Genomic DNA, 121,896 nt, shown 5'->3' with positions numbered 1-121,896 from the left:
TTCGCGGTATGTGTAGGCTTAACACCCTTTCATACAAGGGCCCCTAAGTTCGTCCACCCATCAGGTCTACTCATTAAAGTGTCTGCAGGTGGCATGAGACAAAATCCACTCATCACAGCCCGTCACCGTGGTAAAAAATAAATAAATAAATAAAAAAATAAAGCGTTCGGCTAGGAAAATTTGTATGTTTATGGAAATTTGGGATCCATATATTCAGAATCCTTCAACTAAGGTAAGAAGTTTAATTCTTAATGATTTACATTGAAGCTATGATTATTTATCTAAAATTCCAGTTCTTTACTTTTATTATTCTTTATTTTTGTCAACTTTCATTGGGTTTGGGGGGGGGGTTTAGTATGATTCTTTCAATAAAAAAGTTATAAACTAAATTTTGGGGAAGGATAGCGGGGAGAGGTCAATAGGAATAGGGAAGGGGGGGTAGGAATTAGGGGGAGGGTATTGAGAGATGTAATGGGTATTTTGGAAATATATTTTGAAGAAATGAAAGATATTTGATGGAAATTAATATAATGAATTTTAATTTAATGACTATTTTATTATATTATAATATTGTATATTTACTGATTTCTTCAATAAAAATGTTATAAATTAAAAAATTAAATACAGCAAATGAACAGCAAGTTTCATTAAGGCTGCAGGTTAAGTAATATATACGTGTGTGTTTATTTTGTGCTGAATTAGATCTGAAACAAAACCTAAAACACAGGGTAACGGTAACCTGAAGAGCTAAGAGACCTGCAGCCTTGGCTGTCGTGTGTTTGTATGCATTTGTACAATTTAGATCCATTCAAAGTAAGCAGTTAAAACAAACCCAAAACATTAAAAATGTACAGAAAAGGCCAATCTAAGTTTTTTTGTTGTTTTTTTTAAATGACATCTTCAAAACTCATCCAGTCGTTTTAATGTTAGCATCAAAACCTCCACTATCAAGAGTACTGTTAACAATATTATAAACATGGCAGTGGTTCCAAACAGAGGGGAGGTGTGCAGCTATCTATAACTCTACTAGGATACAATGCCACAGAGGCACTGTGCACTCGTTCTTGGTTTACTGTGAGATTTTTCTATCAGAAAGAACTACTGTACACCATTTCCTTTCCAATGCTGGATTCCAAGAAAAAGAATTCAAATAATATTCAAGAGACAGAGATACAGGAAAAAAACAAACCCCAACTGGGACATAGTCACACAACAATTAGAATGCATACGTTTACACAAAATATGGATTTTGTTGTGGTTATAGCATAGAAAATCTTTAGACTGGGGCAACTGGTGTGGTATCTCTACGCTTCCATATTTAACAACAGATCCAGCATATTTCATGATTTGCCCAACTGCACGGTTTAATTCTCGACAGGGGTCATTTACCAACAGTTCTCATGTACTAATGGCATTAGTACATGCTATCTACCTTAGGGCCCAAAGGAATAACATGGCAGACAAGACACACTAACCAGCAGTAAATGACCCCCGATGTTTCTAAATCAAACCACTACCACTTCTGAGGAGTTTCCAGTCAAACTCCTGCTACTGCACACTCGTCCACCAGCCATATAAAACTGCAGGTACAGCTCCGCCAGTCTTTCTTAGCCACCTCAAGGTTTTCAACTTCTTACAGTTCCAGTCGCCGGGGATTCTGTTGCTATCGCTGGTGCAAGTTTGGCAAGCTGGACAATTCACTTCCACACCGGGCTCTGATCCAGCCTAAAGGGGATTCTGATCCAGAAACCTGAATTTTCCTTTTCACATTTTTCAGTCACTCGCTTCAGCAACCAAAGTAGATGTACATAACAGGATTCATTCTAAGAATGGAGAGGCCACAAACAGAATTCTTTTCTCTATTGCTTGCAATGTGTTCTGCTTGCGTTCCTGGTTCTTTAGAACAGAATTGGTCAGATTAAGTAGCAGGAGTCTGTGATATTACACTGTGGCATGGAAAAGTAAATAAAAAAGGACCATTTGGAAATGTACGTCTGTCTGAGACGTACTTTTGCAAAACAAAACTGTCACTTGTAGACAAGTTGGAATAAAAGACACTAGGTTAGGAAATCAGTCAAATTACACAGTTTAATTCCAGTGACATTTCTATTCATTTTAACGGCTATAATAGTTATTATCATTATTTATTATTATCATTCATATTACTTTCTTAAATAGCTCAATGGGTGAAAATTAGTTTGCTGACCAGCAGCAAAACACATCTGGTGAAGACGGAAAACTGGGCAGCATTAAAGCGGTAAACCACAAAAGCCAGTGGAATCCATTTTAATTTTTCCTTTCCTCTGGTGGTGCTGAGATTGAGCTCTCTTGGTGTGTGCAGGACTCTGTCTGGAAGATTCACGTCATCTGAGTCACAAGATAAGGTTGTTCAAAGATTTTGCACTGAAAAGATAATCCAAGAATCCACTTCCAAAGCTTAGAGTCCCTTAGCAGCAAGTTCCAGGAAAGCTTAGTCCAGACGACTTGTAAGGATTTTGCCTTTACTGTCCCTTAGTCCAGATCCAATCAACAGGAATTAATTTCATCTGTCAGACTGGAGAGGTCTGTCTGCTCTTCAGGCAGCTTATTTTTTTTTTTTTGCATCTTTCCAAAACTTTATTGACACGGTGCGCAAATGGCCACAGGATGCTCATTGCTCAGCTGCTTTCAGCGCAAAACGTGTCCTCACATAATCTGTCGCACACAGCAGAAGAGTTGCACCTTACACTCTGCCCAAAAGGCTTGACCTAAAAGAAAGAAATATAAATGCGTTTAAGAGTGCGATGGTAAAAAAAAGAAATAAATAAAAAATTGCACTATTGACTAGTTCCAGGAATGTTGAATTTGGCCTCCCAGCGTTCTCATTCCTCAATTTGCAAAGGCTCATAGATGTGCTATCTTCTTCTGCTTGGATATGGAATTACAGTTTTAGAACATTTCCACCTATGGTACCTTGCTTCAAGTAATGGAGCTTTCCAAAAATGACTTTAGAATTGACTGCAATCATGTGAGGTTTACTTAAGTTATCTGATTGTCCCACCCTAACTCTCATCAATGAGAATATATAAATATAGATAAAACTATATACAAATGGAATATGAAGTTATAAGATTTCTTTTGAAGCCTCTCCTGTCACACCTTCACCATACTTATGCCTGCAGAACTTGACATAGAAACAGAGAAAATAACAGATAAAGACCATGGGGTCAAATTTAAAGCGATTAAACCAGCCAGAAATGCCCCCATGCCAATTTTCAAAAGCATTTAACCGGTTAGTGCTGCTGAAAATCACAGTTACCCCCAAATTCTATAAAAAGTGCTAAAAATTGCATATGCAAATTTGGGCGCATGCCCACTTTGTACAAACAATTTAATTGAATAACAAGCTAATTGGGATCGTAAGCAATCATTGGTGCTAATTGGTGTTGATAAAATTTTACATGCGAGTCAAAAAAGGGGCACTGAAATGCAGTGTCATAGCGAGGGTAGGAGGCGCCCCCTCCGCCCCTCTGCTCCTTATGTGCCAACCCCCTGCACCCTCCTTGCCACCCCTTCACGCTCCTTCCACACCTCCATGCCACACTCGAGCCCTCCCTTCCCCGTACCTCTTTAAATTTCTGCCAGAACAAGCAGTTTCTCCAGCCTGTTGCTCGTGCTGGCTTTCCCTCTGACATCGCTTCCTGGCCCCGCAACCTGGAAGTGATTTCAGAGGGAGGCAGGCAGGCGTGAGCAACAGGCTCGAGTAGATGTTCACGCTGGCAAAGATTTTAAAGAGGTATGGGGGCAGGGAAGGGAGGGCACAGAGGTGCCAGTGCCCTCACCAAGATGGAGCTCGGGGTGGTCCACTTACTCCCGTACTCCCCTTACTACACCACTACAGATTGGGAGGGTCATGGGCAGAACAGGGTGTGCCTTGAATTTATGTACATAGCTATAGAATAAGGGGGATCCACGCCTAATTTGGGTGCAAGGATTTAGACCACGTTTCAGTTGGTGTAAATGGCCATGCCTAAAGTTAAGTGCGGTTATCAGCGCTAAGCACTATTCAATAAAAGACGTCTAACTATGAGCACCATTTATAGAATGGCCCAGAAAGCACAGTTACTTACCGTAACAGGTGTTATCCAGGGACAGCAGGCAGATATTCTTAACACATGGGTGACGTCACCGACGGAGCCCTCGGTACGGACCTTTTAACTAGAAGTTTCTAGTTGGCCGCACCGCGCGTGCGCGAGTGCCTTCCCGCCCGACGGAGGAGTGCGTGGTCCCCAGTTAGGATAAGCCAGCTAAGAAGCCAACCCGGGGAGGTGGGTGGGACTTAAGAATATCTGCCTGCTGTCCCTGGATAACACCTGTTACGGTAAGTAACTGTGCTTTATCCCAGGACAAGCAGGCAGCATATTCTTAACACATGGGTGACCTCCAAGCTAACAAAGAGGGAGGAGGGATGGTTGGCCATTAGGAAAATAAATTTTGTAACACAGATTGGCCGAAGTGTCCATCCCGTCTGGAGAATGCATCCAGACAGTAGTGAGTAGTGAACGTGTGAACTGAGGACCAAGTGGCCGCCTTGCAGATTTCCTCGATGGGCGTGGAACGGAGGAAAGCCACAGAAGCAGCCATAGCTCGGACTCTGTGGGCCGTGACAGATCCTTCCAGGGAGAGACCGGCCCGAGCATAACAGAAGGCAATACAGGCAGCAAGCCAATTTGAAAGTGTCCGTTTGGAGACAGGACGGCCCAAACGGTTGGGATCGAAAGACAAAAAGAGCTGAGGGGATGTTCGGTGAGCTCTGGTACGATCAAGGTAGTAAGCAAGGGCACGCTTACAATCCAGCGTGTGCAACGCCTGTTCTCCAGGATGCGAGTGAGGCTTAGGGAAGAAGACGGGAAGCACAATGGACTGGTTGAGGTGAAAAGCTGAGACCACCTTGGGAAGGAATTTAGGGTGGGTACGCAGAACAACCTTGTCATGGTGAAAAACAGTGAACGGTGGGTCGGCAACCAGTGCATGCAGTTCGCTAACCCTCCTGGCAGAGGTGATGGCAATTAGGAAAAGCACCTTCCAGGTAAGAAGCCTGAATGAAGTTGTGGCAAGAGGCTCAAACGGAGGTTTCATAAGGGCAGAGAGAACCACATTCAGGTCCCAGACGACGGGAGGAGGCTTGAGAGGCGGTTTGATGTTGAAGAGCCCTCTCATAAATCTTGAAACCAGAGGATGAGCCGTGAGGGGTTTTCCGAGAATAGGCTCGTGAAACGCAGTGATGGCACTGAGGTGGACTCTGATGGAAGTGGTTTTGAGGCCAGCGTTGGACAGCGAGAGCAAATAGTCCAAGACAGTTTCCACCGCCAAAGAGGTGGGTTCTTGATGATGCCGGAGACACCACGAGGAGAATCTGGTCCACTTCTGATGGTAACATTGAAGAGTGGCCGGTTTCCTGGAGGCGTCCAAAATGAGGCGGACCGGTTGAGATAGATTCTCCGGAGAGGTCAGCCCGAGAGAAACCAAGCTGTCAGGTGGAGGGAAGACAGGTTGGGATGTAGTAGAGACTGATTCTGCTGTGTAAGTAGAGTAGGAAACACAGGAAGAGGAATGGGCTCCCTGGAGCTGAGTTGAAGCAGAAGGGAGAACCAGTGTTGACGAGGCCACCGAGGGGCGATGAGGATCATGGTGGCATTGTCCTTGCGGAGTTTGGACAAGGTCCGCAACATCAAAGGAAGTGGAGGGAAGGCATAGAGGAACCGATCCCTCCAGTCGAGCAGGAATGCATCCGGGGCCAGACGGTGAGGAGAGAAGAGTCTGGAACAGAATTGGGGCAGCTGATGGTTGTGAGGTGCTGCAAAGAGGTCCACCTGCGGAGTGCCCCATCGAGCAAAGATGGAGAGTAGAGTCGGAGGGTCCAACGTCCACTCGTGAGGTTGAAGGATGCGGCTGAGATTGTCGGCCAGAGAGTTCTGTTCGCCCTGGATATAGACCGCCCTGAGAAAGAGATTGCGGTCCGTGGCCCAGGTCCAGATGCGCAGAGCCTCCAGACAAAGGGGGCGAGATCCGGTGCCGCCCTGCTTGTTTATGTAGTACATGGCGACTTGATTGTCTGTGCATAGGAGGAGGACTTGAGGACAGAGAAGATGCTGGAAAGCCTTGAGGGCGTAGAATATGGCTCTGAGTTCCAGGAAATTGATGTGATGACGACGCTCCTGTGGGGTCCAAAGTCCCTGGGTGCGTAGATCTCCCAGGTGAGCTCCCCACGCGTAGGGGGACGCATCTGTGGTGATGATCATAGAGTGGGGGGGCAGATGGAAAAGTAGACCCCTGGAAAGATTTGAGGAGTTCAACCACCATTGGAGAGATTGCTGAAGAGATGATGTCACAGAGATGGGATGAGAAAGAAGATCCGTAGTCTGTGACCACTGGTTGGCGAGCGTCCACTGAGGTGTACGAAGGTGGAGACGAGCCAGAGGAAGGACATGCACTGTCGAGGCCATGTGACCCAGGAGGACCATCATCTGTCGAGCAGGAATGGAGGGATGCATGAGTACCTGACGGCAGAGATGGAGCAGGGTCTGCTTGCGATCGGAGGGGAGAAAAGCCCTCATTAGCGTGGTGTCCAGAACTGCTCCAATGAATTGAAGTCGCTGGGTGGGAAGCAGATGCGACTTGGGGTAGTTGATCTCGAACCCCAGGAGGTGGAGGAGAGAGATGGTGTGATGAGTAGCCTGTAGCACAAGTGGAGACGTAGGTGCTTTCACCAACCAATCGTCCAAATAGGGGAACACCTGGAGGTTGTGAGACCTGAGGAAGGCCGCTACCACTATAAGGCACTTGGTGAAGACCCTGGGTGAGGAGGCGAGGCCGAACGGTAGCACCTTGTACTGATAGTGGTGGTGCAGTACCTGGAATCGCAGGTAGCGGCGAGAATGTTGATTGATGGAGATGTGAGTGTAGGCCTCTTTGAGGTCCAGGGAACATAGCCAGTCGTGTTGAGAAAGAAGAGGATAGAGCGTGGCAAGGGAGAGCATTCTGAACTTCTCCTTGACCAGACACTTGTTGAGGTCCCTGAGATCGAGAATGGGACGGAGGTCTCCCGTCTTTTTGGGTACCAGGAAGTAGCGGGAGTAGAATCCCTGCCCCCGTTGATCTGGAGGTACTTCTTCGATGGCATTGAGAAGGAGGAGGGATTGAACCTCCCTCAGGAGGAGGGGGGTTTGAGATGAGTTTGAAGCAGACTCTACGGGAAGGTTGTCCGGAGGCAGAGTCTGGAAGTTGAGAGAGTAGCCGTGGCGGATGATGTTGAGGACCCACTGGTCCGACGTGATGACTTCCCAACGGCTTGAGAAAATGGTGAGACGACCCCCGATAGGCTGTGGAAGAGGCAGCGAGGGTGGATGACTGGCTATGCCCTGGAGAGAAGAGTCAAAAGGGCTGAGATTGTTTAGCAGGCTGAGGAGGCTTGGAGGGTTGGGTGGCCTGAGACCGAGCCTGGGCATGGTGCTGCTGTTGACGGGGTCGCCGAGATTGTTGGGGAGGCGGATTGAGTGGCCTGGCTGAGAACCTCCGCTGGTAGGATGATTGAGGCCGATAGGGTCGAGCAGGCGGAGCCTTCTTTTTCGGCTTGATTAGGGTGTCCCACCTAGTCTCATGGGCGGAGAGTTTCTGGGTGGTGGAATCCAGTGACTCTCCAAAAAGCTCATCCCCGAGACAGGGGGCGTTGGCCAGGCGGTCCTGGTGGTTGATGTCCAGGTCGGAGACTCTGAGCCAGGCCAAGCGACGCATGGCTACAGCCATGGCAGAGGCCCGAGAGGTGAGCTCGAAGGAGTCGTAGATCGAGCGGACCATATACTTGCGCATTTGGAGAAGGCCAGATATGTGCTGCTGGAATAGCGGGACCTTGCGCTCAGGAAGGTACTTCTGGAGGGCAGACAGCTGTTGGACCAAGTGTTTGAGATAAAAGGAAAAATGGAAGGAATAGTTGTTTGCCCTGTTGGCAAGCATGGCATTTTGGTAAAGCCTCTTGCCAAACTTGTCCATGGTCTTACCTTCTCTGCCAGGAGGGGTAGAGGCATAGACACTGGAGCCCTGAGTCTTTTTTAAGGTGGATTCCACCAGAAGGGACTCATGGGGCAATTGAGATTTGTCGAATCCTGGAATAGGGATGACACGGTAAAGGTTGTCCAGTTTACGGGGAGCTCCCGGTACCGTGAGGGGATTTTCCAAATTTTTGTAGAATGTCTCCCGTAAGATGTCATGTACGGGAAGTTTGAGGAACTCTTTAGGAGGTTGCTCAAAGTCTAAGGCTTCTAAAAAGGCTTGGGACTTTTTGGAGTCAGATTCAAGGGGAAGTGACAGAGCAGCAGACATTTCCCTCAGAAATTTAGAAAAAGAGGACTGCTCAGGTTTAGAGGAGGCATCAGGCGCCGATGGTTCCTCATCAGATGAGGAGGGATCCTCCTCGGTACCGAGAGGAGTCTCCTCCCATAAATCCGGATCCCTGACCTCTGGTGCGTGTCGGGACACCGGGGTGGAGGGTGCGGTGTGGTGAGTTTTGGACAAAGATTTACCAGAGCGCACCGAAACGGCACCAGGGGAGGACGATCGGCGTCGTTCTCGGTCCCGAGAAGAGTGCCGTACCGCCTGGTGCCGAGCAGGATCCACTGTGGTTCGAGAATGAACCACAGGATCATCAGGAAGTTGTTGTGCCGAAAGGATCGGCATCGAGGTGTTTACCGGTACCGAAGGAGTGGACACCGGGGGCTCGGTGCGGGGCTCGGGCCGGTCTGGTACCGGAAGGAGCGGTGCCAGGATAGAGGGTAGCAGTTGTTCAAGCTGTTTCTTCAACTGCTCCTGAAGCTGAGTTTGTAGGATGGCCGAGATACGGTCATCCAGGGGTGGCATCGGAACCGCTTTCTTTTTCTTCGGTTCCTTGGATGCCGCTCCACGCCCCGGCGATGAGGAGGCCGATGACGAGGCACTCACCGTTATCGGGGCGGAGCGTTTACGGGACCGGTGTGATGCCGGTATGGACGGTGTCGTCACCGTAGCTGGAGGGCGCTCGAGGGAAGAGGAAGGCTTCTTAGCCGGCTTACCTGGCGCCAGTGGCGCCGATGCGGGATCGGTCGGTGTCGAGCTGGACGGTGCCGATTTCTGCGGTACCGCCGCTGAGGGTGATGAATCCATCGCCGACTCGGAGCCGAAGAGCAGGGTTTGCTGGATTCTTCGGTTTTTAAGAGTACGTTTTTGTAAAGTGGCACAGCGGGTGCAGGAATCTGCCCGATGCTCCGGACCCAGGCACTGCAAACACCAATTGTGTGGGTCAGAAACGGAGATCGGGCGTGCACACCGCTGGCACTTCTTAAAACCGACCTGCGGGGGCATGAAGGGGAAGATAGCCTCCGCAAAATCGAAGTCCGAGGCCTGTATAATGGCAACAGGCCCCGCCGGGGCAAAAACGAAAGAAACAATAAAAATCAAAGTTTTTTTTTTTTTTTTTTTTTTTGCAATTGAAAGAAAAAGAAAACCCGAAGGTAGAGGAAGAAAAAAAATATAACAAAAGCGCGAGCGGGAAGGCAAAAAGTGATTTCAACGGCCGTTGAAAAAATACACGCGTCTTCTTCGCTCCGCGGAAACGAGAAAACTGGGGACCACGCACTCCTCCGTCGGGCGGGAAGGCACTCGCGCACGCGCGGTGCGGCCAACTAGAAACTTCTAGTTAAAAGGTCCGTACCGAGGGCTCCGTCGGTGACGTCACCCATGTGTTAAGAATATGCTGCCTGCTTGTCCTGGGATAACATTATTTTCTTGGCACTGATTTTTTTTTTTTAGGTTACATTTATAGAATTCATCCTTAGCACCTAAAAGAAAATCCCAGCTACTGGGGGCAGGCCAGTTTTGAGCTGACACTTGGCCATTTAAGTGCCAATATTCAGCATTTAACCAGCCTAGGTCACCACATGCACTGGACTGGACTGTATAAAAACCAGTCCTACCTTTCCCCAAGGCTGATTAATTGCTAAATATTGCACTTAATTGGCTATGGTGTCGCATATACATATACACACATATACATATACACACACATCAACTTCTATCAATGGCCCTGTTATTTGGAGACAAGATAAAATGCACACATGCCAATTGCTTGATCCATCTGGAACCATGTTGGAGGAGGCCACAGGGGCCATGGCCTCCCCAAAAATTGTCAGTTACCGGTTGGTATCTGCCCTCCCATCCATTTTCCAGCATAGCACTTTATATCTTTGGGGCAACCGCCATGCAGCGTCAATGAGCAGGCCTGTCCTAGAACCCTTTATTCTACTTCCGGGGGTGGAATCGGGAGCTGGTGACGGACCGTGCCGTGCCATGCCGCAGGATTCCACTGGGGCTAGGGTAGAGCTTCTGGGCCCTCCAAACCAAACAGCGTTCTGCTGCCTAATGGTCCAAACTATCAATAATTCTGCCAGACCAGGATCAAATGAAGATTTCGTTTATCAGTATTTGTTCTACTACTGATATTTACTCATAATTTCATTCAGACTCTACAAAAGCAAGCAGTGCCTTCCTGATATAGATATTCAGCTTTTGAATCAGGGGATTTATTATTGTTTGTAGTGATCTGTCACACTAAGGAAGGAATGACAAGAGCCAAAATTTGGAGCAGCTGAAAATCAAATTGCACTGCACAGAAAAACAAGTGTGTATGTGTGGGGGGGGGGGGTTTACCCCCTGAAACTGGGACTTCACTCCAACTTGCTGTTCGAGTTTTCAGCTTACATATGTTGCAGTGTATGCTACGTTATTTTGTGGTTGACTATGAGACACTTCAGCTCCGTCTGGCTCACTGGATTTGATGGATAGGAGCAACCTTTGACACCCACCTCAGAGTCTTCCATCTGTCTTTTTCCGTGTGGTTCTCAGGCCCTTCACTCTCATAGGAGGCCAAGTAGAGAGCTGTGAACCAAAGCAGAAGAAATGAATTAGTGCAAGGAGGGTTTTACCCCCGTCTCTAGCTATGGCAATTCACTGGCTAATGGCAGAATCGCAGGGAGACGCCACCAAGAAATTGCACAGGAGAATAAACAAAATCCTATTGCCAAAGGATTTATGACAAAGGTATGGAATGGGATTCGTTCCGTAGAAAGCAGATCTTATAGACAGAACAAATTAATGCATGGTAAGAATATAACTTTAGCAATGCCAGACTGAAGGATTTGGCCTGAAAATGCTAAATTTTAAATGCCGCACTGTGACACGGGTTTTGCTTCTACAGTTTCTTGTTTTGTTTTCTTGCAGAGACTGCGGGAAAGTTTGATTTCTGAGCAAGAGATTTGCTATTTCAAAACTGTGTAGTTTTTCTGTTCTTTATCTAGGTATGTGCTTTCATTATTGAACATGCAGCTCATCAATATCATAAGAACATAAGAATTACCAAACTGGGACAGACCGAAGGTCCGTCAAGGTGTTAAATGCTAATTATTGGTGACAATTAGGCGTCTTAAACCATTAAGTTGTGTGCGCAATCGCCTGGCCGCAACAATTTGCATGCACAAGTTAGGGCACCATATCAAGAATCCGGGGGTTAGAGTAATTTTATAAACATTTCTTGTATGTAAAAAGTATATGCTTGTACAGTAGGTGTGTTCAGGGGAGTGGTTTGGGCAGAGCATGGGTGCACTTGTGATTCATATGCGTAATTTATATACCAACGAGCCCATTGGCACTCTCTCTGCAAAACTAGTGCTAGCATTTTAGGCCTTCTTTTATCAAGCAGCAACAGACCCTTTAGTTTATAACATTTTATTGAAGGAATCAAATAAGTATACAATAAGACGTTCATTACAATTATAGTCACAATACTAATTTTCATACATATTTCTATCGTTCCTCCAAAATATATTCCCATATTACCTATTTCATACCTCTATACATTCCCCCTAATCCCATTCCCCTTTCCCTACCCCCCATTTATGTTTGAACATTTTATTAAAGGAATAGAGTAAAAATACATATAAATTATACAGAAAGAAATTATTTGACAAATAATAAATAATTAACAATTGTTCAAATTCTAATCCATATATATTATATAAAATTCTATCTCTTCCATCCCATATTCAATTCCCCCCTCCCCGGATGAAAGCTGACAAAAATAAATAAAAATAAAGAACTGGAATGTAAAATAAACAACCTTAGCTTCAACGTAAATCATTGAGAATTAAACTTTCTTGCTCTAGGTGAAAGGTTTTGAATATACGGATCCCAAACTTCCATAAAAAGACGGGTTTTTCTATACGATCGCCTAACCTCCCAAATCTCAAAACAAAAGTAAATGATGAAACTGGTTCCTCTAATACCAGAAACTTGGAGATTCTTTCAGTAACCAATACATAACACATTTGTGCCCAATCATACACGCCTTCTGAAATAAAAAACATTTTGTTTGACCAAATACCACAGGCCATCGAGGTAATTGCTCCGACGCTCACTGACTTCCTATAAGTGTCGGAACATTTACCTCATTGGCCCGTGGTTAAAGACTCTACCACTGATTAATAAAAAGAGCTCTTATATAGACACGTGTGTCTATGCGTATATATAAAATGGGTGCTTTTTGCCTTATTAACCTAGATGCCCTGTTATAAAATTACCCTCCTGGAGTATGTTGTGGCACAGTTCTTTTTAAATTCTCTTGTATCTGCTTTAAGATGATATCGGGACTGTCTCCCATTTACCTTTCCCCTCATTTTGAGTTATATAGGCCACTGAGGGAAACCAGAAGTTCTCACTTATTTGCCTATCCCAAGATATAAGAATTTTTTGGATAGAACCTTAGCATTTCAGGCAGGTAAATTACAATCATGGTTAGGTGAATGTATCCATCAAGCCACGTCTTATTGTTATCTCCGTAAATTAGTTAAGACCACTCTGTTTGACAAATTTATTACTTAACATTGGGGCTGTTTTGCAGATTGTCACTTGTATTTTATTGCAATTTTTGAATTTTTATGGTATGATTGTTCTTCGCTGATTGTCCAGCTCTTCTTAATGTAAACCGCCTAGAACTTTTGGTAATGGCGGTATAAAAGAATAAAGTTATTATTATGTAATTGAGGATAGGACCTTAAATCAATCCACTTACCATCTTCACTGAAGACCGGAGCTGTGAGCAAATACTGCAGGATCTTCCGGTCTCTTTCAAATGGGCACTCAACTTGTTTCCACGTCATAATCTCCATCACTTGTTTTGCTAGCTCCCAAAATTTCTAAGGAAAAAAAAAACCAAGACAAATAAAATTGCGCATTTAAGCCAACTCTGGAGTGGAGAACATCAGTGATTAATGAAACAAGTAATGCTTCTTAAAAATAAATAAATAAATAAATATGGGACTCATTTTCAAAAAAAGAAAAAGATAGAGGTCTAAAAGATATCTTACTAGTCAAAATATATAAGTGGCCATTTTCTAAACGTCTTTCTGGTCGTTTTCTCTCCAGTGCATCTAAATCTTAAGGGAATGTGTTAAAGGTGTATTTTGGGTGGACTTAGGATTTGGACATTCTGCAGGGCTAATCAAACTTTTTTTTTTTTAAGTTCAATAAGTTTTATTGTTTTAAAGAAGGCATATAAAAACAGAAATGAAACATTGTTAACAGTGACCAGAAAGTAACATCAGAAGGGATCTGAGGCCGGCATGCAAGAGGGGGGGGGGGAAGAGGAGGAGAGGTGCTGGCGCGATCTGCCCTCCACCTTAATATGCCACTGCCTGGGAACCAAGGGGAAGGTGCTTGAAGAGAAGGCCAGGTTGTTAATGAGGAGACCTAAGACCCGGAGAGGAGACGTACTGCTCATTGCTTCTTACATCTGGAGCTATTTCTGTTTTTAAGATGTGTGTTAAGAAACATGCACTAACATGAGCACAAATGAATACAATTTAACAGACGTATGAAGGACAGTTGGTTTTTGTTTTTTTTTTATAAATCTTTATTGATTTTCAAGTAGCAACAGTGCAATACATATGAATCTGAACGTATAACAAATCAAGAAAAGCACTTTAAACTTACAAATATTCAAAAGCAATCTTTCCCCCCACCCCCTTTACTTAATCAATAATATAAATGGAAGTATCCTTCCAATAACCCACTCTTATTTAAAGTAGTAATACATTCCCACCCTGGATGTGAAGGAAATCAGACAAAAATTAAAGAGAAATGACAACTATATAGAAGCAATAAAAGATGCCAACGGACAGTTCTAACACTAGGCACTACATGTACACATATGAAAGCGTTAGCAGGTCGCCTCGAGTACTCTTCTATAACAGCATATGTAAGTGACGTGGAGAGCCATTTGTGATAGGTCGTCTAAGTTTGAGTTTGGACGTCTTGAGAAAGACATCCAAAAATCGGTTGGAGAAAATAGCTATTTTCAAAACCGCATGACGACGTCTTATTTTTTTTTTTTCCCAAAATGACCTAGACGTCTTGACCTAGCATGACGTATATCTTTTTTGGCTTTTTTCGAAGAATAGGATAGTCCAGATGAAACATATTCAAAGCAATCCTTATGCTTATTGCAGGAGCCAGCATTTTTTTAATGGACTGGCCACACAGACATACCAGCAGAGCAGTGGGGAACCTTAGGGAGCACTGCTGTGAACTTCATATAAAGGGTGCCAAGTATACATCTTACCATAACCCTCTTATAATGTATGGTGAGCCCCCCCAAACTCCCCCCAAATCTACTATTTCCACAATAGTCTACCACCCCAATAGCCCTTATGGCTGCAGGTGTCAGCTATATGGCAGTACAGTAGGAGTTTGGTGGGTTTTGGTAGACTCACACTTTCCACCATAAATGTAGTGGTTAGAATGGGATATGGACCTGGGTCTCCCTCTCTATGGTTCACTACACCACCCACCAGGCTAATCCAGACACCCGCTTGCTACTCTGCTAGGATTTCCCATACTATGTCCTGCTGTTATATAGTCAGTTATGTGCTGTTTCATTCAGATCTGGGGGGATGGGAAGGGGTCAGTGACCACTGGGTGTGTGTGGGGGGGAGGGGGGTCATGCCTTAATCCCTCCAGAACTGTACCTTATCACATCATCTTCCAAAGAAAACTGAAAACCCATCTGTTCGATACTTAATCTCCTTTATCCTCTCCTCTCCTCTCTCCCCTTCCCTCCCACCTCCACTCTCCCTTCTTTTTATCTCCCCTTCCTCTCCCTCCTACCTATCCACCTCCCCTCTCTCCCTCTCCCCTCTCTTTATAGTTGCCTTGAGCCTGTATAGGTATGAGCGACCCACAAATGGAAGATTAGATTAGATTGGTTAGTTTGTGTACCTTTTTGGCCCTTATTCGCTTTTAAAACCGGTCTAGCTCCAAACATCTAAATGGCATCCTGGATGTCTTGGTAAATGTTTGATTATCGCCACAAGATGTCCAAGTGCTAAGCCCACCCATAACATGCCTCCAATGTGCCTCCTTGAACTTTGGACACACTGCAGACAAGAAGTCAGTTTCAAAATTCATTATTTGGACATCTCGGCCAGTAAGAAGTCCCAAGTGCCATTTTATTCTGTTTTTTGGACGTCTTTCTTTTTTTAAAAATGAGCCCTATAAAATGTAAATGCAAGAGGGGGCGTACAAATGGACAGAGCTCTGGAATGCATTGCCAGAGGTTGTGGTAAGAGCGGATAGCATAGCTGGTTTTAAGAAAGTTTTGGACACGTTCCTGGAGGAATAGTCCATAGTCTGTTATTGAGAAAGACATGGGGGAAGCCACTGCTTGCCCTGGATCGGTAGCATGGAATGTTGCTACTCCTTGGGTTTTGGCCGGGGGGGGGGGGGGTCCTAGAACGGATTTTAGGGGAGTACTGTACCTGAATATAATGTGTACAGCGCTGTATATGTCAAGTAGTGCTGTAGAAATGATTAGTAGTAGTAGTAGTAGTATAGGTCGTGTAACTGTGGGCGTGTAATTACTACTATTATTTCTATAGTGCTAGTAGACATACGTAGTGCTGTACAGAGTCACGAAGGAGACAGTCCCTGCTCGAAGACAAACAGGATGCCATGGACACAGTTAAGGGGAACGGTTAATCGGCTGGCTGGGTTGGAGGGCAGTGGGGAGTAGGGTTATGGCTTGAGGCTATATCAAAAAGGTGGGTTTTCAGTCTGCTTTTAAACAAGGGAAGGGAAGGGGCTTGGCGGACAAACTCAAGTAGTTTATTCCAGGCATAGGGGGCAGCTAGATGAAAGGAACAAAGTCTGGAACTGGCAGTGGAGGAGAAGGGTACAGCTAAGAGCAGCTGATCTGAGGAACGGAGTTCTCTGGGAGGTGTTTAAGGAGACAGAAAAGAGGAGAGATATAATTGTGCCAATACTAGGTTATACTGGAATTCTATATCAGAATCTGAGCACCTAGATGCCATTACAGAGTACACTCCCACTGTGCATCTTCAGAGTGCCTAAACTGAGGCAAACACTTACAGACTTGCCTCTTGGTACATAGGCCATATGTGAGAAACATGCTTCATATGCTGAACCCCATGGTGCTGTTGAGTCCAAAAGAAAACTACTTTGGCTTGGCCTTAAGTTAGATCAGCTACCTCTGTTCATTCCACTGCCTTCTGGACTTTCACTGCAGACTGAATTCGCAAGCAAAGTTTTGGGAGTCATTATAGACTCAATACTTTCATTTACTGTGTACAGTGCGCAGCAGCCTCTAAGAAGGCGAATAGAATGCTAGGTATTATCAAGAAAGGTATTACAACCAGAACGAAAGAAGTTATCCTGGCGTTGTATCTGACGATGGTACACGCACATCTGGAGTACTGCGTCCAGTATTGGTTGCCGTACCTTAAGAAGGATGTGGCGATACTCGAGAGAGTTCAGAAAGGAGCGACACGATTGATAAAAGGTATGGAAAACCTTTCAAATGCTGAAAGATTAGAGACACTGGGGCTCTTTTCCCTAGAAAAGCGAAGACTTAGAGAGGACATGATATAGACTTACAAGATCATGAAGGGCATAGAGAAAGTGGAGAGGGACAGATTCTTCAAACTTTTGAAAACTACAAGAACAAGAGGGCATTCGGAAAAATTAAGTGGGGACAGATTCAGAACCAATGCTAGGAAGTTCTTCTTCACCCAAAGGGTGGTGGACACCTGGAATGCGCTTCCGGAGGGTGCGATAGGACAGAATAAGGTACTGGGGTTCAAGAAGGGATTAGACAATTTCCTGAAGGAAAAGGGGATAGAAGGATATAGATAGAGGATTACTATACAGATCCTGGACCTGATGGGCTGCCGTGTGAGCGGACTGCTGGTCATGATGGACCTCTGGTCTGACCCAGCAGAGGCACTGCTTATGTTCTTATGATCATCTTAGCTCTCTAGTAAAAAAAAAAAAAAAAATTATTTTTTAGCCTCTATATGTTGAGGAATGTGAGATCCTGTTTCCATCACAACATTTCACTGTCCTTGTTCAATCAATCATTCATTCGAGACTGGACTACTGCAACTCGGTCTATTGAGTCTGACCAAGAAAAAGTCGTCAAAGACTTCAGCAGATCCAGAATACTGCAGCTGGACCGATCTTCGCAAAGAGCAAATCTGACCATGTTTCGCCGCTCTTGCTACAACTCCACTGGCTCCCAGTAATTTTCAGGGACTACTTTAAATGGGGGTTACACGAGACCTGTGATAGCTCATGAAATGGTTGGATTGACAAGACTGGTTCTAAGTCAAACAACTGTGGGCACTTGAGGTCATTGTTCCCCAGCAAGAACTAGCAATAATAAAAAGGAAAGAGCTTACTTCCTATTAGTATCACAAAGGAAGGGTGTTCTGTCATTGACAGAAATTAAATACGATTCTACTTTAAATGTGCCTGCCTAATTTTCAAGATCCTGCATGGCATTCTTCTGCCTTTAATTCCTCTATCTTGGAATGCTGCAAGACCAGATGTATCCAAAAGCTCAAATTATCTTTCCCCTCACTAAAAGGTGTTACCTACATTGGAAAAATAGGGAAATCTCTTCACTTCAAAACTACAGAGCTCTGAAATTATTTCCCAGCCCAGCTGCGCAACGTGGGCTCTTTCCAACTATTCCGTGGACACCTGAAAACTTGGCAATTTTCAAAAATGTAAATTTCCACTTCCCCCTACCACCAACTCCCACTGTACTTCCCTTTTAATTTTTGTAAACCGTATCGAGCTCTATATTTATACAGAAGATGCGTTATATAAGCTTAAGGTTTAGTTTACTTACTTCAAAATTTACATGGCCGTTTGGAAGGCGATTGGCACAACCCTCGTTGAAGAAGTAAATGTCTTTGATAAAGAGACTGCAGAATGGTATCACAATCTAAAGAGAAAGAACAGTCTGTCTTTAATATTCAAAATAATATAATAATGTAGTAACTTAGCAAACGATGGCAGATAAACACCAGCATGACCCATCTAGTCTTCCAGTAAGGTGGGTAGAACTTTAACTATTTCTCTGTGCAAGTTACTCCCTTCTGCTTGTCTGAAGCATGAAAGGCTTTTCTGTTTTGCTTTGAGTGAAAATTCTCTTTATTTGATTCCATCCTCTTGCTCTATAGCAGTGGTCTCAAACTCGTGGCCCGCCAGCTACTATTTTGAGGCCCTCAGTATATTTATCATAATCACAAAAGTAAAATAAAACAGTTTCTTGATCATATATATGTCTCTTTAGCTATAAATAACATTATTATTATTAAGACTTAGCAAAAAGGAAAGATTTATAAACTATAAAGAGTTTTACCTCATGAAAAATTGTCATTTATTTAATAAGACATTAACTATTTTTTCTGAGGCCCTCCAAGTACCTACAAATCTAAAAGGTGGCCCTGCAAAGGGTTTGAGTTTGAGACCACTGCTCTATAGGGATCTTCTGTGTTTTATGTTCAATTTCATCACAATTTTTGTCTCTATCGCCTCCAGTGGGCGGGCATTCCAAGCATTCTGCACCTCTTCTGTGAAAAATTATTTGGACTGAATTTATTGTTCTAGATATATCATTGACTTAAGTATTAAGTGGTTAACAATGCTACACAAAATAGCAATGTTCAGATGTGACACGGACAAGAGGTCATAGACTGAAACTGAGGGGCAGCAGGTCCAGAACAAATGTCAGGAAGTTCTGTTTTGCACAGAGAGTGGTGGACGCTTGGAATGCTCTCCCGGAGGAGGTTGTGATGGAGATTTCCATTCTGGAATTCAAGCGCAAGTTGGATGCATACCTTCTTGCAAATCACATCGAGGGATACGGGAAATCAGGGTCTCCAACAAGGAGCACCTAGCTTGGCCTCCGCGTGTGCGGGTCGCCGGACTAGATGGACCTAGTGTCTGATCCGGTGAAGGCGTTTCTTATGTTCTTATGTAGTAATTACAATAACATTACTATGAACAATAGCAAAAAAAACCAAAAAAAAACAAAACCCCCAACAAAATACAACCAACATCACTAGAAATCTTCCCATTAGAAGGTCACAGAAAAATAAAATTGTCTTGATCAGTAATTCATAACTCTATAATATTATTGGAATAAAATTGTAAGAGTAACTATCTCGAACCGCTTTGAAGAAGCGCCTTCTCCTTCCTACTGTTACCTCCTTCCCTTATTACCTCCCTTTTATTTTGATGTATTTCTTCTTACCTTTACCTATGGGCCCCTTGTTACCATTTGTCTCTGTCTGTGTCACCACTGATATTTTAACTTTGATCATCAGAAAAACTCCACATCACAAAGAGCTCCAAAGGGCAGGTCCAGCATAAGAAAAAGCTATGCTCCTAGTCAGAGTCCATTTGACTTCTTTAGGGTCAGGTAGTCTACACTGATCTTTTTGAGAGGAACTCAAGAAACCTCCAGGTGAATATTTAAACAATTTTTTAAACAGATACTCAGGGGACAAAAAAATGTCAAACGTTAAAAACCAGTCATAACAATTTCTTGATGTTGCTTTTAAATTTTCTTTCTTTCAGTTAGATTTCATGTCCTATGGTTCTATAGCTAGTCTATCTTTGGAAAGGGTTTGCTCATTAATAGCTTTCAAGTATTTAAATGCATGTGTCACATCTCCCCTGTCCCTCTTCTCCTCAAATATATACATATTCAGGTCTTAGAATACACTGCATTCAAATTTTATAGTAGTAATTACAGTGGTGTGGCGAGGATTAGAGGTACCTTATTTTAGAAGAATCTTTACGTGTCTATAGTCAGATCTACATGTGTAGATTGCATACATCTGTTAAGAGTAATTTCATAAAATTGCCATTTACACAAGGAGACCAACACCAGACATACTTTAAGAAGGGTTGATGGGTTTTTCACCAGCTCAGAAACATTACATTACATTATGCTTATTAACCGTGTTACCAAAAAGTTCTACACGGTTTACAAAAGATTATCAATTATAAACATGATCCTGGGAATAGGATGGATTAAACTAAACTAAACCTTAAGTTTGTATACCGCATCATCTCCATAAAGATAGAGCTCGACACAGTAGTCAAGTATTTAGAGAAAAGATACGTTTTCAGCTGGTTATATCCAGGGCTTTACAGGAGGAGTCAAGGGAATCATTTTCCTCAATGCCATGTTTAGGGTTACCAGAAAGATGGAGAAATAATGAAAGGACATCAGGAGGAGCAGGGAAAAGCAAATGTGTAAAGGTGGGTTTTCAGAGTATCTCTGAAGTTGGTATAACATGATTCAAGATGGAGAGCAGTAGGGAGAGAGTCCCAAAGTTTAGGTCCAGTGAAGTTAATAGCAAAGGAATGTGTAATGCCAAGGTGCATGAAAGAGGGAGGTGAAATGTAGAAAAGGTCAGAGTTGGAGGAGCAGAATGAGAAAGAAAAGGGATGAGAAGACGGTGGAGGTAGTTTGGAGAAGAGAGCAGACGACCTTTGAAAACAAGAGTAGAGAGTTTGAACTGTATATGGAAAGGAGAACAGTAGCCATTTTTTGGCATGAAGAAGTGGGATGACATGATCAAAAGGCCTAGAGTTATGAAGTAAACTTTATCTGGAAAAAAAGAAAAAAAACAAACAATATATATATATATTTTTTTAATGGTTTTATTGCATACTTGGATAATAACCAAGCAAAATATGCACTATCCAGAGTACAAGGTGCATTGCATCTTCTAGTCTCGGTGTTAAAAATATGTATGTATGTATCTATATATTCCTGAAGAACTGACATCTAGTTTATTAAGCCTGCCAGAATGAGAAAATATTACAAGAGCTTAATGAATTATTTAACAACTCGCCTCTAAGTGGATTTAGGGCAGCGAGTTATTTGGCTGCTGTCCAACGACCTGAAATTGATGTTGCCAGAGTACAATTACTCACTTTCACTTAAGCAAAAGTGCTGGAAAATTTGCAAAAAGGCCGCTGGTGTGAACTGAAGTTATTTTACTTTTCTGTTTTCAGGCCTTCAACAATATTACAACAGATCATTGATTATCATCGAGCAGTGGGATATATTAACAAGACAAGTAACAGGGACTTTTTTTTTTTAAATCTTAGATACACACACAAAAAAAGGAGACTTGTCAGTAAAGGGGTCCTTTTATTAAGGCGTGTTAACTGATTTAGCACATGCTAAATGTTAAGGCACCCATAGAATATAATGGATGCCCTAGCATTTTAGTGCGCGCTAATCTCTAGCGTGCGTTAAATCGGTTACACGCGCCTTAATAAAAGGACCCCATAATAAGGGAGAGCTTGTCCATGGAAGACACGGGAGGCTTTGAGATGAGCTCCATGCTGTGTGTAGTGGTTCACAAAATAATGCCTCGGCAAAAGAAAAAGTTACTGAATCTGACCCATTTCAGGATGCAGAAGTCTAGGAGAGTTTTTCATGGATGCACCTTGCCAAAAATATTGTAAAGAAGGAAAGCGGCAGGGAGTAAATTTTCACATCGTAAGATCCATCGGCTTCTGCAACAGCTTGAATTTCACATGTAAGACTCAAGCTTGGAAGGCTGTTTTTATTATTTATTTATTTATTTGGGGCATTGCGCCCAATGCCAGAAACACTTTTGGTTATTCAAGGTGTGAATAAAGTACATCAAGCAAAAAAGAAAAAGTAATTGGCCCAATATTGAAAGGAACGTCTCCATTTATCGACCAACACTAAGAGCTCCTTTTACTAAGCCGTGTTAGGGCTTTAACTTGCGGAACAGCCACGCGCTAGAGCTTAATGCCAGCATTGAGCTGGCGTTAGTTCTAGAAGCATAGCGTGCGGTAATTTCCTGCGTGCGCTAAAAACGCTAGCGCACCTCAGTAAAAGGAGCCCTAAATGTATCAGCCTTAGTTGGCAACATATCCCCTGTGTTAGTGTCATCCCTGCCTGTAAGAGTATTACGATCGTCTGGGTCAAATATTCTTGATATTCCCTCCTTTCACTTGATTCACTTAGAAGAATGTAGAAATTCAATTTTTTATATCATGGGGCTTCAGTTGTGGGATATGATCACTGAATAGAACAGAGTATCAAAGATTGAAAACATTCTAATTGAAGGATGCATATAATTCCTTATGAATTGGGATGTAAATTCTCTCATGGCAGTGATTGAACATAAAGAAGATCCTTTAATATATGGTAACTAGTTTGAGCGTAATGAAGTTGTATGTTTTGATTTTAAGTAGGAGTCAAGATTGTATTGTATTATAGAAACAAATTGATAAGAGTCGAATATCAATGTAATAAATAAATAGAGTGGAGGAGTGACCTAGTGATTTGAACCCCTGCCTCAGCACCCTGAGGTTGTGGGTTCAATCCCTGCGCTGCTCCATGTGACCCTAGGCAAGTCACTTATTACTCCATTGCCCCAGGTACTGTAGTTAGATTGTGAGCCCGCTGGAACAGATAGGGAGAAATACCTAGACTACCTGAATGTAAACCACTTCAAAAAGAAGTGGTATATATGAAATGTAAATAGTCTCCTATCCATTACATTTCATGGAACTATTGTAGCAATTCTATTAGTGAGTGCTCTCACACTGCATGGTGAGTGTCTATTCTAGGAGAATCCAGGTGGCCAGATTCAAGTTTCAAGTTTAATAAAATTTTGATTTGATCGCAAAATCTTACTTCAATGCGATTTACAAAATCTGTTAAAAAATTGGTGTAACATAATAAGAATAACACATTACTCGGACAATTGATTTACACAACTATATACCAGCCAAACACAAGGAAAAAATAAAATGGATTAAATACAATTTATAAAGTAAATCAAACAGAAGGATAGGTAAAAGATTACCTGCTCAATTTTACTTATAGCTCTTTCTATAAAAAAAATAAATATATATATATATATATATATATATATATATATATGAGGGGCTGCTGATAAAAGATCTCAGCCTAACCAACAAAGTTGGGGCAGTCTCCATCGAGGGCTATATACTTAGGCCCTGATTCTCTAAAAGTGCGTCCCGATTTTAGGCAGCTGTAGGCGTCCTACAGCTGTCTAATCAGCCAATCGGGATGCACATTTTTAAAAAAAAAATGCTCCCCAGGCAGGCCGCCTATATTGAAGGCGAGGCCCGCAAGACACCTAGGCCCTGATTCTGTATAGGACACCCGGGAGAGGCGTCCTATTCAGAATCGGCCTAAACTAAACCCCGATTCTGTAACCGGCGTCCATGTTACAGACGCGGGTTAGATTAGACACGGCCAGCTACACTTATCGCGGCAAGGGATCTCTCTGCCGCTATAAGTATAGCGGGCCGTGGCCCCCTGACCGATCACTGGCAGGAGGGTGCCCAAACCCTCCTGCCCGAAGACGCACCCCCCTCCCCGACACTACCGACCGCCCCCCCCGACACTACCGATCGCCCCCCTCTGACAATATCGGTCGCTGGCAGGAGGGTGCCCAATCCCTCCTGCCCGAAGACGCACCCCCCCGGCGCTAACAACCCCCACTCCACCAAACCTGTTCTTACAGATGGGTCTTGCATGTCGAGCAAGCAGGCACGCCTTGTCGAAATGAGGCGGGCCCGCCCCTTCCCGGCCCATCCCACCGAAGCCTAAGGCCTGATTGGCCCAGGCTCTAGAAGCCTGGACCAATCAGGCCTTAGGAAGAGCGGGTCCGCCCATCCCTACTAAGTCTAAGGTCTGATTGGCCAATCTTGCCAGGACATCTACAGCTGCCTAAAATCGGGACGCACTTTTAGAGAATCAGGGCCTTAGTCCGGTGATTTTCCACTTTTTTTGTTCTGTATTTTTCCGCTGCAATGAAAAAATTGGAAAAATCACTAGGCTAAGTATATTTTGTGATCCAGAGGGTCCACATCTTTTGTCAGTAAATAAGGAGGTTTGTGAGCCTTAGACCAGTTATTAGATGGTTATCCTCTAAAATCAAGTGCCATCCTCTGCACACCTGTCTGAACACCTTGGGATGTCCCTTGTTTTCTCACACTTCCACAACTGGCAACATTTGAGAAGTAATCATGACACTGTTGAATAGTAAGGATGTGCATGTGTTTGAAACAAACTAGGAAATGGCAACTTTTCCCCTGTTGCTTCATGTTGTTTATGGCTGAATCAACAGAAAAAAACCCCACAAAAAACAAAACAAAAAAAAACTTTTGGGTTTCTCCTTGTGTCTGAATAGGGCACACTCTCTGGAAAGTGGAATGAGATGATTCGTCAAGGCCATTTCATCATGGGATGTTTCATCACAGCACCTTCAAGATCATCGAGATCTTTTTTTTTTCTTTCTTTATCAATTTTACATTTTAACAAAATCAAACATTTTGTACAGAAAGATTGTATGTTATTACAACTCTTTAGGAAAAAAAAACAAACTACTATTCTTCAAGAACTTCGCTAAATTCAAACAATCTCAAGTCCTCATTTTGATCCAAGAGTCTATGAGTGAACATAAAGAAAATTCAAAAGATATATTCTAAGCAAAAAAGGTATGTGTCGACTGGTTCGAAAAGCTTAATTCTTATTTACTAATCCGTTGTTCCTTCCTTTTCCAGTCATTTCAGCGTCAAGAAAGTTATAAGTTGGGCCGGTTCAAAAAACATATATTTATTTTCGATACCTTACAATACATTTACATGGGAAACGTAAAAAGAAAATACCACCTGAGTAACACCTGGTTTCAATAAAAGAAATTGTCGTCTACGATTTTGAGTTTCTTTACTAACAAGAGCATTGAGATCTGATGACAAAAACCTCCTGTCCGTCCCATCCTTAAGATGCATTAATACCCGGAGGGATACTATCTTTTCAGCTGTAGTCCACAAACCTGGAATTCACGGCCAAAACAATTGAGGGAAGAGAAGTCATTAGATAAATTCAAAGGATCACTAAAAAGCTTTCTGTGCGATATTGAACTCTAGCTCGGAACCAGATACTGCAATCACCTTTCTTTTACTCTTTTAGGGTTTTGATTTTTTGGGTCCCCTCTCCCTTTTATATGATCTAGGGGCCACAAGAGTCCGGGCTCCTGGAGTGTTAGAGATTTCCTGCTCACCTTTTATACTGATCTCATGAGTGCTGGGGGGGGGGGGGGGGATTTGCCTTGTTGGGGCGGGCTTGGGTGGGTTGTGTTTTCTTGCACAGTTGTGACTTGTTGACTATTTGTATATTCTGGATTCTGTCGGTTCTATTTTTCTGTCTTCACTATTAATAAAAACAGATTTGAACATAAAAAGCTTTCTGTAAAAAGACGCTTTTAACAGATGAGATTTCCTACGAGGCTCTGCTTATTATTTTTCTTCCTGTTCTCACGTTCTGTCCTATAATTGTTTTCTTTCCTATTACAATTGTAGTTCTCTCAGCATCCCTTTCGTATCTAATAAGTCATGTTCGTCCATGTTTATGTTCTTGATTTTTTTGTCTGTCTTCCCTATATTTTATCGTACATCACTTTGAATTTTCTTTGAAATTGCGATTTGATCAAAATTTTTATTAAAAACTTGATGAAACAGAGGTGATGAATTGTCCTCTCCATGACAACCGCAATGAATCGCATATCTCCTTCTCTCCCCTTCCTCCCCCCCCCCCCCTCTGGTGCCTCTCTTCCTTTCTGCCCCCCCCCCCCTCCAAGCATATCTCTTGATAAGTTTGCCGGCGTGAGAAACATCTTGCACCTCCTACTCAGCCAGCCTTGGCTCCCTTCTGATGTCACTTCCTGGTCACGGAACCAGGATGTGATATCAGAGAGGAGCCGAGGCTGGCGTGGGCAGGACGTGGAAGATGCTGCTTGTGCCAGTGAACTTATTGAGAGGTATGCAGGGCAGGTGGGTGCTCCTACCTTAGGGGGTGGGGGATGCAGGGGGGTCTCTCTTATTTTGGGAGTGGCTTACAAAGACTAGGCATTCTTTCCCAATGTATGTATTTGTGCACTTCCATAAAGCGATGTATATTCTTTCCAACATTGCCCTGGAAATGAAAAACTAAACTAAAAATCCCAAAACAAAATGAAAAATCCCATAAACAACATCGGAAACTAAATAAAATGATGTCTTTCCCTGGCTCCTCTTTCCCTCCCCTCTTTCCTTTCAATTGTATTTCCATTTTTGTTCCCTTTCTCTGTCCTTCTCTTAAATTCTCAAGTTCTATTTCCTTTCTCTCCCGCCCCCCCCCCCGCCATTATTTTAACTATTGTACACCACTTAGATGTTCCGTCGATAGGTGGTATATCAAATCCTGAATAAATTTGAAACGTGAAACCAGTCAACATTTTCTCCAGTGCCAGTCGGAGACTTCTGTAGTTCTTGAACGAACTCACGGCAGTCTTCATGAGCAGTTTTCTTAACCCACAGCTATGGATTTTGGAGAGAGAGCCTGATCCAGGCAATGTGCTGGCTGTGCCAAAATGCTTCCATTTTACAATGATGCACATGACAGCTCCCCAGAGGATCTTCTAACCATTGGAATGCTGCCTCCATCAGCCACTTCGACAGAGAAGAGGGGCCTGTCAGCCTGAGATGTAGACAGCTGGATAAGGGAACTGAACCGAGGATTATGGCATCACTAATTCTATTACCGAGTCACTAGGCATGTCTGTCCTTGACTGTCCTATAAATCATATTAGTCAGTTGTAAAACATCCAGTTTTAAAGAGAAGTCGATGAAGCCACCTATTTCACAGGCTGACGGGAAATGCAAACTCAAAACGCTCATGACTGTAGTTCAAGATTTCTGAGAAAGAGGCGAGAAGGCTGAAAGCCAGCCGGACCAAGGTTTTTGATCATAAAAAAGTCTGCTAATGACACATTCTGTTGTACATTGGAAGAACGCTTTCTGTGACAGGGGACTGACAGCAGAATTGAAATTAATTAAATATTCATTTGAGCGTACATTATAACGTCAGATTCTTCGGAGATGAGCTCTAGAAACAATGCCATAATTTGTTTAAAATGTCTCAGTGAAAAAAAAGACAGACAGACAAGAATTGCTGCCAGCTTATAGCCACCTCCAACAGGATAACACAGCATAGCTAACTTGCTTTATTACAGCATATTAGAACAATACATGATTTAAGAATTAGAATCTTTCTCTGGCATGCGGAATTTCCCTAATGAATTCACCTGCCCTTTTCTGAAAGTCAGCTCTGCATCTTCATTCTAAATAATTTATTCAGAAATACACTGCAAGAAGTGGGACTCACAACTAGGGAATAGTTTTCAAGTACATGAAAAGATTGCTTCTGAGCTTCAGAAACAACCAAGCATCCTGTACGAGGCTTTTGTTGGTAGGTTATTTGCGAAGTGATGCTGTGCTCTCATATAGATCTGCACATCTGTTATGTTTTGATCCTATGTCGAACTTGAGAAAGGGGGCTCCTACCCAGTGGCGTAGCTAGGGTGAGAGGCGCCCCTCCCCTGCCCTCTTCTCCACCCCCATCCACTCCTTCCCCATGTGCCCCTTCCCACGTACCTCTCTTAACATTCCAGGCGCGAGGAGCAACCCCAATCTGCTGCTTGTGCCAGCGTCGGCTCTTCCTCTGATGTCACTTCCTAGGCGTGGGTCCAGGAAGTGATGTCAGAGGAAGAGCCGACACAGGTGTGAACATCAGGTTGGGGTTACTGCTTGCGCTGGGAAGGTAAGAGGACAAGGGAAAGGGAAGGGGTGCGCGTGGTAGTGGGGAGGCTGGGAAGGGGGGGTGGAGAGGATGGGTGCTGGTGCCCCCACTAAGACTGCCCCCAGGGTGAAATGCCCCGCTCCGCCCTTTTCCTTACTACGCCACTGCTCCTACCCTATTTTACTGCTACTGCTATTTATTATTTCTATAGCGCTGAAAGGTGGACGCAGCGCTGTACATAAGGCAGCACAAGGTCAATACAAGAAAACAGAGTCAACGGCAAATGCTACAGCAGCACGATTTGGCTTTTGAATGGACTTTAGTTGTAGCAGGTAGGGGTGGCTCCTATCCGGATAATCGCTGTTCACCAGGTTCAACTCGGATGTTCAACAGCTCTTACCCAGATGATACCGCTGAATATCCAGACACATCGCTTGAGTACCTGATTGTACAACAGCTTAGATAACCTCAATAGGCGGTATATAAACACCTAATAAACTTGAAACTACCCAGTTAGTGCTGAGGCGGTCTGAGGCAGAGCCAGGAATTTGGGGGCACAACCAATAGTTTCATGTTTATTAAAATTTTTCATTAAACGCAAATCAAGATTTCTAAGCGTTTTACAAATTATGTTAAAAAGAGGGAAACAAAATTGACAAAGGTCCACTTAACAACACTTAACTGACAAAAACATTAGGAAAGATGGGAGAACTACAAATTCAAAGTAAAGGATACAAAAAAGGTAAACCACAATAGGCAGGGGAAGCAGTCAGGATTATCGAGCAACTCTGGCTATTACCGAGATCTATTTAGGAGTCATATGCATCCTGGAAAAGGTAGGTCTTTAAATTTCTCTTAAATTTGGCAATACCCAGATAGAAACCCAGTTAACAGAGAGCAACAGAAAGAGCGATCTAAACTGGTTAGCTATCCAGGTACCACCATTGAATAGAGGCATTACTTCTATTGAAACATATTCCACTGTAACTATGGCAAATTTAACCTATGGATGTTGGTATTAGATCCTTTGTGTGTGTCTAGTTAGGCTAAAAACTTCTATTGAAAAAACTTGCACTATTAAGGATAACTATGACAAATTGTAACCTGTAAACTCTAGATTATGTTTATTGGTATTAGACCCCCCTAGTATGTATAGAATTAGGACACAGAGATAAATTTTCCCTTCCCCCACAGGAACTCCATTTCCCCATCCCCATATGTTTTGTCACTGTCCTTGTCCCTATCCCGTTCCTGTAAGCTCTGCCTTAACTGCACAAGCCTCAAACTCTTACAGTTTTAAAGTGGTTGAGGCTTGTGCTGATGAGGACAGAGTTTGCAGGGATGGGACAGGAAAAGAACTCTCAGAGAATAGTTAAGCTCTGCAACGTATTGCCAGAGGTTGTGATAAGAGCGGAGAGCGTAGCTGGTTTTAAGAAAGGTTTGGCCAATTTTCCTGGAGGAAAAAGCCATAATCTGCTATTGGGAAAGATATGGGGGAAGCCACTGCTTGCCCTGGATCGGTGGCATAGAATGTTGTTACTTTTTTGGGTTCCGGAATCTTGATACTCTTTAGGTTTTCCACATGGAATGATGCTACTCCTTGGGGTTCCAGAATCTTTTGCTACTCTTTGGGATTCCGGAATCTTGCTATTCTTTGACATTCTGTACGGAATGTTGCTACTTTTTGATTTTTGCCAAGTACTAGTAACCTGGATTGGCCACCTTGAGAACAGGCTACTGGGCTTGATGGACCATTGGTCTGAGCCAGGACAGGATGGGAAACGCGGAGACGGGGAAAAATTTGTTCCTGTGTCATTCTCTAATTGGCACCTGGTTATACAATTGCCCTCTACATGCATGCAAGAACTTTTTATTTTTATGGCAAAACCACAGAGGCTCTTCGGATTTGCACCAGTAGTGATGCAAAAGAAACAGATCCCAGATGAATTGTTCCAAAACAAAATCTCTTTATTAAAACAATCACCTGATGTGGTGCAAAGCTGTTGGCAGTGAGAACAGTCTGGGCCCATGCTGTTGTCCCTCATGTTCTATCCAACCCTGTCCTTCATTTATATTTTTATCTCAATGTATTTTTTGCCACCTCTTGTAGCTTCCTCCCCTGTGATGTCAGTCTTAAGTTATATAGCCATACAGCAGGGGCATTTAAAGAAATTTAGGGATGTTTGGGAGCCATTAGCAAAATACTGTAAAGAATGAATAATATTTTTCCCTTTTGATTATACACATCCAGGGTGGGGGGAGGGGGGAGGATGGGATACTTTCTGGTTTCTTGTGTGTACATAAATGTTGGGTAGGGTATTTGTTCTGAATGAATCCTGTAAGAATATTAAGTGATGTTAAAGTATAAAATGAATGTATATTGTATCATACTTATTGGAAGCTTTAAAAATGTATAAACATTAAAAAAAAAAAGTTATGCGATCCCCCCTCACTAAATTTTAGAATGGGTTTTTTCTTCTTCCCGCCCCCTTTTCAACATTTGCTTTTAAATTTATTTTACTGACTGTAAACCCGCCTATATATATTTTGATAGACAGTATATCAAGAAAATAATAAACTTGGAAACTTGGGAGTGTTGCAGATCATTTTAGTTGCGATCGGGAATCATTTAGCCTTCCCACTTTTGGGATTACACCCCTGAAGCAGCCCAAGAGTAGGTGAAACGTGGACCACATCGGGTGGTTGTTTTAACAAAGAGATTTTCATTTGGAGCAGTTCATCTGGGATCTGTTTCTTTTGCATCAGAACTTTTTTTTTATATTTACAATAAAGGCTGGATTTAGTAAATAGTGCTTAAAATTTGGCACTTAAAAAAAAAAATCAACATTGAACAATATTCTATAACAGGTGTTCCAGGATGGGTGTCCTTTATACAATAGCACATAACGCTGGAATCCATGCTCGAGTTTGGGCACAAAAATTTACACCAACTGAAACCCAATATAAATCCAGGTGTGCATGTTGGACGCAGATATGCACTATGCTATAACACAACTGAAAAACTAAACAAACTCCCCATTAACTGTTAATTGATTAACTGGACGCCAAAGCAATTTTCAGGCGAAAGAAAAAGCTTCAGTAGTACTAATGGTGAGGAAAAACCACTCTACCGATCTTGTATTGACCTTGTACCACCATTAATACTGAGGCCTTTTCTTTCGCCTGAAAATTACTTTGGCGGCCAGTTAATGGGGAGTTTCTTTAGTTTTTTCCGTTATTTAATTCAACCCCATTCCTCCTTTAGCTTTTCGCTATGCTATAACACTGCATGCAATTTAAGGGAATGCCTTTGACCTGCCCATGGCCCTCACATTGTTAAGCCCCCTTCGCAGATCCACACAGAAACACTTAAGCGTGGATCTGCTGTTTCTGCTTCATTTCTGCACCTTGCATCCTTTAGAATGCTTTTCTGTGCTGAAAACTCAGTGTGGAAGTAAGTCCCTCATGACAGATGTCATATACAGAATTTCTAACAGACGCTTCTGATAGAACAATATTTAAAGGATAGAGTGGTAATTTTACATAATTAATGGAGGTTTTTTTTGACCAATGAAATGAAGCCTGCTGCTTATTGTGAGCTTGTGTTTGTAACAGCAGTGCTTTGATATTGACTGAGGTCTTTTTCCTCCACTATTTGGAAAAGTATAGCTCATTCTTTCAATAGAAGAAGGTGGGCCTTTGATTTATGATATACTGTATAGAATTTCCCTATAATTACACACATATACAAGAGATATACACACACATATAAAGTTTAGGTACCCAAGAGATGTACCCATTCATGAATGCCTATCCTTATCAAATAAATGCAAATCTAAAATCTCTCAGCTTCTTTTTTGCAACAAAAAAAAGGTCCTTTTTATGAGGGGGGGGGGGGGTTCTTTCAAGAGGAGAGCATTGCTTTTACAAAAGCCTTTCATATTTGTCTTTTGACTTATAAATCCCTTAGGGAGCCATTCCCTTTTGCTTTGTTTATTCCATTCCCATACTAACATGGGTCTGCAGCTCTGTGCAAATCCCTAAAGCAAATAATATAGACTCCCCAGGGGCTCAGACAATATAGGCACATCTCATTATTGCCTGCTCGCTAAGCCTCCGGTACATGTACCTTCTCTCTGTTGCTGTGAGCCGTCAGGGATCTTTGAGCTGCCCCACGCAGAGCTGTGCGGTAATTATAAAAATTGCTGGAAGGGTCCATCTGATGCTAAAAGAAGAAGAAAAAAAAAAAAGAAACGAGAGTCAGCTATTAGAGGTCTATGAGGAGGCCCTGCATGATATCTACAGGCTGTTTTGACACAGCATAGGCTATAATCTGCTGTGTGCTTTATGACTGTAGAGAACTTAAATTCAGTGCAGATCTGTACAGATCTCGCTATACAATTTGGCAGGGCAAAAATTAAATTAGAGCACATCAAAATAGTAAACAATTGTCATCATTTTTAATAAATGGGCTACAGATTTTGGTATTTTCTTAAGTCACATTAACCAGAGATATATTTGCTACGTAAATGTGCACTGCCATGTAATGATAGTTTATTCATTAAAGTAATACATACCTCAAGAATGTCAAATTTGGCCGTCTTGACTTTTGCCCATGTTTTCTTTAGGCGAGAGACAGGACTCATGTTCATACCAGCTTGAAGGCATGAAAAGAAAATTCAAATGAAGAAACACAAATAGGTAGATACTCACCAAGTGAGTGACTCCTTAAGTAATATCAGGGGGTGCTGAAAAGTTCTCAGCCCAACCAACAAACTTCCTAAACTCTGAGCTTTATTTTGCCACTGTAGTTGAAATGTGTTATCTTATTTTGTTACGTGCCAAGACTAGGGGCCACTCGATGAAGTTACAGGAAAATACTTTTAAAACCAATTGGAGGAATTTTTTTTTTTCACTCAAGAGAATAGTTAAGCTCTGGAATGTGTTGCCAGAGGATGTGGTAAGAGTGGAAAGTGTGGCTGATTTTAAGAAAGGTTTGGACAAGTTCCTGGAGGAAAAGTCCATAGTCTGTTATTGAGAAAGACATGGGGGAAGCCACTGCTTGCCCTGTGTTGGTAGCATGGAATATTGCTACACCTTGGGTTTTGGCCAGGTACTAGTGACATGGATTGTCCACCGTGAGAACGGGCTACTGGGCTTGATGGACCATTGGTCTGACCAGTGGGGCTATTCTTATGTTCTTAATGTTTTGACATTGTTTCAGATCATTGATTGAACTGTATCCACTTCATTCCCATCTGGGTTGGGCTGAGAATGTTTCAGTACCACCCCCCCTCGTACAGTCACGTGAAATAAAATACACAATGTTGTTTCATGTCGCCCTTTCCCTACACAGTGCACACTTTTTGTTTAGCAGAAACTATTTTTAAAACGTGCACACAAACAATGAAGAGAAAATATGGAATGAAGATACTTCAAATATTTCAAAAGAAAAAGAAAAAATAGAAACAGTAGGAAAAATGAACCCCAAAAAATCCCCCATGCTAACACCCCTAATCTTCAATATCTTATGTTGTTATGTACATTTTGAAGGTCAAATTTTATTACCTGAATATCTTTGGTGCAATATAATAAAAACCACAGCTAAAATGTCATACGATTTATCTCCCAAGGGAGGAGTAATACTTTAGCTATATTTGAGGAAGGTGATTTTCAGCCTAGCCATCTTAACCAAATAAATGCCCTCCCTAGGGCAAATAAGTTAATCCACACAAAGTTTTCAATGAAAATTTTGTGACCAAGTAAACTGTAAGCTTGTTTTAGACTTGTAAGCAAAAGAAGAAAAAAGATACTCACAAATAATGGCCATTAAGGAGTTAAAGTTGCCAATGTTGAAACATTCCCGTGCCACATCAATGAAATACTCAATGATCCTTGCTCTGTGCTTCTTCTTCACAGGCTGTAGAGGACACATACAAATTAAGATTTGCCAGTCCTTGAAGTACTTTTCCCTCCCAATGACTCACAAGGACAGGTCAGAACAAATACTCCTGAGATTTGATGATTATGCCAAAAGGTCAATGTCATGATCTTACCATACATATTTCTGTAGCAACCAAATAGCTGAGGCGGTTGAACCACTCCACGTAGGCCTCTAGGTTACGGGTCTTCCGTCGATCTCCGTAGCAACTCTGAAAAAAGCAAGGGGAGAGGGCAATACCATTTAATTTAATTTTGATTACATTATTAGTATACTATAGCAACAGGCAGGGACAAAAGCATACATAATATAAGGCTAGATTCACTAAGGACACCAATCGTGTCCCAACCTCTTTCCAACCACTTAGCGATTCTGACCCGATTCACTAACCTTAGTCCAGATCCAATCCGCGCCCAATCTGATCCGTGCATGCAAATTAGAGAATGACACGGTGACAAAATTCATCACCGTTCCCGTCCCCGCGGATAACCGTGGTAAACCATCTTCATGTCATTCTTTAAGGAGAGAGGGAAGAATCAGAGTATGAATGGCCACAACCACTGACCCCGCAAGCTTTGCTTTGAAGAATGCTGGTGTAGAAGGACCGAGGTTGAAATAACTAGAAAATGACATGGGATTATTTCCCGCGGTGATGAATTTTGACACCGTGTCATTCTATAATGCGAATGAGGGAGAACGACATGCAAATATAGGCAGGCAGTGATTCACTAAAAAATAGACGACTGCTGAGAACCACTCTCTCATGCCCTTTCCGGTTGCCCTGACTGCCCTTTCCTGCTCTCTGCCGCACTGAAATCCTACCTCTCCCTAAAGCCTGTCTCCCTTGTCGGATGCTTCTAAAGTTTAATGTCCTTTTCTGAAGTGTTCTTCTGCCTCGACTCTCCTTGGCTTTCCTGCAGTGCGAGCCCTTGGTTTTAACCCGCGGGTTTAAAGCAGGTTAAAATCATGGGCTCGCAAAAAAGTAAAAAACAATTTGTGAAAATGTGTAAAAAAACAAGAGTAAAAAGTTTTCTTTCCAGTAGCTCTGCTAGGCACGGAGGGCCAGCGAATGCGCAGACTATCTACAGATGGTCTGCGCATGCGTCGGGATCGCTGAAGAGCGATCCGTGTAGTCGGTTGGAGGCGTGATTCTGATCGCCCTCATTTGCATGAGGGCAATTCGTGAATCAGCTTCCTCCCCCCCCCCGCAACAGATCGGATCGCTCACGGATCAGATCATATCCGTGGCGTTAGTAAATCTAGCCATAGAGTTCAGTGCTGCTTTCTCTTGGGAAATATGTTACACTGTGTTTTAAACTGTCATTCATTTGCCATTCCAAAAATTAAATTGGGGAATTTAATCTAATACTAGGTAGATCCAATAGTGGCTGGTTCACTTATATATGAAACCGATCTTCTCCCTGTGTTATTTAAACAAAATATATTATATATAAACTAACTCGGAAGTGCTCAGAATCCGCAGGTAGAGAACCCACAAACGGGGACATGCTCCAAAATGCGGACCCCCTTGGTCTATCACTACACTTCCTCCTACACTAATAAAGCACAGTTAATTACCGTAACAGGTGTTATCCAGGGACAGCAGGCAGATATTCTCTACATGTGGGTGACATCACTGACGGAGCCCCCTAGCGGATGTTTTTGCAAGCAGACTTCCTTGAAGACCTTCAAGTTTGCGATTGGCCCGCGCATGTGCGCGAGCCCCTCCCGCCCGACCTAGGGCATGCGTCTCCTCAGTGTGGCCTCGAGTTCAAATAGCTAGCAAAGAAGCCAACCATGGGGAGGTGGGTGGGTTGCGAGAATATCTGCCTGCTGTCCCTGGATAACACCGATTACAGTATGTAACTGTGCTTTATCCCAGGACAAGCATATTCTCTACATGTGGGTGACCTCCAAGCTAACCAGAAAGGGATTGAGGGAGAGTTGGCAATTTAGGAGAATAGATTTTGCAAAATTGACTGGCCAAAGTGGCCATCACGGCTGGAGAAAGCATCCAGACAGTAGTGAGAGGTGAAAGTTTAAACCGAGGACCAAGTGGTAGCCTTACAGATTTCCTCAATGGGAGTTGAGCGGAGGAAAGCAAAAGACGCCGCCATTGCTCGGACCTTGTGGCCTGTGACTCGACCCGGCAGGGAAAGGCTAGCCTGAGCGTAACAGAAAGAGATACAAGCGGCTAACCAGTTAGAAATGTTCCGTTTAGAAACAGAGCGACCCAAGTGATTAGGATCGAAAGAGAGGAACAGCTGGGGAGCAGAACGATGAGAAGCGGTGCGCTTCAAGTAGAAGGCCAGCGCACGTTTACAATCAAGAGAATGCAGAGCCACTTCTCCAGGGTGAGAATGGAGCTTCGGAAAAAAATACAGGAAGAACAATGGATTGGTTGATGTGAAACTCAGAAACAACCTTAGGCAAGAATTTTAGATGGATACGGAGAACCACCTTATCATGATGGAAGACAGTGAAAGGTGGGTCTGCTACCAAGGCTTGAAGCTCACTGACCCAATGGGCAGAAGTGAGAGCAATAAGAAACACAACCTTCCAATTAAGACACTTCAAGTGAACCCGCGCAAGCGGCTCGAATGGGGGTTTCATGAAATGCGCAAGGACCACGTTAAGATCCCAAACCACAGGAGGGGGTTTAAGGGGCGGGTGAATGTGGAAAAGGCCTTTCATGAAGCGGGAAACAACAGGATGAACAGAGATAGGCTTCCCGTCAAACGGCTGATGAAAAGCAGTAATGGCACTAAGGTGGACTCGAACCGAAGAGGACTTGAGTCCAGCGCCAGACAAATGCAACAGATAATCCAGGACAGCGGATAGGGAGGCAGAGATTGGCTCCAGCTGTCGAGTAGCACACCAGGAAGAAAAGCGGGTCCACTTCTGATGGTAACATTGGCGAGTGGACTCCTTCCGAGACGCCTCCAGGACATCCAAAACAGGCCAGGAGAATTGGAACAAGGGCATTAAGTTTCAAGGAACCAAGCCGTCAAGTGCAGAGACTGTAGGTTGGGATGGAGCAGCGAACCCCGACTCTGCATAAGCAGAGAAGGAAAAACAGGCAGAAGAAGAGGCTCCCTGGAACTGAGTTGTAACAGAAGGGAGAACCACAGTTGCCGGGGCCACCGAGGAGCTATCAGAATCATGGTGGCATATGTGGACTTGAGCCTGACGAGACTCTTCAGAATCAGAGGAAATGGAGGGAATGCATACAGAAACAGGTCCATCCAATCCAGTAGAAAAGCATCCGCTTCGAGTCTGAGAGGGGTGTAAACCCTGGAGCAGAAGCGAGGCAACTTGTGATTGAGGGGGGGACGTGAACAGATCGACATCTGGAGTCCCCCAACGAGCAAACAGCTGACGCAGAGTCATGGAATGTATGGACCACTCGTGAGGCTGCAGAAGACGACTCAACCTGTCCGCCAGACAATTGTGCTGGCCTTGAATGTAGATCGCACGAAGGAATATATTGCGGCGGATGGCCCAATCCCAGAGCCGCATCGCTTCTTGGCACAGGGACAGGGACTCCGTGCCCCCCTGTTTGTTGATATAATACATGGCTACCTGGTTGTCCGTGCGGATCAGCACCACTCGGTCGCGAAACAGGTGACAAAAAGCCTTCAGGGCGAGGAAAATCGCTTGAAGTTCCAACAGATTGATGTGACAAAGGCGGTCGGCACTGGACCAAAGACCCTGAGTGCAAAGACCGTCCAGATGAGCCCCCAAACATAGGTTGACGAGTCTGTCGTGAGGACGTTTTGCGGAGGAGGAGCATGAAACAGAAAACCTCTGGAAAGACTGGAAGAGAGCATCCACCAACGGAGAGACCTATTTAACAAAGGAGTCACGACAATGCGTCGAGAGAGAGGATCCCGATCCTGATTCCATTGGGACGCAAGAGTCCACTGAGGAATACGAAGGTGAAGTCTGACAAAAGGAGTCACATGAACCGTAGAGGCCATGTGACTGAGGAAGACCATCAGGAGCCAAGCCAGAACCGAGGACAGATGGGCCACCCTCTGGCATAAACGAACAAGGGCCTCCTTACGAGGCCGAGGTAAGAAGGAGTGGAGATGAACCGTGTCCAGGATCGCTCCGATGAACTCTAGAGATAGGATGGACAGAGGTGAGTCTTGGGGAAGTTCACCTCGAAACCGAGACTCTGAAGGAGCAAGATGGTTTGATTCGTTGCTCACAGAACTTGGTGAGAGGGTGCTTTGACCAACCAGTCGTTGAGGTAGGGAAACACCTGCAGGCCAAGGAGACGCAGGGTCGCAGCTACCACAACCAGGCATTTCATGAAAACCCTCGGAGAGGTCGCCAGGCCGAAGGGAAGAACACGATTCTGGAGATGGAGATCCCCCACCCGGAATCTCAGAAACTGGCGGGAGGCCGGGTGTATCGGAATGTGCGTGTATGCCTTTTTGAGGTCCAGCGAGCACAGCCAGCCCCCTCATCCAAGAGTAGTAAGGGTGATCCCTGACCAGAAACTTGTTCAGAGCACGGAGGTCCAGGATCGGACACAGATCCCTCATCTTCTTGGATACCAGAAAGTACCGGAATAGAATCCCGTATTCCACTGGTCCGGAGGAACCTCCTCGACTGCCCGGAGGCGAAGAAGGACCTGAGCTTCTCGTAGAAGGAGGGACAGCTGAGACCGGCCTGAAGGAAACTCTCTTGGAGGAAGATCCGTAGGTACGTGACTGAAGTGAAGGGAGTACCCCTCCCGGATGATGGAAAGCACCCAACTGTTGGTGGTAAGATTTTCTCACTGGGTGTAGTAATGATGGAGACACCCCCCCCCGATTGGGAGGGGAGAAGTCTCCAGAAGGAAGGGAGCCCGAAGGCTCATACCGGAATTGTCAAAAAGATGGCCCAGGCTTCGCTAGAGCCGGCGGCTGGGCCTTAGCTTGGTGCTGCTGCTGCTGTTGCGGCCGCTTCGAAGGAGGCTAAGAGAACGCAGGAGTAGTTTTCTGCGGATACCTCCAGAAAGGGATTTTGTACTGCCGAGCCGGAGGGGTCTTCAACTTAAGTCGCACCAGAGAGGCGAAGGACCGTTCGTGTTCCGGGAGGCACTTGGTGGCCGCCTCTATAGAATTGTCAAATCACTCATTACCCACGCAAGGGAGATTGGCTAGACGATCCTGGAGATTCTGATCCATATCCACAATCCATATCCACAATCCACAAGCGAGACGACGCATGGTGATCGCAAAATCCACAACTCGAAGGCATCATAGGCCGCCTGAAACATTTAGAGGCGGAGCTGGGAGAGAGTCTCCTCGAGGAGACAAAATTCCCGACGACGAGAATCCGGGCTTCCACACAGAACCGGAGATAGGACGTGAAGATAAAGTTATAGTCGAGGACACGGTTCGCCATCATTGAGTTTTGATAAAGACGGCGACCAAACTTGTCAATTGTATGGCCCTCCCGGCCTGGAGGGACGGCTGCGTACACCTTCGAGGGGTTGGATTTCTTCAAGGAAGATTCAACCACCAAGGATTGGTGAGAAAGCTGAGAACTTTTGAACCCTTTGACCGGGATCGTCCGGTAATGGGATTCCAATTTGGAGGGAATAGCCAGAACCGCATAAGGGGTCTCCAGGTTCCGGAGAAAGGTTTGCCGGAGAACCTGATGCAAAGACAAGCGTAGCGCTTCATGGGGCGGATGAGTAACCCCTATCTCCACAAGGAATTCCTGGATATAAAGGGACTCCAACTGGAGGTCCAAGTTCAAGGCCTTGCCCATGTCAGCAATGAAACGAGTGAAGGAAGAGTTTCAAGAAGAAGACTTTTCATCAGGAGGGGATCCCGAACGAGATCTCAGGGCAGCGGAGAAAGAGGGAGAAATCTCCCTCGAATAGCATGCCGGAGCCTCGGAATCCCACGAATGGCAAATCGAGGAGGCTCAACTAAAGCGCCTCGGAGACGTCGAGGAACGACCCCTCATAAGATGGGTTGGAGAGGACCCCAGAGTCCGAGGTACCCTCACACGGGGCCCCGGGAAAGACGGGGCAAAAGAAAATTCCTCTACTGGCTTCGAAGAAGACCCTCGGGAGGTGGACTGGTGCCCCGAGGGGGAATGCATCGTAGAGTCCAGTTCGAGGACAAGGGTGTGCCTGGAAGGTTTTGCGGTCGGAGACCTGCCTCGAAGGGGCGGGGAAGACCGCAGCCGTTTAGGAGGGGCAAACCTCGACAAAGTAGCGGGTGAAAAACGGGTCCCCGGAAAGTCACAGGCCCCGAATCCGGGGACGAAGAATCGCTTCAGGGAATCCTGAGAGTCTTGCGTGTACGGCCCTGAGACGCAAACGAAGTACGCTCAGGCTGGTCAGACGGGGGCTGGGTTGAGATCGAGGTCAGAGGCGTCAAGGCCGGGACCAGTTGGCTCACCACTGAGGAAAGCTGTGAGGTAAGGATAGCCTTAAGCATGTCCTCAAACATAGGCACTGAGACCAAAGGAGGTTGGGTCTTAGGTGTAGCAGTGCGCTCCTTCGGGGGCGACCTCGAGGAAGAGTATTCCCTACGTGAGGCACGCTTTGAATGATGTCTCAAAGAGGTCGACGAAGCGGCACTCACATGAGACTCCAAGGAAGGCTTCTTTGCCGGCACACCTGAGGAGACTTACCCGAGGCAGGGGTAGCAGGAGGAGCCGAGGCCCAGGCCGAGCTCGAGGCCTGTCCCGTAGATTCCATGGGGCCAAACAGTTGAAGAATCTTGGCCACTCTCCAACGAAGAGCCCGCGGTTGAAAAGTTGCACAACGCGGGCACGACTCAGCGCAGTGCTCCGCACCCAGGCACTCCACACACTAAAGATGGGGATCGGTGATGGAGATAACCCGGTTGCACTTAGTGCAGTTTTTGAACCCGGAACGAGGCCGGGACATAAGCATAGGACGGCCGCACAAGCGGCCAGAGCAGTACCGGAGACCTGGTCAAAAAGACACGAAAGAAATAAAGAAAAAATAAAGACGCGAGCACAGCGACTCAAACGAAAATAACAAAGAAAGCCACGGTGCAAGAGGGACAACGAGATCGCGCGCAGCAAGGGAACAGTGCTTCTGGCTCTGCAGAAAACATTGAACTGAGGCCACGCTGAGGAGACGCATGCCCTAGGTCGGGCGGGAGGGGCACGCGCTCATGCGCGGGGGCCAATCGCAAGCTTGAAGGTCTTCAAGCAAGTCTGCTTGTGAAAACGTCCGCTAGGGGGCTCCGTCGGTGACGTCACCCACATGTAGAGAATATGCTGCCTGCTTGTCCTGGGATAAAACTGTTTAATTTATCTTTTTTATCTTATTTTGTGATTATTTTCATTTGCATAAAGTGCTTAGTGCATTAGAGTTCATTCACTCTTGAAACTTCACTCAATTTCCATAAACGCTAAAGAGTCCATAGCCTTGTGAAGTCCTTATGCAAATGAACACAATCAGAGCAGAGCGATCCCGACGCATGGGCAGACCATCTTCTTTGCCTGTAGATGCGGTCTGCGCATGCGCTTGCTCTCCACACAAGCGAGGTCAAAACAAGGAGGGGGGAACAGAACACGCTTTAGCCAGAGCCCCGCTGCAGCCAGGAGCAAAAGACACTTTTAACTTGTGGGTTAAAACCATGGGCTCACACTGCAGGGAAGGGCGGCAGAGAGCAGGAGATGTGTTTAAAATGTTTTATTTTGGTTGGTTTTATTTTTTTAATACAGGGATTTCAGGGCGGCAGAGAGCAGGACAATCGGCAAGGACGTGAGCGACTGATCCTCAGCGGTCGCTTCTTTTCTGATCGGAAAGCCCAATCGGCGTTCCTTCTCAGTTTAGTGAATCACTGCCTTCCTTTGCATGCCATTTCCCCTCATTTGCAAGGGCGGATTGGATTGGGTCAGAGATTGATCGGCCACAAGGTTAGTGAATCGGGTCAGGGAAAAATCAGGTCGGGGAAACGCTCGCAAACACAATCGGTGTACTTAGTGAATCTAGCCCTTAGTCAAAATGGGGCTTCGCACCATATGAAACAGAATTATATTTTCACATTTTATACCCTCAAATTCTATAAACTTGCACGTCTTGGTAAGTTAATGTTCGTCTGTGTGTTTGATTGTCTGTTTTAATAATTATAATTTTGTTTTTAACTTTTGCCTTTTTACTCTTTGTTTTTATATATTATGTAAAACCGCTTTGAATTTTGATAAGGCGGTATATCAAACACCTGCAACCTGAATGTGGTGGACATTATAGACTTAGGTCAGGTGTGCATAACTCCCAGCTCTACCTCAACTCTGACCTAGGCTGTTCTGGTACCATCAGAGAGGGACAAGTTTGTTTAAATACAGGTGCCATACTTAGGCACCTGTCTTGAGGTAGGTGTAGGTGTGTGTGTGTGTGTGTGCGTGCGCAGGTGTGTGTGTGCACGTGTGTATGTATATATATATATATATATATATATATGATTCTGGACACAGCACCATATTGTGGAGCGTGAGCAAAACATGCATGTCACCTGAATCCCATAGTGTAACCCAAAGGGGGGGGCATGGGATGGGGATGGGCATGTCAGGGGCGGTCTGAAGAATTGCACACATTGTTACAGAATATTGGCTCCGCTTGCCCAACCTGGGCCCCCAGCATTTACACTTGGTTTCAGCAGGCGCGCAAGTCTGGCACCCCAAGTTAAAGGTGCAGTAGCCAGCGCTCAGTGTGATTCTAAAAAGAACATGTGCCCTTTATAGATTCATGCTTAATGCGCGCCTTTTCTAGCGCCCATTTTTGAGCATGATTTATAGAATTCCCCCCAACACAGTGTGTCGGGCACCAAACTTTAATGAAATGTATTAAAATGCTGTTCAGTTGTCGATAAATCAGAAACATAAAACATGATTCCGGTCTGCGGAACCCTGCCAGTCGATCTTTCAATAAATGCCTTCATTCACCTTGTCATTGTCCATTGGGTCCTTCTGCACAAAAGCCTGGACAAATTCTTCTGGTCCAATGTAAGTAAGTCTGTCCTGTTAAAAAAAAAAGATTAGATAAAGATTAAGCTTTGAGAAGCATCTGTAAATTCTTCTTTATTTCAGGGAGGAAACAGAACTTTCCTACTGCTCCTTTGATATTTTTTTTTTTTAAAGTGCTTCAGAACAAGCCTTTATTGGGCAAAAGAGTTGAGAGTCTTCTTGCACAATCACCTATGCATGCTTCCCCATTTTTAATCACCCTCTCCTTACCTAGCCCAACATCTGACACATTAAGTCTGACATAAGGCGAACTAAACCCAGCATCCAACAATGACCAACTCAGATTGCTGAGAATTACCCGGCAGATATCAATGATAGGATCTTTGTTCCCCACTCTCAGGAATAAGCCACAGTCACAACACTCACTCCTAAACCAGAAGCCACAATGTGTAGTTCTTTTAGGAACATAAATGCATAAGAATAGCCTTACTAAGTCAGACCAATGGTCCATTAAGCCCAGTAGCCCATTCTCGCAGTGGCCAATCCAAATCCCTAGTACCTGGCCAAAATCTAAAGAGTAGTAACATTCTATGCTACCGATCCAGGGCAAGCAGTGGCTTCCCCCATGTCTTTCTCAATAACAGACTATGGACTTTTCCTCCAGGAATTTGTCCAAACCTTTCTTAAAACCAGCTACGCTATCCACTCTTACCACAACCCCTGGCAATACTTTCCAGAGCATAACTATTCTCTGAGTGAAAAAGTTTTTTCCTCCTATTGGTTTTAAAAGTATTTCCCTGTAACTTCATCGAGTGTCCCCTAGTCTTTGCACCCCGAGTCTAACCACTGACCTTAAAGAAACATTTTTCTTGATGGAACACATCTCTGCAAGGGAGGCGGGCAAATGCTGGAAAATGAAGCTTCTAGTGAGAAAAACCAATGACGAAAGAAAGACATGGCTTACCAGCTCTATATGGGTAAGCTGCTGAGCTAATGTATAGGGGTCATTGCAGACTGTGATGATATCCCTCTGGATGGACTGCGGTTTCGTCTTCAAGACGGTGAGTCTGTCCGTGGCCTGGGCGTTGATTCTTGCAAGTAGCTCTTCATACTGCCTGAGTGCTGCAAGCTTGCGGAGTAGATTCTGAATGATCTGCTGGATGTTCTTTCTATACACCTGTGTCACAAGAAACAATTATTTCCTAAGTGCAAAAAGCACCAGTAGTTGCATGTAATGCATGTGCCCATTTAACAGAAGAAAGTCAATATAATCATATTTTGTCACCACTATACTCTCACTGTAATGTTTAATACAACACTTGTTCTTTGGTATATGCAAGCTCTTATACACTGTCAGTAAAAGTCTGTAATTACTGATTTTCTATAATACGTTACATCCATTTTCATTTGCGACTACAATATCCACTATTACAGTTGTTTTCATTCTCTAGCCTTATTGTGTGCAATTGTTTATCTGTAATACTATTTTGTTCTCTCATTTTAAAACAATAAAACATTTTTTGATCTGAAAAGAAAAATATTCAAAAACACTTATGCAGTCGGAAGCACTGGCCTCTTAAGTACCATTTTTTAAAAGATCTTGGGCATTTTTCCCCCTCCCCTTTTCACTGATATGGAATGTTGAATTATCATTGCCTAGTTTAGGGCGTTGACTTGTGCATTTACTGATTTCCAGTACAGGTATTAATGTCAAGATCTCTTGTTATGTATTAGTATTGTTTCATTCTTATGTTATGCAAAATTTTCAATAAAACTTACTGAACTTAAAAAAAAGATCTTGGGCATTGAGCAGATAACTTTGGATGCATAAATGAATATACTTCCAAGATTATCAATCTAAAAAGGGTGGGTGGTAGGATTTCAGGAATTCCATGGATACTGCCATATGAATATCTAATTTATAAGTCTAAGGGGCATTGTTACTAGCATGTGCTACCATTAAGATATATTATTGAATCACTAACTCCTGATAGTTTAGCCCATGTCCCAATTTATGCAATGAGACCTACTCCCCCTCCCCCCTTTTCCTAAGCTGCAGTTGAGGTTTCTACCAAGGCCTGGCGCGCTTAATGCTCCAATGCACAATCTTCCCAGAAAAAAGGGTGAAAATACTACAGCAGCATCACTGTCTAAATCAGTATATCACAAACTGTGTGCCGCGGCACACCGGTGTGCCTTCTGAGATTTCAGGTAGGCCGCGAAACACTGACGAGGAGGAGAGTCATCCGCGCCAGCGAGAGGCACATCCTGTAGGCAGTCAGCCAGCGCGGATGACTCTCCTCCTCTCCCTGCACCGCCCCTCCTCCCGTATCCCTCCACCGAAGCTGGTCACGGCCAGATGGGCCTCCGCGCATGCGCGGAAGCATGTGATGTCATCGCATCAATGACCGCAAACTTCCAAGCGCCTTCTGGCCGGGGCACTGGGTTTAGTGTGCCGCTGGCCGGAAAGTTTGCGAGACACTGGTCTAAAGGGATCTTCAGAATGCCAACAGGGTAGCAGATCCCTTTAGACAGTGAAAGGAAAAGATAAGCTCGTCCACACTGCCATTTGAGTGAAACAGACAACAGAAATAAAAGAAGCATGAAATTGTTGAGATACGGACATTGCGGGAACTGATTACATATGAAAGTTTATAAAAAAAGAGATTTAGTTGGGATCACTGATGACCGTTACCAATAAGGGTTATGCTACCCTATTGGCATTCTGAAGATCCCTTTAGACAGTGATGCTGCTGTAATATTTCCACCCTTTTTTTCTGGGAAGATTGCATGTTTGTGATTGCAAATCCATTACTATTAATGAGGAGTGACTTTCATAGAATTCTACGAGCATCAGAGCATTTAACATCCTGGGCCATGGTAGAAACCTCGACCACGGCTTAGTAAAAGATGACGCTAGTTACTAGGGTTAACAATAAACTGGCACATCTTAATGGAAGCCCATGTTGGAAACTACTCCCCTAAGCAGTGAAATCAGCCACTAAACTCCCCTAAGTCTATAAACAGGTGCCCCCTTTTAAGTGCCACTTCCTGTATAAATTTACAGGATATGAGCACTTTCATGAGTATGTGTACACATATCACAAAGGATATTTAGGGAAAAATAAAAAGCACGCTCAAATAATCATAGTAAAAGGAACAGACCACTGCAAATACAAATCCAATCTGGTGTCACCGTGTTCAGTAATTTCACATCAAAGAAAATTTGTTGCTTTTCAATTTTTTTTATTTTTTATTTCCATCTAAAAATGTATATATAGAGAGACATATATTATTAACAGAGGGAAGCATCATATCTTGAGGTGTTGTTTCTCTTTAGGCATCTCATGGCACATCCCATCACAAGCCTTCAACTTACCACCCTGAAGTGGTCTCTTCCTTTTGGTATAACAAACATAACATAAAACTTTATTTATGAATGGCAGATACCTTGCAATCCTATTGGATTTACAAAAGATAAAACCAACACATTAACTGTCCTCTCCCTTCTGCCCAGAAAGACCTCTCCCCTATACTCCCTGAAGAAAAAGACAGGAGGGATGCCCACTACCTCCTGACACCAGAGGCCTCCTCCCCCTCCAGGCCCCCATGCCCGTACCTTAAAGTTTGGAGTAGGAGGTACTGAAAACATATCCTGCTCTCTTCACGACACTGGACCTTAGGCCCCTCCCTGGTGCATCATGTGATGCACAGGGAGGATCCTAAGGCCTGATTGGCTCAGACGCCTCGGGTTCCTCCCTTGGGAGGGGCCCGAGGCATCTGAGCCAATCAGGGACTTCCTTAAGAAGGAGCCTATGGAAGTCCCCGATTGAGGCCTGGAATAGCATGTAATACTAGGATTTGCACTTAACTTTGGGTGCAAGGAGTCACACCAACTGAAACCAGGTGTAAGAACATAGGAATAGTCACACTGGGTAAGACTAATTGTTCATCTAGCCCAATATCATGTTTCCAACAGTGGCCAATCCAGGTCACAAGTACCTGGCAGAAACCCAAATAGTAGCAACATTTCACAATACCAATTCCAGAGCAAGCAGTGGTTTCTTTTGTCTGTCTCAAGAGCAAACTATGGACTTATCCTCCAGGAACTTGCCTAACCCTTTCTCAAACACAGATATACCAACTGCTGTTATCACATCCTCTGGCAACAAGTTCCAAAGCTTAACTGGTAAATATCAGTGCATAAGTTTGGTGCAGATATTCTATAACACTGTGCATGTTTTAAGGGAATGCCCCCGGCTCACCTAAGCCGGATCCAATGGTCATGCCCCTCTGGAAATCTGCACAAAAACATTTACATGCTGTTCTATAAATGGGAGCATAAGTGTGTTTTCACAGGGATTTGTCATTTGCCCCATTTCAGTGCCTTGTATCCATTAGAACATTTTTTCACATTGAAAATTCAGCACAGAAGTAGTGCCTAATATCCCGTGCCATGCATTGAATTCAGTTGTGTACCTGGCGGGAACCCGGGGCAGAGCACCCTCTCCTTTGGCTGGAGCATCTCCCTCCTCCAGGCAGTGAGAAGGTTTGTGGATAGGTTACAGACTCTCTGTGCATGCCAGTCGGCTCTGCTAGTTCCCCACCCCAAAACAGGAAGTTGATGTCATACAGGGCAGGGGCCAGCAGTGGCTGGTAGAGCTGATAGCCATGCACAGGCAGACTGCAGACCTGCAAACGCTCCAGCACCTCTGAGCTCCACCCCCCCCCCCCCTTGGTACACCACTGATAGAATTCCCCAGTAAATATACATGTATACAACAAATGATAAAGCAGGCTGCTCAGATAGCAGACATAACTCGAAATTCATTTGAACTTTTCAACTTATATATGGCTATTCAGTGGAGCTACTGAAATAAATAGCAGTGGCTCTGAACACATATAATCTGAAGCTGTCTGTTAGACATTTCAAATTATACATTTTTCATGTAGCTGAATGCTGACCTTGAGATTTATCACCCTATGTTTTTCTCAATGTCAACTCATAGCAAACCACTTTCTAATCAGACATACCACCCACAGGGTAAGAGGATCAGGTGATGACAGAAACTTTAACTTCAAAGATTTTTCATCCTGATAAAATATAGTGGTGGTGGGAAGAGGTGAGGTGAAAGAGGGAGTAAATTCTAAAATTGCCAACTCTCCAAGGGGACTTAAGGTGCCCTGGAGAGATTCCACCAGCTCATCATTTAAATGATATTGCTTTTCTGCACTTCTGCTGAGACAGAGCTACGTGCTGATTATTTTTCTAAAATTCTAGACAATATCCTGTAAACATTAGCGAAATGCCTAAGTGCTCGAAAAATTGAAATGTCCAGACCTCTATCAGGCTCACGGCACAAGGTGACTGGTCTGGGAAATAGATGTCATCCACTCATTAATGGACTTGTCACTCACAGCAGAAAGGTTCTTTTACAGAAATTTTGAGTCCATCTAAACAGCAAAGCACTGATTTCCTTTTTCTTTTGAAAGCCAACCACAGTACTTTAAAAAAGGTATTTCACCTCCCCCTTTTCCCAACAGTAGGCAAAGACTGACAGTTATTGCTGGCTTATGATAAGCAGTTCACCAGTTACCATTACTGGTAGCCTCTAGGGATATACATTCAGTTGTTCATTACTGTGCCTTAAAAGATTACTGCATGTTTAAATTGATTTAACTTGGATTAACCTACCTCTCAATATTCAGAGCTTTTTAGCCATCCAGAAATGGCTCCTGGCTAGCTAAATAGCACATAAAGCAATGTTACTTACCGTAACAGTTGTTATCCAGGGACAGCAGGCAGCTATTCTCACTAGTGGGTGATGTCATCAGACAGAGCCCCGGTACGGACGTCTCACAAGCACGTGTTGCTTGTAGAAACTTAAAGTTTCTAGATGCCCGCACCGCGCATGCGCCGGTGCCTTCCTACCCGGAGATCCGGGCGTGTCCCCTCAGTTCAGGTAGCTAGCCTGAGAAGCCAACCCAGGGGAGGTGGGTGGGACGTGAGAATAGCTGCCTGCTGTCCCTGGATAACAACTGTTACGGTAAGTAACATTACTTTATCCCAGGACAAGCAGGCAGGTATTCTCACTAGTGGGTGACCTCCAAGCTAACCTCAGTGGGATGGAGGGGAGTTGGCGACTTAAGAGAATAAATTTTTCAATACTGTTTGGCCAAACTGTCCATCCCGTCTGGAGAGGGTATCCAGACAATAATGTGAGGTGAATGTGTGAACCGAGGACCAGGTGGCAGCCTTGCAAATTTCCTCGATTGGTGTTGATCTGAGGAATGCTACTGAGGCTGCCATTGCTCTGACCTTATGGGCTGTGACCTTACAAGGAAGTGATAATCCAGCCTGGGCATAGCAGAAAGAGATACAAGCCGCCATCCAATTAGAGATGGTGCGCTTTGATACGGGTCTTCCCAACTTGTTAGGATCGAAGGAGACAAAAAGTTGAGGAGTGGTTCTGTGTGGCTTGGTGCGATCCAGGTAGAAAGCCAAGGCACATTTACAGTCTAGAGTGTGAAGGGCCGATTCTCCGTGGTGAGAATGAGGCTTAGGGAAGAATACTGGAAGTACAATGGATTGGTTGAGATGAAATTCGGAGACCACCTTAGGCAGGAATTTTGGGTGAGTGCGGAGGACCACCTTGTCATGGTGGAATACTGTGAATGGTGGGTCCGCCATCAATGCCTGGAGTTCGCTGACTCTGCGAGCGGACGTAAGGGCTACAAGGAAAAGCACTTTCCAGGTGAGATACTTCAGAGGGGCCCTGTTGAGTGGTTCAAACGGGGGCTTCATGAGGTGGGAAAGGACTACATTGAGGTCCCAAACCACTGGGGGTGGTTTGAGAGGAGGGTTAACATGGAAGAGTCCTTTCATAAATCTGGCGACCACCGGATGGGCCGAGAGGGGTTTCCCTTGTAGAGGCTGGTGGAACGCCGCAATAGCGCTCAGGTGGACTCGTATGGAAGTGGACTTGAGCCCAGATTGAGATAGGTGTAGGAGATAGTCCAGCACGGAGGATAAGGAAGCTCGCTGAGGTTCCTTTGACTTAGAAACACACCATGAGGAGAATCTGGTCCATTTCTGGGAGTAGCATTGTCGAGTGGCGGGCTTCCTGGAAGCTTCCAATACCTCCCTCACTTCTTGTGAGAATTGGTGAGGGGTTACGTTGAGAGGAACCAAGCTGTCAGGTGGAGAGACTGCAGGTTGGGATGAAGTAGTGATCCTTGATGTTGAGTAAGTAGTGAAGGAAACACTGGAAGTGGTACTGGTTCCCTGCTGCTGAGTTGAAGTAGGAGGGAGAACCAAGGTTGTCTGGGCCACCGAGGAGCTATTAGAATCATGGTGGCCCGTTCGATTTTCAGCTTGACCAGAGTCTTCTGGATCAGCGGGAATGGTGGGAACGCATATAGAAATCGTTTCCCCCAGTTCAGTAGAAAAGCATCTGCCTCGAGGCGATGAGGGGTGTAGATCCTGGAGCAAAACTGAGGCAGTTTGGCGTTGTGGGGAGCCGCAAAGAGGTCTATCTGAGGCGTCCCCCATTGCGTGAAGATTTGGTGAAGGGGGTTGGAATGGAGAGTCCATTCGTGCGGTTGTAGCAGACGGCTTAGTTTGTCTGCTAAGACGTTGTTCTCCCCCTGGATGTATACCGCTCTGAGTAGGGCGTTGTGGCGCACCGCCCAGTCCCAGACTCGTAGAGCTTCCTGGCAAAGGAGGGCCGAGCCCGTGCCTCCTTGCTTGTTGATGTAATACATGGCAGCCTGATTGTCTGTGCGAATGAGGATTACCATGTCGTGAAGTAGATGTTGGAAAGCTTGGAGCGCATTGAAGATGGCTCTGAGTTCCAGTAGATTGATTTGGTGTAGTCTTTCCGCACTGGTCCAGAATCCTTGGGTGCGGAGACCCTCCAGGTGGGCCCCCCATGCGTAATTCGACGAATCGGTTGTGAGAACTTTCTGATGGGGGGGAGAGTGCATCAGCAAACCTCTGGATAGATTCGAAGAGGTCATCCACCAAAGTAGAGATTGCCGAAGAGCAGGAGTGACTACGATGCGTTTGGATAGTGGATCGGATGTCTGATTCCACTGTGATGCCAGGGTCCACTGGGGGATCCTGAGGTGGAGTCTGGCAAAGGGTGTCACGTGTACTGTGGAGGCCATATGGCCCAGGAGCACCATCAGTTGTCTCGCCGGTATGGTTTGGTGAGTGGCCACCGACTGGCAGAGATGAAGAAGAGACTCCATGCGTTGCCGGGGCAGGAATGCTCGGAGTCGGGTGGTGTCCAGGACCGCTCCGATGAAGGGGAGGGACTGGGTGGGTTGTAGATGAGACTTGGAGAAGTTGATCTCGAAGCCCAAATTCTGGAGGAAGTAGGTTGTAGCCAAGGCCGCCGAAGTGACCTCTGGGGCTGACGGGGCCTTGATGAGCCAGTCGTCGAGGTATGGAAACACCTGTAGACCCCTGTCCCGGAGTGCTGCGGCCACTACCACCAGGCACTTTGTAAAGACTCTGGGGGACGAAGATAGGCCGAATGGTAGCACTCGATACTGTAGGTGCAGATTTCCCACCCGAAATCTGAGGAACTTTCGGGAGGCCGGGTGAATGGGGATGTGAGTGTAGGCCTCCTTGAGATCCAGGGAGCATAACCAGTCGTTCTGCTCGAGGAGGGGGTATAGAGAAGCCAAAGTCAACATGCGAAACTTCTCTTTGACCAGGAACTTGTTGAGGGCCCGAAGGTCTAAAATGGGTCGCAGGTCACCCGTTTTCTTCGGGACGAGGAAGTACCGGGAGTAAAACCCTCGGTTCAATTGGTCTGACGGGACCGGCTCGACAGCCCGAAGCTGAAGTAAGGTTTGGACTTCCTGAAGAAGAAGGGCGGTCTGCGTCGAGCTTGAAGGATACTCTCTTGGAGGATGGTCCGGGGGGACCCGGTGGAATTGAAGAGAGTATCCTTCTCTTATGATGGAGAGGACCCATAGGTCCGTGGTTATGGCCTCCCATCGGTGGTAAAAAAGATGGAGGCGGCCCCCTATGGGAGAGGCCGAGGTTATGCTCCCGGGAGGGGCGTCAAAAGGGCTGGGGAGCCTTAGGTACAGCCGGTGGCTGAAGTTTTTGCTGAGACTTCTGGGGAGGTTGTCTCTTCGCAGGCTGTCTCGCAGCGGGCGTTTGTCTGGGCATGTAACGCCGCTGGTAAATCAGGGGTGGCCTGGAAGGTCGAGACTGTTGAGGTTTGGGTTTGGGCCGTAGGATGGATTGAAAGGATTTTTCATGATCCGACAGCTTCTTGGTAACAGTTTCGATAGACTCATCGAACAGGTCAGCTCCAGCACATGGTACGTTGGCGAGTCTGTCCTGTAGGTTGGGATCCATATCGATAGTACGGAGCCATGCCAGGCGACGCATAGCTACCGCGCTTGCGGCGGCGCGTGCCGAGAGTTCGAATGCATCGAAGGAGGATTGCATCAGCTGGAGTCGTAATTGGGAGAGGGAGGCTACCACTTCCTCGAACTCGAATCGAGCTTGGTTGTCTATGAACGGAGTGAACTTGCGGAGCACCGGCAAGAAGAACTCCAGATAGGAAGAGAAAAAGAAGTTGTAGTTTAGCACCCGTGACGCCATCATGGAGTTTTGGTAGAATTTTCTACCAAATTTGTCCATCGTTCTTCCCTCTCGGCCCGGCGGTACAGAGGCGTAGACCTGGGAGGGATGAGAGCGTTTAAGGGAGGACTCGACCAGTAGGGATTGGTGGGAGAGTTGAGGGCCCTCGAACCCTTTATGGTGCACGATGCGGTATCGAGCATCGAGTTTGCTGGGGATCGCCGGTATGGAATACGGCGTTTCGAAGCACTGCATGAAGGTCTGGTCCAGTAATTTATGCAAGGGGAGCCGAAGCGACTCCGTTGGAGGGTTAGGTAAGTGCATGGTGTCCAGATACTCTTTGGAGTATCTGGAGCCCGTGTCAAGGGTCACATCCAGATCATCCGCCATTTGTCGGAGGAATGATGAGAAGGACAATTGTTCCGCCAGCGTTGGTCTGTGGGACGGGCTGGAGGAGGATGAGGCCTCCAGGTCCATGGACATCGGGGAGTGACAAGGAGAATCGGGCACCGGTGTCTCCTCGTACTCCGGGCCCCTCGGAGGGGACACCTCTGATGAGGAGTATCCCCTACGTTGCAGTTTTTTCTGCGGTGACACCTCCGAATGGCGTGAGGAGTGCCAGGATGAGTGTCTCGATCGGTGCCCGTCTCGGTGGCGGGACGGGGATCGGGATCGTCTGTGCATCGCATGGTCTCCCGAGGCCCCCAAGTGGATAGGGCTGGAAGCGGTGGATCGCAACTGGGTTTGCGATGCGGGTTCTTGCGATGCTACCCAAGTCTGGTAAGGAGTACGGAAGAACTCTTCCTGACTATGCCCAGGGCTTCGAGTATCGAGCGGAGGTCTGGTCCCATGTTGGCGCGGAGGCGTAATGGGTTCTAATGGCGGCATATCGGTAAGCGAGGCTTGCCGCGTGGGCATCGCCGCCCTCCCCCGTTCGTCCTCGTCGGTTGTCGAGGTCGAACTGTGTGGGGGAGGGGGAGGGGGCGGACCGCCCCTTTGGATCGGTACCGGGAGGTCACCCTGTATGGCAGCGATGAGCCCGGGTCCGATGGTCTGCATGAGCTCAACGAATTGAGCTTCCAGCACGGACCGTAGCGAAGCCGATAGGGAGGGATCCGCACCGAAAGGGGGTCCTCCTGCACGGACATCGCGCTCCTTCGAGGTCGAGTGCTTTCGGCACTTTGATGACCATTGGTGGCACTGTGGAAGGAAGAGGTACCTGAACCGAGGAGACCGGGGCAGGCACCGACGTCGAGCTCGTGGATGGTGTCGGGGTGAGCGATGCCGGTTTCACCACACTCGATGCAGGGGTGGTCGATGCCGGTTTCGCCCGAACCGGGGAGGTATCAGATGAAGTGGAGGCTGTGGGATCCTTAGCTGCGTCCATCTTGAACATCGATTCCCACAATAGGCAACGCCGCTTGAATGAGCGTGCCGTAAGGGTAGAGCAAGGCCCGCACGATTTCGGGATGTGGTCAGGGCCCAAACACTGCAAACAGCGCCAGTGAGGGTCCGTGAGTGAAATCGCGCGTTGGCACTTGCTGCACTTTTTAAACCCGGTGATTGGCCGGGACATAGGCCGGAAAATCTCCGCCGCGAGGTCGAAGCCAGTGGGCCTGAGCCACGTGGCCGGCCCGTTCGACCCGCCGGAGGAAATAATCTTCTTTTTTTTTTTGAAAAAGAAAAGAACTGTTAACTGTAATTAAAAGAAAACGAAAACGCGGACAAGGAAGGCAAATTTAACTGAATTCAGCTAGCGCATGAAGAAGTTGAACTTCTCAGCTCCGCGGAAAAGAAAGAACTGAGGGGACACGCCCGGATCTCCGGGTAGGAAGGCACCGGCGCATGCGCGGTGCGGGCATCTAGAAACTTTAAGTTTCTACAAGCAACACGTGCTTGTGAGACGTCCGTACCGGGGCTCTGTCTGATGACATCACCCACTAGTGAGAATACCTGCCTGCTTGTCCTGGGATAACTGCCTAAATGCTATTATTCAGTTAGTGACTAACGGATAGCCGGCTATGTTGCAAGATGTAGACTGCGGGTCGGTTAAGTTGAGTGGCCAAATCATGTCGCTTAAATATCTGGTCTGTCTTTGGCCGCTATAAATTTAGCCAGCCAGTGCTGAAAACTGACATGGCTGGCTTCGTTTTTAGCGGCCCCAAAAAATAGACCAGATGTTCAATGCCAGTCACCGGAAATGGCCTAGCACTGAATATCCGCGCACATCGCCAACCACGGTTCTCAGCCCGGTTAACTCCCACGGTCTCAATATCGGGCCTGTATGAATTAAGTGTTAAGTTGATTAGCATTTTTAAGTTTTAACGTATGTGAAAATTTTATTAAAACGAATATGTAAAGCATGCCCCGCCCCCTAGAAAAAAATCTGAAAATTGGGAGGGGGTGAAAGGCCAAAGAAATCAAAACGAAAGTGAAAATGTTTGCCCTGGGCACATCCCTAGTTGCCTTCTTTATTGTGCCTATGGAGCCCTTATACTAAAAGGCATTAAGCCTAAACGCATGGTTCAGATATGACTGAATCGCTGCTCTAAAAATCCCCTCCAAACACCTGATTCTCTGTCATCCTCAGACAACACTGTTCTGACTAATTCCTATACTGATCTGAATTTATAACAGCACAGACGCTTCGCTCCCTTTTCCATGGATACAGATCACAAGGTCCATTTATTTAAAAAAAAAATCCTTATGACATGGTTCCCCCTGTCTAGTTTCTAAACCTGTTTATGGCCTTGTTCTGTGTGTCGGCAAAAAACTAGTAAAGGAACAAGCTACTTTAAATACCTTTTTAAACGAGAGTGGCGCTCAGAATCCAAGATGGAGTAAAAAACTTCAAATTGGGGTGCAAACCCCTAAAATGCGTTTTTTATAGAATCAATCATTGCACCATTTTGAGTGAAAAGGTAATAGAAAGTGCTTATTGAAAAACACTCTTGCTTTAAATGTCCAATAAATGTCCAATAAAGTGAAAATGTTCCAACTATTATATAAGTTCAACTACATGAGTTCAAATCAGAACTTATCTTAATGGTTCAGATAGCGTTGACCCGGCGAGGTTCTGACGCGTTTCGCCAATCCTGGCTGCCTCAGAGAACCTACTGCACTGCTAGTGAACCACTGCTTAGTTTAAAGGTGCTTCTTTATCTGGTACAAAGGAACTTCTTTTACATTTCCTGTGACCTTGTTCTGTGTGTTACACTAGGTCAAAATCAGCGGCACCATTGCAAAAATGATGTAACATGTTGGGTTAGTCATTTAATCTTGATTGCTTATGACTCCAGAAGTGTCACGTGGGTTACATCCTAACACAAAGGAAATGCACAACCAGCTTAAAGATGACAAGGATTTAAAACCAGGCTAAGAATAAGCTCAATAAGCAGTTTTAATCCTATAGATATAGTTGAACCCCTTCCCCCACCGCAAAGACAGACAAAGACCATATGGCCTATCCAGGCTGCTCATCCATAACTCTGCCTTAGATATCCTATGGGCTCATTGGACGCTTTCTTGAATTTAAATATACAGTAATCTTTATCTCTATCACCTCCACTGAGAGGCCGCTCCTTGAATTCACCATTCTTTTCATAAAGTACTACTCCTGATCCATCCTCTTTCATCTTCATCCTATGGCTCCTCATTACAGAGCTCTTTCAGTTGAAAGAGTCTTGCCTTATGTGCATTTATGCCATGGAGGTATATAAACATCTCTATCATTATCTCCCTTCTCCCACCTTTCTTCAAAAGTGTATGCATATAATGAGGCCTTGCCTTTAAGTCTGTCCTCATGTGCTTTACAGTATGATTCAGACACCTGATCTTTTTAGTAGACGTCCTCTGGACTAACTCCATCCAGTTTATGGCTAAGATGCACTGAACTGGATCGGTAACACCGCGTGGGTCCGTAGCGATCCGATTTTTGGCCGACTCCAAAAGAGCGATTGATGCGCACACAAGTTTGCATGCAAACGATTTGCGCAGAGGTTCAACGTAATCCCCGTTTCTCCCATCCAATCGATCGCTGTGAGAGCATCTCACAGATGCGCAGAGCCAGCAGGGGAAGCCCGAACAGCTCAGAAGCAGGGGAAGCTCCGAAAGCAGTTTCCTTCCACTCTGCTGTTTGGGGCAGGAAACTTTTTTTTTTAATGGACAGATGTGCGTGTGTAATCATGTAGAATATCTGCCCCATTAAAAAAAAGAAGAAAAAAAACACCCCCTTCCACCGATGACGGCCCTCCCCGACCAGACAATGGCACCGGGAACCAACACCATCACCCCATAGAAACAAAGAAAGATGACGGCAGATAAGGGCTACAGCCCATCAAGTCTGCCCACACTATTGACCCTCCCTATTAAGTCTAATGACCCCCTTAAGTATAATTGTAATTATACTGCCATTCTACTGACCCGCTCTTTCAAGTCTGTACCCTAGTGACCCTATCCCCCCGTGACAGCAAAAATGGCAGGAGGGATGCCCACTCCCTCCTGCCACCAGATATTCCCCCAAACCCAACCAGTATATTTTTCACAAGTTGGAAGCAGGAGGGATGTAGTCCCACCTGCTCCAAGGACCACCAGTCCAAAATTGCGGGCCTTCTCCTCACCAGTGCATTATGTGATACACAGGGAGGGGCTAAGGCCCTGATTGGCTCAGATGCCTAAGGCCCCACCTCTTGATGTCTGAGCCAATCAGGGCCTTATGCCCCTCCCTGTGCAAATCTGTGTCAATTCTCTAATGATCACGGCTGCTTTTCCCTACAGGCAAAAGTGCAATTGCCCCCAGGCCCTGTATGACTGGAGACCCATAGGTAAATGCATATGTATATGCATCCCACAGCTTTGCTTTTAACTTGAGTTTCAAAAGGAAAACAGGCTTCTTTTTCTTAGGGCTGTGGCCAGTGGTGTAGTAAAGGGGGGCAGGGTGGGCAGTCAGCCCCAGGTGTCATCTTGGTGAAGGTGCAGGCACCCATCCTCCTTCCCCACCCTAGCTCCTTCCTCCGACGTTACTTCCTGGACCCGCGCTTGGCATGACAGCAGCTTGGGGGGGAGGGGGTTGTTGCTCGCACCAATAATGTTACAGAGATACGGGGGAACGGAAGCGGCGTGCGCGCGGCAGGAGGGGGCAGGGAAGGAGCGTTTGAAGGTGGGGGAGCGGGGGAGAGGTGCCTCTCACCCTCACTACGCCACTGGCTGTGGCCCTTTGCACTTAACAGCCTCAAGGTCAGCTTCAGAGAGAGACAGTTTAGGCGCATGTTATCTGTACAAAAAGACTGCCTGATTTTGGTTTTGTTTTATTTTTTGGTTGTTTTTGTTTTCTTTGATGGGAAGCAGTGGCGTAGCACATGCGAGAGGTGTCCGGGGATGGCTCCTCCCCCGCCCCTTCTCCGCTCCCTCCCCCATCCATTCCTTCCCTGCCCCCTCCTGCCGCACGCACATGTCCTTTCCCGTCCCCCGTACCTCTTTATCGTTCCCAGCGTGAGCAGCACCCCCAACCTGCTCCTCATAGCGGTGTCGAGCTCTTCTTCCGACGTCACTTCCTAGGCACGGGTCCAGGCAGTGACGGCAGAGGAAGAGCCAACACTGGCACGAGCAGCAGGTTGGGAGGTACGAGGGAAGGGGCACGCACACCCAGTAGTGGGAGGGAGTGGGGAAGGAGTGGGGGGCGGGAGTGGAGAGGAGGACGGGGCTGGCGCCCCCACCAAGACGGCGGCCAGGGCCTCCCTCTTTCTACGCCACTGACGGGAAGGCTGTGTTTGACTTTATGTAAAGAAGTGATGCGGAAAACGGCAGAGTAGACATTCACAGGCTCTCTGAATTCTTAGGGGGTCTTTTACAAAGCTGCTGCGGTAAATGCATTGAAGCCCATTCAAGTCCTATATGGGTACTGCTGCTGAATATCAGTGCCCAGATACCTCCTGCCTCTGCCCCGAACCACTCTGCATTAACCGGATAGTGCTGTGATAATCTGCCTGGATTACGGTGGCACCACGTGAGTTGGACCCATTCAGCAGAAATTATCTTGGCAGCAGCTGCTTCTTCCCAGGTAACTCCCTTAAAATTTTTCATGCAATTTCTTACCATATAAGTTCAATATAAGACATATTCTAAATAAGGATTATGACCAGATGTACAAGCTTGGACAAGTTCCTGGAGGAAAAGTCTATAGTCTGCTATTTGACAGATCTGGGGGTAGCCACTGCTTGCACTGGATCGGTAGCAAGAACGGTTGCTACTATTTGGGTTTCTGCCAAGTACTTGTGACCTGGATTCACCCACTTTCGGAAACAGGAACTGGGCTAGATGGACCACTGGTCCGACCCAATGTGGTTAGTCTTACTTTTTGAAGACAAGTCATTAGTCAAAATTTTGTTTTGTCCACATAAAGAGCAGTGCTATGCATTTTCTAAACAATATATCCATTAAATGTGTGAGTGATCAAAAGCAGAACTTTGATTAAAAAAAAACAAAAAAAAAACAAAACATACGTGATGATCAGTCTAATTTATATAGTAAAATTAGTGTCCGGGGAGTTCAGCACAGCAGAAGATAAGACTAAACTCAGGAAAGCAGAACGGGAAAAGCACATGCTATATTTTCCCCTCAAACAACATATTTGTACGCCTCCTCACACTCATGGGACTCTCTTCTAATCTGATCCACGATCTGCAGCCATCCCAGTGACCTGCATTTACCCTCTCAAGGCAGCCACTGCACATGTAACTTGGCTGCGGCCACAGCAGGCATGTGTTTCTTCCCCACTCAAGGTCACAGTAGCACCCGGACTCCCCACAGAAAAGCAGTTCTTAAAAAACACTGCTGCTAATTTTTTTTTTTTTTTGGGGGGGGGGTTTCTGTGTGCAGGCTCTCTAAGGGCTCCTTTTACAAAGACACGCTAGAGGTTTTAGCGCGCATGCTAGCCGTTACCGCCTCCTATTACGCAGGCGGTAATTTTTCGGCTATTGCACGCTATATTGCGCGCTAATCTTGTGTATGCGCTAAAAACGCTAGCGCACCTTAGTAAAAGAAGCCCTAAGTGTCCAGTGCTAACAAGACTTCAGCTTTTAAATCAAAACTTAAAACCTGGCTATTTACTAGAGCAGTGTTCTTCAACCGCCGGTCCGTGGACCGGTGCTGGTCCACAGAAATTGCCTGTCGGGCAGAAGACAGTGTTTTTTAGCCGCCGGTCCACAGTGCGATCAATGCGGCATCTTCGGGCCGGCTCCTAGAGTGCTGCAGTGCACACAAAGCTGTGGGAAAAGGCTCCTATGCGCGTCCGGATGCCTTCTTTCTGACGTCACAATGTCAGAGGGAAGGCTTCCAGATGAAGCCGCTGCCCACAGCTTTGGGCAATGTTGCACTCAGGGAGCCGATCCGAAGATGCTGCATTGATCGCACTGTGGACGCCGGTCTACGAATCGGTGCTGGTCCACAAAATAATTATTTTATTTCTGCCGGTCCATAGGTGTCAAAAGGTTGAAGAACACTGGACTAGAACACATAAAAATAATTGTGTGGGCTGATCCTGGGACCTTGACTCTCCCCCTCTCCCTGGTTTTATTTTACTCCTTTTATCCTGTTTAATTTTCTTTTTCCCTGTTTGATTATGCTTCTGTCTTATCCAAACTGCATTTCCTTTCTTTTTCTATTTTTAATTTTAATTAGCCTTTACATCGCTCCGTTCTGCCTGTCAGTGTGAGCGGTAATTTTTTTTTTTTTTTAACCCTATCAACTCATGTGAGCTCCCCGATGCCCTCTCTCTGCACCTTCCCTAGAAACACAGATTATGAAAGCAGAAAAGCATGAAAAGGTTTATCTAGTTTGTTCGGTTCATTTCCTTTTGTAAATGTCACAGACCCACTAGGCTCAATCGTCTCCTTCACTCTGTCACAGCTCAAGGTCCTCACTGTTTACCAAGCCCGTGCTTTCTTGAATTCTGTTTCTGTTTGTGTTCCTTCAGTTCCAGTGGGAGGCGGCCCCACACATCCACTGCCCTTTGTGTGGAGAACTAGTTTTTAATCTTACTCCTGAGTCACTCTGCCCCTTATGATGCTCCCACCGTGACCTTTTGTTCCACAACTCCCTTTCCACTGAAAAATGTTTGTTTCCAATTCAATGTTTTAGAACTTTTCAACTCCCCTGGGAGAAAAAAAAATTCCCCAGAAGACGCAAATAAGTTGCAAGATTTCCATCTTTTAAGAAGTGTAAATCTTTCTTTTTGTCAAAATAAAATTATGTCAGCACCTTTCAATGTCTCCCAGTGTGTGTTGAAGAACACTGTATACAGGGAAGCGCAAGGGTAGCATGGCTCTGGCGCACAATTTAGGGAGGGGGCACACAGATGGCTATTAATTACTTGCGCAAATGCAGAAAAGTGCACAGAAGAATGAAAGGGCGAGCGCAGTGTGAGGGTTTAAGTTAATAGGGATGTGCACAAACAGAAAAAAAAATCTGCTTTTTCCAATTTTTTCCCCAATGAATGGCTGGGGTTTTTTTTTCTTTTTCACAGTTTGTTTTGCACCTTCATGTTAATAGAAATTTTTCAATATGCACTAATGGGTTTTAACATGTACTAATTAACCTAACAGATATTAATTTGTAAGTCAGTGCACATTAACTCCTCTCCCCTCTTTTACAAAGCCGCGTTAAGCTTTTTTATCACTAGCTACAGCGATATTACCTCCTGAGTGTCAGAGCTAATACTGCGCGGCCAGTGATTAAAAAAAAAAAAAAAAAGCTTAACACAGCTTCGTAAAGGGGGATGGGGTAAATTAATTTAGCAAAAGCAAATTTTTAAGGTGCATTAACAAATCAAATGCTCAGCAACAAATGCTCATACATGAAAGATAAACGATTTTAAGGTGTCTGCGGCAATAAGGAAAGCAACACGAGATGGACAGGTTTGCTCACACGAAATTTTCTGCTTTTAAGCAGGAACTTTGTATGACAAAACAATGCACATATTTTTGAATATCCCAAATAAAGCGATATAAGCAGGCAGGAGAGGCTTTTAACCAGGTACTACCGCCAAGCAAAAACTCAAACTGTCTTTTCCTTCTCTTAAAGGAATTGTTTTTACTGGTAAATGAGAGAAATCCTATCTTTTCAAACGAACAGAAGTATGGAATGATATTCCTCTAAAGTTAAGAGAATTAGGTTCATTTCAACTTTTTCATAAAAATTTATAAACAGTTGCAACAATATCTCCAAGAGATATGGTGAAACGTTATATGATGGAAATTTTGAAAATTTCCAAAGATATGTTTCCACCACTTACGCAAGTCTACTATTTACCTATTAAAAGAGATGAAGAACAACAACGATTACAAGAAAGGAACCAGCAAACCACTTGACGTTACAGCAATTCTGGAACTTTCCGATATAGAAATGACCACTCCGGCGAAACTTTTGATTACTGCTGCCTTAGCACCAGATAAAAACTGGTTGCTCAGGCTTTCCTTTAAAAATAGACAAAAAAATTTAGGGGACTTAAAATATTGATTTTCCCAGATCTGGATCAAGACACTCAAAAAAGGAGACGTGAATTTTTTCTTTTAAAACCAGGGGTTATAGCTTTGGGGGCGACCTTTTTTTTTTCGACATCCATTTAAATGTGTGATACAATATCGTATGAAAAAATATGTTTTCTTTGACCCAAACTAGCTGACAACATTCTTGTCTACAGCACCTCAGGCTTAAGGGGATTTATGAGGGCAATTGATTATTTGTTTCCTGTCTCAGCTTAAAGGGTCTGTTTCTTCTTTAAATAGCAATTTAGTTTAATGTTTCTTCAATTCTCTGCTATATATACCTTAAATCTACATAGGTCAGTGGTCTCAAACTTGCGGCCCAGGGGCCACATGCGGCCCGCCAGGTACTATTTTGCGGCCCGCAGCCTCTACTAGTGCTGCTCGCTCTTTGCAGTGTCCTCTGGCTTCCCCCTGGCCTCCCACTCTTACCTTCAGATAATTATCGCGGCCTGCAGAGAGGATTGCCAGTGCTGCAGCGATCCTTGCAGGCTGCTGTGGTCCTCGGCAACATGTTCCCTCTGCCGCAATCCTGCCCCTGACATCAGAGGAGGGGCGGGACTGCAGCAGAGGGAACATGTTGCGGAGGCTGATGGCAGCCTGCAAGGAACATTACAGCACTGGCGATCCTCTCTGCAGGCTGCGTTAATATCTTTTTTTTTCTTAAGTGATATAAACCGAGTCGAGCTTTATTATATGAAGATGACCCGGTCTATAAATCTAAGTTTTAGCTTAGTTTAAACATAAGCTCTGACTGGCCACAATAAAAATGGGCAGCTCAGGGACGATCTAAAGAGTGAAGTTTGGAAGGAGCTGGCAGTTAAAGTAGGTACAAAGAAAGTTCACTCAGTTAGTTATACAGGCCCTAGCTGAATATTGGCTGGGACCTGCATAATGCTTCATAGTGTTCACCTCTTCCGATTCCCTTCCCCCTACACTTAGAACATTCCTCCTTCTGATCTCCCACCCACCTACCCAAAACAGACCTCCTCCCTTAGGCAAGGATTGACTGCCTCCTACCCCCAGTGTCAATAGGCCCTCCCCCAACCCAAGCCTATCTAGGATCCTGGTGGTCCAGTTGTAGCAACGAAGCCAGGCACAAACCCCACTAACTCCTGCCCCTTGTGGCTGCTGCAGCAAAATGGCTGCTGCGACCTCTAGTGACAGCCTTTCAGTATAGCACAGTTACTTACCGTAACAGGTATTATCCAGGGACAGCAGGCAGATATTCTCTACATGTGGGTGACGTCACTGACGGAGCCCCCCAGGGGACGTTTTTGCAAGCAAATTTGCTTAAAGACCTTCAAGCTTGTAATTGGCCCGCGCATGTGTGCGTGCCCCTCCCGCCCGACCTAAGGCATGCGTCTCCTCAACGTGGCCTCAGTTCAGATAGCTAGTAAAGAAGCCAACCACGGGGAGGTGGGTGGGTTGCAAGAATATCTGCTGCTGTCCCTGGATAACACCCGTTACGGTAAGTAACTGTGCTTTATCCCAGGACAAGCAGGCAGCATATTCTCTACATGTGGGTGACCTCCAAGCTAACCAGAAAGGGATGGAGGGAGAGTTGGCAATTTAGGAGAATAGATTTTGCAAAACTGACTGGCCAAAATGGCTATCACGTCTGGAGAAAGCATCCAGACAGTAGTGAGAGGTGAAAGTGTGAACCGAGGACCAAGTGGCAGCCTTACAGATTTCCTCAATGGAAGCTGAGCTGAGGAAAGCAACAGATGCCGCCATCGCTCGGACCTTGTGGCCTGTGACTCGACCCGGCAAGGAGAGGCCAGCCTGAGCATAACAGAAAGAGATACAAGCGGCCAACCAGTTAGAAATGGTCCGTTTAGAAACAGAGCGACCCAAGTGATTAGGATCGAAAGAGAGAAACAGCTGGGGAGCAGAACGATGAGGAGCGGTGCGCTTCAAGTAGAAGGCCAGCGCACGCTTGGAGCTTCGTAAAAATACAGGAAGAACAATGGATTGGTTGATGTGAAACTCAGAAACAACCTTAGGCAAGAATTTAGGATGGGTACGGAGAACCACCTTATCATAATGGAAGATAGTGAAAGGTGGGTCCGCTACCAAGGCTTGAAGCTCACTGACCCGACGGGCAGAACAAGCAAGGACCACATTAAGATCCCAAACCACGGAAGGCGGTTTAAGGGGCAGATGAACGTGGAAAAGGCCTTTCATGAAGCGGGAAACCACAGGATGAACAGAGATAGGCTTCCCGTCAATCGGCTGATGAAAAGCAGTAATGGCACTAAGGTGGACTTGAACCGAAGAGGACTTGAGTCCAGTGCCAGACAAGTGCAACAGATAATCCAGGACAGCGGATAGGGAGGCAGAGACCGGCTCCAGCTGAAGAGTAGCACACCAGGAAGAAAAGCGGGTCCAATTCTGATGGTAACATTGGCGAGTGGACTCTTTCCGGGACGCCTCCAGGACATCCAACACAGGCTGGGAGAAATGGAACGAGGGCATTAAGTTTCGAGGAACCAAGCCATCAAGTGCAGAGACTGAAGGTTGGGATGAAGCAGCGAACCCGACTCTGCATAAGCAGAGAAGGAAAAACAGACAGAAAAGGCTCCCTGGAACTGAGTTGCAACAGAAGGGAGAACCACGGCTGTTGGGGCCACCGAGGAGCTATAAGAATCATGGTGGCGTGCGTGGACTTGAGCCCAACGAGAGAGTCTTCAGAATCAGAGGAAATGGAGGGATAACTGCTAGTACTGCAAGGCTGCTGCGAGTGGTCACGGCAGCCATCTTGCTGCAGCAGCCACTAAAGACAGACAGTAGTTAGTGAGGTTTGCTCTTGCCTCCACTGAACCACCTGGAATGTTTGATGGGGATCTACAGGAAAACATTTTTTTTTCCATTTCCCTTATCATTTCAAGGTTTTGCCTTTTGTTTTGCTTTATTTTAAAAAAAAAAAAAAAAGTGTAATTTCCAATAGAAAAATCATCAAAAGCACACTTTGTTTCTCTATTGAAGAATAGTACACACTATTGACAATAATAGAAAAAAATCCAAAATATCCCAGGAGGGGGGGATTCTTATCGTTTCATTGTAGAAATGTTACAATACCAAATTTTCTAAATTGTTTGAAGAGAATGCACATCTCTGGCATGTGAACAAGGTCCAGACTCTGTGCTCCTTGCTGGAGCTGCAGAATCAGGAATACTGCTGATGGCTAGGACTGGTGTTGTGTGGGTAGAGGGGGGGACAAGCAAGGCAGCTGCCTTGGGTCCCACAACTCCAGTTGGCTCCTGTGGGTTGGGATGTCCTTCCCTTCTCTCCACCCAGTTCTGAAGCCCCCCTCGCTTGTAAAAATGCAAGGAAGTCACCAGCGTGCCAGCGATTCCCTAGTGCTACCCACTGCCTCCTCAGCACCGTTCCTCTGCTACAGTCTGCCCAAGAGGAAATAGGAAGTTGTGTCAGAAGGGGCAGATTTCAGCAAAGGAACAGTGTCAAAGAGGCCACAGGCAGCGCTAGAGAACTGATGCCTTACTGGTGATCTCCTTGCATTTTTACAGGTGAGGGGGGCTTCTGAACTGGGTGGGGAGAAGGGAAGGACATCCCAGCTCATGGGGGCTCCTTGCAGCAGTTGATTTTAAAATGAAGGGAGGAATGTTGGATGGGAGGGCATTTGGCGGGCTAGGAAGTGGTCGGGAGGGAGGGAAAGAAGAGGAAAAGAGATGCTGGATGGTAGGGAATTGGTGGGTGAGAAAATCATGGGAGTGGGCAAAGAGGAGAGGAATTGGGGGAGGGGGAGGCGCCTTAATTTTTGCCCTGGGCCACAGTTTGTCTAACACTGGCCCTGCTGATGGCCAGCATGAATGCAACATGACACACGACACTCCACTGACTAACCTCATCGCTGCTGGCAATGCGCTGGGTCAGTTCCTTGAGGTTCCTCATCATTCTTTCATCCCGGAAATCATAAGGAAATGTCTCTGTCCACTCGGTCAACAGCTGCAGAATCTTGGGTGCATTTTTCCTTACACGAGCCTGTGCAGAAAAATGAAAGCAAGTTCTGAAGACATTTGTAGAGCTAAGGTGGTATAAAGGCAGTGCTTGACAACAATTGCAATATAAAATTTACTCAAAAAGACACCCCCTCCCCCTCCCCCCCAGTATTCAAAATACTTTAACTGGGCAGGAGGGTCTCAGTTAAAACACTAGTTGCCTATGTGGTGATATTCAGCATCACTTAACCAGACAGTACCACTGGATAACATAGACCATTCCTGCACTGTTCATTTAGCCCTGGGGTGGTCCAGCAACCATAACAGACTGCAAACCAGTTAAGTGGCCAAAGATAGGACAAGCTAACCGAGCAACAGTCTGAAAGTTGACCGGTGCCCACTTAACTTCCATGTTGTGTCATTAGCTTTATAGATACGCCTTCCATCCCCCACGATTAGGGTCACCAGAGACCAGATTTACTCGGACATTTCCTCTTTGTTCGAGTTTTGAAAAGCTTCCGCCTTGGGATCCCGTCAGAAGGGCATCTGCGCACGCGCGGATGCAACATGGTGGCATCAGGTGCACGCATGCGTGTGATATCATCGGGTTGCATCCGTGCATGCGCAGGTGTCCTCCTGACATGGTCCCAAAGACAAGAACAGGTTAAGGGGGCGGGGCTATGGGTCAGGATTTTACAGGAGTAAAATCTGGTAACCTTACCCACAATCCCAATCCCCCTCGCTCTCGCCTTCCAATGCGAAAAAAGGCTAACCAAGCCTCCTGGCATCCCCCATCTCCTCCCATCCCCTAGTATCGCGTGATGATGCCAGAGGTCACAGTTACCAATTTGTAAACGGAGCCGCAGTGAGGAATGAGCATCACTCCTGACCTTTAGATCTCACTAGACCACCAGTACTCTGCTAGGTAGGACTGGGGGGGGAGCCTATGGGGTGGAAAAGGGTGGGGGTGAGGCTCGGTAAGCCTTTCTTCACTTCTAGGATAGGAAGGAGGAGGATCAGGATTATGGGGGAGGAAAGGGGGAATTAGAGGATCAGGGGGCACTTGCATCCCTTATGTGGGTCCCGGCATTTATTCAGCTAGTGTTAACACAACATAAATTAACATGGGATATTCAATGCCGATGTCCGGACATGGCCCTGCATTGAATATCTGGGACTAATTCTGCCTATGGCAGTTAGCGTTTAAAAACAACATTAACTGCTGAGTATGTAACCATACAGAGGCATTAAACTGCAGCAACTCATGAATCTCAGATAAAAAAAATTTGAGCATTTGCCCAATCATATGCCTAAGAATGAGTCACGTGGAGGGTCATTTTCAAAAAGAATGTCTAAGTTTGACTTAGACGTTTCCTGCTAAGCATCCAAAGTTGGAAGCACAGAGATGTCTATTTTCGAAAGCCGAATCACTAGATGTCCAAAAATATATATATATATTTTTTAAATTGCCTATTTGGACATCTAGGCCGACAGAACATCGAACCCTAACTTTATACCCTATTTTCAACCATAGAAACGTCCAAGTTGAAAACATCTAAATCTAGACCATTTGGACATGGGAGTGGCCATCATTGTAATGGAGTGGCCACACAGACATGCCAACAGAGCGGTAGAACACCTTAGAAGGCACAGCTGGGAACGTCACATAAAGGGTACATCTCACCATAACCCCCTTCAAACTTATGGTGAGCCCTTCAAAAATCCCCCAAAACCTACTATACCCACCTGTCTTCTATGCCATTAGCTCTTACTGTTGCAGGTGGCAACTATATAGCAATATAGTAAGGTTTGGGTTGGTTTTCGTGAGCTCACACTTTCTACCATAAATGTAATGGTTAGAGTGGCTTATGGTCCTAGGTCCTCCTCTCTATAGTTCACTAGCCCATCCACCAGGTTACTTAAGACACCAGTGTGATGCTCTACTAGGCTTTCCCTTACCTCGTGCTGCTGTTCTAGAGACAGGCATGTATTCTTTCATTCAGAATTTTGGGGAATGGGAAGGGTCAGTGAGCAGTGGAGAAGTGTGTGTGTGGGGGGGTCATATCTTAATGTATCCCATGGTCAGCTTGGATACCTTTGTGACACTAAAATAGATCTAGCTCCAAATGTCTAAATTCCGCCCAGACAAAAACAAAAAAAACGGGCTAGCCAAAGGTAATGTAGGTCAGATGGAAACAGTCATCACCAAATATTATACCGGTACCTATTTAACCACCTCTTTTACATAGGTGCGCTAAGCTTTTTAGCGCACGCTAAACATGCGCTAAACACAAGCGCGCGCATGTTATCCTATGAACGCGTTAGTGGTTAGTGCATACATTGATTTGGCGTGCGCTAAATCTGCGCTAAAAACGCTCAGCGCGCCGTTGTAAAAGAGGGCCTAAATGTTTTAAATGTTGAGAGAGCGCCCTCAGTGTGGGATTGTAAGCTCTGAAGAGTAGCTCAAGTGAGCCACTCTAATGCTCATAATAGAGCAGAGCTGGCAACACAGAAAGCCAGCCGCACACCATCATCGGGGCACGCCCATGTGCAATTTGTGCAAGTCAATCAATGAAGTGACCAATATTTACACCAATTAAAAAAAGTGACTAAATAATCATTTCCATGTAACCTACACAACCCTGCTGACGCCAAACCGGCAGATCCACAGGCGAGCAAAAATCAATAAGTACTTAGCTGAAAATCAAGCTGCTAGTAGCAGGACGCATAAATGTTCATAAATAATCCGTGCATTCCATTCCCGCGTCCCAAATGCAGTTCAACCAAGCGAAGTTTCAGGGCAGGATGCCCCTTCATCAGGAAGCCGGAGCAGAGAAGCAAAAATGCCATGGAGTCTGGGTGAATGAGGGCCCTTGCCTCGCTAGACATCCAGGAAAACGATTTGGATTATTGGCACTTGGATGTTCCAGCAATTAGGACATCCAAGTTCCAGCTTAAACAGTTTTGGGGAAGTTTTAGTGTTTTTGTTTGTTTTTTGTTTTTTATAAATAAATTTTATTATTTTCCAATATGAACAGTGCAATATAAATATATGCATTCGAAACATATCAAACCATTACAAAGCACTTTTGAACTATAGAAATTAAAAAAAGACATCATTACCCCCCCAACCCTGTATAACTCATAAATGTAAACATACATCAAATATATTTGCGGTATCCCCCCTTCCCTCCCCCGGATGTGTATGGGAACGAAACCTAATTTAAGAGATAAGACAAATATATAAACTATATGATGTTTTAGTGTTTTGATTATGAGCTCCATAATTTATGCATTTTTATATCTGAAAGAGTTGCTGCTCCATTAACTACTAGCTGTCTAACTGAAGACTAAACACAGTTCAAGGCAACCATCCAGAGGATTGCTGAGTCAACACTGACTCAAGAGTAATTAATAACAAAGGGAGTCAGTCAAACTAGTGACTTCAGAATATCCATGAGTTTTGAGTCATGACGGTAATGTGGAATAAGAAGAAATGATGACATTCTCTACGGTAAGGTGTCAAGGAGGGGTTTATTTCACAAAATTAAGAGGTCCTTTCACTAAAATGCACACGAGTTAGTGGATGGTTGCTGCCACACTATGGCAGTCATTCTCAAAGCATATGGATGTCTCAAAAGGCCAAGGTTGTTTAAGGCCCCTCCTATGGTTGGGGCCTTATGCGTCTGGGTCAATCAGGCTCCTCCCCGGTGCATCCTAGGATACACCGGAGAGAGGAAGGCCCGTTATTTTGAAGAGGCAGACAAGCTGGCTGGAGGGAGTAGGCATCCCTCTGGCCAACCATCTGAAAGTAAAATAAGGGGGAGAGGGTGGGGGTCAGCAGAGGCACGGGGTGGGGAGTGTTGCTTGGCGGCGGGAGAGCGTGGGCATCTCTCCTGCTGCTGAGGGGGGTTGCAGGGGTTGGTTGATGGCAGGAGAGATTGGGCATCTCTCCCACTACCACATCTGTTGTCAGCGGGAGAGATTGGACATCTCTCCTGCTGCAGGGGAGGGTGTGTCAGTTAGTGGAGGGAGAGATTGGGCATCTCTCTCACTGCCAGGGGTGTGTCATTTGGTGGCAGGAGAGACTGGGTATCTTTCCCACTGCTGAGGGGGTGCTAGGGTTGTGTTTCTTGGTGGCGGGAGAGATTAGACATGCCTCCCACTGCCAAGGGGGGCTATAATACACATGCCCAAGAAACATACTTTTACTACTCCCAATAATAATTTTTTAAAAAACTATAATTTATGATTCTTCATGTAATTCTTTATTTTTTTCATTAGCCACAGTCAAAACACACACCACAAGATGCACTTTTAATAGTGCTGTCACTGTACTGGCACCCCCGGACCAGTCGCTGACTTTTGTCACCAAAAGCCGAAGTTGCTCTTGGAGAATAACACGGCGATTTTTTAAGAATCCACCAGATTCAAGAGCCGAATCGCATGGCAGTGCCAGAGACTGCTGGAAAGCTCTCTAGAGACCGTAATAAGCTGTTTTGATAATCCGCCGCTAAAATGCATGCAGGCTAAACCGTCTGGAACTAGTTTAGTGACTGCATTAAAGTTTTGAGAATCTGGCCCCTAGTTCCTTTACCCCCCTCCTATATTAACGCATAGCGCGGGTTTTAGTGCCGGCAGCGGCGGCAACTGCTCTGACACTCATAGGAATTCTATGAGTGTCGTAGCAGTTACCGCCGCTAAAACCCGCGCTATGCGTTAGTAAATGAGGGGGTTAGTCTCAAATTTCAGGACAGAACTATGCCCAGAATAACTGGGACTAGTTTTTCTTTCCTGCCTTTCCTAAATACATTTTTCTTCTGTTGAATGCCCAATTCTGAGTTTGCCTGGATTTTTCTGTCCTTTTGATCAGGAATTGATAAAATCCAGAGTCAGGATTCTGGAAGAGACTTTCCCCACCCCAAATCCAGTAATGGCTCCATGGGGAATACAGTATGTCACCAGCTAAGCACAGACATTTCACTCAGACCCAGTACCATGAAAAAGAGCTTCCCAAATTTACCCATTATCTTAGATATGGATCACAAATACATAAATAAAATCACATAAAACAAGTATTTATTATTTTAAAGATTTCTATACCGTTTACAACTAAACGGGTTACATAATTTACATACATAGTTTTAAAACAAAAAAATAACATCAAACGAATCTTAATATACAACAACATACAAACGAACCTTAAAAATCGTGGCTGCAAAATAACACCATAGCTTTGCATAACAGAAAGTAGAAGTTACGGAGACACGTGAATTCTGCGTGATTAATTACTTTTCTTATGTCACCTGGTATGACACAGCATCATTAACTTAATAGCACTCTGACGCTAGCTAGACACAATAGCCTAAAGCCTGCAGTCTGGTACCTTCTTATATGTACACTGCCAAGGAAAAACGATCCATTAACAGATGCTTAATTATAGAAGCAAGCCTTTGATTCTATCCGAACTAGACCACAGTTTGCAGCTGTCTTACCTTGTCAATCCCTGGTTCCTTTAATCTCTGGTGCTGAACGCACAAGTGGCAAACCTTTGCCATCAGCTCGTGAGGGTGAATGAAGAGTCGGGAGCTGAGCAGGAAAGTGAAAATGAACGTTCTCTGTAGGGGGAAAGAATAAGAGATATCGGAACAAGAGGCATAAATCGCGCTGGACCTAAAGTGTCACCCTTACATCTCTCTGAGCACATTTTGCCAGACCTTCTCATTTATGGTACTGTGTGCGCGTGTGGTATTACTAAGTGTAAAAATATGGGTTTAGATCCATCATTTGTTGATAATTGTGAAGACACTTTCAACAGACTGTGCGCTATTTGTAAAGTGGGTTTCTACTGTAAATGTGCAAACTATCAGACATGCACAAACCACTGCGCATATGCGAAGAAAGAATACGCCAAATATTGATATACAATATTATCTTCATCGTACTACTACAGAATGGACACAATACCGGAGATCAACTGGGCTGACCGATCCAAAAATAAGCGACTGCTGAGGACCAGTCGCTCAGGTCCTTTCCGACTGCCCTGCCGTCTGCCGCCCTGATCTCCTGCTCTCTGCCACATCCGCTCTCGGCTCAATCTCCTGATCTTGGCCTCATCTGCTCCCTTCCCTGCAGTGCAAGTGGTTGGGGGCGTGATTCCGATTGCCCTCATTTGCATGATTCGTGAATCAGCCCCCCCTCCCCCAGGCACAGATCGGATTGGATCCCTCACGGATCGGATCCGATCCATGCCCTTAGTGAATCTAGCCCTTAGTGGGTTATTTAGATTTGGGAGGTTTTGGGATGGTTGGTAATTAGCTGAGTAGTTGTACATCAAACATTTGTTGCATTGTTACAGTTCTTTCTTGTATTGGCATTCTATATTTGATGAGCTCTGTTCGTAATTCTGTAATGTTTGCTACCTTTTCACTGTGCAACCAATAAACATGATTTTAAAAAAACAAACAAAAAAACATTATTTTCTTAAATGCCTATGGGGCCTCCTTGAATGTATCCCCTTAATCTTTTGTGACTTGTCCTTGACTGTTCATTGTCTACTGTCTCAATTTTGTACTGTTTGTGTTTGTTGTAATCCGCCTATAAATTTGGATAGTGCGGAATAAATAAATAATATATTTGTTAGTTCAGGTCTTGACAAAGCCCAAGCACAAGGTCACCAGGGTGCCTAGAAATTTCACCCTGGTATGTGGGATTTCATGTCCTCCAGTCAAAGCTGTTCCCCCAAAATGGGATTTCCTATTATCTGCATTGCTCCACCGGGTTTTTATACCTTTATTTTACTTGCAATAGCTTGATATACTGCTATATGAGTTTGCAGCAAAGCGGTTTATAAAATTAAAAGCCCAAGAGAGGGCAGGGGGAAAGGAAAAGAGAAAAGGGGAGGAAGGAAAAAAAAAAAAGGATGGCTATGCAGGAAAATGCATGTTTACATAACAGTGACGGGACTAAAGCGCGCACGAGACATCAGCACGCCGACATTGGAGCGCAGACAATTCGGCGCAAGATATCAGCTCCGATGGGGGGTGTAGGGGAGGAACCCCCCCACTTTACTTCATACTCTTCGCGCTGCCTTTGGGGAGGGGGGTACAACCCCCCACATTATAGAGAAAACTGAATTTTTTCTTTAAAAAAAAATCAGAAAAAGTTCAGTTTTCTCTATAATGTAGGGGGTTGCACCCCCACGCCCCCTCCCAATGGCAGCACGAAGAGTATGAAGTAAATTGGGGGGTTCCCCACTCATACCCCGCGTCGGAGCTCTTTAAAAGTAAGTTTTCCTGCGGCACGCTGGTGTCTTGCGCCGAATTGTCTGCGCTCCAATGTACACCGCCTAGAAATTTGAATAAGCGGTATAACAAATTTTTTAATAAACTTGAAACTTGATGTCTCACGTGCGAATGACTATGAACCGTACATAACCAGGTCCCGAGACATTTCTTGAACACTGAGTTCTCTGAATCCAAGCTACACGGTGCAGGAAGCGTTTGTTGGTATCATGGTTTCAAGTATTGGCAGGCAAGCTCTTCCTGAACCGCCAAGCTCATGATCACTGGAAGCAGATGGTGGGAAAGTCTGCTTCTGTGACGAGGCAGCCAGGCAGCATTAGTGGTACTAAACAATATTAGTTTCTTGATATACTGTCTATCTCAGGGATCTAGACTGTTTATAATATAGTTAATATAGTAAAAAATTAAAAATAAATTGTAAAACATTGAGGGGCATTGACAAATGAATCCATGAGGAGAGAGGGGGAAGGGAGGCAAAGTTACAATAAAATTAGTCAAGAAAGGGTATAGAGAAGGATAGGCACAACAGGTAAAGGTATCTTTTCTTTTGATGTAAATAAGTAGGGGATGCTTACCTAACTCTAGTCTAGCAGGTACATCATCTAGTTTGGGCTGGATAGCTGGGTGGAAACAACTGGGAGAGTAAGGGGATTTAAACAGCTGCTAGGGACCCATGGGTGAGGATGGATGGAGGCAGAGGGTGAGACAGAGTGGCTAAAGGATGCGGATGATATTAATGAGAGAGGAACAGACTGGCTGAGAAAGAGGAGGGGTTAAGTGAGAAAGAGAGAGAGAGAGAGAGACAGCCTGGTGGAGCTTGTGCCAAGGTGGCAGATGAAACCAAGAGGCAAAAGCTAAATCGTGAACATGATCTTAAGCCAGTAACAACATGCTGTGGGGGTGGGGAGGGAGGCCTGTTGGTTTCTGCCAGTGCTATGCAGTGGCACATTAAGGGCCCGATTTACTAACACACATAGACCCCAATACTCGGAACCAAAAGCCGGCAATAGAACCGATTAGTGTTGGACTAGCGCTGGCATTAATCTGCGCAGAATGTTCAGAGAGCTATAGTGCAGAAAAGAATGTGCACGCCAAGGACGGCGGCAAATCGTATTTAAATGTAGTCAAATTGATGATAATAATAAGGTCATTTGCTGTGTCCTCCCAATGCTTAGAGAACAGCGCACAAACAACTGGAAACCTATCACCAGTTTGGAGCTGGCATAGTGTGTGTGGGGGGGGGAGGGGTGTTCAAAAAGAGGATCTCTTATGATTTTCTGCTTAAAATCTGCCGGTTTTAATTTGTTATGGAGGCAGTAGGAAGCCTGTGCAAGCCTCTAAGGAAAACAAATGTGTGCGAGTCCGAGCAAACCCGACAGTGAAAGAACACATTAGTGCCCGTTTTCTGCACTAAAATTTAAGCCTTTCAAGTGAAAATTATTTTGGGAAAAGCTTATATTTAAAGGTGCAGAAGATTTGGCACTGATGTGTGCTTCACTTCAGGGTCTGCCTGGGCATCTGCACAAGAGCTGTGCTTACCACCAAACTCTCATGTGCATGCACCAGGCACATTTCTCCCCTTTACTTTCAGTCTCATAGCGCATATATGAATTGAATGCCATTAGCTTTCAGTATTGGAGGGCTGTTTTTCGACGGTATGGGTTGTTCCTGCAGTATGGAGTGGGAATTGTTTGCTTTAGAACATAAGAATTGCCACCTCTGGGTCAGACCAGTGGTCCATCGTGCCCAGCAATCCGCTCACGCGGCGGCCCTTGGTCAAAGACCAGCGCCCTATCCGAGACCAGCCCTACCTGCGTACGTTCTAGTTCAGCAGGAACTTGTCTAACTTTGTCTTGAAACCCTGGAGGGTGTTTTCCCCTATAACAGCCTCTGGAAGAGCGTTCCAGTTTTCCACCACTCTCTGGGTGAAGAAGAACTTCCTTATGTTTGTACGGAATCGATCCCCTTTCAGTTTTAGAGAGCGTCCTCTCGTTCTCCCTACTTTGGAGAGGGTGAATATCCTGTCCTTATCTACTAAGTCTATTCCCTTCAGTACCTTGAATGTTTCGATCATGTCCCCTCTCAATCTCCTCTGTTTGAGGGAGAAGAGGCCCAGTTTCTCTAATCTTTCGCTCTACGGCAGCTCCACCAACCCTTTAACCATCTTAGTCGCTCTTCTCTGGACCCTTTCAAGTAGTACCGTGTCCTTCTTCATGTACGGCGACCAGTGCTGGATGCAGTACTACAGGTGAGGGCGCACCATGGCCCGGTACATTGGCATTTAACCGTCTCTGATCTGTTCGTGATCCCCTTCTTTATCATTCCTAGCATTCTGTTCGCCCTTTTCGCCACCGCCGCACATTGCAATGACGGCTTCATCGACTTGTCAATCACAACTCCCAGGTCTCTTTCCTGGGAGATCTCTCCAAATATCAGAGCTTTGAGCATCAGGGCCATAGAATGAGAAAATAGCCTTTAGTGCAACAGACCCTAATGAGATATGGCCGTCCTCAGAGAGGATGACCACACCCACCCCCACCCCTCCCCCCTCCTTCAGTGGCAAAAACAGTGGAGTGGAGAAATTTCTTTAAGTCCTGGGTTAGTCCAATAAGGTGTCACCTAAAATTAGTTTGTTGATCTTTGTTTCTACATGGATAAGTAGAGTACCACAGCAAAAACACCTCTTAAAATAATTGCAGATATTTAAAAAATTAAAATGCTTCTGCATTCAACACCCCCCACCCCCATATTCAGTCAGCAGTGATGTTAATGTCTACTGCCAGCGCTGAACCCAGATATATAATGTCAAGTCATATCCGATCACCAGCATTGAATATCCATTTTTTAAAGCCAGCTAGCGCACACCAGTTTAACTCAATATTCAGAGTTAACCATCCATGCATTAGCGCATAAAGATAGGACAGCTATTTATATGGTAACACAGGCTAGTTAGCTCTGAATATCGGGTGCCAACCAGACTTCACCTCCCCCCCCTCCCCCCTCCCACTGACATAGCCAGCTTATATTTCTGCGCTATCCGGTCATTTTCAGCAAAGGTAACTGGCTAAGGAAGGTGTTCACTGTGCATGTGCAAATAGCGTGCCCTCTTTCTAAAGAGGGCACACTCAACACCTTTGCTCCTGTGATGGAAATGTGACCAAATGACAACAAATAAAATGAACCTTCCCGGAAATGACACAGAGAATGTAATGTAATGTAATTTATTTCTTATATACCGCTACATCCGTTAGGTTCTAAGCGGTTTACAGAAAATATACATTAAGATTAGAAATAAGAAAGGTACTTGAAAAATTCCCTTACTGTCCCGAAGGCTCACAATCTAACTAAAGTACCTGGAGGGTAATAGAGAAGTGAAAAGTAGAGTTAGAGGAAAAATAAAAATAAAATAAACATTTTAACAAGACAGCATTGATCTAAATACTTTGGAAGGTAGAAGAGAGGAGAGAAAGGAATAGAAGCAGAAGGGGGAGCCGTTGAACAGTAGAATTCTGGAGAAATTTAAATGATAGAAATAGAACAAAACAAAGACAAAAGGCAAAACAATAGATAAGATTAAAGATAAATCATAAGCTGGAAAGAAAAATAAAATAAAACTTTGAGAAGAGTCAAAACAAAAGTTTTCTGGCTGCCTGTCGCTACTTTCAATGGGGTTTCACATACAGAGTCCCTTTCAGCATGTGTGGACTTACGTCAGGGTAATAGTCTATGCTGGGCACCAAGTGCTGGATGAGGGCTTCCAGGGAGCCTGACAGGAGGTTGTTCTCATGGTAATAAAGTCCTTCAGAACCGTCTTCTTTTGACCGATACAGGTTCCCATTATACCCACTGCTGTCAAACATGGCGGGAAAGGTAGGTGTCTGCGGCATTCTTTCCTGTAGAAAATGACACGCCAATAAAACAAACCAAATATGCATCAGTAAAGCCGAAAATCACATACAGGTGATTTCTCCCACATTTTACAGAATGATAAGGGAGGCAAGTGACTTTGTTGAGCCCTGCCATCAAGAAAGAAAGAAGGGTCCCAAGATGGGAAAGTTTCTTACCAAGCATTTTAATTCTTTCATGTCCCTTGTTGCCATATGGCATCTAAAAAGAGTTCAGCATTATCCGCCTAAATCTATAAAAAGCACTGAAGCTTGCACATATAAATTTGGGTGCAATTTAGGTTTATTATGCTGCCCCTCAATATCTTCGCCTCTCCTCTCTCTCCTTATGCACCTCCCAGGGAACTCCGTTCCTCGGATCAGCTGCTCTTAGCTGTACCCTACTCCTCCACTGCCAATTCCAGAACATAAGAATTGCCACTGCTGGGTCAGACCAGTAATCCATTGTGCCCAGCAGTCCGCTCCCGCTGCGGCCCTTAGGTCAAAGACCAGTTCCCTAATTGAGACTTGCCTTATCTGCGTACGTTCTGGTTCAGCAGGAACTTGTCTAACTTTGTCTTGAATCCCTGGAGGGTGTTTTCCCCTATAATAAAATAGCCTCCGGAAGAGCGTTTCAGTTTTCTACCACTCTCTGGGTGAAGAAGAACTTCCTTACGTTTGTACAGAATCGATCCCCTTTCAATTTTAGAGAGTGCCCTCTCGTTCTCCCTACCTTGGAGAGGGTGACCAACCTGCCCTTATCTACTAAGTTTATTTCCTTCAGTACCTTGAATGTTTCAATCATGTCCCCTCTCAATCTCCTCTGTTCGAGGGAGAAAAGGCTCATGTCATCTAGCTGCCCCCTATGCCTGGAATAAACTACCCGAGTTTGTCCGCCAAGCCCCTTACCCTACATTGTTTAACAGCAGACTGAAAACCCACCTTTTTGATATAGCCTCAAAGCCATAACCCTACTCCCCACTGCCCACCAACCCAGCCAGTAGATTAACCGTTCCCTTTAACTGTACCCATGGCATCCTGTTTGTCTGTCGTCTGTTTAGATTGTAACTCCTTTGAGCAGGGACTGGTCTTCTTCGTGACTCTGGTAGCACTATAGACATAATTATAGTAGTAGTAGTAGAATAACAAGCTAATTAGCATCAAGAATTGTCATTTCAACAACTGGTGCTAATTAGAATCAGTTACTACTTACACAGGTAAATTTAGGCATGAGTCAAAAAGGGGGCTGCGGAAATGGGCAAGTCATGGGCGGATCAGGTTCATTCCTTTAAGTTATGCACATAGTTGCAGAATAAGGGCACCCATGCCTAAATTTTGGCGCGGGCATTTGCACCACATTTTTGTTGGTGAAAATGGCCGGGCCTAAAGTTAAGCGCGGTTCACGAGTGTAAACACTATTCTATAAATTGCACCTACATTTAAAGCATGGTTTATAGAGTAGCAATTTTTTTTTTTCTGCACCGATTTTTTTTTAGGTGCTATAGATACAGTAGAATTTACCTCATTATGGGTTACGGCCTCTTTTACAAAGCCGCGCTAGAGATTTAAAGGGCTTCAGGGCTGTTGCCGCGCAGCAGCCACTAGCGCGGCTTTGTAAAAGAGGCCGTTAGAAAAAGAAAACCACAGTGGCTGGGCAATTCCAAAGCTCCACATTGAAAGGTACAATACGTCAAGGTGATACTTTAAAACCTCGCTTTATTTTGGATTGTCAACTGGAGCAAATTTGCAAATTTGAGACACCTGAGTAACATACTTAAGAGACTGCAGTTACTATATCAAGAGGGCAAGACTGAAATCAATGCATTTAGGGGATTTGAAGAGCATTTCAGTGAACTGATTGAGGGCCACAGTGCAGGACTTTGGGGAACGCATGCAGCCCTGGGGCCATGCGTCGGAGACCAATGTAGTAGATGATGGTGGATTGACTGGCCTAATGAGCCTGCCTGCTAAGGTGGGTTAGGACTATAACTGCCACGTCATACTTCTGCTTTGAGATGAAGTGCTCAGGTCTTGGTTTCCGTCTTCTTGCCATTTATTTAGGGATTCTGTCTGTACATTCTACTCCTTTTAAAACTCCCATCATGTTTTTGTTTCCATCACCTCTGTGGGAGTATTTCAAACATCTACCACACTTTCTGTAAAAAATGTTTTCTAATGTTGTTTCTTAGTCTGCCTCCTTGCAATTTCAACCTGAGGGTGGCAAACAAAATTTTAAAAAAATAAATAAAAATCAGTTGACTGACAGATGACAGAGAAGTGGCAAATGGGATCAACTCAAAGGAAGGGAGTACCACAGGGGCTGGGGGTTGATTTTGTTCAATATTAATACTGCAGAGATGTTTTGCAATAGAGTGGGCACTCCTGAGGGAGATCACTTGCTGGATGAATTATCAATATCTTAATACATTGTTTAGTTATCTCATGTCTTGATTATTGCATCGCATTTTACAAAGGCATAACTCAAAAAGAAATAAGACGTTTACAGATAATACAAAATACATCGATCAAAATTACTACTAATTTAAAAAAAAAAAAAAAATACGATCATGTGACCCCCATTATTAATAAAAGCTCACTGGCAACCTATTAATCACAGAATTGCATATAAAATTCTTCTTCTAACCTTCAAAACTCGTGTTTCTAACTGTCCAGAGATTATAAATAGATATCTTATTCCTTACACTCCTTCCAGATCGCTCAGATCAGCTTCATAGCATCTCTATTCCATCTATAAATCATATTAACACAATGGGCTCCTTTTACTAAGCTGCGCTAGCGGTTTTAGAATGCGCTTAGCATGCATTGCCGCGCATGCTAGGCGCTTACGCCAGCATTGAGCTGGCGTTAGTTCTTGGCGCGTAGCGCGGGGTTAGCGCATGCGGCAATGCAGCGCGCGCTAAAAACACTAGCGCACTTCAGTAAAAGAGGGGGGAATGTGTACATCTATATTTTCAGTAACAGCACCTTCCCTATGGAATGTCACGCCTATGCTTTTAAGAGAAGAAACCCTCTTAATTGGGTTTAAAACAAAACTAAAGGCATTTTTATTTAAAGACGCCTTCAACATATAATCGCCCTATTAAGGACGCACTGTGTGCATCTTACATGTTTTAACCTGATTTTTAATCCCCTCCCGTTTGTTTTTGCCTTATTTGTAACTTTTCTTTCTATAATGCAGATCCTACCCTCAACCTATTGTACCTGTTTGTATGTCCGACTATATTTAAGCCCATTGAACATTGTATATGTGTAAAACTAAATTTTTAATTGTACACCGCTTAGAAACTTGTAATGTTGGCACGGTCATCTCGAAGCAGGGACTTTAGATCATTTATTATTCTATTGTCCATTCATTATGAATTTTTGGAAATCAATTTGGGACCAAATTAACTGTTTATTAGATAACCCTGTGGTATTATCATATGATACTGTGCTGTTTGGTATGGCAATGAGAGCAAAAAGTCAGATATCTACAAATAATAACAAATTATTACTTATAATGACTGGGGTTGCCATTCAACAAATTACATATAATTGGAAAAATTGGAATAGATTAAATTATAATTTTTGGTGGAACTCCTTATATCATATTTATAAAATGGAGAGACTTATTGCAATACAACAGGGTTGTTTCAGGAAATTTCAAGATATTTGGGAGCCATTAACAAAGTATTGTAATGATTAGAAAAATCTTGTTTCACTTAAATTTACAAGTTCAAATATGGGGTGGGAGGGAGGGTATTTTTATTGTTACATGTTGTATAAGTATTGATTATATGATAGATAAGGGTGGGGGGGGGGAGATAAGAGAATATTATATGTATCATTGTTGATTATTAAGTGATATATTTATGGTTATTTGTATGGATATGTTATCACACTTATTATAAGTTTAAAAATGAATAAAGATTTAGAAAAAAAAAAAGAAACTTTGTATAGGCGGTTTAACAAATTTTTAAGTAAACTTTATAATAGATTTCTATTTCTTGGACTTCCTTTCTTTTCTATTTCACTTTTCTATTTCTCAAGAAGGGATCTACAAAACGTGGAAGGCTGGTAAAATAATTGGAAGTTATCTGAAATGTGAAGGGCAGAGTGATGCATTACGAGCAGATGCTGAAAAGTTATCAACCCAACCAAGAAGAGAATGACATGAATATGGTTCAATCAATGTTCAGAAACCATGTCAAAACACAGAATTTCTTTTCTGCAGATTGGCACTTAACAAAATAAGATAACACTCATTTCAGCAATAGTGGCAAAATAATCCTCTGAATTTAGGAAGTTGGTTGGTTGGGCTGAGAACTTTTCAGCGCCCCCTCATAAAGGTGCAGAACTTCAGAAGCAATGTACTTGATAGGAGGGAAGACGATCAGGAGTGACATTTTGAGATATTATTATGTCCTACAGTCTCAAAGTTGCATGACAATGTGGAAGCAAAGCTCACTTTGCTGTCTAACTTTATGTATTTGGCAGCTGAACACTGTTCCCTTTCCAGACAGATCAATTCAGTCATTTAGAGCTAAATTCAGTAAATGGTGCCCAAATCAGGGCACTGAAAAAAATGAGCACTAAGCCCTATTCTAAAAATGGTGCTCTGAGTTGGGCACGAGGATTTACACTAACTGAAATCTGGTGTAAATTCTCGCACCCAAATTAGGTGTGGATCTGCCTAATTCTATAACATTGCATGCAAATTGTAGGAACACGTCTGACCTGCCCATGTCTCTTCCACGGCCACGCCACCTTTTCAGATATGCACGTCTTTATAGAATATTAATTAGGAAAATGTGCATGGAAATGGAAATTGCTACCAATTAGCACTAATAATTGACTGCTAAAGGTCAATTAAAGCTAATTGGCTCATTATTCAATTAAATTGCAGACGCAAATTGGGTGCATGCTCAAATATGTTGTTGGTTTTTTTAAACTTGGCTTTCCAGTCAGTGCTCGAGCCAATCAGCACTCAAGTCTGACAGGAAAGTTAGCTCAGAGAAATGAGCAGCAAATTATTGCCGTGATTTTTAACGTGGCATGAATTTGCATGCTCATTACTTTGAGCATGCCTCACTAGGGGTGTTCAGAAAAATCTAAAGTTGGAAAAACTGTGCAAATTGAAGCTTTTCTCATGAATTTGGGCTGGATCAGAAAATAAATTTTTTAAAAATTTGTTAAAGCGTATCCTGGGGCCTCTCAAAGTCACTAAAGCTCAATTTAAAAAAAAAATTGCTCTTTTTTATCCTTAATGGAGCCAATTTATTGGTTTTATAGCTATAAGTTTTATGTTTTCACACTCACATTACCGAAAAGATGTGCTGAGAGTAGAGCCGGTGCAACGGATGGCCACCAGGATGGTCTCGGGACTCAAGGATCTATCGTACGAGGAAAGGCTGAAAAATTTGCGGCTGTACGTAGGGAGAGAGGAGACATGATCGAGACGTTTAAGTATATTACCGGCCGTATCGAGATAGAAGAAGAGATTCTCTTTCTCAAAGGACCTTCAGCCTCAAGAGAGCATCCGCTCAAACTCAGGGGCGGGAAATTTCATGGCGACACCAGGAAATATTTCTTCACCGAGAGAGTGGTTGATCCTTGGAACGAGCTCCCGGTGCAGGAGATCGAGGCAAACAGCATGCAAGAATTTAAGAGCAAATGGGATGCCAATGTGGAATCCCTTAGAGGGTTAAGCCAAGGGAACCTGTCACCAGGAGTGGGAGCCCTAGGATAGTAGACTTGGGGGTGGGTCAGTAGAGTGGGCAGACCTGATGGGCTATGGCCCTTATCTGCTGTCATCTTCTATGTTTCTATGTTCAGCAATGGCACATTGATAAGACATTTTATGCAAAAAAAAATCTAACAGTATTTTATTAAATGAACTTTCAATATCTGCACTTTATAATGAAAAATAACAGAAATTTAACATACTTTACTAATTGCTAAACACATACACTTTGGTGTAGTCATCTACCAATGGTGCTCCAAACATTCAGGCAGTCAATGTCTTCTTGAGATAGTCAAGATAAAGCTGTTCAACTCTTTGCAACAAGGCCTCTTGCTGCACTGGGTCTTTGGTGATGCCAGTGGCAAAGTCAGTTATCAGTTTAACATCTCGCTTGACTGTGTCATTAACCACCTTGACTGTGTCGGCAAACTGTTCAACAGTAGGGAAGTTTGGATCTTTAGATCACCTGTCCACTGGCTTTGCCAACCATTCACTGGTAATACCAAGAGCGTGAAATTCTTTCACATATGTCGAATGATTTACTTATATTTACATATTTAGTCTATGTCCATAGCATAATGATAGCATTATCTTCTGTTTGGTGTAAAATTATCAGCCAGTTTGAAGGAAAAAATGGATTTTGGTGGTGCTTATATTCATTGGCTTTGAGTGACCCCAGGATGAGCCTAAAAAATTGTACAAAAAATATTTTCTGATCAAGCACATACAAATTAATGTGAAAAACTTCAATTAGTAAAGTCTCTCCAACTTTAGCTTTTTCTGCATAACCTAATGTCTCGCTGATTTTTCAGCACTGGATTCGCGATACAGCTTCTTCTATGGCAAATCTTTTGAGCATGTGCCCACTGGAGTTTATTCAGAAAGGAGTTTCTGTGCAAAGCCAACAGTGTCTACAAATATCAGCCGGCAGAGGCACCTGATCTCCCAAACGAGGCGAAGTGACAGCCTGCAGATAAGTAGCATCTCTCCATCTGTGTGCTTCACAATTCGTCACAAAGCACTTTTCAGGGAAAGCTCAGAGAAGAGACTATTAAGTTATTAGCTGGATTCCTGGGGACATAATGCAGTGGCCAGACCCTGCTGCTGTTAGCAGTGTGTCCAGACAATGAAGGCATTCAGAGCAGAACAAGACCCAAGGTTTTGGCAAGCAAACAATAGGAGAAAGCAAAACTCCAGCGCTGGCGGGCTGAGCCTTTGGTCCCATGTTAATCGGTCTTTCACACCACAAGGAGACATTTGCATGAAAATGAGGGACGGCATCAGGTCTTAAAAGTCACATTAAACTGCTGCCCGCATCTGTTCCACCCTACGTTTTCCTTGCTTCCCCTGCAGAAGGCAGGAGGAGAATAAAGCCGTGCACATGTCCCATAAAAGCCACGGAGAGCCAGGACGACAGAGAAGCAGACTGCATAAGTCTGGGCATTGATCAAATGAAAAGGTGCATAAGGGCTCAAATCAAAACACATGCAGAGTTTCCAACAGCTTTTTGCATTTGAGTCTCACGACGTAAAATGCCAGTGCTGAAAAGGAGGCAAGTCAAGGAATTACTCATTCCCAGGTCTAGCCAACTAGCAGTTCAAATCTCAACGTGTGCATGTGCAGAAGTCCTGGTTCTATTTCTCCTGTCAGGCCTGAGGTCTTCAAACCACATCACCACAGTTTGGATCTGCCTCTCGTCCTCTCTGTATTCACCCGCAGCATCTCCGACACCGCTTATGTCCTTCTCCTTGCTCAGTAGGTTTTATAATCTCAGGAGCCCAGCATGCGAGGGTTAAAAGCCAGAACACAATATTTTCTTTTAATTTTCCAACAATCAAGATTGTTGGGGGGGGGGGAAAAAATGAAAGGAATTTCACTAGAGGCTAGGGGGAAGGGGGCAAGGGGGCCTGGAGACCAGAAAGGCTTTTGTCTGAATTTGTGTTCCTGTACAATGCCTGTGGCTATTTCAGCTGGCATCTCCCTGGCAGCAAATGCTCTATTCATGTCTGTCTCACTGTGGTACCCAGCTGTGTGGGATGAGGGACACAGTGCACTTCTTCGATGGAAGGGCATGAGATATGCCGTGAGGTTAGAAAGATAAGGGGAAATGCACCATAAGCCTAGAAGCAGGGCTAGATAAATACTATAATTGGGTCTTATACAAACATTCGTGTGGGCCCCTATCATGCAACTCAATTTAATTTTTTAAATGAAATCCCAGTCATATTCACTCTTTTCCTGCTTCCCCCCCCCCCCACACACACACACACCTACCGGAGCATTTATTCATTGTCTTCCTCCTCCCCAGGCTACAACACTTCCCTCCAGAAAGAGGGTGGGGAAACCTGCAGAGCCCAGTCTTGGGCATTGTGGCAGCCACTGACTGAGTGAGAAAAGGGGCCTGTACAAGCCATACTTAGAAAAGAGAGGCCTAGTGGTTAGGAGGTGTGAGCTGAGAGCTATGGAAGCTGGGCAAGTGAATTTTACCCAAGGGCAGACTGAGATTCACAGGCGATGTGTGCAAATCATCAGTCTGAGCCTCAAAAATTCTTCACAAATGAAACAAGCAAAAGAAAACTTTTATAGCTTGATATCTGAAGCACCACACCTGCTGTCCAGATAAGTGCCCCTGGCTGGATCTACGATCTGGATATTGTAAGACAGAGCACTGGTAGTCCTGGGAATGTTCTGGATAGTGGTAATATTCAGTCCTGCAATCTGGATAATTATACAAATAACTTAGAACAGCAAACCAATTTATCTTTATAGAGCATCACCGCTGGCCAGAAATTACTGGTGCTCTGGACTAGTGGCTATCCAACTATTGGAGTGCACTATCTGGATTTTGTTTAAATGCTATAGCCACCATTTAGAAGAGAAATACAGAATGTGGTGTTTAAATATTGACCTGTTAGCGTTTAAATATCCAGTCCCCTAAGGGAAAAAACTGGAGTCTGTCCAGAGGAAGGCTAATAAAATGGCACGTGATCTTCGTAATAAGGTATATGGGAACAGACTTAAAGATCTCAACTTGTATACTATGGAGGAAAGGCGGTAGAGGGGAGATATGATAGAGACATTTAAATACCTAAGTGGCATACATGTGCATGAGTCGAGTCTCTTTCATTTGAAAGGAAGCTCTGGAATGAGAGGGAATAGGATGAAGTTAAGAGGTGATAGGCTCCGGAGTAATCTAAGGAAATGCTTTTTTAAAGAAAAGGTGGTAGATGCATGGAACATTGGTGGAGACAGAGAATGTGTCTGAATTCAAAAGGGCCTGGGATAGGCACGTGGGATCTCAGAGAGAGGAAGAGATAATGGTTACTGCGAATTGGCAGACTGGATGGGCCATTTGGCCTTTATCTGCCACCATGTTTCTATGTTTTTACTGTTCTGCTACCTTGTCTGCATTTGCATTATTTTCTTGTGTTTTATTGACCGATAAATAAAAAAGATTTTAACTTACATATTGGTCTGTTAGCTTTCTTTAGTACCTCTGAAGCGATGTAAACAGAGTGGAAACACTAGGAGGACAGTTTTCAAAAGAATTTGATCTGGTAACTTGATAGCGGGGTAAATTTTCCAAGCTAAAAATTTTCCCTGCACTGCACTCCTTTCCATAATTACTAACTGCGATATGGTGTGGACTACCTCCTCAAATTAGATCGTGTTTCTCTCTTCAGATCTTTTGCAAAACCTTAAAAACCACAATGTTTCATCGCTTGTTAGGCAATAGCTCCAATGAATGTTAATGGATCTTTCTTTGTGATCTAATTATATAAACCGAATCGAGCTCCTATTTTTAGGCGATGATTCAATATATAAGCCTAAGAATTAGATTACATTAAAAGAGATATGCACACAAGAACATTTCTATTAGGGGGCTTCATTCCAGTCCAGGCTGTCAAAGGGAAACTTTTTATATGACGCTGCCTCTCCCCACCCCCTCCCAAATATCAGTTTCCAATGCCAAGCTTATTTTCCTTACCATATTGTGCCAGCCCTGTGCCCTCCATCAGCACTGAGCTGTACCTTGGTAACTCTTAAGGAATATCAATTGGATTTAAAACACAGGAACGTGGGCTCCTGTTAAAATGGGTTATTTTAGTACCATTCGTGTTATTTTGGCACAGGGTCCCATCTTATGCAATGAGACCCTGTGCCAAACCAGCACAACTTGTGGTAAAAGTAAACCGTCTTAAGTGTAGCCCACGAGGAACTCATCAAGGGGCGCTAACCAATTTAGCCAGGGCTGTGGAGTCGGTAGATAAATCCTTCGACTCCGACTCCTCAGTTTCTGGTACCAATGAGTCCGACTCCAGGTACCCAAAATTGTCTCCGACTCCTCGACTCCACAGCCCTGGATCTAGCGCATACTATCTGCATTAGCGCACAATAAAGATTAGCTTGCGCTAAACACCAAGATGCCCATTATATTCCTATGGGCGTTTTGGCATTTAGCACGTCCGAATTGTTAGTGCTCCTTGTGGGCTGGCAGAGAGGGAATGCTTCCCGACCCGATTAAAAAAGTTCTGGCCGTCGGTAGTCAAAAAAATGTATTAAATTAGTTCAATAAGAAAAGGTGCCATCTTATTTTCTTTTTCAAATTTATTACTTCAAGGAGGTGACTTTTTTTTTTTTTTAACATACTGGGCTCCTTTTACAAAGCTACGGTAGAGGTTTTTACCGCGGGCCGCCGAGGTAAATGCTCCGATGCTCACATGAATTCTATGAGCGTTGGAGCATTTACCTTGCTGGCCCGTGGCAAAAGCCGGTGACTGGTTTTTAAAGCCTGGGGCCGGATTTAAGGGATAAAGGCATAAAATAATATAAAACAATGTTTATTTTCCTGCTCAAAGTTAGAAAGGAAAATATTTCATAACAATGTGCACAAAATGATACATGCATACCGTATTTTTCGCTCCATAAGCGCACTTTTTTCCAACCCAAAAGTGGGTGGAAATCTCGGTGCGTCTTATGTAGCGAAGGTACAAAAAAAATTGCACCCCCCCCGTACCATTTAAAAACACCTCTCTCACCGCTGCACTTTTTTAAAACACCCCGCATGCTGCTCCACCACACGCCCACTACACCTTTGTAAAACACCACACCCCCTGCATGCCCACCGCCGCCGTATCTTTTTAACCCCCCACCCCCGCCCGCTGCTGTCCGCCCAACAGCCTTGTTCCAAATAACCTGGTGGTCCAGTGTGATCCCTCCCTCATTGTCTCCTCTTATTTCTCAGCCAGCGGCGCAGAGGTCAGTAGCAAAGCTTTCCGCGCTCCCGCTTGGGCTCGCACTGTTTTCTGAATGGCTGCAATCAGTTCTCGCGAGTCCCACGAGAACTGATCGCAGCCATTCAGAAAGCAGCGCAGGCCCAAGCGGGAGCGTGGAAAGCTTTGCTCCTGACCTCCGCACCGCTGGCTGGGAAATAGGAGGATACAGCTAGCGAGAGAAGAAGGTACTGGGGGGTGGGGGGATGTTTAAAATACCAAGACAGCCATCTAGGGAGGGATTTTAAAAGGTACCAGGGGTGTGATGGGGAGTATGCTTAAAATACCAAGGCAGCCATCTAGGGAGGGAGGGATTTTTAAAGGTACGGGTGGGGATATGATTATAAAAAGGTACTGGGGGGTACATAGGGGGAATTATTTAAGGTACTGGGGAGTATGGGGATATGGGGATGATTTAGGGTACATGGGGGGGTATGGGGCCTGCCTGCCTGCCACTAGGCCAGTCTGCACTATGCCCTGCCCCTGCCCGCCTTGTCCTGGCCTACCACTAGACCACTAGAGTGGGGACAGGGGACAAAGCCTGATTTCCTCCTCTAAATCTAGGGCGAGTCTTATGGTCAGGTGCGTCTTATGGAGTGAAAAATATGGAATGTGTTTGTAGAGATGTCTGAGATGCTGTCCTGTTTAAATGGCACAGACCTCTAGTGGATCTACAAGACTGTGTTGTTATGACCATGTTATGCCAAGTAAAGGTGAGAGGCAACCTTACTTGGGAGGAGATTTGAACTGATATAAATGCTTAGCTCAATGGCTGGCAGAGCCACAAGCAGCTGTGAGCTGGCTCTAAGGGACATACAGCCATCTTAGGCTTGTGCTCGACAAAAGAGCCACTGTTCTGGTTATCCCAACTAGATCCCTACTGTTTGAAAGAGAAGGAAGACAGCTGCAGAAGAAAGAAGGATGTCAAAGGCACCTAGAAGGAGAAAGAAGCTGCTGGTCCTAGAAAGAGAGGAAGAGGGTACAGGAGAGGGCTCTGAGAGCTGATAAATGAAGGATGGATTCCAGAGGGGGAGTCTGTGATTACATCTTATGTCAGTCTCTTACTGGAGGTTTTGGAGGAGACAGGAAATGTATTTTGCCTACTCTGCTGGTTTGAGAATATTTTGCCTTGTATCGGCCACTCCATTTATTTTTAACTAAAGTTCTGGTTCATAAAGCACCCAGGCCTGGACTTAATTTTCAAAGATGTTTGGAGAGACGAGAGAATAGATCTTGCTGCCTAAACCTTCCAGTTTAGCTGGTCCCATCCTAGGGCCCAGAACTCCTAGACAGTAAAGCCCACCAGCCACAGCGTTACCTCCCTGGGTTGCAGTACAACAGAATGTAGCTGCTTCAGGAGCCAACTGGCTTCCCGTCTAGGAGCCCCAACTTGAAAAGCATTTTGTAATGTTTGTGCACTAATTTGGCTGGAACCTTAAATTTCACCTTAATCTGGGTCTCAGACTAGAAGCGAGAACATATTAGCCTTCTTTTAAGTGCCTTGACATTTTGACTGTCTGCTAGATTGCTGTATTTCATGGATAGCCCTAAAGGGAGAGGAGGCGGTGTAAGATTAGTAAAAATTCTTACTAATGCACATACAAGAAAACACTCAGATAAACAGGGAAAAAAATACATAATGATTGCTGAAATAATAAACCTTTGCCTGAGGACAAAAAAAAGTGTAATTAGAAATACAGGTAACCTCTAGATTGTAGCTTATATTTTTCGTAAGGTATCTCTGGGTACAAATCAATATCTTCCCTTTGGATGCAAAGACTAACCAGACAGCAAATAATGTGATCTAACAGTACAAAAGCAAACACTCAAACAACAAATCTCCCTTATCTCCTAAATCTCTAGGGCACAGGGCAGGCACGCTGTCCTGCTAAGCCATCCTTAAACTGACAGTGACCAAACCCAAAAGTTCTATGTACAGTTAACGCCTGCCAATGAAGTCCAGCTGCTATTCTGTCAGAGGTGCAAAGAAAGGTCTAATTTCTAAATTAAAGGTGCACAATATGAATTGCAGAAATGTGAGACAAGATGAAACAAATTAGACATTTCTGATTGCGGATTTATTGTTTATATAACAGCAGCAGGGCAAATCACTTTTGTGAAGCTATCAGCTTGTCTGAGTTTTGTTTTTTCATTCTTCTCAGGGGTTGTGGACGGGGAAAATGTTTGATTCGTCTTCAGTTTGGCCTTTTTCTCCAATTGTGGGGCTTTTTTCAGTTTATTTAAGCATTTGTGTTCAAAACATGTTTTTAACACATGCTGGACCTTTTCAGCAAAGGGAAGACATCTTTGTTATATTATGTGACTGTATATCAGTGTTGTTCAACCTTTTTACACCTATGGACCGGCAGAAATAAAATACAGTAATTATTTTGTGGACCGGCATCGGTCCGTGGACCAGCTGTTGAAGAACACAATATAATCTTATTAACAACACATAATGGTTAACCACAAAATTAAACTACACAAAGCATACTGACAGCAGATGTAAATTCTCAAAATTGACATAATTCAATCACTAAATTCAAAAATAAAATCACTCCCCCTACCTTTGTTGTTTTCCTCCCTCCATGTTAGCCTTACCTTCTGGCCTGCTCCCGCTTGGCCAGTTTATGCTGCCCCTGGTGTTATCTTCAGGCCGGCTCCCTCTTCCTCACTGATGCAGTGCACAAAGCTGAGGGCAGCAGCTCCTTGCGCGTCCCGTGCCTCATCTAGAAGCCTTCCCTCTGACGTTGCAACGTCAGAGAGAAGGCTTCCGATTCAGGCGCAGGATGCGCGTAGGAGCCACTGCCTGTGTCTTTGTGCACTGAATCAGTGAGGAAGAGGGAGCTGGCTCGAAGATAACGCCACATCAATTGCACCAGCAATTGTGGACCAGCAGTTGAAGAACACTGTTTTGGGCCTGATGCATGTGCTGGCCCTGTGGACCGACAGGAAATTTCTGTGGACTGGCACCGGTCCACGGACCGGTGGTTGAAGAACACTGCTGTATATAATGTTATGTTATGTTAGGGAATTGAATCAAACAAAATAAACATTCTACATGACACAGATAGCAGTGTGGAATCCATATGGATAGAAATTCCATGTGAGAAGGGAAGGAATACATAGATAGGATTATGCCACCGTCCATTCCTCTGGGACAAAATGAGCAGACAGATGAAGAAATTTTTTCAGAGATTAGGAAAACTGGCAAATTGGGCAACAGTATGTATAATGATGGGTGATTTCAATTACCACAAACAAACTAAGGAGAGGACACACAAATTTCACAATAACAATCTGTATATGTCCTATGAAACAATCAAAGGGGCCAACAACCACCAACATACACATACACAAGGAATGGGGGAAAAAGAGAAGAAAAAAACCTCAGTTTGGCTTCATGGGTAAAAAAAACCTCCACTTTTCAAATACATGTGATCTTGAAAATACTCTTAAATCAATCAATAGCGTGTGCAGGAAAATACATTGTGGCACTACATCTGCCTAGTAGCAGGCCACCTTCTTCAATATGGAAACAGCACGCCACTAGCAAATTGTGCGAGTCTGCACCTCACAGAGTCTCAAGCAAACAACCAAAGTCAGTGGAAAAAAAAAAAAGGAAAGAGACATCAAACATAGCTACAGCCATCACCACCCCGAATACAGGAAGTCCAAAATGCTGCAGCTGTCGACACTCGACGGCGGCGAAATCGCCGTTTCGCCAAGCTGCATCAGGAGTTGAAGCTTCCCGTCTCACTTCTAGGGTCCACAAAATTGATCCTCATGCAGAACTCCAGTCAAACACATGAAATCACTGAACATCACGGCACTGAAAGCTCCGACGTGAAGACACTGAATCGGAAGCCAAGGACAGGCCTCAAACGACGAGACGAAAGTACATGACGAGGGATTCGGGGGGGGGAGGGAGGGCACATATGCACTGTGCTACTTTCAAGTCAGACACTTGATAAAGGCGCAGACATCGAAACACTTACCAGTGTCGAGTCTATCGAGCCACTGCGGCATACCCATCAATAAAGTGATTTTTTTTTTTTTGAACCATACACCATTGGCTGATCTCTTGACATCTTGCCCTCACGACTCCCTCCTTGTGTTGAAAGCTCTGAGCCAGAACAGCCATTAAACACTCCTGGAGACCGCCCCCTCCTTTCCAATCATCCAATAAGAAGGCATCATCAGGCCGCCCACTCAACTCGAGCATTAAGACCAGCAGGGTGGACTGACCTTAACAAAATTTTTTTCTAATAAGAGTGCTGCTGCGCACTCCTCCAAAGTTTTCTTCCATTAGTAAACATATCACTCAGTCTAGTATTGCTATTGGTTTTCCTCCTCCACATCCTTCTTTCAGTGGAATAAAGCCTTGCTCTTTCTGCCTTAAGAGCCAGATGCCTATGGTGTGCTGTATTAGAACATTGTCCTTATACTGCCAGATGTGGCGTAGCGAGGGAGGTGGGTGCCCAGGGCGGCATCGCTGCACCGTGCGTCCCTCGCTCTTCACTGCCACCCGAGCGCTCCCCCACTCCCTGCATATACCTCTCGAAATGTTCGCATGCACCGGCCTCGGCACCCTTCTGATGTCATGGTGTGGTCCCGCGACCCTGGGCGGTCTGTCCCCTCCCCCCTTACTGCGCCACTGTGGCATGATGCACAATGGATTGTGCAGGATGAAAAGTAGACAGTCCTGCTAGGATGAGACTGCGTGAAAACCTCATGGTGACAAAGAACGTGGGTTGGCCACTCTGAGGGAGGAAATGTGTACAGTCTTGCAATATTTCTTAGCCTCCCAGGCTACTTCTTTGCCCTGCGGAGAGCTGCCTTTTCTTAATAACTGCATCACCCAAACAATTTGAGTCATTGTTGCCCTTCTTTTCTCTGTGTCTGACATCCCAGTATGCCTCCTTCTGTGTTAATCACTGTGAAAGCATCTTCTGCTTTGCACTTCAGGAGTCTGGGTGTGTTGAAAGCATAAACAAATGGAACAAGATTCCCCTGATTTTGAATATAAAGAATGACCCCCCCTTCTTATTCTATGACCTGATCTTTGACCAGAAATGTGAGTTTTATTTGCACATTCAACTTATAGAATACTAGCACAGGTTGGGTCACAAAGGTGTCAGGTCAAAAGCACGCCGGGACAAAGGCGTGCCCAGACAATTGAGCGCAGCGCAGAGGTGCGTGCCGCTCAAAATTAATGTTTTTAGGGCTCCGACGGGGGGCATGGGGGGGAACCCCCCCCCACACTTTACTTAATAGACATCGCGCCGCGTTGTGGGGGGTGTGGTGGGTTGTAACCCCCCACATTTTACTGAAAACTTCACTTTTTCCCTGTTTTTAGGGAAAAGTTAAGTTTACAGTAAAATGTGGAGGGTTACAACCCCCCAAACCCCCCATAAAGCCGGCGCGATGTCTATTAAGTAAAGTGGGGGGGGGGATTCACCAACAAAACCCCCCATCGGAGCCCCTAAAAACAGTAATTTTGAGCGGTGCGCGCCTCCGCACTGCGCTCAATTGTCCGGGCGCGCCTTTGTCTTTCGCACCGTTGTCTATGAACTGGTCACAAATGCTAGCCGAACCAAAAAAAGGTTCCATAATTTTAGCATATGCAAGGGGGGGCATTAAATGCAGGCAGGGCATGTCAGAGTCCAACAAAATGCCTAGGGCTGCCAAGTGGTAGGGGTCGACTGCAGTTGAACACTCCACTTACACCCTCCGTCCACACGTCTGTCATCTCTCCTTTTCCCTGTACCCCTTCCCCTGTGCAAGGCCAGCATCTTTCCAGTCCTTCCTTCTCCACTGGCTTTTTCTCTGTGCTGCCTCTGCTGGTGACCTGCTGCATAACTGGTGTGGGGCGGAGATGCCAGAGAGATAGCAGACCTACACAGAAGGGAGAGAACAGGGAAAAGATAATGGACTGAGGAATAGCAGAGGGAGATGAGAGAGAGATGGAGCAAATGAGAAGAGAAATAGAGGACATGGATGCTGGAGCTGAGGGGAAAGTAGATGGAAGAGAGAAAGAAAAAGAGGCCTGGTGCAAAGGGAAGGGAGAAGAGAGAAGGCAGAGATGCTGTCTGGACTGGGGGGATGGGAACGAAACTGGACCAATAGTGAGAGGAAGACAGAGGGCAGCATAAAGATGGGAAGACAGGGAAGAAGCTAGATATTGAGAGTGACTAGGACATAGAGAAGAGATGCTGAGAATGAAGAGAGCATAGGAACAGAGACACAGAAGGGAAAACCTGGGCGCAGGATTTGCTGAATATGGAGCAAGAATAGGCACACTGAGAGGGCAGATGCTGAGTATGGCTGGGGGAGATAAGGACTGGAACATAGAGGGGAGATGCTGGACAAGATGGATAGGGATGCAGAAGAAAGATGGATGGTGGGCAGAGTGAAGAAATACCCAAAGGACAGGGGATCCTGGAATTAAAGAGAGCAAAAAAAAGATAAGCAAAAAAGAGGTTCTGGAACCAAAGCAATGCTCAGGCAACAAAGATAGAAAACAAAGGTTTTTCTTTTTTGGAATTTATTAATTGTAATATGCCAGCTTTGGGAAATGTGCATCTCTGATATCTTGCATTTCAGCTTCTATTTCTGTTGGTATGCTAGGTATTGCCAGAGAATGTAGTGCATGCAGTTAGGTTAGCAGGGTTTAAAAAAAAGGTTTGGATAATTTCCTAAAACAAAAGTACATAAGCCATTATTGAGATGACTTGGAGAAATCTACTGCTTATTCATAGGATAAGCAGCATAAAATATCTTTCTTTCTTTGGGATCTTGCCAGGTATTTGTGACCTGGGTTGGCCACTGTTGGAAACAGGATACTGGTCATGGTCTGTCCCAGTATGGCAACTCTTAGGTTCTTAAGTTCTATATAGGTCTGGAATATGATTGCATTTTGCAGGGTTTGCTTACTGGAGCTTAAATAAATTTCTCCTCTCCCCCCTCACTACCATGGGAGAGATGGTGTTATAGGGGGCCCATCTTAATTTTTCCAACCAGGGCCCATTCAGTCCCGGCTACGCCATCAGTGGGCCCGTCGAATGTTGATGTGTAAATGCCAATTTACAGTTTGCTAATATTCTGTAATGGGACCTGGGTGCTTAGATCCTGTTACAGAGTCCATGCTTAACCCCCAGCATGTTGGCATCTAACTTTTGGCATCCTTTAGAGCAGTGGTATCAAACTCAAACCCTTTGCAGGGCCACATTTTGGATTTGTCGGTACTTGGAGGGCCGCAGAAAAAAATAGTTAATGTCTTATTAAAGAAATGACAATTTTGCATGAGGTAAAACTCTTTATAGTTTATAAATCTTTCCTTTTGGTTAAGTCTTAATAATAATATTGTCATTTATAGCTAAAGAGATATAATCAAGAAACTGTTTTATTTTACTTTTGTGATTATGATAAACATACCGAGGGCCTCAAAATGGTACCTGGCGGGCTGCATGTGGCCCCCGGGCCGCGAGTTTGAGATCACTGCTTTAGAGCATTGCACCATAAGAGTCAAAATAGTAAAAATTCAATAAATATCAAACATAAACTTTAAAAGTTGCTTTTTGTTTTGTGTTTCTAACCTCTCATACAACCAGAGCATTGCAAACCTGTCTTGGGGGACCCCACAGCCTGTCCAGTTTTTAGGATATCTAAGATGAACACGCATTACATAAATTTGCAGACACTGGAGGGCCCAAATATGTTTATCTACCTTGAGCTTATTCAGGCTGGATGTCCTGAAAATCAGGGCTCACTATGACACATTTGGAAAGCTGTGTCATAAAAACCTAACAAAAGAAAGGACTGTGGAATGCAATGATCTTGACAAGGCGTTTATTAAGACAAGTCAATAAAAATAATATGAATATAAAATAGTCAGATATCAGTAATTCATGAAGTGGAGACTATTTTATATTCATATTATTTTTATTGACTTGTCTTAGGCTCCTTTCACAAAGGTGCGTTAGGGCCTTAACGCGTGGAATAGCACGCACTAAATTGCCCGGCGTGCTAGCCACTACCACCTCCTTTTTAAGCAGGCGGTAATTTTTCAGCTAGCGTGCGCTATAGCATGAGCTAATCCAGTGCGTGCGCTAAAAACGCTAGCGCATCTTTTGTAAAAAGGAGCCCTCAATAAACGCCTTGACAAGACCGTTGCATTCCAGTCCTTTCTTTTGTTATGTCTGGATTCTGGTTTTCTGACTGTGGAAAACCCGGGCCCTCTTTTTGGTTTGTGCATAAAAAACTAAACCAGGGAGAACCTTTTCTGGGGTGTATGGGGGGGGGGAGTTTGGAAAGTTGTCAGTTTCTGTTACTTCCATTATAAACAGTAGGTAGATAGGTGACATTTAGGGGTCCTTTAACTAAGGCACGCTCGCCGTTTTAGTGCACGCTAAACACTAATGCATCCAAGGAACACTGTTAAGCTGAAATTAAGCAGGTAACATTCCCCAACCTTTTGTATCATTCCCCACCCCTTATTCATTTGTTTTGGAATTGTATTTAATCCCCCCTCTCAATTGCATTTTTACGTCACAATTGTTTTTAATATTCTGTTAGTTGGATTTTTTAAAAAAAATTTTTCCGCTTTTAATTTTTGTAAATTGCATTGGATTTGGACATTGCGATCGTATCAAATATTTAAAAATAAACTTGAAACTTATAGTCTGTGGACGCGTTAGCATGCGCTAAAATGGCTAGCACGCCTTAGTAAAAGGACCCCTTAACGAATAAACAGAGCCTGGCGAGCGCATGCTAAAAACACATTAAACAGGGACTCTGCAAACTGGCAGTGGTCCTGCGGCGTGTGCCAGCACAGCTGCTGCAGCGAGGCAGAACTATTACTTCAATGGGAAAACCGGTTCATAATCTAAAGCGCGCGAGGACAAAGGCGCGCCGACAACCGAGCGCGGACAACTGAGCGCAGGACTTAATCGCGCCGAAGAAAAACCGTATTTTAAAGGGCTCTGACGGGGGGTGTTGGTGGGGAACCCCCCCACACACACACACTTTACTTAATAAGAGATCGCGCTGGCGTTGTGGGGGGTTTGGGGGGTTGTAACCCTCCTCATTATACTGAAAATTTAACTTTTTCCCTGTTTTTTAGGGAAAAAGTTAAGTTTTCAGTATAATATGGGGGTTACACCCTCCCCAACATGGCAGCGTGAGGCAGCGCAATCCCTATTAAGTCAGAGCCCTTTAAAATATGGGTTTTCTTCAGCGCGATTAAGCCCTGCACTCAGTTGTCCGCGCTCGGTTATCGGCGCGCCTTTGTCCTCGCGCATTTTTGACCCGTCACCGGGAAAACCATCACCAGCAAGTTAAGACAACTGAACCACTCAGCAGAACACGCAATCTGCCGGTTTTACAAGCAGAATGTTGTCTGGAAGGATTGGATTAAAGCAGATAAAGTAATTGATAATGGTAAGCTGCTTGATTTTTCACAATTGCAACATAAATATGGTCTGAATAAAAAACAAAGTTATAAGTGGTTGCAGTTGAAGCAGGCTATTCAGGTGGGGTTCCCTGAATGGAAATCTTTAAATGATCATTACAGCTTAGAATTCTTATGTTTCCAGGCAGATTTTCTGGGACACCAGGCCGCAAAGTGGTATAAAATTATATCTAATTATTTGAATAAGAAACCTAAAAATGGATTAAGAGATATTTGGAGCATTGAGATTAAGCATCAGATTAATGCATCTCAATGGCCACGTATTTGGTCTTGGAGAATTAAAGGTACAATGTCGGCATCTATTAGGCAAACATGGTTCTTTTTGTTGCATAGAGCTTTCTGGACTCCTACTAGATTACAAAAATTAGATTGCTCTAAGTCTAATAGATGCTGGCATTGTAAAATTGAAGTTGGAACTTTAGACCATCTTTTATTTTATTGTCCATGTATTCAGGCATTTTGGATATTAATATGGGATCAAGTTAACCTAATGATGGAGAGTCATGTGGCATTGTCCTATGTGTCCTATGACACAGTGGTTTTTGGAATGTGCATGAGGGCTAAATGCCAAATATCTACAGCAAACAATAAATTACTGATGATTCTTACTGGTGTGGGAATTCAGCAAATAACGACTAATTGGAAAGACTGTTCTAGACTGAATTGTAATTTCTGGTGGAACTCAGTATGCCATATGTATAAGATGGAAAGCTTTCTTGCAGTACAGAGGGGGCATTTTAAAAGGTTTCAGGAGGTGTGGAGGCCATTAATTGAATATTATAATGATTAAGGTTTATTCTTTTTCCTTAGGGGATAATTTGTAGAAATGGGGGGAAGTGGGGGGATAGGATAATCTAATTAAATAGTGGTATATTTCAACTGATTAATGGATATAAGAAACATGGTATATATGTATGAATAGAAAAGGAAAGGGGGTAAAATTATTGGAAATATGTTGTTATGAAATATTAGGGGATATATGTAATATGATGAGATATATTTGTTGTGCATTAATGTATATAATAAAATGAAAAAAGAGTTTGAGGAAGAAAGGGTGGGGGGAGGGATAGGTTAATGTATGATTAATTGTATTATGGAAGAGGGATGTCTAAGTATGTATATGTTTGGATATATTATTTTATTGATATGGGAAGGGATGGGAGGTGGGGGGGGGGAATTAAAACATGTATAATAATATTGTTTAAGAATGTCAAGTGAGTTATGTGAATTAATTGTAATAATATTGTACACTTGTTGAGAGAAATAAAAAGGAATAAAGATTTAAAAAAAAAAAAAAAACAAGAAGAATGAACTGCAAACCAGTAAAGCTTGTACTTCCTTTGTGCTCCTCAAAGATCAGGGAGAACTCTGTGAATGTGCAAAAATTAAGCAGAAACCAAAAAACTAAAAACCCTCAAAAGTGTTTCACTGACCAAAGCCTTCACCTTGAACAAGTTTACCACAGCAGAGAAATGTTGCTGATAAAGTTTCCATGGCAACCAATTTTTTTTTTTCCAGCAGGATAAGGATCTTTCTTGCTATCTGGTGGCAGCTTCCTGTTCCGCATTCCCCACAGGCTGTTAGATATGAGCCTATTGTTATCAGTTCATGTCCTAGACACCAGCTCAATACATCTGTGACCACCTGCCTAAATATCTCGCTTCCCTTGAATGAGCGTGGCATGCGATGGCCTTCACTGTGGTACCCTACCGGGATCACTAGCGACTAATAAAAATCAAAATGAGTAAATAATTAATAAAATGAATTCATTAAAGCAGGCTCCCTGTGAAGGAAAGTCTCCAGCATCACAAAAACAAAAATGCACTGCGAAAAGAACAGTGCCGTTGAAATTACTGTCAGTCCCAAAAAATAGTGCCATCAAAATCCATATTATTTAATGGGACCGCAAAAAACACTCACAGCCATAATAGTAGCCACTTTCATGCTGACTGAATAACACTTATTTTTTATTCATCAGTCCCAAACTGTGAATATACTGTATAAAATAGTACCATTACATACAGTACTGGACTAAGGGCTCCTTTTACAAAGGAGCGCTAAACGCTAATGCATCCATTATAGTCTATGGACGTGTTAGCGTTTAGCACACGCTAATACTTAGTGCACGCTAAAATGGCTTGCACGCCTTAGCAAAAGGACCCCTAAGCGTTATTCAGTCAGCATGAAAGTGACTACTATTAAGGCTGTTAGTGTTTTCTGTGGTCCCTTTAAATAATTGTGCACTATAAGTACAAGACAAGACTTGATTGTACTGATTGTTGGTTTCAAAGTTACTCCTGGTGGGCCTAGGAACTTTACATTACATTACGGATTTCTATTCCGCTTATACCTTGCAGTTCAAGGCGGATTACAAAAGATTTGACTGGACATTTTCCAGTGAAGATACAATTTTTTTTTTTTTTTTTGACAGAGGAGAGATAGCTGGATAGATTCCTAAGGGGATTTAGGGGTTGGATAGTAAAATGACAGTGCCGAACTGTGTGATATGGACAAAGAGAATATAGTTAGAGTAGGTAAGATTACCATCTAATTTTTGGGGTCTGTTTGCTTGGAAGGTGTTTAGGTGGATTATTTGGGGAAGTAATATCTTGAGGTAGGTGAAGAATGGTTAAGATATTTGGATGAATTTCTTTTCGGAATGTTTTGAAGTCATCCGATGTTGTCAGCAGATTGGAGATGGTATGGTTGAGTTTTGCTGCTTGTGTTGCCAGAAGGTTGTCAAACAATTTCTTGCGTAGTGTGCCTTTGAGTGGGGGAAAGGCAAAAGGGTTCGGGGTTCTTCTGTGTCTTGAGGTGGAGATCTGGTTTAAGCGGTTGTTTAGGTAGGAAGGGGAAGAGCCATGTAACGCTTTGAATAATAGGCAGTGGAATTTGAATTGAATTTGTGCTTGTATGGGTAACCAGTGGGAGTCTAAGAAGGCAGTAGTTATGTGATCATATTTTCTGAGTGAGTAGATCAGTCTGAGGGCGGTGTTTTGTATGGTCTGGAGTCTTTTTATCATAGTGGCTGGACAAGGAAGATAGAGGGAGTTACAGTAGTCCAGCAGACCTAAGACTAGGGATTGGACAATTAGTCTGAATTGTGCTGGGTTGAAGAATTTTCTGATTTTACGTAGATTTCTCATGGTTAGAAAAGCTTTCTGGGTCGTCTTGTTGATTTGGGACTGCATTGTGCAACATCTGTCTATTATAACTCCTAGGAGTTTTAGTTCGGGTTGTATTGGGTATTTGGTGTTTTTGATTTTCAGTTCTGTGATGGCAGGCGTTTTGGCCTGTTCGAGCAAGAGGAATTTTGTTTTTTCTGAGTTTAGTTTTAGTTTGTGATCCATCATCCATTTTTCTACTGTATCTAAGGTTGTTTCCAGCTTTGTTGTGCTGGTGGTATCTGATGGGTCGAAGGGGAGGAGTATGGTGATGTCGTCTGCGTAGCTGAAGGATGTGACATAAACCCCTTATAGAGGGGGAAGCGGGAAGGGTCATGAATTTTATATACTGTCTTTCTGTCATATAACCAAAGCGGTTTATATAATGTTAAGGTACTTTTCCTGTCCCTGGTGGGGGGTCACAAAGTTGGGACAATGGAGGGTTACGTGACTTGCCCCGAATCACAAGGCGTTGTGGTGCAAATTGAATCCAGAGCCTTGCGTTTTCAGCTCACCACTCTAATCATTAGGGCTACTTCTCAATTCACAGTAATCTGCCATCGCAGCAAGCCCAGGATGGCAACGGGCAAGACAGGAAGGTTACATTTGGGGGGTTGTCAGAGACAATACTGAATGACAGACAGTGGGTGGAGCCCAGGGGCTATGTTTTCCCACTGTAGCACTCAGGGAGCGGAAAGCACAGTTACTTACCGTAACAGGTGTTATCCAGGGACAGCAGGCAGATATTCTTAACGCAAGGGTGACGTCACCGACGGAGCCCCGGTACGGACCTTTTTAACTAGAAAGTTCTAGTTGGCTGCACCGCGCATGTGCAAGTGCCTTCCCGCCCGACAGAGGAGAGCATGGTCCCCAGTTAAGATAAGCCAGCTAAGAAGCCAACCCGGGGAGGAGGGTGGGACGTAAGAATATCTGCCTGCTGTCCCTGGATAACACCTGTTGCGGTAAGTAACTGTGCTTTATCCCAGGACAAGCAGGCAGCATATTCTTAACGCATGGGTGACCTCCAAGCTAACAGAGAGGGAGGAGGGATGGTTGGCCATTAGGAAAATAAATTTTGTAACACAGATTGGCCGAAGTGTCCATCCCGTCTGGAGAAGGCATCCAGACAGTAGAGAGTAGTGAACGTGTGAACTGAGGACCAAGTGGCAGCCTTGCAGATTTCCTCGATGGGCGTGGAACGGAGGAAAGCCACAGAAGCAGCCATAGCTCTGACCCTGTGGGCCGTGACAGCACCTTCCAGTGAGAGACCGGCCCGAGCATAACAGAATGCAATACAGGCAGCAAGCCAGTTGGAAAGCGTCCGTTTAGAGACAGGATGACCTAGACGGTTAGGATCGAAGGTCAGAAAGAGCTGAGGGGATGAGCAGTGAGCCCTGGTACGGTCAAGGTAGTATGCAAGGGCACGCTTACAATCCAGCGTGTGCAACGCCTGTTCCCCAGGATGAGAATGGGGTTTAGGGAAAAAGACAGGCAACACAATGGTCTGGTTGAGGTGAAAAGCCGAGACCACCTTGGGAAGGAATTTAGGATGGGTACGCAGAACCACCTTGTCATGGTGAAAAACAGTGAACGGTGGATCGGCGACCAGTGCATGCATCTCACCAACCCTCCTGGCAGAGGTGATGGCAATGAGGAAAAGCACCTTCCATGTGAGAACTTTGAGCGAAGTTGTGGCAAGAGGCTCAAAAGGGGGTTTCATGAGGGCTGATAAAACCACATTCAGGTCCCAGACGACAGGAGGAGGCTTCAGAGGTGGTTTGACATTGAAGAGGCCTCTCATGAACCGGGAAACCAGTGGATGAGCCGTGAGAGGTTTTCCGAGGATAGGCTCATGAAACGCAGTGATGGCACTGAGGTGGACTCTGATTGAGGTAGACTTGAGGCCAGCGTCGGACAGAGAGAGCAAATAGTCCAGTACAGGTTCCACCACTAATGAGGTGGGATCGTGATGATGCAGTAGACACCAAGAGGAGAACCTGGTCCACTTCTGATGGTAACATTGGAGGGTGGCCGGTTTCCTGGAGGCATCCAAAATGCGACGGACAGGCTGAGACAGATTCTCTGGAGAGGTCAGCCCGAGAGAAACCAAGCTGTCAGGTGGAGTGAAGACAGATTGGGATGCAGTAGAGACTGACGTTGCTGCGTAAGTAGAGTAGGAAACACAGGAAGAGGAATGGGCTCCCTGGAGCTGAGCTGAAGCAGGAGGGAGAACCAGTGTTGGCGAGGCCACCGAGGAGCGATGAGAATCATGGTGGCCCTGTCCCTGCGGAGTTTGGATAACGTCCGCAACATCAGAGGTAGTGGAGGAAAGGCATAGAGGAACCGATCCGTCCAGTCGAGCAGGAATGCATCTGGGGTCAGACGATGAAGAGAGAAGAGTCTGGAACAGAACTGGGGTAGCTGATTGTTGTGAGGCGCTGCAAAGAGGTCCACCTGCAGAGTGCCCCAGCGAGCAAAGATGGAGTGGAGTGTTGAAGGGTCCAGAGTCCACTCGTGAGGTTGAAGGATGAGGCTGAGATTGTCGGCCAGGGAGTTCTGTTCGCCCTGGATATAGACAGCCTTGAGGAAGAGATTGCGGGCCGTGGCCCAGGTCCAGATGCTGAGAGCTTCCTGACAAAGGAGGCGAGATCCGGTGCCACCTTGCTTGTTTATGTAGTACATGGCGACTTGATTGTCTGTGCACAGGAGAAGGACCTGAGGGCAGAGAAGGTGCTGGAAGGCCTTGAGAGCATAGAACATGGCTCTGAGTTCCAGGAAATTGATGTGATGTTGACGCTCCTGAGGGGTCCAGAGTCCCTGGGTGCGTAGATCTCCCAGGTGAGCTCCCCACGCATAGGGGGAGGCATCCGTGGTTATGATCATGGAGTGAGGGGGTAGATGAAAGAGTAGACCCCTGGAAAGATTTGAGGAGTTCAACCACCATTGAAGAGATTGCTGAAGAGACGATGTCACAGAGATGGGATGAGAAAGAAGATCCGTGGTCTGTGACCATTGGTTGGCAAGAGTCCATTGAGGTGTCCTGAGGTGGAGTCGCGCCAGAGGAAGCACATGGACCGTCGAGGCCATGTGGCCCAGGAGGACCATCATCTGTCGGGCAGGAATGGAGTGATGAAGGAGCACCTGACGACAGAGGTGGAGCAGGGTCCGTTGACGGTCGGAGGGGAGAAACGCCCTCATTAGTGTGGTGTCGAGAACTGCTCCAATGAACTGAAGTCGCTGTGTGGGAAGCAGATGCGACTTGGGGTAGTTGATCTCGAACCCCAGGAGATGGAGGAAAGAGATGGTGTGATGAGTGGCTTGTAGCACAAGTGGAGACGTAGGTGCTTTCACCAACCAATCGTCCAAGTAGGGGAACACCTGGAGGTTGTGAGACCTGAGGAAGGCCGCCACCACAATAAGGCACTTGGTGAACACCCTGGGCGATGAAGCGAGGCCAAAAGGTAGCACTTTGTACTGATAGTGACGGTGCTGTATCTGAAACCGTAGGTAGCGACGTGAAGTCAGATTGATTGGGATGTGAGTGTAGGCCTCTTTGAGGTCCAGGGAACATAGCCAGTCGTGTTGAGAGAGAAGAGGGTAAAGCGTGGCAAGGGAGAGCATTCTGAACTTCTCCTTGACCAGACACTTGTTGAGGTCCCTGAGATCGAGGATGGGACGAAGGTCTCCTGTCTTCTTGGGAACCAGGAAGTAGCGGGAGTAGAATCCCTGACCCCTTTAGTCCGGAGGCACCTCTTCGATGGCATTGAGAAGAAGGAGGGAGTGGACCTCCCTCAGGAGGAGGGGGGTTTGGGAGGAGTGAGAAGCAGACTCTACGGGAGGATTGTCTGATGGAAGAAGTCTGGAAATTGAGAGAGTAGCCGTGGCGAATGATGTTGAGGACCCATTGGTCTGATGTGATGACCTCCCAACGGCTGAGGAAGATTTGGAGGCGACCTCCGATAGGCTGCGAGCAGGTGGAGTCTTCTTTTTAGGTTTAATCAGAGTGTCCCACCTGGTCTCATGTGCTGAGAGTTTCTGGGTTGTTGAGTCCAGGGACTCTCCGAAGAGTTCATCACCCAGACAAGGTGCGTTAGCCAGGCGGTCCTGGTGGTTAATGTCCAGGTCAGAGACTCTCAGTCATGCCAAACGTCGCATGGCCACCGCCATGGCAGATGCGCGAGAGGTCAGCTCAAATGAGTCGTAGATGGAGCGAACCATGAATTTCCTGAGTTGGAGGAGGCTGGAAATATGTTGCTGGAAAAGAGGGACCTTACGTTCAGGAAGGTATTTCTGTAAGGAGGAGAGCTGTTGCACCAGATGCTTCATATAGAAGGAGAAGTGGAAGGTGTAGTTGTTGGCTCTATTGGCTAGCATGGCATTTTGGAAAAGGCGCTTACCAAATTTATCCATGGTTTTTCCCTCTCTGCCAGGAGGGGTGGAGGCATATACACTGGAACCCTGAGACTTTTTCAAAGTAGATTCCACCAGGAGGGATTCGTGGGGCAATTGAGGTTTGTCAAACCCTGGGATTGGAATAACCCGGTACAAGCTATCCAATTTGCGAGGGGCCCCGGGAACAGTGAGGGGAGTCTCCCAGTTTTTATAGAAAGTTTCCCATAAGATGTCGTGGACGGGCAACTTTAGAAATTCCTTGGGAGGTTGCTCAAAGTCTAGGGCATCGAGGAAAGCCTGAGACTTTTTAGAGTCGGACTCTAAGGGGATGGAAAGAGCTGCTGCCATCTCCCTAAGGAATTTAGAAAAAGAGGATTGTTCTGGTTTTGAGGCGGTATCGGTCATGGAGGGTTCTTCGTCGGTTGACGAAGCGTCCTCTTCGGTACCGTGCGGGGAGTCTTCCCACAAGTCTGGGTCTCTAACGTCAGGGTGTGCACGTTTGGACATCGGTGTGGAAGGCTCGGCATGGCGGGTCTTTGAGAGAGATTTGCCTGAGCGCACCGAGGCGGTACTGAGAGAGGAAGACCGATGTCGTTCCTGGGACCGGGAAGGGTCGGCAGCAGTACGGGTATGCACTGTAGGTGTTTCAGCCAAGAGCACCGGCATGGAGGTATTAATCGGTACCGAGGGGGTCGACACCGATGGGACAGTGCGAGGCTCGGACCGGTCCCGTACCGGAAGGTGCGGTGCCAGCAACGCCGGCAACAGTTGTTGGAGTTGTTGCTGGAGCTGCTCCTGTAATTGGTTTTGGAGTATGGCCGCGATGCGGTCATCCAGGGGGGGCACCGGTACCGCTTTTTTCTTCTTCGGTACCATAGGTGCCGCTCTACGCTCCGGCGATGAGGAGGCCGATGATGAGGCACTCACCGATATCGGAGCGGAGCGTTTGCGGGGTCGGTGCGGTGCCGGGAGGGCCGGAGTCGCAACCGTGGCAGGAGGGCGCTCAAGGGAAGTGGAAGGCTTCTTAGCCGGCTTACCTAGGCCCAACGACCCCGAAGAAGGGTCAGGTGGTGTCGACGTCGTGGGTGCCGACTTTTGTGGTGCCGTCAACGTCGCAGCAGGTTCCATGGCAGATCCGGTACCGAATAAAAGATTTTGCTGGATCTGCCTGTTTTTTAATGTGCGCTTTTTAAGCGTAGCACAGCGGGTGCAAGAGTCAGCCCGATGCTCTGGACCCAGGCACTGCAGGCACCAATTGTGCGGGTCGGAGAGAGAGATCGGGCGTGCACACCGCTGGCACTTCTTAAAGCCCGGTTGAGGGGGCATGAAGGGAAACACGGCCTCCGCAAAATCGAATCCGGAGGCCTGTATGGTGGCAACAGGCCCCGCCGGGGCCGGCCTGAAAAAATAAAGAAAACTGGACGAGTTTTTTTTTTTTGTAAGTAAAAATAGGGAAAGGAAAAATTAGAAGAAAAACGAAAAATTACGCGAGCGGGAAGGCAGAAACTGGGGACCACGCTCTCCTCCGTCGGGCGGGAAGGCACTCGCGCATGCGCGGTGCGGCCAACTAGAACTTTCTAGTTAAAAAGGTCCGTACCGGGGCTCCGTCGGTGACGTCACCCATGCGTTAAGAATATGCTGCCTGCTTGTCCTGGGATAACTGGGGACAACGCTCTCCTCCGTCAGGCGGGAAGGCACTCGCGCATGCGCGGTGCGGCCAACTAGAACTTTCTAGTTAAAAAGGTCTGTACCGGGGCTTCGTCGGTGACGTCACCCATGCGTTAAGAATATGTTGCCTGTTTGTCCTGGGATAATGGAATGATTCACTGCGGGAATTTTATCATGGGACGTTTCAGTGCGGCTGTGATGAAATGTCCATGAGGAATTGTCCCATTACAGTTAGGCTGGGCTTCATGGCACCCACAGAGGGCAGCAGACACAGCAACTCTGGTGGCAGCTATCCAACCCTTCCTCCCCCCCCCCCTGCCAGCCACCGCAGAGGTGCCAGATGTGAACAGGGTGGAGAGGGGAAGGGTATAATTTTGGGGGGTGGGAGGACATTGCCCCCCAAATACTGAAATCTTGAAATGTGGATGCATTGCACCCCAAATGCAGACATTTGGGGGGGGCAAGGGTATCAGCCCCCCCAAACACTGAAATTGGACAATTCGTTGTGGCCAGTTCATCGTGCTGAACTGGCCACGATGAATCGTCCTAGACCCCTCAGAGAGGGCCATCCTTTATGGAATTTCCTTTTTGGGGGTAGGGGTGGGGGAATATACAGGGTGTCCACAAAGTCTCTTTACAATTTCAAAAAATTACTAAAAAGGCAATTGATGAGATATATGTTAATCAAATTTGTCCTGCGTACTCAGTCGTTATCAAAGTTTGTAGTCACATTGCATTTGGGTATTTCAGGTACCCTGTTGATGAAAGAGAGGCTGTTGAATAAACCCCTAAATAAATGGCTACTCCTCATGAAAAGGCACGTGTATCATGGTTTCTCGAAACAAAATCAGATACGCAGACTCGGCGAAACTACAGGACTAAGTATGGAAAAAAATCCACCGTCACCTCTGTCAATTCGTGAATGGCATAAGAAAGTTATGGAGACAGGGACAGTATTGGATAAAGAAAGGAGTGGACGACAAAGAATATCGGAGGAAAACATCGATCGTGTAAGACAATCCTTTGCTCGTTCTCCTTCAAAATCCATCCGTATAGAGGTGTATTAAATGAGGCAAAAAGCCTTCAATATCTACTCCTCATTTGGCAATAATTTCCACAGATTTGTCTATTCATTGTTTGTTTGTTTTTAATAAAATCTTGAAATTGTAAAGAGACACTGTGGACACCCTGTATATCAATTCCAAGAATGACGAAAACTTTCACGATCTTTTTTCCTGTTCTGTTGACTGTGTACCTCCATACTCTTTCCATAAACAGTTAACACACACCACCAGTAGCCCTCTCATTTCCTGTCTTGTAAATTATAACCTTCCACTAGCAGGAGAAAAGTGTCATTAAGGCATTTTGTTCAGTAGAACACTACCTGCCTGCCAACTGAGACCAAAAGATAAAACAATATATGTCTACCCCCTCCAAACATGTGAGCTTTCAGGATCACAGGTCCATTTTTCAAATGAGACTGCAAAGCTAAGGGACGGGAGGTTTATACAGAGAAAGTATTTGCAGAAGAATGCAGGCCTCTATGAGCAGAAATGGGATAGATAGAGAAATACTGGGAAAAAAAATTGGGAGGTAGCCCCAAATTTTCCAGACCTAATGGGCTTAATGGTCACTGTGGCAGAATCTAATGCTCTCCTTTTTTAAAAACCAGAATTATAAAGAGTGTTAAAAAAATGATTCCATATTCATTGTTTTTGGGGTAAAAAGAGTTCCCCACATATCTAAAATATAAAATGCCAGCGATTATAGCAGTTTTCTAGTCCAAAAAACTTTAGTCAGTCATTCTCCGTACATGAAGATTCTGCTTTGACTTCAGTGGTGAATAAATCACGTTAGAAAAAGTGGAATAACTGCTGGACTAAGGGCTCCTTTTACAAAGGTGCGCTAAGTGTTTTAGCGCGCGCTAACCACGCGCTAAACGCTAACGCATACATGTTAGTCTATGGACGCGTTAGCGTGCGCTAAAATGCATATCGCACCTTAGTAAAACAGGGGTTAAGTGTATAGCTCTCGATGGAGACTGCCTCAACGTTGATGGTTGGGCTGAAAATTTTGCAGTGGCCCCTCGCAGTAAAGGCTGGAAAAACTAAGGTGTGCTTTGCACTCTTATTTCCAGTTTTCATGCAATATTGTCCAGGAATGCCAAATTACTACTGAACACAATGGCGGCTCAAAGCAATCTGCTGCCCGAGGCGAGGGATGAGCACTCCCCCCGTCCCCGAGCATCCAAAATGGGGCTGGGGCAAGGGCTACCCCAACTATTAGGCAAGACTGGCCAGCTGCCTAGGGCAGCAGCTTCTTAGAGGGTAGCAGCTTCAGTAAAACATAGCAGATGCCAGCAGAGCCTCACGCACCACTCTTTTAAGCCCAGATCCCCCATGTTTAAAGCAAAACAATAGATCCTGCCAGACAAACCCAATGAACCATGTTTCTCACCACTCATACTTTTAACCTGCTTTTCCGCAAAAACACAAAGGAGATAGATGATGCTCAAACAACAAGGAGCAAAATGAGAAAGAAAGCAAAAGAAAAGCTCAGTTTAACACACCATAATACAGTATTCCCCCGATATTCGCCGGGGTTCCGTTCCAGGAACCCACGCGAATCTTGAAAAACCGCAAATACGGTTTTTCATGGGGGAGACTGGAGAGGGCAGCGGGAGAGACAGGAGAGGGAAGCCAGAGTGCCGGCGAGTGCAGGAAATCACTCGGGGTATGCTCCAACCGCCTCTTCCTGCACTAAGTCGGGCCTTATCCAATCAGGAGCTGCGTGTCAACCTACTATACCGTCCTGTATACCACCCCAATAGCACTTATGGCTGCAGGTGGCACCTATATTTATTTATTTTAAAATTTTCTATAACGTTTCAGCTAAACAGTTAACAGAATGCACGTACTATATGGCAGTATAGTAGGGTTTGGGTGAGCTCACACATTGTACCATAAATGCAGTAGTTAAAGTTATTCATCTCTCCTTCTCCCCATTTTGCCCACCTCCACCCCCTTTCACCATTTCTCCCTCTCCTTCCCCCCTCTGTCCTTCCCCAAGGCCATCTCTCCCTATCACCCTTCTACCCACCTCTGACATCTCTCTCCCTGTCCCCCTTCGAGCCCCTCTGTCTTCCCCATCCATCTCCCCCTCCATCTCCCCAATCTGTCTATATTGAGTTCTGCCCTTTATTATTTTACTGGTCGGCTCTCTCTGCCGCATCTAATCCTTTCACCTTTCTCCCCCAAAACAGCATTTTTTCCAATCCCCCACCCCTGCACCTACCTTGTTATAAAAGTTGTTGCCGGGTGGCAGTAGCAATTCACAGAGCTACCCTGCCGTCGGGCCTGGCGTCTTCTCACCACTATGGCCCACCCCAGATAAAAAGGAAGTTGTCAGAGAGGGTGGGCAAGAGTGGAGAGAAGATGCCGGGACTGGCGGCAGGGTAGCTCTGTGAACCACTACCAGCACCCGGCAGCTTTTACGACAAATTAAAGGTAGACACGTGGGGGAGGAATGGAAAAAGTGCCTATCGGGGAGAGAAGGGTGAAAAGATTAGGTGCCAGGAAGGGGTGTTGCAGAGAAATCTGACCAGCAGCAAGATGCCGCTCCCTGAACAGTGCGGCTTGAGGCCACTGCCTCAGCTGGACTCATTATAGGGCCACCCCTGGCTGGACATCTGCTATGTTCAAGCCATGGGAAACGCTTGCTAGAAGAGCTTTGTCATTTTCTGCTGCTATGCAGAGGCACTAAATATTGCCCATGGCAAGCTGCTACTTTAGCAGTGCCAAGACCACAAAGAAATGTCTACAGTGACTGCAGAGCAAGATCTCATGAGAAAAGGACAGCTCAGATCTTTTTGGCTTTGACCTTGTTCCCTAAGTATGATTTGGCTTTGCCCTGCAATTCCAGTTAATTAATCGCTTTATCAGTAACTCCTAGATCAAGTATGAGTGTGCGTCTGTGTGTGTGTGCGAGAGAGAGAGAGAGAGATGCTATCAGTAACTCTTAGATCAGGGGTGCCCACACTTTTTTAGCTTGCGAGCTACTTTTAAAATGACCAAGTCAAAATGATCTACCAACAATAACATTTTTAAAAACACAAAGCACACTGTACGCAGAGAAAATGTTAATTATCATTTGTATTTGGGGTTTTTTTCCAGAGGTCAAGGCAGATGACTTTAAAATATACAATGTCACCTCAGTAACATCTATGCAAAAATAGACAAATATACCCCCACCCCTTTTACCAAACCGCGATAGTGGTTTTTAGCGCAGGGAGCTGCGCTGAATGCCCCTCGCAGCTCCCGACGCTAAAAACCATTATCGCACTTTAGTAAAAGAGGGCCATTGTGCAAAATATAGACAGCAGATATAAATTCTCAAAACGGACACATTTTGATCACTAATTGATAATAAAATCATTTTTCCTACCTTTTTGTCTGGTGATTTCATGAGTATCTAGTTGCACTTCCTTCTTCTGTAAATCCAATATTTATTTATTTCTGCCCCCCTCCTTTTCTTTCTGTCTCTCTTTCTTTCTCTCTCCCTCTGCCTCCCTCTTTATTTCTGTCTTTCTCTCTCCCCCTTCCTGTCTTTCTTTCTCTCTCCCCCTGCTCCAAGCCATAGTGCCAATTTCTCCACTTCCCCAATTCTTTCTCTCTCTCTCTGCTGCCGCCCCCCTCCCCCTAAGCCACTACCCCGATTTCCCCCTGCTTCCCCGAGCCAGGCCTGGCGCATACAAGCGCCGAGCCAACAAGCCTACACCTCCGATTGGCTGGCCAGAACTTCCTCTCCGACGTCAGAATTGACGTCGGAGGTGAAGTCTTGTGGGTCCGGAACTTGTACACACCTGGCCTGGCTCGGGGAGGAAGGAAGTGAAGGAAGTAAAGATCGCAAAGGCAATTTACTGGTCAATCGCAATCGACCATTTGGGTACCCCTGTCCTAGATCAAGCATGAGAGTGTGTGTGTGTGGACGTCTGTGTGTGTGCGGCTGTCTATGTGTGTGTGTGTGTGTGTGTGTGAGAGAGAGAGATGCTATCAGTAACTCCTAGATCAAGCACGAGAGTGTGTGTGTGTGCGCACGTCTGTGTGTGTGTGTGTGTGAGAGAGAGATGCTATCAGTAACTCCTAGATCAAGCACGAGTGTGTGTCACCCATGTGATACTGCCTTGTGTATGTGTATCTGACTGGTTTAAGGAAAAACACATGAGAAAAACAAATTAGTATCCACCCCCTACCCAGTTCAAAAAGTAAGCAAAAACATTAGTAGCCATGCTCTTTCACAATTTTTTTTACTGAGTTTCAATAGTTTCTCTTACTGAAGACATCATTTTATAAGCAGAATGTCAAATAAAATTGAAGTGAGGAGAATGTGGTGTACTGGTTAGAAGAGCTACAGCTAGGACTGTTCCTTGTGACCCTGAGCAAGTCACTCAATCCTCCACTGCCCCAGGACTGAAAGCCTGCTGGGACAGATAGGGAAAATGCTTAAGTACCTGATTTGTAACCTGTTCTGAGCTCCTTTGAGAGGGCAGGCTAAAAAAAAAAAAATGAATAAATAAATAAATATATGAAATGTGAAACTAAAAACTCCAAGTCAAAGCTTACTTTCACTGGTCACTCAGGACAGTAGATCACAGGAAAATTAAACAGCATGCTCCCTCCAGCACCCAATAAATGTGATAAACTGTATAACATATACTGGACTTCTTGAACTTTTATTTATTTTGTATTGTGGTTTTTGTACTTGTAAAAAGCATTCACACCAAAATAATCTCAGTGAGGCCAACCCCATTCATCATCTGTCTTAGGATCAGAGAACTTATGAGAAAGAAATCAGGAAATCGGAGGACAAAACAGCAAAACAAGTTCCAATTATAAGTTTCTAAGCACAAACTAGTACAGTGGTCTCAAACTCAAACCCCTTTGCAGGGCCACCTTTTGGATTTGTAGGTGCTCGGAGGGCCTCAGAAAAAATAGTTAATGTCTTATTAAAGAAATGACAATTTTGCATGAGGTAACACTCTTTATAGTTTATAAATCGTTCCTTTTGGCTAAGTCTTAATAATAATATGGTAATTTATAGCTAGAGACATATGATCAAGAAACTTTTATTTTGCTTTTGTGATTATGAGAAACATACCGAGGGCCTCAAAATAGTACCTGGCGGGCCGCAAGTTTGAGACCACTGAACCAGTGGAATCCTGAGCAGGATTTTTGAACTTTGTCCAACTGATACTTTTCAAGCCACCTTTACAGTGAGCCGAGACAGTTTCCCACAGCGTGCGAGGAAGCCTTGGTGCTGCATAAGACCGAGAGCACGACTGAACTGTCAAAGCCCATTTCCTTGAGCTTTGAAATACAGCCACTGCAAAAGCCCGAGCGAGACACAGACCTTTATCCACGGAAAAGCACCTGCCAAAGGGCCGGTGATAAACGCTCTAATCAATGTTGCTTGCAGACTCCATCTCTGCTGACAAAGCATTCTGTTTCTTCCACCACCCAAGACTGCAAACCCTAACTTGTTTTCTGTCATATTTATCGTTTTCATTACTCACAGCACCAACCATTGGAGCAAAGTGTAAATAAAGATGTCCTAAGGCAGGAACACAACACCTCAAGGAACAGCTGAGTGGTTTTCAGACACTGGGTTACAAACGACTCAGGGAGGGATAAACCAAAAAGCACTTCCTATTTGACTCCAGGCAAGCATTTCCATCTTATAGCTGGGGATAAGTGACATTTCCAACAAGAAATCCTTCCGTGGGGGCCAAGTAAGCTTTTATTAAGCACTGTATTCCACATTACAACCCAGCTCCAGACTAATGTTTTGAGCTGCCATCAGAAGTGCACTGGAGTGTGGAGAGTGTGGTACAGGTGGCTATAGCCAGGACTGTCCCTTGCGACCCTGAGCAAGTCACTTAATCCTCCACTGCCCCAAGTATAAAGAGGTATGAAAAAAAAAAAAAAAAGAGAGAATGCCTTCATCCTGCTTTCTGGTAAAACCCAGGGGGAGATGCTATTAGGCTGAGGCTTGGCTTAGCCATGTCCCCTCCCCCCCCCTCCCGCCACACACTTATGCGGAAGATAGTACGGAAAGAATTATGACAAATCGGGTTCTTTACTTACATTGCCCCACAAGACAACAGAATATTAATTGGCTATGTATCGGTCATACAGTGCTCCCCTAGGAAAATTAAGAAAAGCAGGTGAGTTCGCAAGTCTCCAACTGATATTTGGGGCTTAGAGAAAGTGTTTGGTTTATTATCAAGTGACCTTTTCTTTCACTGCAAGTATTATAGATGACTCCCACAGTTGGAAAAATTTGTATTTTTTTTTTTTTTTTTTTTTTTACTAATTTTGAACTCAACAGGAAACTACTGCAGTAAGTAAATACACACAATTAATTCCCACCAAGGAGTATCAGGAGACATCCCTATTCCCGGCTTCCCCCTCCCAACCGACTTACCCCATGCTTATATATATATATATATATATATATGCAGTCGTACTGTAGTGAAAGAGAGCTGACTATACAGATTGACATCTCAGCTCAAGTGCTTAATGCCCCCCCCCCACCCCCAGCCCCAGTCGCCAGCGGTTAAGTTAGAGTTAACAGAAATCAAAGGCTGAAGAGGCAGCAACTGTAGAGGCAGACACACACAGCGCAGCAATCTCTATAAGATGTATGCATTGCAAGCTAGCTTGGTAGTTACACTGCATAGAGACACAAAAACGTGCGTGTGCAAGAAAGCACACATAAATAAATATGTCATACATCGAGGGGAGTGTGTGGCACAGTGGTTAGAGCTACAGCCTCAGCACCCTGAGGTGGTGGGTTCAAATAAGACCTAAAAAAAACTCTGTGGAGTGACGATGTTCCTAAATGGACTTTATTTGAAAGTGTCAAAGTTCCAAAGGTACACTGAAATCATCCACATAAAATAATTTCATCCACATAAAAATACATAAAAGCCTTAAAGGACCTAGTCCGCTAGGGATACAGGACCCGACACAGTCAGGCCCTTGACTAGGTCCTTTAAAGCTTTTATGTGGATGATTTATTTTTATGTGGTGGGTTCAAATCCCATGCTGCTGCTTGTGACCTTGGATAGAGTGTGAGCCCAGCAGAACAGATAGGGAATCTGAATGTAAATAAAAATATATAGCTAGCTATATATAGGCATGCTCATTAACATCACCCAAAAAAGTCAAGCAGACACCTTTTCCTCCCCCCCCCCCCCCTAACAAAACCTTTCCGGAACAAAAACAGTGAAATCCCTAAATATAAAAAAAACAACAAAAAATAATCCTCAAACAAACCCTGAAATGTTCACTTCCTCTCAAGGACGATGAAGTACAGTTTCGGAGCCTTTTTATTTTTTTTTTTTGGGGGGGGCTATTTAAACATCTCCTACAGCTCTGCTCCCACTTATTGCTGTTTTGAACAAATAAGCCTCAACCACATCTCATGTCGTTCTATCACGATATCATCTCTTAAGAAGAAACAAAGGTGGAGCCGATGGACCCGGTCATTATTCAATGCATCTTAACAGATGGCCTGCCACCCTTCCCATGCCCCCAGGAGCTCACAATGCAGCCCTACCACACTCTCCACCGCTAGGTGTTCTTAAAATGCTACAAGCAGTTAAACATTTTTACCTGTGTACAACAGCTTCCGGCAAAAAAAGAAAAAAGTTGGAAGGACAGGGGTCGCCGGCTTGGAAACGCTTTGGCAAGCAGCGGCTGGCAAGTGCTTTAAGAGTCCAGGCGAGAGAACATCTGGAGCAGCGGCGGGCAGGAAGGCTGGGGGGGGTAGGGGGGTCGGATCTGTCCCGGTACCGCAGCAGACACACACAGAGTCAGGATCGGGACACGTCCGGCGCTCCGCTCGGACACGAGACGCTGTGGCGAGAAGCTCCCAGCTCCCTGGGACTCCTTTCCCCGCCCCGAAACTACTCCCGCCCCGCCCCCTGCGCCCCTCCCCCTTCTCCGCACCTGCTGATCCCGCTGAGCAGGGGGGAGGGGAGGGGAGGGAAAGCTGCAAATCCTCTAGATCTGCTGGAATTATTGTCCTGACCGTGTGGGTTTTGGTTCCTAAGATCGAGCCTCGGTAATGCTGTCAATTTGTACGGTGGCAGCCGCCTCTGTGACCCTTTTTTTTTTTTTTTTTTTTTGCTGTTACGAGGACTAGGGCTACCCTATACAGTTTTACGATTCTGAGGTTTTCGCACTACTAAATTCTTGAATGTTAAACTTACACTTTTTTTTCCAGTTAAAATGTGCCCTGTAAGGGGGGGGGGGGTGCTCATCGTAAAAATGCAAAAAAAAAAAAAAGCCCCAAAGGAAAAAAAAAATGCTTAAAAGACACAATAATATGCATATTATTGCATGGAAAAATGCACCATGTTTAAGTATGACACTGATTTTTTAGTCAAAGATGGGGCATATCATTTGCATGTTTTAAAGATGATTTCCGGAACATGGTAAAAACCAGGATACAAACCTACTTGTGCATACATGAAGTACAAACAAACACACAGACATACCTGTCCACAGGGATAAATATAAATTCTGATGCACAGGGCATAGGAGTGGGTTAACTCCTTTAACCCTTTCAGGACCAAGGGACATATTTGTCCCATAACTTTAAAATCCTATAAATTTTGATTGGGATAGTCTACAGTTCTAAATTTGATATGTACGGATTCCATATGATACTGCCTTTATGTAAACAAACTGGTTCCGACATTCATTCATTAGCATCGTTGCCAGATTGACGAGAACATTCACTTGCCACACTGTCCATAAGCCAGAAGTGTGATTTTTAAAAAAAAAAATAATGATATTTCACAAAAAAAATCAATTTTTTGGCATCTGCAAGCCCTTTTTACCATAAAAATGTCGTCAAAACCACAAAAATTGGCCTACGATCTTTATGGTCCTGAAAGGGTTAATGGGGAGCTGTGCAGAAGGCATCATCTACAATCTCTTCAGTTCCACCTCCTTCCTTGGTGGGCTGTACTGACTCTCTTCAGTTTTTCCTTCTGCAGGTTAAGGTGTCTTTCTGATCTGCTCAAAGTATGTATTTTATTATTTTGGGGCTTTTTTAACCCGAATCTGGAGGCTTTTGGTGCTCAAGAGGGCCCCAGTAGCCTAGGGCATGATCTTTGCCTGGGAAAAGACACAGACTCAGCAGCAGTCTGCAGCTAACAGGGCAACCCTTCAGGGAACCTGTTTAGCCAGTCTGCATTTCCATTTGTGGAGCTTGAGGTCCATTCTCCTGGAAGCTAGGCTTGCCCCTGATTGATCAGGCGCTTGAGCATAGGCTATTTGGCTCATGGCTGTCTGGGACGGGGTTTATCATGTGCCGGCTGTGTTCCCTTCCCCCGTTGCAACAAGTGGATCTCTGGAGGTCTGAGGTCTCAGTCTGACTTCGGTCCGACTGGCATCCCAAAGATCACAGTGTTGTGGACCTTTTCATATACTTGTTTGAAGCTGTGGTTTTCTCCAGATTCTAGCTGCAGTGTGAGCTGAAGTAGGCAATAACCACCGGTACAGCACAGTAAGTACCGTATTTCCCCATATATAGGCTGCATCTATATAAGGGTTTTGCAAGCCGGCACAGTGTGTGCGGCCTGCAAAACTGGGGTGACCTATACAGTTTTTAAAAATCATCTCCCCCCCACCCCTTACCTCCCTCACTGGACGAACTGGAATCGCTGCTTCTCAAATCGCGGCCAGCGGTGCAGGACAGTAGAGATCTTTTTGATCTCCAGCCTGGCTTCGTGCTGCTTCCTACATGCCTTTACCGTCAGTTCTCGTGGGACTCATGAATACCGATGGTAAAGGCATGCAGGAAGCAGCCCGGGGCTGGGCTGGAGATCGAAAAGATCTCTCTGCCCTGCACCGCTGTCCGCGATTTGAGGAGCAGCGATTCCAGTTCGTCCAGTGGGGGGGGGGGGGGGGGGGTAAAAACTGTATAGGCCGCCCCAGTTACTGGTAGATAAGCTGTGGCTAATACAATGGGGCGGCTTATCTACCAGTTTTAAAACTTGTATAGGCATTTTTTGCGTCCTGTACACTGGGGCGGCCTTTATGCGGGGAAATATGGTACAGGTTTTTTTTAGCTTATGAGCGAATCGGGGGGAGGGGGGCAGGGGTGTTCTCAAAACCAATACTATGGTGGATTTTAGGGCTTTGAGAGCACATTCCACGAGAAGAAAGGCTTCTTCATGGGCGGAGACCCAGGCAATCCCAAGGAGATTTGTAGGGCGGCTTCATGGTCCACACTTTATATTAGTGCTGCCCATTTCGCAATTCGAATCAATTCACCGATTCACTTCAGGTGAATCGATTCGAATCGATTTGTTTTTGAAGAAAATCGGACTTACCGATTCGTCAGCCCCATTGGTAGAGACCCGTTCGGGCTTTCCCTCTGCCACCGGAGTCCTTGCTTCTGATGTAACTTCCTGTTTTGCAAAACCAGAAGTTACATCGAAGCAAGGACTCCGGTGGCAGAGGGAAATCCTGAACGGGTCTCTGCGTGCAGATCAGCGGCAGCAAGGCTCTCTCCTTCCCTGGCTTTAGTATTTCTCCTCCCCTGGCTTTAGTATTTCTCCTCCCTGGCCAGGCAAAAGCGGCGGTAGCGAATGCAATTCACTACCCTGCCGCTACTCCGGGTGTCTTCTCTCCATTGGCCGCCCAAGCGGAAAAAGGAAGTTTTCACTGAGGGCAGGCCGTAGTGGAGAAAAGACACAAGAAGTGGTAAGTTACATGCGTAACTTGCACGTGTAAGTTACACATGTAACTTACCTGTGTAACTTATAGACATACGTACATGTGTAACTTATAGGCGGTTATAAATTACACATGTTTCTGTGGTATAAGGCAGTAAACATCCATTCCCTGTACTCCTTCCCCATCAAAAGCACAGGACTTACCAGGATCCTGCAATTCTGACTCAGGAAGGGCTGTATCCACCTGGATTCATCACCCTTCACCACCTATAGGGCAAGAAACATCCATTCCCTGCATTCCTTCCCCATCAGAAGCACAGGACCTGCCAGGATTCTGCCCTAGTTGAAGCGCTTATTTTTGGGGTAAGGGAAAGCAAAATAAAAGTCCACTGCTGGTACTGGAATTTTCCTAAATGCCGCAGCAGACCCTTCCATCTCTCCCGACTGCGAGACTGACATATCATTACCTACATCCAAAAGATAGCATCGTGGCATCAACCTAAACGGGCTGCTTCGGGCCTTCTCACGTCGGGGCGTTCCTCTGCCGCATCACTGATGATGTCATCAACAACACAGCAGTGGAACATCCCGACGTAAGAAGGCCCGAAGCAGCCCGTAAAGGTTGATGCCGCAACGCTGCCTTTTGGAAGTAGGTATTGATATGTCAGTCTCGCGGTCGGTGTGGGGAGGGAGAGATGGAAGGGTCTGTTGGGGTTCGGCTGCGTGGCAGGGGGGAAAGAAAGATGCCGTAGGTTTGTGATTGGGCAGTTTCCCTGAAAATAAGACCTAGTGCATTTTTGGGGCCCCAAAATAATATAAGACAGTGTCTTATTTATGGAGAAACACAGTAAGCGGGTGCAGGCAAAAAAAACTGCTTTGTTTTGTTTTCTGTGTCTGTGGTTTTATATATATATACAGTGGTGCCTCGCATAACAGACGCCTCGCACAACGAATGCTGCACACAACGAACTTCATGTCTTGATTCACACAACGAACTTCGTTTCACACAACGAACTTCACACAACGAACTTCGTTTCACACAACGAACTTCGTTTCACACAACGAACTTCGTTTCACACAACGAAGTCGCCCGAGCTGCCGATGTATTGCATCCTTCCGCGCAGGCACTGCAGGCAGTCGTTAGTCACTGCGCTTAACTGCCCTCTCTCACAGCCCTTCGCCTGGCTCCCTGTGCAGTGGTGGACCGTCGGCTCGCCTCCTTTTATGGAGGGGCCCGGCGTCTACTGCTGATGCGTTGAGGGGGGCGGAGCTACTCTCGCCGCTTCCCCGATGCTAGAAAAAAAAAAAGAAAAGTTAAGTCCCAGTTTTTGCCGCTGAGACTCTGCCCTCTCTCACTTTATACAGTCGTCCTTTTAAGATAAACTCAATATTTTTAATATATCATGGCTTCTAAAAAAAGCAGGAAGGTGATTTCTGTTGAAATGAAACGGGAAATAATTAGAAGGAGTGAATGTGGGGTAAAACAGTGTGACCTCGTCAAAGAGTTTGGCCTCAGCAAGACCACCATTTTCACCATTTTGACAAATTTATCTTTTTTTATGTCATCTTAGCATATTTTATGCTGCAGAACGAATTATTTTTTTTAACATGTATTTTTATGGGAAAACGCGTTTCACATAACGAACTTTTCGCATAACAAACTTGCTCCTGGAACGAATTAAGTTCGTTGTGTGAGGCACCACTGTACAGTGGTATCTTGGTTTGCAAGCATAATTCGTTCCAGAAGCATGCTCATATATCAAATCGAATTTCCTCATAGGAAATAATGAAAACTCGGACGATGCGTTCCACATCCCAAAAACTTTAATAGAAAATACGGTTCATAGTCTAAAGCGCACAAGGACAAAGGCGCGCCGACAACCGAGGGCGGACAACTGAGCGCAGGACTTCGCGCTGAAGAAAAAACATATTTTAAAGAGCTCTGACACGGGGGTGTTGGTGGGGAACCCCCCACTTTACTTAATAGAGATCGCGCTGGGGTTGTGGGGGTTTGGGGGGTTGTAACCCCCTCATTATTCTGGAAACTTAACTTTTTCCCTGTTTTTTAGGGAAAAAGTTAAGTTTTCAATATAATGTGGGGGGTTAACCCCCCCCCTCCCAACATGGCAGCATGAGGCAGCGCGATCCCTATTAAGTAGAGTGGGGGGGTTCCCCCCCACACCCCCTATCAGAGCCCTTTAAAATACAGGTTTTCTTCGGCGCGATGAAGTCCTGCGCTCAGTTGTCCGCGCTCGGTTGTCGGCGCGCCTTTGTCTGCGCGCGCTTTAGACGATGAACCGTATTTTCTATTAAAGTTTTTGGGATGTGGAACGTATTGTCCGAGTTTTCATTATTTCCTATGGGGAAATTCGATTTGATATATGAGCATGCTTCTGGAACGATTTATGCTTGCAAACCAAGGTATATATATATAAAACCACAGAAAACAAAACAAAGCCTTGTGCTCAGTTGTCTGCGCTCGGTTGTCGGGGCGCCTTTGTCCTCGAGCGCTTATGACCCGTCACCGAAAATACAGTACTGTACGTACTTGTATTGCAAGATCTCACTCATTTTGAACAGTCAATACACTACGGGTGAATTGGGCGTGATGCTTTTATTACATTCAGCAGCACTCAGCGTGAGATGTGTATATGTTGTGCACCCTTGAACTGCGGATGCATGTATCATATACCTGAGATGTATCATATACCTGGGATGTATCATATATCTGGGATGTATCATATACCTGAGATGTATCATATACCTGGGATGTATCATATACCTGGGATGTCATGAATCCCTGAAAGACTGCAAACAGTGCAAAATATGCCAGGTCGCATAATATCTGATAAATCTAAATTTGAGAAAGTTACCCCATTGTGTGCCAAGTTGCACTAGCTTCCTATAGAAGCATGGGCAGTATTTAAGTTATATAGTGTAGTACAGTGTTTTTCAATCTTTTTACACCTATGGACTGTCAGAAATAAAAAGAATTATTTTGTGGACCTGTATCGGTCCATGGACCAGCGGTTGAAGAACACTGGGCTAAGTTGTGGGCCAGACCCCGCCCATCTCTACCCAATCTCCACCCCAGACCCCGCCCCCATAATAGTACTAATTGCACCTTGCACATCCCGTGCCTCATCTGGAAGCCTTCCCTCT

At 45.1% G+C, this 121,896-nt stretch overlaps 1 protein-coding gene across 2 annotated transcripts; it reads right to left on the bottom strand.

Annotated features, from left to right (window-relative positions):
* Positions 1-2,070: 2,070 nt before the first annotated feature.
* Positions 2,071-115,949, bottom strand: RASGEF1B (RasGEF domain family member 1B). Of its 2 annotated transcripts, XM_033914542.1 has the most exons (14): positions 115,658-115,948; positions 77,097-77,279; positions 71,578-71,700; positions 65,988-66,125; positions 43,939-44,151; positions 42,954-43,028; positions 34,135-34,230; positions 33,896-33,998; positions 32,656-32,735; positions 32,208-32,303; positions 18,269-18,364; positions 13,133-13,256; positions 10,872-10,944; positions 2,071-2,747 (listed from the first exon to the last, which is right to left on the bottom strand). In XM_033914542.1, exons 2-14 carry the CDS (start codon positions 77,271-77,273, stop codon positions 2,723-2,725), a joined length of 1,419 nt encoding a protein of 472 aa, XP_033770433.1. In that variant the 5' UTR covers positions 77,274-77,279; positions 115,658-115,948; the 3' UTR covers positions 2,071-2,722. The 2 variants fall into 2 exon arrangements, with proteins under 2 accessions (XP_033770433.1, XP_033770442.1); XM_033914551.1 differs by lacking the exon at positions 71,578-71,700 and having other exon boundaries at positions 115,658-115,949.
* Between the last annotated feature and the right edge of the window lie 5,947 nt (positions 115,950-121,896).

This window comes from Geotrypetes seraphini, chromosome 1, assembly GCF_902459505.1.
Source record: "Geotrypetes seraphini chromosome 1, aGeoSer1.1, whole genome shotgun sequence".
Taxonomy (NCBI): Eukaryota; Metazoa; Chordata; class Amphibia; order Gymnophiona; family Dermophiidae; genus Geotrypetes; species Geotrypetes seraphini.
Note: the sequence above shows the minus strand (reverse complement) of the source record. Positions and strands in the feature narration are given on the sequence as shown.

Bases quoted from the DNA above. Each gene is read 5' to 3' on its own strand.
- RASGEF1B (XM_033914542.1), bottom strand. From the start codon at position 77,273: ATGCCGCAGACACCTACCTTTCCCGCCATGTTTGACAGCAGTGGGTAT. The intron at 66,126-71,577 runs GTAAGACAGCTG...TTTTCTGCACAG, and splicing joins AGGAACCAGGGATTGACAAG to GCTCGTGTAAGGAAAAATGC. The intron at 32,736-33,895 runs GTGAGTATCTTT...CATGCCTTCAAG, and splicing joins CTCCTTAATGGCCATTATTT to CTGGTATGAACATGAGTCCT.